Consider the following 144,179-nt stretch of genomic DNA (forward strand, 5'->3'; position numbering starts at 1 on the left):
TCTAATATGTGTGCTAGTGTGACCAAACTTAAGTCCCCCCAAAAAATACTTTCCCAAGCAAGGATCAAGTGGATAGTTGCACACATGTGCACCTTGTGCACATGCATAGGTGTGAAAAGTGCATAACTATGTACTTTTTTATATGTTTTAACCCTAAAGAAAAGACTATAGTTGCACAACTATGTAGGTGAACATGGTGCACAATTGTGCATTTTAGGCTTATTAGGCGATTTTTGTCAAATTTTTCTTTTTTGTGGTCAGTTTCTTGTCAATATGGGTCTCATCTAAGGGTCATCATAGTTTTTTGACATCAATAATACTGAAGTTTCTCCCTTTTATGTAGATATAATGGTTTCATTATCATACTAAATAAAAATGAAGATAGCACTGAGTCTAGTCATTTTCAAATATCCAGGAGCACCAAAGAAGTCCCTGTTCCAAGATAAACATACTAAGATCTAAGAAAACAAATTAGGGAATATTAACTGGAATGCTCTTCTCACCCCATGCAACAGAGCCAAGAGAGAGATTAAACTTGGTGTCAAATCTTATCTAAAGTGGGTTGGTGAACATTGCTTCTCACCCAATGTTAGTTCAATCATCTCAACTAATCATGACCTTAGCACATCACTACATACTAGAGAAGGTGGTTAAGAGTGTGACTAGAGAGATAGTTTTGGATCTAAGACCTTGAAATGTTGAAAAGCTCTTCCATCTTCCACAAGAAGATCAATACTTTTAGATCACTTATGAGGGTGTAGATTGATTGTACAAGGAAAATGAAATAGAGGCTAAAGAGTTAGTATATCAAAAGTACCTAATTGTTAGGACACCCTTCGAAAGAAGAGTTGGAAAGGTTGACATGGCATGTGAATACATGATAGATGACATTAGCTACTCAATTTTTCTCTCGAGTAGAATCATGGGTCTTCTAGAAACATGTCATCTAGAGACATGGATGGTATATTTCATTAAAACCATCAGAATAGAAAAGATGCCTATTGAATGGCTATAATCTGAAGTGATAACCTGAATGAGTAGTTGATTTCAGTGAAGAATGACCCCCACTTCTATGTGACCTCCTATATGGTATATCTATTGGTGGAAAGAACCATAGATTATCTAGGATTATACAAAAAAAGGAGCATGTAAGATGAAAATGCTTGGCCTTGTGTCATGTACCCATAGATGGTAAAGAAGAAGCTCCCACTGCAAAGTGTGGAATACAGGGTGGTCAATGATGGTTTTATATTTTTCATCATCAAATTTATTGAGGGAGATTATGTGAAGATGATATCAATAGAAGTTGTAGCATGAATAACATAGGTTGGTGCATATTACATACAATTCAAGACATTCACCTATCTCTAGCTAGTTGGTACTGTCTTGTGCATAAAGAAACTTCTACAATATCCATTGGATAGGCTTATATTATTGGAGATAGCAAGATAGATAGCATCTACATATGACAGGGTTAGGAAGAAACATAAGAAGACTTGGGTGTGGCCAATTACCATCAGGGACTTTGAGGTAAAGAAGAAGCAAGAAATTGCTATGTTTGATTCAGAGTGGGATTAGTATCCTTTAGATAATTACCAAGCGCCTCACCTATATTTGGATAACATCGAGATGGTACAACACTTGGAGGGTAAGAATTTTGTGCTTGAAGAAGCACTTGAGGATCATAGGCTAAGTGTAATAGACGACTTCGATGTATACATAATAGACTATTGTAGGATGAGTCTAAAACTTGTAGAAAAGGTGTTGAAAATGGAGATACCCCTCAAATAATGATACAAGGATATCCCTAAAATATTATTATTATTATTATTAGGAAAAAGTGGCTAGCCACTATAATATTTATTAATCTGATTCAACGAGGTCAACTGGGAAAGAATCAGTGAAGAAAACCCAGCATCATCCCTAATGTTTAAATATATTTAGATATTATGAGCAAGCAATTACAAAGGGTTATCACCCAGTAGTATACCCCTGAAGATAACCAAATCTAAGCTTCTACAAAATTTAGATACAATAGCTTTGGCATGAACTTAGACATGGAGTTGCAACATACAAAAGATAACACCACTTCATGATGACATATCTTGAAAGGGACCTTTAGAAATATTGCCTTTCAATCTTGCCCAAACAGATACTAGACCACGACAAGAAAATCCAAGTCCATCAAAAAGAATTCCCAAGCCAAATCAAAATTTTGAACTATCTACAAGCCAATCAGAATTAATTGCACCAATTGAATCCCAAAAACTTTGTTCAATTGGATGTAGATTTACTGATGGTGCATTTGGTTGTATGGATTTTGAAACATTAGAATCCTTTTGCAATTCAATCATGGCTAGGCCCACTAACTTAATTCTTTCTACCAATTGCACACCCATCAATCTTGGATCAGATGGCAGAGTATGTTTCAGATAAATGAAACTACAAGTATCTATAAATTTCTTCATAGCCTCAAAAACAACATAAAATTCATGTTTTTGCAGAAGTTGAGAATGTGAAAAAAAACCACCAACTAAAGCCATACCATTCGACAAATCATACTTTTGCATAGCCATAGTCAATTTATTATCCACTAGGAAATGTGGTAGGATTACCTTTCAGGCCAAGGCTTGAAGCCTATCCGAAGATTGCAAAAAAATGATGGCATTGGATAGAAATATAGATATGACCTGAGAAAGATAGAAAAACACATGTGTTGGTGAACAGAGAAGCTCTTCACAAATGATATGCTAGATAGCTATTGTGATCATTTGTGAATGCATTATGAACATTTGGTTCATCACCTCATCCATAACATGACTGGGTAACACAATTTCCTCTAATGCCGGTGGCAACCAAATACCAAATTTTTTTGGCCTGAATATACAATGTTGTTTATGACACATTTCACAAGCCAAAGCAATATCCCACCCACAATTCATCTTGAAGCATAATCTCAGCTCACAAAATAAATTTGCCTAATTAAGCATCTGCAGGATGTTTGTGAAAGTGTGCAATGAAAGATACATATACACAACTTCAATAAATAATCATAGTGCAACTTGTCATTTTCCATGTAGACTATCACCAATTTTGTCCTTATCATGCTTGGAAATGGTACTAAAGACAATACTCCTTAATGACTTAGATTTATTCACATGAGGCAATCAAAAAATAGGACTTCAAAATTGAATATTGTCAGGGAATAAAAGATTTGGAGCATACAAATTGTACTTTAGAAGTTGTGTCATTATAAATGCACTTAAGAAAAACATTTGGCATTAAATTCACTTTAAGACTACAGGGTAACTCGGCACCTAATAACCTCCTCTATTTTACTCGACACTAGAGACTAACTTATTCAACTTGGCACTTGACCAACCTTGCTAACTTGGGCACTCCTTTCTACTACAGAACTCGGCACCTAATAAATTTGGCACCTCAAATAACTCGGCATCTAATTTAAGACTCAATTACTCAGCACTTAGTACTAAGCAGAGTAACTCAGCACCGATTACCTTTAAGCCTATTCGACACCTGAAGAACTCAGTACCTACTACCTAAATAACTTGGCACCAAAGGAATTTTGTTCAGCATCTGAATAAACTGGCTCAACTTAGCACTTGGAATTTACCTCAACATCAATACTAATTGATGAGTCTAGCATCTAACTTAAGGCTCAATTACTTGGCACTCAAAACTAAGCAAAGTGACTCAACACCAATTACCTTTATGCCTACTTGGCACCTGAAAATCTCCTATTAACTTGGCAATTTTGAAACACTTGGCACCTAAAGAATTCGGTACCTGCTGCTTGAATAGCTTGGCACCAAAGCAATTTTGCTCAACATCTTAATAAACTGGCTCAACTCGGCACTTGGAATTTACCTCAACATTCAAATTTTTCCTGCTAAGCTCGACACTTTAAACATTACTACTAGTAGAGGCTTCCATATCATCATGAATAAGATTTTTTAAAGCCTTATGTTGCTCAATAAAAGATAGAGAGTGAAAAGTAGAAATAGCAACCCCATCACAACCCAAATTTGATAAAAAATCTACAACTTTATTCCCTTCTCGATAAATATGTGAAATGCAAACATCCGAACATTCATCAAGGAGTCTCCAAATTTTATTCAATACATATTTGAGTTTCTAAGAAATGATGCGCCTATGTATACAAGCATCAATAATAACTAATGAGTCCCCTTCTATATGTAGCCTATTGAAATAGCCTGCCTTAGCTAATAAAATCCCAGCCAACAAGGCGTGAGCCTCAACAATGTTATTTGTGTCAATAGGCAAATGGGATACTATGATTGCTACAACCTCTCCAGAAGAATTTCTAATACATGCCCCTAAACCTGAAGGACCTAGATTTCCTCTAGAGGCTCCATCAAAATTTAGTTTCCAAAGACCAAATGATGGGGGTCTCCAAATATTCTTCCAGGGTAAGATATGTGTAGGTGAAGGACTTATTTTCCACCCATTAGGAATAAATAATAATTTCCATTCTTGGAAAATTTGAGAATCCCAATGGGTCACAATCGAATTAAATTTAATCATTTTCAAGCTAGAATTAGTCACTTCTAAGATAGATCTTTCAATACCATTCAAAACAATATCTAATGGAAGGAATTCCTTTCTGAAAATGTTCTTATTTCTTTCCCACCAAATAGCCCAAACTACCAAGGTTGGGATACATTTCCAGAGGTTCGCAAACAATTATTTTTGGTAGAGAATTGGCCAAGCTTGAAAGAGATCCCAGAGATTATTTTGCAAGGGAGTACAATACTTAAGCTTACTCAAAATAAAACACCATCATTGGTAATAAAATGAACATGTAATGAACAAATGATCCATAGTTTCATCCTGTTCCCCACAAAGAACACATTTAAATGGAGAATCAAGTTGTAGTCTATAAAATATTAGATCCCTTGTATAGTAGGGATATGATTTATGAAAGGCCCATTATGAAGGAAAAAATTAGGCGTGAGGAGAATGATGATATCTATCACCGGGCCAGAGATGTGGTTGAACTAACAAAACAATGTATCATGAAGTCATTCTAGATGGATCCAATTCCTCAAGCCCTACCTCTTCAAGCAACAACTTGACCTAAGAGACGTAAAGGAGAAAATGGTACACCTATCAGGCTAGGATTGATACACCACCATGAGAAGGAGGCTAATAATTTTGAGACATAAAAGGGTAAGGTCAAGGAGAGAAAAGGAGTCCTCGAAGAAGTGAGAAAGATGAAGAACTTCATGTAGAGCCAACTACCACAGAAGGAGAAGCCCAACCAGAGCCAAAACAAGCTCAACCTGAGAAAGAATAGGCTCTTGAGAAAGAAGGTGAGGAAGAAGATGTTTTTGACTTCTTGGATTTTGACTTCATTTCTATGGGTACTAAGATGGTGGTAGAGAGGATACATGATACTTCTTGGAATGAGACATTAGGAGAATATTGTAATCAACTACCTCCTCTACCACAAGGACCTCTTGACATTCCTTCTCCATCAACATAGGATATGCCATAAGTAATGGATCAAGGATCAATGGACCTATCTCCTCTAATGGTTAAACCTAAGATTCAAAATCTAGATGAAGGGGAATATGCATTTACATGCCGATGAAGTATCTAAGGAAGGACAGATTTTGTAAGAAAGGAAACAAGCTCATCCTAATATAGAGGCTATGTCCCCAACCCAACATGACACAAAAGCTCACTCTGAAGTTATTCCTCAATACAAGAGGTCTCTAGAGAGGAGTGATAAGGGAAAGGAACCTATAATAGAACCTACCTCTTCAACATAGTACATGTCACCAATGGGGACAACACCATTGCAGCTTAAGAAAGAGGTCATGTTGAAATAAAAGAGAGAGATGAAATTAATAGAAGAAGAAGGCATGATAGCTAATAAAGGTGATTAAGAAACCTAAGCCACCTAAGGGTGATGCGAGAACGCTTTCCATCATAATGAAGAATTAGGACTAGGACCATCTGGCACATATCATCATTCACCCTCCCCATGTAGACACAAAAGAGTTGACTCCTAAAGATTATTAGATGAAGGAGGTCATATTGGGAAAACCCATGATGGATATTGCAAAAGTCTTGATCACCATGGGCCTTAAATAAGTGTTTTCACATGTTGACAAGGACGAGTTAGAGCTTTCAATGCTGTTGAAATATAATTAATTTTTGAGGGGATACTTGAATGAAGTGGTAGGTTCGATAGATCTTGTGAATCCTAAAAAAAGCTCTAGAAGCTACATTAGATAGGAAAGAAACAAGGCAACCAATGGATTCATTTTTGGATGCTTGCTAGAGGTGGTGTCAAAATTTTGGGGAAAGGGGAGTGCAAATAATAATAGGTAATTTGAACCTTCTACAAAACATGTAGACTAATGTCAATAAATTTTTTACCATTATAAACCAAGATTTTGGGCTGATGGATGAAGTGTGCACTTGGGCCAATGATTTGCAAGAATCTTAAATCTATAAAAGGGAAAAGGTACTAGATGCTAATGGAAATATATTTAGTAAAGGAATTAGATAAGTTATATAATAGGATAGAAAAGACATCTTCGAGAAATAAATTCATGGAAGGACTATACAAAGATATTCAACGGGTAAAGAATAAGGCTCAAGAGCAATTTTTTGAGGTAGATAAATACTACAATGCTGCTAGCCTTGAGATTTTTGAAGATGATTCAAGGACTAAACTTTCCTTAGTGAAAATAAGAGGTCAATAATTTAGGGATACATTTGAAACAACTTAGTTTGAAGATGATTTTAGACAAGCATTCAAAATAGAAGAAACATTGTTAGTCAAACTAGATTCTAAACTTGAGGATTTTTCTAATACGAGGATAGAAATTAGTAACTATCATAAATTAGTTCAAAATAAATATGAACCATTAGATTTACCAAAGAATAAGGAAATAATGGAGATCATAGAGAAATTCAAAAGAATGCATCTAGACATCATTTTGATATAAAGGGGAAGAAAACCCACATGCTAGAAATCAATTTTGAACACTTAGAAGATTTTTTTGATTTTTGGGTCATGTCACCAAGATGCTCTTTTCCAAGGTACACTTTTTCAAGGTGCGCTTTTCCAAGGTGTACTTTTTACAAGGTTCACCAATATTTAACTCCTAGTTTCTATTTTAGAGAATTCCATGTATTGGAAACACATTTTGATGGTATTTTAACTCTTATAAACACCATGAGAACATTGAGATTCCATATATAGAGCTCTTAGTGCCTCCTAGATTATCTCATTGTTTCTGTCTTCTTACCTTTTTTTAAATTTTTTTTTTTAAAGTCATGTAGAGGCTTATGCACTTATTAATTGATATGACCAAGGGTGAAGACCTACTTGGCACCATTTAGAGAGTCAATTTGTATATAAATAGCTTTATTACTATTAGTATTTTAGCACAAGTTGCATTAGAAGAGCTCTCACTCTTAAAAAAAAAGGAGAGGAATTCTTTTAAATACATAGATGTAATATGTATTTAAGGCCAATAATTTGATGCAATAATAAATGCTATTGGTGCTCTCATTTTGAGTGTAGTAAATATTTTTGGAGTGTATTATTTTTTTGAATGCATGATTATGAATAATAATGGAGCTAATGGTTTTATTGTGTTGTTATAATTGTGTGATCTTTTAATTCTAGTGTTTGCCTTATGTTAACAAATTCTATTGTTGTGATGAATTAGAGAAAGGAAAACTTGTGTTCTTACATAGCATCTTGTCTCATGTGAGCACACTTTCCATGACCTCACAATTTGATGAAACATGAAACATCTTTTGGTTTTATTGAAGTTCTCATTGATGATTGCATTAGTGGAGTTGAGGAACTATCGCTCCTAATTTCATTGGTTTCCTACTACATTCTTTTGATAATTTAATTCATAGATGTGTTGTTACTTTGTCTTATGTCCATTAGGATTTTCCCTTTTAGTAATTTTCTTTAAATCTCTTGTGTTACTCTATATTTTTCAATTTTCTTTTTAAAAATTTGGTTAATATAGGAATTTATATATTTTTATTGATAAGTTGCATTTATCATAAAGTAGAAAAATACAAAAATAAATCTTTTTTGTGGTTACATTTCAACAAAGCTGTGCAGAATTGGTAGGTACCAGTAAAGCCCTCCTTTTGAACATTCACATTTATCTTCAATTGAGTTACCTAGTAGGTTGAAAATTAGCCATCTGAAACCTTGGGGTTGGTCATTGATAATCTTTTCAAGTGAGAGATTTGAAAGGATTTATGTTGTTAAGCATCGTGAAAAATAACCACTCAATAGTATCTAAGAGAGAAGTTAGGGGTATTATCCCTATCAAGTTTGAAGTATATAGATACCGGTAAAAGCATAAATCCATGATCTACCAATTATCAATCACAAGTAAAGATTGATGAGAAACATTAGGAATAGTCCATAAGGGGAACATTCGTACAGATATGATGCTTTTCTTTGGCATTTTTTTCAAAAGGGGAAAGATAACATAAGAGAACAAGGGTATAAATGAGAAAATAGTGGAAGTTAAACAACCAAGTGAACCCACAAAGAAAACTTTCACCAATAAAATGATGTTGATGCATCATCTCAAAGGTATATTTTGAATAAAGAGAGAAGAATAAGGTAAATTCATGATATTATCATTATAAATGGGAAAAACTAAGAGGGGCAGGGGGGTAAATTAGTATTCCATAATTTTTTTCCCATCTACATGGATATGCTTAACAACCTTATAAGATGCATGTGCGAATATACTGAAAACTAAACATAGCTATAACACAATGCAACTCATAACCATTATTTGTTAACTAGGGAAATCCTAGCCAAGCAAAAACCTTGGTGGGGGATTGTATCCACAAAATGATCTACTAATCAAAAGAACTTGTGAAAGATATTGACTTTGTTAGGAGTCTATTACATACGTATAGTGTCTAGGTCCTTGTTAGACGACTTGGCCTTGTTACAAGGCTCAACCCTTTTTAGAGTTGTTATTAGAATTAATAAATCTATGTAAGACAATACCACTTCCCAAACATGAAATTAGAATAATATATGTTGTACACAAAAGAAATAGATACATAAACCTTTTGACAATGTTGATATCTCTAATATGAAGTTTTTCCTTTGTAACTCTTTATAGACAACTTTTGATTTACTATGTTTCTCTTCTCTGTCATAAATTTTGCATCACAACACAAATACATAAAAATTTCCAAAGAGATCACAAAAATTACACAACTTTTCATCCAAAACTATATCCTTTATACCAAGTAATTATGTCATGCCAGCCTTCATGTCTTCACATCTATCCCAAAAACCAAAACTAAATCTTTCCCACTTAGGGTTAAGAACTAGGATGTCATCCCTAAATAGTCAAGAAATTATTTTGATAATAAAAAAATTTCCTCTACAAAAATTACCACTTTCCTTAACATTTTCTCATTCTATCTATGCAAACCTGTCACTATTAAACCTTCAATATATGTGTTTGTAGTGCTCATAATGACTTGCACTCTTGCATCTAGCATCATCATACTCTATTCTTGCTTCCCTCAAGTGTGCATGTGCCAATTTTGTTTCTATAATATGTGCAAACCAAAAAGGTGTCTATGCTAATAGATAAACTCTATGATACCTAGAAAATTTTCCAAGTCTTCAAGGCAAAACTATGTCTCCAAGATATGTTGACTTAAAATACAAGATATGGTTCCATAAATGACAACCTTAACATATTTATATACTATCCTCTTAGACAAATTGCCAAAAATTACCTACTAAGCATAAAGAGTTGATAAAGGATGTGATTGAGTGTGATAAAAAAAATTTGATTTGTTGGTATAATTTTTTAGGTTGTCCTTCTTGTTACCACTAGCAGGGTTTTTTTGAGATTTTAGTCTATAACGATGCCACCATTAGGATAAACCGTAGTTGTAAAGGGTTCTAGGTCAAAACCCTAAGTGAAAGTAATAAAGGCCCTAATTCTTTTATTTCTTCATTTACTTTTGTTTCACTTTAGAAAGGGGCATTTTTCCATGAGTTATGTGTTACATATGCCTATGCATTATTGACTTAAGTCTTGACCCCATGCCCCTTTTTACTTTAATATACCTATGTTTTAAGTCACCTAAGTAAGGGTTGTTTATACATGAAAGGGGGGGGGGGGGGTCTCAAAGTCCATTTTCTAGAAATTATTTGTCTTTATCTCTCGTGGTCTTTTCATTTTTAATCAAAGTTTAAGGCTTCACTTATAATCATTTTGGAAGTCTCCTTTTAAGCACATGAAAATAATGGGTCTCTGAGTCAATGAAACATATTTTAGTGTTGGGCCTAATAACTACTTTACTAAATTTGGTCAATAATTCTATGTGGAGATGGTGGGGCTAGGAATCCCTTATGTTGACCATGTAGTTGTTGATAGATCAATGACTATCAATGTCACACTAAGTGTCCTTTTCTGAATGATGCTACAATGCAATGATGACACATGTCAAACTAGTGGCCCTTGTGTTAGAAGGTATAATGATGTAGATCGATGGCCCACATTAACTTGATATATTTGGCCACTAGTATAATGATGAAGTGAGATGATGATACATGGAGCTAACCTCAACTCTAAAGTCTCTAGTGGGACCAACTCCAATTAGGATATGTTTTTCTCTTATTGGTCCATGCGTAATTGTATCAACGAGGAAGAGAGAAGTAGAGGTATTATTTGTATAGTAGAGGGAATAGTATGTTTCCACATGGATCAAATGATAACTTTTTATCTCTATGTTATGGTGGATCAATTTCCTTATGACTCAATAGTGTCATGGTCTCTCAAAATCTAACAAGGATTATGGCAAAGAAGCAAGGTTAAGACACATGTCTCTTTCTCTAAGTAAGCCATCTAAATGTGACCTGATGAATTAGTTAGGACTTGGAAAATGATTAGACTAGGTTGATTGTGTTAGTAGGCTTAGTCACAAAAATTTCATGCTTGCTTTTCAAAAGGGGTAATCCAATGGTTTGCATTGTTTTGCTAAAGACTAGGTTTCCCATAGTGATGTACCATGATGCTTCCACATGTCCCACTCAAGCCAACTAAAGGAGATATAATCCATGAATAGTAAATAAATGACATGGACTTAATCACTTGATGAGGATGAGCCATTTATTTATTTGAGAAGGAAAGGATGAATCAGACAGTATGCATGCTATCACAAGGTAGTAGCATCTATATGGTGATGCAACATGATGCATCCACATGTCCCTCCCTCCCAGAAAGAGTTGAATTTTTAAAAGGTTTTATATAGTCACTTTGTTGACTTCTCATTGCTTGGTGATGGGTCCCAAAGTTTGAGTAGGATAGTCAATAGAAGTCAAAGTGGTTCTTAACTGTCCAACATGAACTTAGAATATGATCAATGGCTATTTTTTAAATTTGAGTACAAAGCTGAACATAAGATTTTTACCTGAGCATCAATAACTGATAGTTATTCCACATGAGCTCATGTTAAATGTTGATACAACCATTTTTAAAGGTTTTAATTTCATCTCAGTTGTTGATAACTACATGCTAAATTTGCAAGAAGTGAATTGTAGAGCTTGAGGGTTGGTGAAGTTGAAATTGAAGTGCTCTAGAAAGCTAAAAATTAAACAAGTGTTGCATTATCCCTTGTATTTTAAATTTGATAATTGGGTTGTTTGATATTTTTTTTTGCTATGAGTAGACCCTAGTTTGCATCTTTGAACCCTAGATAAAGCCTAGTTATTTGTATCAAATTTTCTAAGAAAATGCCTCCTAAGAAGTATTCTAGGACTTTAATTATGAAGATAGGAGGCTTCAAGATGTTTTTATCAAATAATTGCCTAGGTTAAAAGAGGGTAGAGAGGCCATTAAGGGGTGGAAGGTTTTGAAAAATAAAGTACAGTCAAGTTTGAAAGACAAATATAGGAATGTGTATGATACCAACATGTCCACTAAAGGCCTAGATATTTTTAGATAGTGGTAGAACCAAGCCAATGTAGGAAACCCACTTAGCAATGTGTGGTAGTATGATCTAGGCAAACTGGTAATGGCTACTATCTTCCTTGATGTTGACTTACTTTTGGAGTTAATGGATAAGTATGATCTTGTATCACAAGTAATCAATGATATAAATAGAGATACCATGTTAAGGATAGATGTTGACTCTATCAAACAAGCCTTTAGTGTCCACCTTGTTGAAGATGTAACCAATTGAATAGATTTCAAAATGTCTGAAGAAGCCTTCGACAGAGCAGGGAAGGATGTGTAACAAAATTTGATAACTTCTTTCTTGAAGGAAGTAGATGGTATAAAATTAACTCTCTTAGCCATCTCATAGACAATAGATAATTGTGAGCACTATAATGACACTTTGGTAAATACCCACACTGGCCTTTATCAGATATTAGGGGTAACCAACAAGAGGAAGTTTAGCAAAACACCAATGTGGATGTGCTTAACAATTCAAAAATATGGGGATGCAGTAATTTATGTTTTTCCAAAATACTTGGAGATCATTAATGAAGGGTTGATAGTTCTAAGGAAGTGAGAGTCCACAAATTTCATGTGGTATTCATTACTAATGCATATGGTTCTTTTCCATAATAAATATTATTTTGTAGAGGATATGGATCTAGAAATTAAAACTGATTGAAAGAAATTTCTTCTTTAGTTGTAGTCTACAATTCTATTTGTGGATTGGTAAGGACCAAGTTTCATGTTGTTTGAAAACAAATTTAGAACTTCCTTAAGGAGAAGAATTCTACATTAAATTGATAATTTTCCTTAATCTTTAAAAATCTTCCTAACATCTATTTATTTTAATTTATTACCAAAGATGTGTCACCAATGGGGGGACATAAATTTCTACCCTTTCACCACAATCATAAGGATATGTGGGTTCCCAAGAAGACCTTTTATGCTTCCAAAATACATTCCATTGAGAATTGGCTTCCTTGAGATTATGAGGAAAATTGGTATGTTACAAGATATAAATTTTCCTCCATAGAAGGCTAGAAAAGGAACTTTCTTTCTTGATCTCACAGCTTTTCATCATTTTTCTATTATTAAGAATGGGAGGAAGAATTTGATTCAATTTCTAAGACCTTATACTTTGAATGTTAGTTCAAAGAGGATGAATGACATTAAATAATTTTATGAAACATTGATGTTGAAAATAAACAAATATCCAAGAGGTAAGTGTGAATTTGGTTACCTTGAAGACATCATAAAAAATGAAGAAGATTTGAAATCTCAGAGAAGGAAGAAATAATTTTAGTGCATGTATGAGGAGATCTTAGAAGAAATAAGAGAAAAGGACTACAAATATGATCCCCTCTTAGATTGAAAAAGTTTAGAGTAGAGATTGAGGATACTTTTGGGAAATTTCAAAAGTATATATGATACTATGTCTGAGAAACTGGGGGGATCTAAAAAGACAAAATTGGCTTTTGTTGACAATGTGAACAGTTTGAATGTGTTGCTGTAATCAACTCATATAGTCCGAAAAGAGAGACGATGGCATAAAAGAACAAGAAAAGAATCACAAGCCCATGATAGTAAATCAGATAGAGATCATGAGAATATAGAGAGTTTAAAATTGTATCAAAGAAGAAGAATGGGAGAGAGACTAGCTGACCCAAGGGTAGTTGAAGTTCCAACTATGGAAACAATAGTGCTACATGATCTATCAAGGATATCTCCATCCCCTAAATATCCTAGACCAGCTCCAATATCTTTTCCACATGAGAGGCATGGTGAAGACACACATGAAGAAAAGGAGGGAGAAACTAATAAAGAAGAGGTTACAATGGACGAAGAGCATACTCAAAGTATAGAGAAATTTGGAGAGTTAAATCTTCCCTATGGAGATGACAATGAGGAAGAAGAGGAATGCATTTATGTTCCTAAAGAAGATGTCATAGGAGGATATCTCTAAGTCCCAAGAGAACCAATCTGTAATATTATTGTACAAAAGAGAAAGATAATGTTCCCAAGGGAACTTAGAATTGAGTCTTGTAAGGTTGATATTTCTTATGATGATTTTGTCAAATTAGTACCCTTCAAGAAATTATTATGGTAATATGTTAGGGAGGATTGTCACAAGATGGTTGATGAGAAGAGAAAACAAAGGTTAAATGATGATCTTGATGATATTGGCAAAGAAGTGGAACATGAGATGATGATCAAAATTGATGCCATCAAACCAGAAGAGGGGAGAAAGATTGTAAAGGAATTAGGAATCTAGTTACTATCAAACCTCAATATTGTTGATGCAATTACATTTTATTCCATCATGAAGGATATGAGGTTGAAAAATCCTAAAAGGGAGGAAGAATTATCTACTTCTGGGATGTATTTAGTGAATACCTAGTTGTTTTGGATACTTGGTCTATTTCTCCTTCCTCTCAAGTCAAGCTACAACTAATGAGAGTGGAATAAAGGGAGGTACATGCATAGTCCTTAGTTGATGAATTTAAAGAGTGGGTCAAGAAGTACATCCCATCAGACCCTAAAGATTCTCCACCATAGAAGTAACAATAAGGAAATATTTGAGAAGAGACAAATCATAAGGAAAAAGACATGTGATCACATGACAACAAACTGTCATAACAACATGTTATGAGGTTTTTAATATGTCATGTTATACGATGACATGTGTAGAAACCTTTATGCTCGAAGCTTGTAGAAAATCACCTACATAAGGGTCTAAAATTTTATAGAAGGAATATATTCTCTTTTATGGTGAGTCCATTACTATATATTGTATCTATAATCTCTTCAATGGAAATTACAAATAGGAGGTGTTGAGTCTATTTTAAGTTTTTCTCTCATTGAAAATTGATAGCGATTTTGTATGTTTTCAAAGAAAGATAATGCAAAGAGTGTAAATATTGGTTATTCAAGCTAGATTTTGTCTCTTATCTGTGTTCTTCACAATTTTCAAATTTTTGATGACCAAGTTAGTTGAATTCATAGTTATAATTAAATGAGAGTTATATCTTTCTCATGGCTTGTTGATAATCAAAATGATTGTGCAAATTATTGATATGAAGTAATAAAATTGAAGGTTTCATGGAAAGATTTTGATAAGAATAAGATCTAGGGTTGAGTTATGATTTATTCTTCACAAAGTGGGAAGATAGGTGTAGTATCATATGTCAATTTTGTGATTAAATAACTCATTGGATAAATCATTGGTCACATATTAGATGTTAAAATATGGATATAACACATGGTGAAAATTAATCAATCAAATTTTATAGTCTTTATCAATGTTGATCTAAAAAGTAAGCTTGCACTTGATTCATGGAGTCTTAGGGTTTTAAGAATGAGTTTTTTACCATCCCTTTTACAATCCTTGAATTAGAAGAGCTAAAGGAAAATTTGCTTGTTGTACTAGAATTTATGATTATATTTATTGTTGAGGAGAAAAGTAATAAATTCCAAGGTACACCCACATGAATATTGTAGAATAAAAAGGGAAGAAGTTTTAAAGGTCTTATTAGTTGGTCCTATTGATTTTTTTTGAATACCCACTATGGTTTTTAGCTAACTCCTAGTTATTTCCTACTCTTCATAAGGTTTTTTTAAATCCTTTCAAATCAAGAGCCAACACCATTAATGCTAAAGGGAAATATTATTGGCATAACTTTATAGAGTATATGGACTAACTAGTAGATTTAATAGTGTACTAAATTATGATTAAGTTTTCATTGATGTCAAGGTAAAGATGGAACATTGATCAATATCAAGCCAGGACCAGTGAGGCATATTTAACACATAGGTGTGACTCTAATTCATAAGGGAGACTAGAGGAATGAGAAGGACAATCCAAGTAGAGGTAGTAATAAAGGATAACCATTTAGAAGGATTCATGAGTTAAGTGATATGAAAATGATGTCAAGTATCTAGGCAAGGAGGTGTGATAGGTAGGCATCAAGAGAGGGTAAGCCATAAACAACAAGGGGAGTCCAAGAGAAAGATACCTATGACTAACATTCCATAAAACAAGTAGAATGTATTAGAGTGAGGTTATCATTGCACCAAAGAACTAATCTATTAGTGCCTGATACAACCACTCAACTTATAATACACGAGGCAATTAAACCCTTATCAAAAATCCCAAGGGGCACATTGAATATTTTGTCAACAATATCCCCCTCAGAGTTACCCAAGGGTATGAGGATTAAAACTTGTGACCAAGCTCTAATATCACTTGTTAGATTGGAGTTGTTGTTGCACCAAAAGATTGATTTGTTAGTGCCTAATACAACCTCTCAACTTATAGTCCATAGGAGGTGGTTAAGCACTTGTCATAAATCTCAAGGGGATCACTGACCATTTTGCCATCATCTAAAACTTAGACATGATCACATACCTTCTTACCTCTACTACATATAGCATGCTTTGTCACTTTTTTTTATTAGGCACATTTTATTTTCCTCAACACACTCTATTCATGACTTCTAAATGTCATACCTCTCACCTTGAGATTACACCTAGTTCATCTATGTGTCACTTTTTCTATTCTCTTTGTAATATGTCCTTTTTCCTTGAAGTGATGTTCTTTTATATAATATTTAGATCCTCTTCTTTGAAATGCTAATCTATGAATTTAAATTTTGAATTCTTAAACCTATCCCTATCTTGTTCTCATGTCACTTTCATATCCCATTCTTGTTAGATGTACCATGTACAAAAAAAAGTCACAAATGTTATATGACCATGATGGTTTTATTTGCTAGAAAGAATTCAAATTTGAATTCTCTTGTCCATCCTTGGCATTACAACACAATCATAATAAAAATGAAAATAAGTGCGTTCTTTTAGACAGCTGAGATGGAGGGATGAATTAATTATCATTAAGCCCTTTCATATAATTCACCACACTTATAAAAACTTAAATTTATTGGTAAACCAACTTGGTAATAACAATAAACTTAATCTTTCTTATGCATAAAAAATATTTCATTTGCAATACTGAATATCAACAACGTTAACCAACTTAGTAGTAATAGTTTCAACAGGTAAAATAAATTAACATGAAAAATATACATGCACATATAAACATCATTATTTTTAATGTGGAAACTCACTTAGGGTAGAAACCACCTAGGACTAGTCACCCAAAATAATTTCCACTATTTAGGTGAGCTTGGTTAAGAGCCAAACCTATTAAAGGTTACAAATACACTACTAGGTGTGACCTTATTAGGGGATTTTCACCAAAGATAATCTAGAACTTACCGCCCTTCAAATGAGTGGCTTGTCGAAAGGACTTACATATATTCAATGGAATGCCACCTTACAATAAGGATTTATAAATAAAATTTAGATTGTTAAGTCCACTTGGTTAGGATAATTTTTTCTACAATGTTTAGAGAGTAATAGTCAAATGATTTGATAAAAAAGAATCTCACTTTTCATGTTTATATATCTACTCTTCTTAATATCTCTCCTCACTTACTAGCCATTACACTAAACACATAACTTCTGCTCAACTTTGCACTCTAATTTTCTTGGTAGGATCTTCTTCATCAAATTTACTTCCACTTTACTATCAACAAGACCAACAACATATCCCTCCTTGTATCTTTTGTAAATAGAAAATTTTTTCTACTTCATCTCATGCATTAGAGTTTCCATGAAATCTTGTCATCCATAGCATCCTAGGTTCAATGAATCTGACACTAGGTTAAACAATAGTTGAATCTTTCTAGTTATAACATCTCCTTAGAACTTGTACCTTTTCTTGGATCTCAAAAAACTTCTTAAATTTTTATCACTAGATCTTTCTTAAATTATTTCAATCATTGCCTTATCTTAGAATCTATAGGCGTACTTTTAGTACCCCTATTTCAAAACTTTGATATTTGGTTGTCCTAGTCAATTTTCCCATAAGTTGCCTAAAATTTCTTTAAACATGATGTTGTAAAAGATGAAGATCATAATCTTAAGACGCAGATGTAAAAAAATTTATGCTTCAGATTTAGAGGTTCAAATGTTAGAGTTTAGATCCAAAGTTCAGGTTTAGTTTGATCCTCCAAGTTCTCAAGTGTAGGCTCGGTTCAAAAGGCTATGGTTCAAAGTTCAATGATAGGGCTCCTAGTCCAAAGTGCATAAACCCCAATGCTTAAAGAATGAAAGTGATATCTCTTGTGAGGAGAAACCATTCTAAAGAATGATGCTAGCAGCTCGACAGCCACATTATATGTCCAGGTGTTAACAATGAGAAAGGACAAATCAAGGATACTCTCCTAGTATCCAAGGGTGATGTGGTTTGAAGTCATGACTTTATTATTAATTATCCCACAAGTTTCTTCTATTATTGTAGTAGATATTGTGGCATGTTATGGGCCTCCAATGGAATGTTGTGATGGAAATCTGTGTAGATTGCACGCTAAATGGATAACTTTAATATATCAGACTGATGCAAACAAATTTGAATGTTGCAACCTCTCACGAGGGATAACTCTACTATATGTTGCTCATAACGAAAGTTTCATGGAGATATGGTGACATTGGAAAAATTTGTATGAAGACATGAGTTGTATAAGCGGTTTATAAAGAAGCCCGAATGTAGAAACATGTACATAAATCCACCATCTATTTTAGGATAGTTCTTATGTTGCACCAACTGGGGAGTGAAGGAAATAAGGAGATCTCGATGGGAAGTAATTGCGCAACTCATGGCTTTCCCCTCATGACACAGAATCTCGAATTCATATAAAATGCATGAATGTTATTCGAGTGCAGCTGCTTAAGACAAATAGGAACATGAAGTGATTACGGGGTGCAAACAGTTGTCATTCCGATTTAATATATAATGACACCAATCATCGTGCGAAAGGAAGATGTGCATCAAGCGGTTGAGTTTTACAGAACTCAACACATTAACCAGACTTATGATTATGTTGGAAGCGCAGATCAACTAATTATGATGGTCACATTAGGTAGTCAGCTTGCATGTGTCTTATCACGATTGGTCATCATCTTTGGTGCTTGTGGTTGCAGGTATTATGCAAGCATGAACAATATAGTAAGTTTGACAAAGCTGTGATGAGCATCTGGGAATGCTGTGAACTCTTAAATGAGTATGTAGATGAGTCTGATCCCAACCTTGATGAGCCCAAAATTGAACATGTTCTCCAGATAGCTGAAGCTATCCATAGAGACTATCCCAACAGATGGAACGAGATCTTGGACATGTCATAGCCACAGTATCACAACCGATGCACGCAAGGGAAAAGCTCATATGAAAATAAATGAGTCTCGAGCAAGGAGTGTCTATTAACTGTTTGACAAAATCTCAACATGATTCTGATGTAAATCAACGAACACATTCACATGTTCTGAGATCAGACCACGAATACAACAAAAGGTCAGAGGTCAACCTGAGTCTATCTCTCCACCAACAATTTCGTGATCCCAATTCAAGGGTAATGTATTCTAATGAATGAGGGCAATCGTAGTATGTTTGACAAAACCTATCCAATCATGGCTTGTTGTGCAATATGACATTAAACTAAAATTGTGGTTCTGTTGCCCTGGTTTCTTGAATGTAAGGATTGGTCAAAGGATATCAAGATTAGCTTCTCAGTTTCAACAAGATATGAATGACAATTCATGCAAATTGTTAAATAGGAAGCCTTCCTGAAGGGATCTGGTTATTAGTAAATTCAAGTAAATAATATCAGATTTATCAATGGTGAATGACATACCACAGTGGATTCATGGTAATGGCCATCAGGCCACACAGGTTAAATGGCTCGACTCACAGAGACACTCAAAGATAGTGGAAGATATATTTGAGTCATTTTTGAAATGCCCATGTGGTCAGGACAGTGGTTATCTTAAAGAAAAGGTACAAGGAATATGCACAATTTGTTTGATAGAAAGGCCACTGATAAAAGAAGCAATTTTGAAGGACCCTCATATCCTATTCATGATAGACATGAATGTAAATGTAAACCCACTTTCTGTGACAACTAAAACTGTGGGTTCTCCCAAAGGCGTCGCCCATTTAATTGGAATTGATTATGAAGAACAACAAGAAGCCCTATTTGCATAAAGATGCCCAAATTAGCCCATCCAAGATCATTTTTGCTCCAGATTTTTAAAAAACCTGCCAACCTATTTCATGCATGATATAGATTCTTTTTTTTTTTTAAAGATCATCTGGGTTGCTTTGAAATGTTTCAAAGAAGATTTCATCTTCAGAGTGTGTGCCCTGAAAATGCTTACAAAGGGTCAAGGTAGATATTCAAATTTTGAGTGCACTGGGACCATTTGAGCACCTGATTTGCAAAAACCCGCAAATGAATATCTTCATGACTTTGAATTCTTTTTTTTTATTTTGACCATATGGGTCATTTTAAAATGGTTCGAAGAACATTTGATGTTTAGAAAGCAAGACTTAAAAATGAGCCAAACGTTCTAGGCGGGAAATCTAATTTTGGGTGCTCCAAGAGTGAGTTTGCCACATTGTTCAACATTGTAACAATAGAGAAAGAGTCAAATGGCATTGTTATCATATTGCATTTTATAAACAAAGATCAAAACACAATCAAACCATCAGATACACACTAGTCTATAGTTCGGGTCTTATGATAGAAAAGGATGAAAATCAATCATGGCAAAGGAAGAATATTTGATTAAGCCTATCAAGCATAAGCAGTCCGTTGGATATCTTAAGAAATAGGAACGTTGGTAGTAAAAATATTCTTTCATCAATTCCAATATGTAAATTCCATGTAGCACCTTCAAGATCATGTTAATTTGGCAGAGGACTGTTCGGCTCTTCTTATGGAAGCGACAACATGTGAAAGGACAGAGTTGAATTGTTTCATCTTCTTTGCATGTTCAAAGTTTCTTATTCTATCTTTTTGTGTTCAGGAAGGGAAAAGGTCATGAGTCCCTATGAACCTTATGTATTGTAAAATTCTATAAATACTGGAAGGAACAAATGTGAAAGGGTCGGCAAATTGTTGGTATGAAGGGAGATTACAGAGACAATCCTGCTTTGTGTCAATTCTTTACTATCCAGGTGTTTCAGCCTTTTCTAGATACAGTCAGAGAGCTGGAGTAAGAGGGGGGAAAATTGTTGATGTATCAAACTTAATATTGTAGAGCCAATAAAGAGGATTTTATGTCAATGGTTTTCTGTTCGATTTAATTAGTCATTGCTTCTATGTGTCTTTCTTTTTTTGAATTACAGAAGGAGAGAAAAGATGTTTTATTCTTTTGTCATGAGGATATGAATTAACCACAGTAAGAAGTGCTTTGGGGTATTCAGAGAAAGATTCATTAGAAGTCTTTAATCATCTCATTTATTTTTCTGTTAGCGTTTGTTGTAGGTTAATTAAATGTTGAGTATATGGATTCATAAGAATTGTGAGTTCTATTGCTGGGTTTATAGATTAGAAAGTTTTTCTTGCCTAGATTAAGTCCTGTTTAGGCTTAATTCGGTTTGCCTCTTCTGCTCTTAGGTTAAGAGCATACCCCATGCTAGTTTAGGAGAGAAACATAATTCCTTGAGCATTATTCACATAGGGAGCTATACCTTAATTCAGAGGGAAACTAGTTATTCTCAGAAACAGTTTTCCAACTGTTGTGTAAAGTTGTTCTTCATTACAAATTGGGCAAATCAGAAGAAGAACAATCTGTTCACCAACAAATTTTTGGCAAATCTACTGGGGAATTGAAAAAGAAGACCAGTGTTGGAGATTGTATTTCTAGTTTTATTATTGTTATCTCGGTTTAAGATTGGTGACTCTGTGTCTTTAAAAGAATTCTATTTTCTTATCAGAGTTTGAAGGATTTGAAAGTTCTTATCATTTAGTTTCCCAGCTTATATTTACAACAGACTTTGGCGACTAAGAGTAAGAACAGTTTGATTTTTCAAGCTTCATTATTTTCATTGCTTCCTTAGCAATTGGCAACTCTGTTCTCAAAGAACCCCATTTACAAGTCAAGAAACAATTGCATTATAAAGTTTCTAATTGTAGAACCTTGGTGATGATTGAAGATTTCAGAAGACAAATGCTCACAATTAGTCTCTTTACCTATCATGAGGGAAATGGTGCAAGCTCGTGAGGATATAATTCTAATTACAGAAAAGCTAGTGAAGTTTTGAAAGAATGAGAACTAGCTGGAAGGTTGGCTGCTACGGTACAAAGACAAATATAGAATTAGAGGCTAACTTAAGCACCAATTCAAAACACTCAGTGACCCATGAGATGAAGGAAATGTATCGAGGTCAGATTCCTCTGAGAAATGATTTAAAATATAAAAAGAGACTTTCACCATCTGTTGAAGAGATTCTGATTGATGATGATCCTATGCTTCAACAAATTTGGAGTAAATTTAAAGAGAGTGTCAGCTATGCCATAAGAAACAACTTGAGTATAGCTCAAGACCATCAGTCTAGAGAATCGTGGAAGCTGATTGAAAAGAGATTCTATGTTCTCTAGGAGTTCAGACAGAAAAGCATTGATGCGAGTTCTAAAAAGGATGCTTTGTCATCTCCTATCTTCCTTGCTTTGAGAGAATCTGAATTTTCTTCATCCTCAATATTACCATGGATGAGCCATCAGCATGAAGAAGTTAATCAGCATGAAAAGCATTTCCAGCCTGAACCACCACAAGAAGAAGAAAAGGTTGTTATTATTCCTTGCTTCTCAACACTATTTCTTGTAGAGTCATTAGTTACACCTTTAGATTCATCATTTAAGGTTGGAAATGAGACTTGTTCTCCTAATACTGAGCTTGATGCAGTAAGTATGAATCTAGAACCACTCTCAGAATTGCAAACAAAAGAATTAGTTTTGGTCCAGCATGCTGAAATCATTGAAGTTGCAGAAAGCATTCCTAAGGTGGATAGAATCAATGACCAGAATGAAGAGATCATATCAACCAATGGTTTGAGTTCTGAATAACAAGAGAAGCCTGGTTTCCCAAAAGCAAAACTTTTAGCAAATAAAGACAACCTTCTCAATGATGGAGAATTGGTAAGAACAATTGACAAAGAATTTTCTTTCATGCCTTCATTTACCTCTGATTTTAAAAGTTTCAGATTTGAAGAAAATAAAGATAAACCTTTGCATGAAGTCTCTGATGAGAATAATCAGATAGTTAATGCAAAACATGAAGAATTGAATTCCATTGAAATTTTTTGTGAAACTGATTTTCAAGTTGCAAAGGTTTGTGATGATACTATATTAGAATCAATGTGTCTTGAAGAAAAAGTGGAAACATGTTTTGTCAAATCAAAAAATATGATTGAAGAAATGATCAGCAAAATTGAAAGAGAAATTAATGGGGATTATATTTTAAATTGTTGTCTTCTTGAAAACTAACCTAAAAAAAACATGATGGCTGCATTATGCTTTAGTGGTCACCATACTGAATCTAAAGATGTAGCAATAACAAATGTTGAAAAGGAAGGAATTGCAAAAAATAATGAGGCATTACAACATTATGAAGAAGGTAGTGAATCCAATTATAATCCTCCCGATCTGGAATACTCTTCCATAATTAATCCAGATATTGAAGTTGTGAATTTAGATGAACATCTTGCTGTAGCAAATGAAGAAGATGTCTTAGCCTGGATGGACGCTGTAGCAAATAAGGAATCCTTCAATTTCAACCCCATTTTGAAATCTGAAGTTGCTAATGATAAAGCCTCTGATTGGTATGATGCTATTTCACTTCCAGAAGCTTTTCAATTTTTTGATTATGTTCATTCTGATTTGAAAGATGATATCTTTGCTGAGAGTTATAATGAAGTAAACGGATGTGAGTATTTTCAAGCAGTACTACCAAAATTTTCTAAAGTTCTCCATCCTAGTTTTAATGTAGATATTTCTACTGAAAGTAATAGTATCAATAGATGTAATTATGTTCCAGCAGTGCATTTAGAATCACTTGAATATTCTTCCAATCTGGATTTGAATATTGATATCTTCATTATAATTGACAAGGTTGAGGAGAATAGATGCAAGTATGATTCAATAATGTTTCCAGAGTTCAGTGAATTTTGTTCTTCTTCACAAAACATGATAGAGCATGTGAAAGATAGTATGCAAGTAAGTACAGAGGAAAGAAAAGTACTTGATGAGGCATGGCTGTTTGGCAAGGTTCTATGGGTCACTATGTTACAAATAGCTTTTGGATTCAAGTTCAACAATGAAGGAGTAGCCAGAGGTCACCAATGTTGTTTCAGATTAATGGAGCATCTTCCTCTATTTAGGAAAGGTTCATACTTCCCTCTTCTTGTAAATGGTCATGTATGAATCTTTCTCTATTTTGGGTTCTGCTGGTGAGGTCTCCTCACCTTTTGTAAATAAATTTCTTTTTCAATTTTGGTGTGTCTAGTGTAGCCTTTTCTTGCTTAGTTAGTAGTTGTTATTTTCTCTGACTTTGTTTTAGTCTACCCTGCTCCCCTCCACCCTCCCTATATGCACTTTCTCATTCATCTTTGGTCTAGAATTCGTAACCCAATGCTTAAGCACTTGCTTAACTAGAGATGTTGGATTCTCTATGCACCTTGTAGTACATATTCCCTAGTCGGAGTCAGCTGTAGGTGTACTTTTAGTACCCCTATTTCAAAACTTTGATATTTGGTTTTCCTGGTCGGTTTTCCCATAAGTTGCCTAAAAATTCTTTAAATATGATGTTGTAAAAGATGAAGATCATAATCTTAAGATGCAGATGTAAAAAAATTTATGCCTCAGATTCAGAGTTTCAAATGTCAGAGTTCAGATCCAAAGTTCAAGTTCAGTTTGATACTCCAAGTTCCCAAGTGTAGGCTCGGTTCAAAAGGCTATGGTTCAAAGCTCAATAATAGGCCTCCTAGTCCAAAGTTCATAAACGCCAATGCTTAAAGAATGAAAGTGATATCTCTTGTGAGGAGAAATAATTCTAAAGAATGATGCTAGCAGCTCGACAGTCACATTATATGTCCAGGTGTTAACAATGAGAAAGAACAACTCAAGGATACTCTCCCAGTATGTAAGGGTGATGTGATTTGAAGTCATGACTTCATTATTGATTATCCCAAAGGTTTCTTCTATTACTGTAGTAGATATTGTGGCATGTTATGGGCCTCCAATGGAATGTTGTGATGGAAATTTGTGTAGATTGCGTGCTAAATGGATAACTTTAATATATCAGATTGATGCAAACAAATTTGAATGTTGCAACCTCTCATGAGGGATAACTCTGCTATATGTTGCTCATAACGATAGTTTCATGCAGATATGGTGACATTCGAAAAATTAGTATGAAGACACGAGTTGTATAAGCGATTTATAAAGAAGCCCAAATGTAGAAAGATGTACATAAATCCACCATCTGTTTTAGGATACTCTTTATGTTGCACCAACTGGAGAGAGAAGGAAATAAAGAGATCCTGATGGGAAGTAATTACGCAACTCATGGCTTTCCCCTCATGACTCAGAATCTTGAATTCATATACAATGCATGAATGTTATTCGAGTGCAGCTGCTTAAGACAAATAGGAACATGAAGTGATTACAGGGTGTGAACAGTTGTCATTCAAATTTAATTGATAATGACACCAATCATCATGCAAAAGGAAGATGTGCATTAGGTGGTTGAGTTTTATAGAACCCAACACATTAACCAGACTTATGATTATGTTAGAATCACAGATCAACTGATTATGATGGTCACATTAGGTAGTCAGCTTGCATGTGTCTTATCACGATTGGTCATCATCTTTGGTGCTTGTGGTTGCAGGTATAATGCAAGCATGAAGAATATAGTAAGCTTGAAAAAGCTGTGATGAGCATCTAGGAATGTTGTGAACTCTTGAATGAGTTTGTAGATGAGTTTGATCCCAACCTTGATGAGCCCCAATTTGAACATCTTCTCCAGAAAGCTAAAGCTATCCATAGAGACTATCCCAATAGATGGAGCAAGATCTTGGACATGTCATAGCCACAGTATCACAACCGATGCATGCAAGGGAAAAGCTCATATGAAAATAAATGAGTCTCGAGCAAGGAGTGTCTATTAACTGTTTGACAAAATCTCAACATGATTCTGATGTAAATCAACGAACACATTCACATGTTCTGAGATCAGACCATGAATACAACAAAAGGTCAGAGGTCAACCTGAGTCTATCTCTCCACCAACAAGTTCGTGATCCCAATTCAAGCGTAATGTATTCTGATGAATGAGGGCAACCATAGTATGTTTGACAAAACCTATCCAATCATGGCTTGTTGTGCAATATGGCATTAAACTAAAATTGTGGTTTTGTTGCCCTATTTTTTTGAATGTAAGGATTGGTCAAAGGATATCAAGATTAGCTTCTCAATTTCAACAAGATATGAATGGAAATTCATGCAAATTGTTAAATAGGAAGCCTTCCTACAGGGATCTGGTTATTAGTAAGTTCAAGTAAATAATAACAGATTTGTCAATGGTGAATGACATACCACAGTGGATTCATGGTAATGGCCATCAGGCCACACAGGTTAAATGGCTCGACTCATAGAGACACTTCAAGGTAGTGGAAGATATATTTGAATCATTTTCGAAATGCCCACATGGCCAGGATAGTGGTTATCTTAAAGAAAAGGTACAGGGAATGTGCACAATTTTTTCGATAGAAAGGCCACCAATAAAAGAACCAATTTTGAAGGACCCTCATATCCCATTCATGATAGGCATGAATGTAAATGTAAACCCCCTTTCTGTGACAACTAAAATTTTGGGTTCTCCCAAAGGCGTTGTTGGTTTAAAGAATAATTTTGATAGCTAAGTGTCAATATACTTTACCATTTTTCACTATACATGTCGAGCAAAGACTAGGAGCTGAGTCACAGTCATGTGCCAAGCAATCCAGTTTCATCAAGTGCTGAGTGATATCAAGTGTCGAGTGATATCAAGTGCCGAGTGATATCAGGTGCCGAGTGATACAATTTTTTTTAGGTGCCAAGATATTCAGGAAACAACACGTGCCAAGCATCAGTAATGCTTCATGAGCCGAGTAACTCAGAATATCAACATAAGAATTTGTAATTGCACAAATTATGATGTAAACCATTTTTGTAGTCGACACAAGGTAAATCTCGAAAGATCTAGAGATAAGAACGAATCTTTCACATTTCCTATGCAATCTGCATGCAGCCAATTGGAAAATTGGAAAGGCATGCAACCAATCAGCAAAAGGCAAGTATTGAGCGGGAAATTGAGATTCAATGTGGATCGTAGATCCATACCTAACCCTAAGTCTTCGAAGTCTTTTTAAGGAAGACAAAAGTTTCACTGTAACATGGATGAGAGAAGTACAATAGTGTTAAGGGGAAAACATAGTGGAATTCAGTGAAAGGAGACATAGAGGGTAAGAGTAGAAATTCAATATTTAGTTGATCAGAACAAAGGAAAGGAGATGAATAGATATCAGATCTCAGAGGATCAAAATTAGAAAGAGAACCAGAACAAGTGCTTGCATTCAACAATCAAGGATTGCAAACTATCAGGTTTATAATACCTAATACTCTCTTAACATTGTATTAGAAAGGAAACCCTATGTAGATAGGTTGGCTTAACAACTATTTGTAGATCCTTATCAAAAGGTGATTAAATCCTTTAATAGGGTAACACTTCATGTAAAGTGTTTGAAAATTCTTTAACCAGGTCACTATTGACACAGTGTAAAGCCTTTAATAGGGCAGGCCTTTAATAGGGTAGACCATCAGAAGTGGTTGAACAATATTGTTGCAGTAATTTTGTGGGTATTGTAGACACCTAAAAACCTTTAGAAAATAAAGTATTTTTATTTTCTCAAAAAGTCCTGATGACATCATCATTAATTAATTAATTAATTAATTAATTAATTAATTTATTTATTTATTTTTATGCCATTAAATCCCTTTATCTTAATAAAAAATATTTAATTAAGGAATCCCTCCCAAAAATGTTTAAATCTTATTTAAACATTATTTCCTTATTTATTAATTATTTAATTAATAAATTGACCAAAAAACCCAAAATAAATAAAAAATTTAGTTTTTGCCCAAAACTTGGCCAATTTCCTTAAGACCACTAACCTCTTCCAAAATCTTCTAATCCTTCTTTAATTTTAATTAAAGGCTAATCCCATCATTTCCTACCCCTAATCCCAACTCAAAATATTTAATTAAGATTAAATATTAATCCTCATGTTTATTAAAAAAGTTTTAATAAATATCTCCTCAACCCAAACCCTTGAAATAAATAAAACTTTATTTATTTCCTAAAAATCTAATTTATCCTCATCCTAAGAAGTTCTAGACTCTTCTAGAAAGTCTTCATCCTCATCCTAGGAAATTCTAGACTATTCTAGAAAGTCTTTATCCTCATCCAAAGTCTAGACTCTTCTAGAAGATGTCTTTAAACCTAATCTTAATCCCCTCCTAACATTGTCACATTCCCTAAAAATGGGTTAAGACTTACTAACCCAAGCCAAAGTTAACAAATATCTCCTCCTTCACCCACCCTCATTAAATGCCATCCACTTGCCTATCCCTAAGCTAATCCTAAGCCATCCTAATTCATCCTCTAATCATTTGCATAATCCTAAGCAAGCTTAAAACCTTCCTAATCAAGCCCAAGTCGAAATTCCTCTCATCTCCTTCAAAATATCCCAACCATAAAACTTTATGAAGCCCACTAGGCCATAAATAACTCTTCCAAGCCCTTTTATTGCTCTTACAAGCCATTATGAGGGTCTTTATGAAGATTTTATCCCTTGAGCCTCCTTTGTTGACTCATCCTTCCCCTTTCCTCCATCCTCTCATCCTATGACATGTGTCACTCCCTGATTGGCTGTAAGGAAGCACAATCCATGTGCTCTCCTCTCATGCAATCTGAGCCCTTCATGAGCTTTTTCTCATCCTTGCATCTTAGCCCTCAATCCCTCAAGCCTCTTGCCTATAAATTGGATCCTTCCCCTTTACAAAATAACACAATCCATGAAGTAAAGTCATAATGCCATTTTAAGAAGCCATTTTACATCAAAACCATACACTCACAACCAAATTCCAACTCCATTTGAAGCCCCTTTTGAAGCATAAGCTTGAGCATACATCCTATCTATTTAGACAAAGCCACTCAACAAGAGAGCTTCTTATTGAGAGAGCCCATTAATGGCTCATATTCTCAATTGAGAGCTCATCTTAGTCTATCTTGAAGTTTATGAATTTTATTTACTTTGTAGAAGCTTTATTTAAATTTGGTTTCTATTAGCATACTAACATTGCTCATATACATTTTGGCACGCCCGGTGGGACCCCACATGGGTCATCTTCATTTTCTTTTTTAGTCAAGTTTTGTATGTCATTTGCTAATTTTGGCTAATTTTGTTTGTTTTTTTGATTGGTAGGATTGTATAAATTGGTTTTGTAGGTCCACATGAGCATGAAAAAGACAAAGGAACTCATAATCTATCTCATAGTGTTTGCAGATTTTTCAAGCTTATATGTGGACAAAGCACTTGGAATTCTTCTTCCTCTTCTTGTCTATATTCTTCTTATTCCATCTACTTCTTCTTCTTCTTCTTGTGGGAGATCTTAGCCATTTTTTTTTGAAGGAAGAAAAATCATACACACTTCTTTTTAGTGCTTAAAATGAACCCCCAAATCATACTTAAATCCATTAAAAAATTAAAAATTTGCAAAAAAGAAAAAAGCTTTTAACAAGTGAAACTAAACCAATCCAATTATTTGCATCCTTGCAACATCAAGGTTTTAGATGCATTCATGCAAAGTTAGGAACACTTCATTTTTGAGAATTTAAAAAGAACTTCAAGTTTCCATTTCAAAAGGTTCAAAATCAACACTAAGCACACACTAAAATCTAAATCAAACTCAAAGCATCAATCAAGGATAAAATGAACCTCATTTGCAAATATTTTAAAGTTCTTTTAAAAATCTCATGAAAACTAAGAGTCCTAAATGGTTGCCAAAAATTTTCCTAAAAGCTTTGTTATTTGTTCCAAACAAATCTCTTGTTGCAAAATCTTGAATGTTTCTTAGGTTTTTCATGCATCAAAACAATCTAGGAATATCATTTTTGAGCTTAAAATATGCAAACTAGAACACAAAATCTTGAATGAAAACCAAAGTCCAAAGAGTCATTTTCACTTTTGAGTCCAAAACAATCTTGAATGATCTAAGGTTTAAACAAAGCACTTCAAAGTTCTTAAAACAACACACAAAATCTCAATCTTGAATGCTCAAAGGAAAGAACTTGAATGTTTAATCACTTGTCTTTGAATGCATGTTGCTAAAATCACTCTTGAGTGCCATGGATTAAAAGCAAGTTTTTTTTTTTTATGAATGCATGATTAAAACAACAAAGCCAATCTTGAATGCCAAGGATCAATTAACCATTGCAATATAAAACACTTCATTTGGAGCTTCTAAAATTGAACAAAACAAATCTCTTTTCCACATGCAATTTAGATAAAGTTTGATTTTTGGACATTTAAGAAACTTTGTTAAGTTAAATACAAATTTACAAAAATCAATTTGATTAGTTCCTTGGACTCACCTCTTTTCTAATCACCCATCAATTCAACCATTGGTTGCAATCTCAGCGCCATTTATGGGGATGGGTCTACTTGAAAAAGGTGTTAAATGTTCCACAATCTAACTCACTCACTTGGTCTTTGAACGTTTGCTTTAACATTATCAAAAAATTTAAATGACCAAAACTCTAGATTAAATCGATCACACTTCAAGTTTGGGCACTAAAATTGAACAACTATTGATGTGGAGGGCCTCTGGGCATGCGCTTGACAAATCGAGTCTCACACATCTTTGCTTTGGGCTTAAAAAAAAATCACACCAACTCTCGAATGCTTTAAAGGAAATTAATCGATACTTGACGTGGAGGGCCTCTGGGCACGCGAGTTTGCTTTTGTTGACCCTAACTCTTCTTCTTGTTTGCATTCTTCGATCGATTTACTTTTGTTGGCACTTCAAGTTGGAATTAAACATTGTCTCTTAAACATTAGTGCTTGCAAAGTCTAGATTAGCACACATAAGAGTCAATTGGTAAAAGAAAAAGCGTGTTTTTTTTAGCCCAAGGTCATCCAAGTCTCCTCTCCCCTTGTCGTCTTTCAAGGCCATCTTGGGTGCATAAGATTAGGATCCAAAACCTTGTTTCTTTTTAGGAGGCTTGCTTGGGGATTTTATCACCCCTTGGACGACCTCAACTCCTGCGTTCCGGTGGAGTATAAGAATCGAGAGGTGAATCGAAAGACACCTCTCTTGGGATCAAGATTTTGTCACTCGGGCTAAGCCTCATCAAACTTTATACCCTTGAGAAGTGAAAGAGGAGAAGTGGGTTACCGCTCCTCTCGGCTGTGTGGCATCTTTTTGGTTTCATCTATGGATTTGGGCCTCACGTACCTTGGGTATATCGAGGACTCCCTAGCTAAACCAACTATCAGCCTTGTAGACAACCATCTAAGATGTTAATTTTTTTGAAGTGACTGATCGAAACATTTGTAAAACATACACACTCCTTGGCGCAAGTATCACATTCTGGGAATCAAAACTTCTATCTGGTTGTTTCTATCTATTGCTTGGTCTTTTACTTATTGAATGCATGTTTGCCAAACTTGGTCAATCCTAGCTTACGGCACACTTAGCGTAGTCACTGCCTATTCCAGAAGTTGAACAAATTGAAGCAAAATAACTGAGGTCTCTCAAAGCCAAGCAGATTCAAGAATTGATGTCAGAGCAACCCAATCCCAAACAGAAGTTCCACAAAGTTAAACTCAAACCATCTCAGGCATACCAAGAACTTTCAGCCAAGAGAAAATAACTAACACCAAGTCCTCGAATTGCCAAACTCCACAAAGCAGAGGATAAAGCTATCGAGGAAGCACTTCAAGAGGCCTGGTTAGAGCGCACCATCAAATTTAGCCAACATCCAGGAGTTAATCTTGCTTATGCCTTACCAACTAGGCATGATTTCTATGATTAGACACCCTTGTTTCTCCACACCTTCTTGGATAAGCTTCACCTTAGAGTCATCTTTGTAGAAAAGTCAGCCATCTTAGGTTATCCCCTTAAGCATTATTAGCTCATCCATCTCATTTAGGACCAAACCATCTAGCCAGTAATCCAAAATCTTCAGATCCAAGCCTTCAAAAATTGTTGTCACCTTGCTAAAAGTTTTCCATTCCTAAAATCTTTCAAAACCACCAATCTCACCAAGGTTATCCCTTCAAAAAAGCTTTGTCTAGGGTAATCTAGCTTTGCCACTTATTATCCCTCATCACCTTGAGCTAAAGGTTGGGATCCACAAGTGGTCAATCTCGTGTTCTTCCTAAAGGATCATCAGTCTATCCTTAAGTTGACACAATCACCACCAAGCTTGCACATAGGAAAGCAGACCTTTTGTGCTTTGGCAACATATCTTTAAAGTTAGAATCCCCAGCCCAATCCTCCTTAGGTTTTGTCATATAGCTTTGCCTCAACCTAGGAAATCATTTGCATAGAAAAGCCTTCCTCCCTTTTGCATCCACCAGCATTTGTTGCATCTCATCCCTAGGAGCATTTTTCATGCCACCTGTCACTCGCTTAGCCAAGAAGAAAGAAACAATGGAGCCCTATCATTTGGATCGAACAACCTCACCCCCCTTGAGCACTAAGCCATCCTTCAGCCTAGAGAAAGCTATGCCATCATCTACTGACATTGAAGCTTTCATGAACCAACCAGGAAATGCAATATTGGTAAACGCCATTATAGACAAGAACAAAGAGACAATCATGGCTAATTTTCGAAGGGACAATGTAGGAACCTTTGACTTTGGAAGATCCCCTCCATTATTAGATCCATCTCACCCATTGTTTGGGTAGCTGCCACCACCCATAGGCTCTTATGATCCAAAGTATCCTCAATATATGCCAAAAGAAGAGCCTCCAACCAATCCATATGATCTAATAGACCCAAACATACCATCATTCACCCAAGTTGAAATCTCCATGCCGCAAGCCAACCCAGCCACCACCACTCCATCCTTGGTTCATACCTGTCTGCTCCAAATCCCCTTTACCCAAAACACCTCACCGTTCATGCCCTTCACTATTGTTGTTGCTACTCCCCAACTCAGCCTTCCAAATCCACCCATCTCCCAAATCAGTGCTAGCATCTTTGGCCAACCTCAGCAATATACAACAGGGATGTCGCCCATGGGGCCAAGTAATCAACCTTTCATCACCCCCAGCTTGTTCACCATAGCCCAAAGCACAATCCCATCATTTCCATTAGGTCTTGGGAGCTCAGTGCCATCAGCCACAAATCCACAACCTACTACCAATGTTCTGCCCAGCTCTCAAGTGACCCAAGCTCCCGCCACCACTCTACCAAGCTTCCAAATCCAGCCACCAAGCTATCAAACCCCATCAATTCCATTTCCTAGCTTTCAATTCCCACCACCTCCACCACCAACTAATCCATTACCTCCTATTACCAACTACTTTTCAATGCCACTTCTAGGAGGTAACTCACCAATCCAGCCAACCACCAATTATTTGTATTTACCATCCCAAATGGGGGCGCAGCCCACATACCTTGGTCAAACTCCACAAGCCCCCTGATCCTTTCCCCAATCTTCACAACCATCTTATACCTTACCTCCACAAAGAAATTCATTTATCCCATAGCCAGCTTATGTTCCTCAATCCCAACCTCAAATCCCATATCAACAGCAAGCCTCGCAGCACATGCAGCACTATGTGCCACCTCCCCCTCAGCAAACTGTCATCCACCATGCAGCTGCCCAAACAATGTACAATACCTATCAGCAAATCCCTTACAGCCATCCATATTCAGTGGCCCCATCTAGTGCATACCTACCTCAAGGCACTCCTACATTGGGGGCACCCCAGCCATCACCCATTAATTCAGAATGGGAAGCCATGAAAATAGCTTTGAAGAACATCCAAGAGGGAAATGATCCAAAAAATATCAAGTTTGAGAATGTGTTCCCTTACCCATTTGACAGAGCCATTACCATGACACCATTCCCCAAGCATTTTGAGACACCCAAATTTGACAAATTTAGAGGAAAAGGAGACCCTGTCACACATATCAAAGAATTTTATATGCACTACCAAGAAGTGGCATATAATGACATCTTCCTCTTGCACCTCTTTCCCAAAAGCTTGGTTGGACCAGCTCTTGAATGGTTTTATAGAATCCCCTATGGCACAATTAAAAAAATTTCTGAATTGTCTGAGGCATTTGTAGCCCAATATGCCCATCTTGTTGAAACAGAGCTATCAGTAGTTGATCTTGTCCACACTAAACAAAAAGGTGGAGAAAGCCTTCCTAAATATCTGCAAAGATGGCAAACCCTTACCACCCGCATATCTTGTACCTTTCCAGAGCACCATTTGGTGAAAATGTTTATTGATAATGCCCATCCTAGCTTGGCTCACCACATGACCATGAAATTTTTGCAGACCTACAAAGATATCAAAGAGAAAGGAATGATCCTTGAGCAAGGAATCATTAAAGATGGTGTGGTCAAGATTTACAAGGAAGCCAACCAAAATCAATCACATTCCAATGACAAGTCTAGGTATTGGAACAAATCCAAGCATGTTGCAACAGATGGCATCACTGACACCAGGCATGTGAATATTGTTGGTCCTTCTCACAACCAGCCCAACCCACCCTATCAACCAAACAATCAGAAAGCTATCAACTACCAACAACAGAATAACCACAGCTATCAAAATCACAATCCAAGACCAAACTTTCAAGGGTCTAGCAATCAAGCTAATGCCATCAATGTAGCTACAGGACAAAAGCCCAGATTCCAACCTACACCTAGAAACTATACACCCCTTGGTGAGCTATTGGATGTCATTTTTGAGAAATTAGTCAAGGAAAATCTCATCAAATTTCCTCCTACCCAGCAAATTGACCCAAGCCAATCCAAAGCTGCATGGTACAAAGACAATGAGTACTGCAAATTTCATAGGGTAAAAGGTCACACTACCCTTAGATGCATGAAACTGAAAGACTATGTGCAGGACCTCATTGATCAGAAGGAAATCACTGTTGGTGCCCAAACCTCTCCCAATACAGGCTTACAAATCTATCAAAATGCTTTTCCTCCACACAACAACCAAAATCCTAGAAAAGCACCTATCCAAACCAACAACAACAACACCAACAACCGTCAGCCAAACCAACAGCATGGGAAGAACAATGACCACACTTCATCCTATATAGACTATGGTAGCCTTATAGGTTGTATATCCAAGAAAGAGCCTTCTTTTAATGTTATCAATATCCAAGGACCAAACAATGAGTGTGCAGTCACCACTCGAAGAGTGTGATTTAACATTGCAGGCCCACCAGTTTCACCAGCACCATCAGCTCTGTCAAAAAGCCAGTATAATATCTTGGAACACCTTGGGAACATGCTAGCCCAAATCTCCATTTTAGACCTTCTTCGCACTAGTCCTATGTACAAGAACATCCTTGACAATGCTCTCATAGAATCCCATGTCCCTTCTGATATCAATGCTACTAATTTTCGTAATCTTGTTGGACACCTTTCATCCTCATGTGCCCTATCTTTCAAACCCACTGACATACCCATGGTCGAGCCAAATCACACCCTTCTGCTTCACATAGCCATCATGGTATCCAATTTTTCTATGAAAAGAGTAATGATAGATAATGGATCAGCCTTGAATATTTGCACCCTAAAATTCATAAAACAAGCTGGGTATACTGAGGCAAATATCATCAGTGAGGTTATCACCATCAAAGCTTATGACAACTTGGAAAGAACGACAGAAGGAACTATTTTTCTACAAATCAAGGTTGGGCCCATCATCCAAGAGACACTCTACCATGTTATTTATCTAAACCTACCATTCAACATCCTCCTCGATTGCCCATGGATTCATGCCATGAAAGCCATTCCATCCACTTACCATCAGTGCATCAAATTTCCACATCAAGGCACTAAGGTAACCATCCATGCCAATCCAGAACCCTTTGCTTACTGCAATGCGGTTGAAGCCTCATATACAAACCATTGCCCTGGAATTGATATCGGCACATCCATCACCAGCTCATCCCACACTTGTAATGACCCAGAAACCATCCTCACCTCTACCCTGTCTACTGTGAAGATCAATAACAAGGGTTGTGGAGAGTATAGTCTGTCAGATGCATTTGCTGTCGGGGCACTCCCACTTGATCCACATGCCCATGGACGATCGACATATCACAAAGCTAAGGAGATTCCACCTCCTCGATACAAACAGTTTGGCCCAACAACCTTTGTATCCTCAAAAATCCCTCTTCATGAGGAGCTCACTCCAGATATCAACAATTGGTTACATAAGGATGCACCTCAAAAAAATCAAGCACGCCTTGATCACTTCAACCAAAAGTATCCCCAAGAACATAAGCTCATCACTGACAAATGGAACTATCAAGGTGGTGTTCTAGGACCAGAAGAAATAGGCATGCAGTACCCCATCGATGCACACAAGTGGGAATCGAAGTCAGGTCTTGGCTTTGGCATACCCACAACTGAGGGCACCAATGAGAATGGTCACGCTTTTTAGAACATTCACCGCGACCTTGTTGAAATTGAAGACATTCCTGAGGAAGTTGAAAAGAGAGCCTATGACGATATTCTAGACCAAATCTCCCTCGAAGACTCTATTCTCCAAGAACTATCCATCCACCTCATTGACCTACCACTCGCCCATCCACAACTCATAGATTGGGACCAACCAAGCATCATACACATTGATGAGTTCACATCAGAGGAAGCACTTCTAAGATTCATGGGAGCCAAAACTCCTCACAAGAAAAAAAAGCCAAATTCTGCCTATATCTACAAGCTAGATCCTAAGGGGTATTTTGGAGAAAATACCCAACCTAGTTCTGATACACCCAAAACTGGAACTAAGGTGAATCCAAGATTAGCTATGGCAGCGAAGAGAACCCCTCAGTAAGAAAATCCAGAGCCACAAGCAGAACATGAAGATTTAACATTGCCTCCTCAAGATAATCAACCAAAGGTGTCTTCTATTCTAATTGAGGATACTAGGGAAGTCAACATCGATTCTTCAGAGATCCCTAGGCTTGTTCACACTGCTGCATCCCTATCACAAGACCAAGCTGACCTCCTCTTTGAGGTCTTAAGAGAGAACATTGGTTGATTTGCATGGTCATATCAAGACATGCAAAGGCTTGATCCAAAGCTTGTATTTCATCATCTTGCAGTCGATCCAAAGATCAAGCCCGTCAGACAAAAGCTTAGAAAAATGCACCCCAAGGTGGCATTATTGGTCAAACCTAAATTAGAAAGAATGTTAGCTACTAAGGTTATCTGACCTATTGACTACTCAGAGTGGATCTCTAACATGGTCCCCGTCACTAAACCTTCCAGTGACATCAGAATCTACACTGATTTCAGAGATCTTAACAAAGCTTGTCCAAAGGATGATTTTCCCTTGCATAACACAGATATGATCGTAGATCTTACAGCTGGACATGAAATTTTGTCCCTCATGGATGGATTTTCTGGGTATAATCAAATCAAGATTGCAGAAGAGAATCAACATAAGAAAGCATTCACTACCCCTTGGGGAACCTTTTGCTACAACATGATGCCTTTTGGCCTAAAGAATGTTGGGGCTACCTATCAAAGAGCTATGACATCCATTTTTCATGATCTCATCCATAGCATTTTGGAAGATTATGTGGATGATATCTTGGTCAAGTCTCATACCTTCATGGATCGTCTTGCTGACCTGGAGAAAGTCTTTAATAGGTTAGCCAAATATCATCTCATGCTGAATCCCAAGAAATGTGTCTTTGGGGTCACATCTGGCAAGCTTCTAGGCTTTATAGTTTCTAAACGAGGTATAGAGATCGACCCCAAGAAGGTCAAGGCTATCTTAGACATGCCTCCTCCCCAAAAATTGCTACAACTTCGTTCTCTTCAGGGAAAGCTTCAATCTGTTCGACGCTTCATCTCCCAGCTTGCAGATAAGTGTACACCATTTTCACATTTACTAAAGAAGGATGAGAACTTCAAGTGGGATCCTTTATGTCAGTGTAGCTTTGATCAGCTCAAGTAGTATCTCACCAATCCCCCTATCTCGATTCCACCAGTTCCTGGTCGTCCCCTGATTTTGTACATATCAGCAACACCTACTACTCTAGGGGCACTTCTAGCACAGCTTGATGACTATGGCAGAGAAAGAGCCATCTACTACATCAGTAGAACCCTAGTTAGTTATGAACTCAATTACACTCCTATGGAAAAAGCTTGTTTGGCAGTTGTTTTCTCAACTCAAAAGCTTTGCCATTACATGCTAAGTCATACCATCCAACTAGTCTCCAAGATTGACCCTCTCAAGTATATGCTCTCCAGAACAACACTTACAGGCCATTTGGCCAAATGGGTTATGCTCCTTAGCGAATTTGACATCTAGTATGTGGACAGAAAGGCAATCAAAGGGCAAGCTATAACAGATCACCTAGCTGATGCACCTCTAATAGATGCTTATCCGTTGATCACAGAATTTCAAGATGAGCATATCTGTCTAATTGAAGAAAAACCCTCATGGAAACTTTATTTTGATGGCTCATACACATCTCATGGATTAGGGGTAGGAATATTGTTGGTCACACCTCAAGGAGATTACATTCCAAAAGCCTTCAAGCTACAATTCCCTAGCACCAACAATATAGCTGAATATGAGGCCCTCATAGCAGGATTAAAGATAGTTGCAGAATGGAACATTGCTGAGCTACAAATCTTTGGCGACTCTTAGCTCATCATCAAGCAAGCCCTAAATGAATATCAAACCAAAGATGAAGAGCTAGTTGATCAGCTAACCCAACATTTTACAAGGCTTCAATTTACACAAGTGCCTTGAATACAGAACAAAGCAGCAGATGCTATGGCTACTATAGGCTCACTCTTGGAAATTCCCCAAGCAACTACACAGTATGAGTTTTTAGTGGAGCAGCTCCTCACAACCTCCTATGCGAATGAGGATTCAAACCATGTTTGTATCTTGGTTGGTCCCCAATCCCCTTGGTACCATGAGATTCACGCTTACCTTAATGATGGTATCATATCCCCTCACCTCACACGTACCCAATGCCAGAACCTCATCCAAAAATCATCGCGCTATGTTATCATAGCCAATACCCTATATCGTCGAGGTTATCACGATACTCTCTCTCAATGTTTAGACCAAAACGAGGCCGCGATGGTGTTAAAGGAAGTACACTCTGGACTTTGCGGTGCCCACACGAGTGGTATTGTCCTAGTGTGACAAATCCTTAGAGCAGGCTACTATTGGCCTACCATTGAAGAAGACTCCTATGACTTTGTCAGAAAGTGTCTCCCATGTCAGCATCATGCAAATCTTGTGCATGCTCCAGCATAGGATCTACAGCCTATTGCACCACCTTAGCCTTTCGCTTGTTGGGGCCTTGATCTAGTTGGAACTATCACACCCCTCTCATCTGATGGACATAAATGGATAATAATAGCTACAGACTATTTCACTAAATGGGTGGAAGTAGTCCCCCTAGTCTCAGCTATAGGAGTTCAGGTCTCCAAGTTCATCTTGTACCACATTGTTTGCCGCTTCGGCATCCCATCCACCATCTTCACCGACCACGGAGGTAACTTTGAAAATCTCAACATGGAAGAATTATGCACTTCCCTCCACATCCATCACCGCTTTTCTAGCCCATATTTCCCACAATTTAATGGCCAGGAAGAGGCAACTAACAAAACCCTCCTCAAAATCCTAAAGAAAGTTTTCAATGATTCCGGCTGTGATTGGCACCTACAAATAAATCTAGCCCTATGGGCCTATTGAACTTCCTTTCGTACATCCATAGGCACAATTCCATACTCCCTAGTCTATGGTGCCAAAGCTGTACTACCTATAGAGGTTGAACTTCCCTCCTTGCACATATCTTTGCAAGGGAAAATATCAGATGAAGAATACAGAGTAGCTCGGCTCACCCAGCTAGATTTCTTAGACGAGAAGCGACAACAAGCCTATGATCATCTCACAGTCTATCAAACTCATCTCAAAAGTAATTTCAACAAGAAGGTGCTTCCATGACACTTTCAGCCAGGTGACATGGTCCTCAAAGAAAACATGAAAGTCCAAGCAGATCGAGAAAAGAAAGTCAAGTTTGAACCTACATGGCTTGGTCCTTATGTTGTCACTGCTTCCTTTGGCTCCGGAGCCTATCAGCTATCTACACCGGAAGAAGAACTCTTGAATGATCCTACTAACATCATTCATCTCAAGAAGTTCTATGCTTGAAGATCCTTAGTATACCCAGCTTTTGAAAAATACAAAAAAAAATAGTAAAGAGAAATAAGCATCCAATGGTGAAAACTTGACAATTCAAGTGCCTTGGATAGGTACCTTGGTGAAAACCTGGTAATTCAGGTGCCTTGTGTACTAAGACTAATCCATTATCTATCACTATCCTATCCCTCATCCATTCACCCACCATCCAATAAAACACCTGCTTGTTCCCTTGGTGTTCCAACCAAATATCCAAAATCTAATGGAGCTTGTAAATACCTCCTGTACAACTTGTAAAATCTTGTACCTTAGCTTGTAAAATCTTGTACCAAAGCTTGTATTATACCTTGTAAATCTTGTACCATACCTTGTATATCTGAATCTTGTCCAAAGTTTGTAACATATTCTAGCCTGTAAATAATCTTGTATCCTAGCTTGTATACTATCAGGTGCACACACAAACCCCATTTTCACTTATGCTTTTCGCAAACCATCTACCTATCCACCTATAACCTATTATAGACATCCCATCCTTCACAAACATTTCCATCTCACAAAAACCAAAACATGAACAAACTTGTACATTTGTAACATACCTTGGTCCATTAGCTTGTACATTCTCTTTAGCTTAGTACCATTGTATCTATCCAAATTTTGTGTTAGTTCCTCCTTGATCAGCATCTTGCACCCATCACACATCTTGGTTAGCTATTCCAATGCATCCTTTAGCTAAATTTCCTATCACCAAAGTGTTATCTTTCTTAGTTCAGCTTGCCAGACGCATCACTCATCCAAATCCACCAGCTTAGGTGCTCTCCGATAGGTCCTTGCAGGATATAGCTTTCCTCATGTCTGATCTTGGTCCGTTAGTACCTCGTCCTACCCATCTCGTTGGAAAATGGTTCTCTTTTGGATTTTCACTTTCTTTTGATTTGGACTCTTCCCTGTTGGGTCTTGAAATATCTTTTCCAAGCAATCTCCTTATTCCCTCCTCAAGGTTGCCATGATCTTCCATATCGTGGTATACTGCGAATGGGGCAATCAGAGTGTAAGGTCTTGATCATGCCTTTTGCTTGTTTTCTTTTCTGCTTGTGGGTTACCCAGTGTCGTTTCCACACTGCTTCCTCTGGGATTCATGTGTGATACTAGGGCAATCCTTGCATGTTTGTTTTGAGTCAGTTTGTTAGTCCTCTGGACAGTTGGTGAAAAGGCCTTGATGTTCTTGGTAACCTTGGCAATTAACCAACAGTCCTATAGAAAATCTAGTGCTCAACTACATGGAGGTACTTCTCTTTGAAGTATCCCCCCGCTCAAAAAGCTTCAATGGTTTCCCTTCATCTCCATTATCCCCCATCCATATCCAGCATCTATGTCTCCTACCCTAGCTTGTGCAACTGTATCTCTCAGAATCAATCATCACTCTTAGCTTTAGGGATCCACCAATCCAAATCAATCCACCAAGCCTCATCTTTCGAGATCCACAATCCTAGTTCTAGGGATCTTCGAAACCCATCTTTCGCCAATCTGACTCTTTGAAATCTTGTTGCATCAGCTTTTTTAATCCCCTCATCCATCTCCCCATCTTGGATTCCTTTTATAGCGCTCTGCTCCTTCATCCTCTACAATCCCTGAGATCTTAAGCTTGATTCCTCTTGTGCTTTTGATTCTCCCTTTATCATTCTCCCGTAGTGAGAGTTTGAGCTAACTAAACCTCTTCTCTTAAGGTAAAAGCATAGATCTGTGTCACCGTTTGTGATACAAAAATCTGTTTTGGTGAAATCTCATTTCTCTATCAAAACTCAATTTTTTAAAAGAACTAAAAATACCCTTTTATAGATTTTAGATTCAAAATCATCATTATATAAATTTTTGAGTGTTTTGATTAGTTATAATATGCTATAATCTAAAAATATTATAAGTCGATATTTCAACATTTCAGAAGATACTCTCTCAAAAAATGAAAAAAAATAGTAAATCATATCAAAAAAATAAAAAATATATATTTATCACTAGAGGAGAGAATCCTCTTCATGAATATGTAATTTTTTTCCAAGAAGGTATAGATTTGATAGGGAAGTTTTGACGGGAGGAAAAAACTGTTGGATTCTAACAAGGTCGAACTTGAGTACTTATAACAAAGAAAATATACATCAAAAATAATTATTTCTTTTTTTGTGCACTAGCTATACATGTCATCTATAAAATATTTTCAAATCATAACAAAAAAAGATGATTTGCACATACTTGTTTTACGGGAACTACATCCTATATTTTTTACAGTTAAAAAAGGGACTTCAAAATAAAATAAAATGAATAAATTCTTAGTCAAAAAAATAATAAAAATTATAGGCATAAAATTCATACAATTCTACACATTTCAACAGTTTACATCATCTTCATATTTTAAATGCAAATACCATTTTTTTTGTCATTAATGTTGAACTGTCACATTCTGATATCACTTTTCTTTATAAAAAGGTGACACAGGTTTGTGCTTTTACCCCTTAAGCCAATCTGAGTCTTCTTGCTCATCTCAAATTCTTGTACTTTTCAAGAAGCCATCGAGCCTCGCTTTCTCTCCCCATCGCCTTCTTGAGGGGGCATCTCACAGTCCATTCTCTCCTCTTCTGCTCTAGCCTTGGGCATCTTATTTTCTTATCTTTGATGCCATGCCACTTGTGGCATCACATCAAAGAGGGGCAAAATGTAGACACCTAAAAACCTTTAGAAAATAAAGTATTTTTATTTTCTAAAAAAGTTTTGATGACATCATCATTTATTAATTAATTAATTATTTAATTTATTTATTTATTTTTATGCCATTAAATCCCTTTATCTTAATTAAAAATATTTAATTAAGGAATCCCTCCCAAAAATGTTTAAATCTTATTTAAACATTATTTCCTTATTTATTAATTATTTAATTAATAAATTGACCAAAAAACCCAAAATAAATAAAAAATTTATTTTTTGCCCAAAACTTGGCCAATTTCCTTAAGACCACTAACCTCTTCCAAAATCCTCTAATCCTTCTTTAATTTTAATTAAAGGCTAATCCCATCATTTCCTACCCCTAATCCCAACTCAAAATATTTAATTAAGATTAAATATTAATCCTCATGTTTATTAAAATTTTTTTAATAAATATCTCCTCAACCCAAACCCTTGAAATAAATAAAACTTTATTTATTTCCTAAAAATCTAATTTATCCTCATCCTAAGAAGTTCTAGACTCTTCTAGAAAGTCTTCATCCTCATCCTAGGAAATTCTAGACTATTCTAGAAAGTCTTTATCCTCATCCAAAGTCTAGACTCTTCTAGAAGATGTCTTTAAACCTAATCTTAATCCCCTCCTAACATTGTCACATTCCCTAAAAATGGGTTAAGACTTACTAACCCAAGCCAAAGTTAACAAATATCTCCTCCTTCACCCACCCTCATTAAATGCCATCCACTTGCCTATCCCTAAGCTAATCCTAAACCATCCTAATTCATCCTCTAATCATTTGCACAATCCTAAGCAAGCTTAAAACCTTCCTAATCAAGCCCAAGTCGAAATTCCTCTCATCTCCTTCAAAATATCCCAACCATAAAACTTTATGAAGCCCACTAGGCCATAAATGACTCTTCCAAGCCCTTTTATTGCTCTTACAAGCCATTATGAGGGTCTTTATGAAGATTTTATCCCTTGAGCCTCCTTTGTTGACTCATCCTTCCCCTTTCCTCCATCCTCTCATCCTATGACATGTGTCACTCCCTGATTGGCTGTAAGGAAGCACAATCCATGTGCTCTCCTCTCATGCAATCTGAGCCCTTCATGAGCTTTTTCTCATCCTTGCATCTTAGCCCTCAATCCCTCAAGCCTCTTGCCTATAAATTGGATCCTTCCCCTTTACAAAATAACACAATCCATGAAGTAAAGTCATAATGCCATTTTAAGAAGCCATTTTACATCAAAACCATACACTCACAACCAAATTCCAACTCCATTTGAAGCCCCTTTTGAAGCATAAGCTTGAGCATACATCCTATCTATTTAGACAAAGCCACTCAACAAGAGAGCTTCTTATTGAGAGAGCCCATTAATGGATCATATTCTCAATTGAGAGCTCATCTTAGTCTATCTTGATGTTTATGAATTTTTTTTACTTTGTAGAAGCTTTATTTAAATTTGGTTTCTATTAGCATACTAATATTTCTCATATATAGGTATCATCCCCACCCCAGTTTTACCTTATTTTTGGAGGGTTTCTAGGTTACCAAATTTTAGTTTTATGTGTTGTTGATGCATGTAATAGTTTTATGTTTATTTGATGTGTTTACATGCATGCAATTTACTTTCAGTTAAAAGTTGTATTGGTTAAAGTGTGATACTTCTGATTCGCCCCTCCCACCCCCCCCCCCCCCCCCCCCCCCCCCCCCTTCTCATAAGTATTATTTTCATATTTGAATATTCCAACAATTGGTATCAGAGCTATTAAGGTTCTCACAAGAAAAAGCCTAATAGCTTGGAGGAAAAGATCTAAGGATGGAAGTCTTTAAACTTGGAAAGATCATTGAAAACTAGGTGATAGATGTGCAACTTGCTCTGCATAGCTTGGAGGAAGCTAGAGATAAATTGAGAAATTCCTTGAAAAGAAGGAAGGATATAGCCTTAACTGAAAATGAGATAAACTACAAGGAGATTGATACCACAAATATATTTGCCAATGGAGATACTAAAGAGTTGGATGCAGCAATTCCAAAACTGATGGAGAAAAACAAAGTTCAAGTAGATGAGATAAGATCTCTCAAGATGGAACATGAATCACAGGCCATAATGTTATGTGAAATCACTGAACAAAAGAAAAGAGTAGTTGAAGATAAAGTCATGATGGAAAATGACAAAAGAAATCTTGCAAACAGACTTGAAGAAAAATGTATTGAACTGACAAGGATCTCAAACATGCAGATGGATACACTTGCCCAAATGATGAACCTTCATCATGAACTCAATATGAAAGACATTGAGATCTCTACTTTGAAAATGCAGAATGAACAATTGTAGAATGACTTGAGAAGAGAAAAGGAAATTTTAGAGAGCTTCAACAAACCCAATGAAGCCATCAAGTATTTTGAGCAATTGCTGAAATCCCCAAGATCAATCCATGATACATTAGGACTTGGATACAACAGCACTGAAGTTGGAGAATCATCAAAGAGTGCTGAACAAAGAAGTGAAAAAGGTAAGGATTCAAAACCCACTTGTCATTACTATAATAAGAATGGGCATACTGCTAATGTTAGGAGAATCAATCAGCCAAACACACATAAAAGCAAGAGTTACTGTCACAAGTGCAAAATGCAAGGACATATGACACAAGATTACAGATCCAATGTCACAAGGACACAAAGATTTGATGGACATTTTCATAATTGCAAGAAACATGGACATAGGGAATTTGAATGTAGATCAAAGCCTATGTGGACATCAAATCAGCCAGCAAAAACAAAAGGGAATGAAAGTCATTATCATTGGGATTACAACACTAGGTATAGTTGTCACTATTGTCAGGAATATGGACACATACCCTAGAGTTGAATAAGAACACATTTCAGGGGGAACTATAAAAGATGGTTGAGTCAAAACACATGTTTCATTTGCTTGAAAATTGGTCATATCAGCAAGAATTTCCCAACAAGGTCAAAGGCACCAAGTTCTGAGTTCAACAATGGAAAAGCCAAAGACAGATGTTGAACACATCAGAAGTGAGATAAATAAGACGTGGAAGAAGAAAGATGAGTGCAGCACATCAAGTGTAGAGATCACTTCACCTAATGGGTCAAGTGATCACACTTCATCTAATTAAGAAAGAATGGGTGTGTGGGACTGATATATTAAGTTATATCATACATCAGTCCCAAGACATAGAAGAACTGCAAAGAAGAAATCAACATAAGCAAAGATGCTAAGTCAAAATTGAGAGTCTTGCAAAATCTGTTGAAGTTGTCTTCAGGTGCCAAGTTGCTAACAATGACCAAGTTGATAGTTGATGCTGAGCTGTGAAATATCAATGGGAGTTGAGCGAAGTGAAATAGAATGGGTGCCGAGTAGATAGTTGTCAGCGCACTAAGCATTAATTGCTCTATTTTGAAGGGTACATAGGTCAATTTTTGATCATTTCTCACCATTCAAATATGAAGCAAAAACAAAAAGAGTACAGAAGATCAAAGGTAGCTTAGAAGCCATTTGCAAAGATTTCCACAGTAATTCAGCACAAGTTTCATCAATTTGAGGTATTTTACTTGAGTGCCGAGCTACGCAGTGTTTATAAACTTGTTTAAACTATAAACCCTCATTTGGCAAACCATGGAATCTCGGTCTGGAACCACTAAGGACAAGGTGAGTCATGAAATACAGTTGGTTAGTAATGAAGTCAAGCAACCAGAGTTCAAGCCATTTCCAGAAGTTGCATACAAGAATGATCCCGCAGGTGCATTATCCGTTAATTTTGATAAAGTTGTCATGGTCCAAGATGTTCGTAGATGTTATAATTGCAAAATTGGAGCCATAGGAGATCTAGAAATTTATAATCCATATGACAAGCTATGTGAGAATAAAATACATAAAGATGAGTTCTCAATAATCAAAAGAAAGGGATTGACCAAAACCCTAGAGTTTCCAACTATTTTCAAAGCTGAATGGGTATGCATAGTTCTGAGCAGAATACATGATGGAGCCTTTTGGTTAGAATCAGGGCTAGTGAAATTTACCAAGAAAACTGTTCATAGGGTTACTGGTATTCCAACCCTAGATCGGCCAAAGACCCTGTGTAGTGACAAAAAGGAAGTAATAGAGAGAAACATGGGTGCTAAATGGAACAATAGGGGAATGACTATTGATAAAATCACAAAACTCCTACTAGATTTTGTTGTGAGAATCATTTCACACAAATTCTTTTAGTCAAACAGGTTAGATAGTGTGCCTTGTATAGCAATTGATGTTGCATACAAATTGGTTAAAAAGGATCATACCTATGATCTAGCAGAGCTCATGTTTCAATAGATTAATGAGAATCTGGGAGCTATAAGGAAGAGAAAGGGAGCTCATTGCAAATTTGGATCAATTTTGGTGTGCATGCTTTTCTATCTTATGAAAGAATTCCCTTTTGTGGGTAAGGTGAAATGGAATCCAGATAAAACAATTGTTGAATAAATCAATGGATATATTGAACAGATAGGTGATAATTTTGATGCCCAAATGACTAGCTACTTTGAGGACTTCAAATAGTCCATGAAACAAAGAATAAGGATTCGAGTCTCATTGACTAAGAAATATGAAAAAGACAATTTTTTTTCTTGTAGATATTGATTATACTTATATACAGGCAGTCATACCTAGAGTGAGATGGCTTAAGGCACTAGGTTATGATCTCAATATTGATCAAGCCTCTACAACAATAATAACTCACCTTGCAGAGGAAGTTGACAAGAATGCAAAAGCCTTTAGAACTTATGATGTTGTCAAATCAAGGGTGGTAACAGATTTGAAGACTGCCTCGACAGTAAAGAAGAAAGAAAAATTGGTAAGGAAAATCAAGAGAAAATTTGGTGTTGAAGGAGAAGGAACAACAGAAGAAGAAGAAGACATTGAAGATTAGGGAGATGAACCTCAAGGTCTAACTCAAGGGTTAGGAGAAGATAAAGAGGAAAGTGTCGAGGAAGAAGAAGCTGAGGAAGCACAAATTAGAACCAAGGTCACAAAAAGAAAGGCCATAACTCCTCCTGCTCCTCAACCCAAGGCAAAGAAAGTAGCTACTCCTGCACCAAAGAGACCTACTACAAGGGCTACAGCACAAAAAGCCCAAGAGGAGGCAAAAGAGAAGAAGAAAGCTTCAAAGAAGATCGCTGCCTTGCCAAAGAAGAAAAGAAAATTTGTTGCCCAACCTCAAACAGATGAAGAGAAGACCGAGTCAGAGGACAATAGCCAATCTCAAGTGGTAAGTCACAAACCTCAGATTGCTATTGATAAATTTTGCTCAAAGATTAAGAATGATGATTCGAAAAGTTTAAAGAACCTAAATTTTTCTAAGCTCACCAAGGAGGAACAAAATAAATTAGAGGAATCAGTGTATTCTATGATGGTTGATTATAAGTTAGATGAAACAATGCCTAAGGAATTGTGCAAAATTGTAGAGGATAAATGGCATTTTTGTTTGCAAATGGAAAGGGAGATAAGGGAATCAACATTAGCCAAGTTGTTGCCTGATTTGACTAAGGATCAAATAACAAATGTAGTTAAGAGGCATAACAATAGATTCACTCCCAAACATAGAGCTTTTAGTATTTTGTAGAAAAAAATTGAGGATGTAGTTACAAAGTCCACAAGATTGTGGAAGATAGTTTACAAGAAAATAGAAGATGTTTACAATGAAGAATATAAGGCAGAGGCAAGTGCTAGGAAAAAGAAGAAGGTTGAAGAAGATGAAGAGGCACATACAGAGAAGAAAGAGGAAGAGAAAGATATAGCTGAGCAACAAGATCAAAGTGTGCAAGACACATAGCTATCACCTCGTAGTCTTCCTCATGCCATCATCACACCTACAGAGATTGTCAAAATCAAGGATATTACAGACACTTCTAGTCCAAACATCAATCCATTAACTACAAAGGATTTAGCAAAAATCCTTGACCAATCAACACTAGTAGAAAAATTGTGCTCAAGTCCTATATTGGTCAGTGTTGATGAATTGGAGAATCCAGTAGCTAAAACAAAGGAAGTCAAGGTGAAAACACAAGAACCACCTTCGACCATTCAATCTACTGGTATTCTATTCCTTCCTCCACTACCTCTACCAAGTGTAGTCACTAATACACTTCAGATGCCAAGTGCAGCAGCAAGGGAAGTCAAAGAAACATCTGAACAACCAGTAAGTTTAACCCCACCTATTGATCACCAAAAGGATAAACAAGCTAAAGAAAAAGACGAGATGAGTAAGAAGGAGGAGTTTTCAATACAAACATTGGTTGCATTATCCAAATCTGGCACTCTAACACAGACTCTTCAATAGCCGAGCACTGATAGGTTACCATTACAAATCAGGACACCAGGCTCGAGCTCATCAAGGGCAGTCAGGAAACTTCACTATGGAGTTCCTGAGCTTGATGAAGCAATAAAGATTCCATACTATGAATCTAGCACTCTCACTAAAGAGAAGATCAATCAAATTCAGAGTGCATTAGATAGAAGAAGGAGACAAGAAGCACTAAGAAGAGAACACAAGCACAAGCATACCTTGGATGAAATCAAAGACATATTCATAGAAGCTTTCAGCTTAAAGTCTCTAGATGAGTCAAGGCCAATCATAGAGAAACTATCTGATATAGTTGACCAGGTGACTAGTGAAGACCAGGATATAGATGCCAAATTATTGGAATGGTCAGAAAGAAAGTACCAAGGCAAGGTAAATAAGAAAATATCTAGTGATATAGAACTATCACAAGTGGAGCTGGCTTAGAAAATTGAAACAATCAAAACTGTATTTGGAAACATATTTTCCCTATACAACAAGTTGTGTGATTTTTCCACATTCACATAGGAAACTAGCCAAAAAATACTGAGCTTGGAGAGAAATCTGAAGATTTCTAGCATGCAACTCCCTACAAATTCATCTTAGAGTGAGAAGCATTTTGCCCAAACGCTTCACACACAAAGGGAGTTAGCTATCTTAATAGTAGAGCAGGCAACCGCCAAAGCCAAATTGATACAAATTTAATCCTCACTCACTCCTCATTTGGAAGTACTTCATAAGGAGTAGATGTATGCAGAGACAATCCTCAAGAAAGACCCAAATCTTTCTACATCTGATGGACTTGTACACCTAGTAGTAGAGATTGCCATCTAGTATAAGTCATTGGATATTGCACTAGCAAATTGGGATGTAGCTCTGAAGGTACTCCGTGAAGTAAACAGTACACTTTTGGCCAAGTATGGCATTTCCCTATCGAACCCTTGACATAAGTGTCAAAAAGGGGGTAGATTAAGTATGGGGGAGTTAAGTAGAGATTAAGTATGGGGGAGATATAAGCTGAGAAGGAGATATAGAATGAAGTATGAGATATATAATGAAAGGGGGAGAATTTTGAAATTTTTTGATATAACATAGTGGTCAGAATGTAGAAAATAGGATACAAGTCACTGAGTGTACAAGGCATAATCAACTCACAGGGAGTCATAAGGTATATTGTTATTTGTTCTTAAAAATTTTGAGAAAATAAGAGGATGCATGAAATAATGTCAAGATCACAGGATCTTAGTTAAGTGTTTTTGCCACTCATGTCAAAGACGGAGATTGTTGGTTTAAAGAATAATTTTGACAGCTGAGTGTCAATACACTTAACCATTTTTCACTATACATGTCGAGCAAAGAGTAGGAACCAAGTCACAATCATGTGACAAGCAATCCAGCTTCATCAAGTGTCGAGTGATATCATGTGCTGAGTGATGCAGTTTTGTTTAGGTGCTGAGCTATCCAAGAAAAAACATGTGCTGAGCATCAGTAATGCTTCATGAGCCGAATAACTCAGAATATCAACATAAGAATTTGTAATTGCACAAATTATGATGTAAACCATTTTTGTAGCCGACACAAGGTAAATCTCGAAAGATCTAGAGATAAGAACAAATCTTTCACATTTCCTATGCAATCTATATGCAGCCAATTGGAAAGGTATGCAACCAATTAGCAAAAGGCAAGTATTGAGCGAGAAATTGAGATTCAATGTGGATTGTAGATCCATACCTAACCCTAAGTCTTCAAAGTCTTTTTAAGGAAGACAAAAGTTTCACTGTAACATGGATGAGAGAAGTAGAATAGTGTTAAGGGGAAAACATAGTTGAATTTAGTGAAAGGATACATAGAGGGTAAGAGCAGCAATTCAATATTCAATTGATCAGAACAAAGCAAAGGAGACGAACAAATATCAGATCTCAGATGATTGAAATCAAAGAGAGAACTGGAACAAATGCCTGCATTCAGAAATCAAGGATTGTAAACTATCTGGTTTATAATACCTAATACTCTCTTACCATTGTATTAGAAAGGAAACCCTATGTAGATAGGTTGGCTTAACAGCTATTTGTAGATCCTTATCAAAAGGTGATTAAATCCTTTAACAGGGTAACACTTCATGTAAAGTGTTTGAAAATCCTTTAACCAGGTCACTATTGACACAGTGTAAAGCCTTTAATAGGGCAGGCCTTTAACAGGGCAGACCATCAGAAGTGGTTAAACAATATTGTTGCAGTAATTTTGTGGGTATCATCCCCACCCCAGTTTTACCTTCTTATTTTTAGAGGGTTTATGGTTTACCAAATTCTAGTGTTATGTGTTGTTGATGCATGTATTAGTTTTATGTTTATTTGATGTGTTTACATGCATGCAATTTACTTTCAGTTAAAAGTTGTATTGGTTAAAGTGTGATACTTCTGATTCACCCCCCCCCCCCCCCCCCCCCCCCTCTCATAAGTATTCTTTCCATATTTGAATATTCATATAGGCATCACCCATTCAATTGGAATTGATTGTGAAGAACAAGAAGAAGCCCTATTTGCATAAAGACGCCCAAATTAGCCCATCCAAGATCATTTTCGCACTAGATTTTCAAAAAACCTACCAACCTATTTCATGCATGATATAGATTCTTTTTAAAAAAAATAGATCATCTAGGTTTCTTTGAAATTTTTCAAAGAAGATTTCATCTTCAGAGTGTGTGCCTTGAAAATGCTTACAAAGGATCGAGGCAGAAATTCAAATTTTGAGTGCACTGGGACCATTTGCGCACCTAATTTGCAAAAACCCGCAAATGAATATCTTTGTGACTTTGAATTCTTTTTTTAATTTTGACCATATGGGTCATTTTAAAATGGTTCAAAGAAAATTTGATGTTTAGAAAGTAAGACTTAAAAAATGAGCCAAATGTTCTGGGCGGGAAATCTAGTTTTGGGTGCTCCAAGAGTGAGTTTCACATTGTTCAACATTGTAACAATAGAGAAAGAGTCGAACGGAATTGTTATCATATTGCATTTTATAAACAAAGATCAAAACACAATCAAACCATCAGATACGCACTAGTCTATAGTTTAGGTCTTATGATAGAAAAGGATGAAAATTAGTCACGGCAAAGAAAGAATATTTGATTAAGCCAATCAAGCATAAGCAGTCCGTTGGATATCTTAAGAAACAAGAACATTGGTAGTAAAAATATTCTTTCATCAATTCCAATATGTAAATGCCATGTAGCACCTTCAAGATCATGTTAATTTGGTTAAGGATTGTTCAGTTCTTCTTATGGAAGCCACAACATGTGAAAGAACAGAGTTGAATTATTTCATCTTCTTTGCATGTTCAAAGTTTCTTATTCTATCTTTTTGTGTTCAGGAAGAGAAAAGGTCATGAGTCCCTAATAACTTTATGTATTGTAAAATTCTATAAATACTAGAAGGCACAAATGTGAAAGGGTCATAAAATTGTTGGTATGAAGGGAGATTGCAGAGACAATCATGCTTGGTGTCAATTCTTTACTGTCCAGGTGGTTCGGCCTTTTCTAGATACAGTCAGAGAGCTGGAGTAGGAGGGGGAAAAAATTATTGATGTATCAGACTTAATATTGTAGAGCCAATAAAGAGGATTTTATGTCAATGGTTTTCTGTTCCATTTAATTAGTCATTTCTTCTATGTGTCATTCTTTTTTCCGAATTACAGAAGGAGAGAAAAGATGTTTTATTCTTTTGTCATGAGGATATGAATTAACCATAGTAAGAGGTGCTTTGGGGTATTCATAGAAAGATTCATTAGAAGTCTTTAATCATCTCATTTATTTTTCTGTTAGTGTTTGTTGTAGGTTAATTAAATTTTGAGTATATGGATTCATAAGAATTGTGAGTTCTCTTGCTTGGTTTATAGATTAGAAAGTTTTTCTTGCTTGGATTATGTCCTGATTAGGCTTAATTCGGTTTGCCTCTTCTGCTCTCGGGTTAAGAGCATACCCCATGTTAGTTTAGGAGAGAAACATAATTCCTTGAACATTATTCACATAGGGAGTTGTACCTTAATTAAGAGGGAAACTAGTTATTCTCAAAAATAGTTTCCCAACTGTTGTGTAAAGTTGTTCTTCATTACAAATTGGGCAAATCAGAAGAAGAACAATCTTTTCACCAACAGAATCTTTTTTAATAGTCTCAATCTTCACTCTATGTCAACTCTTACTCAATATTTCACAGACTATTCTTCATTTACCGAATAATATTATTTTTCTTTCACTACCCTTCTTCATACTCTATGTATATTGCACTCAGTTAACATTAGACTTTCTTAGTTAGAACTTGTCTTTTTTAGTGAATATTGTTCTGGCTTACTTCACCTTTCATCCCCTTCATTTACCAACCATAATCTCTAGCTCAATGTAGCTTATCTTTTCACTTGCCAACATCATTCATTCTCTTACTATCCAAACTAAATCTTTTATACATGATCTTAAGATTGCATGAGTTCATGTAAAACAATAAAGAGACATTATACTTTCATTGACTAATTCATCAAATAACCAATTAGATTTACAAACTTAACATCATGTCTTAACACATATTCATACTTTTTCTTCCACTACTTTATCCAACATTCCATCCTTTAGATGAACTTACATAAATTAGTACAGTCAAATAATTTGACATCAATGACAATATACAAATTGATATGACTCATTCATATATATGTTTGCATCTTAGTTTTTACCTTCATCCTCATTAGCTTCACTTATATCCAATAATCTCTCCCTATCGCATTGATGGAAATACATAATGAAACTTACCTTCGAATACCAAATGTCATCATTTATCTTCAACTCTATTCTACATCACATTCACATCTATTATGTTCTTTTGCAATATATCTTCCTTTTCTCATATACTTGGCATTAGGGTATATCTAATTCACTATTCATATATTCTTCACTAATCAAATTCTTTGTTTGACTTCAATAGCAACTACCCTTTTTTTCACAATAATTCTCCCCCTTTGACAATAATTAGCATGTTCACTAATCATATCCCTCTTTGAAAATAATGTTAAAGGTAACAATAAGCTTTAAATTAAACTTATAAACCTTATAGTTATACCTTGTACCTTGCATGTACTGATCACTTTTGTTTCATGACATCACCTTTACAACTTTAGGACAACCTAAAGAGTGAACTCCTACATCAACTCCATAAATAGATATTCTAGTAAACCACAAATTGATGCAATCTTGCATCTTCTCCTAGTGAACATTGGATAGGGGAAGGACCCCTAATTTACCTCTTAGATATTCAAAGTTATTCTTATGTAATATCTTAAAAAATATATCAACTATCTTCTCCTCTGACCTCACATAATTTAGCCTTCCTTGTTTCTCCTAAGCTTGTTCTCTCAAATAGTGATACTTTTGAGATATATCCTTTGTCTTTTCATGCATGACTTGATTCATTAAAAATTTTATATCACTTGTATTGTTGCAATATATTATAACTAGATCAGTCATTTCCTCTTGCATTCCTTCCAATAGTTATCTGATCCACAAAATGTTAGAGAAATCAATAGCAACAACTACATATTTAGCTTTAGTAATTGACTATAAGCTACAACTTTGTTTCTTACTTATCCATATCACAATTATTTTTCATAAAAAGAAACATCCACCAATGGTACTCTTTTTGTCATCACAATTTCCATCCCAATCATCATCAGTATAAACTTCTAGCTCAAAATCTCCATCTTTCTTGTACCATTAACCATAATCCTTTGTTCCTTTCAGATATCTAAAGATTCTCTTCACAACAATCATGTGTGTCTTCTTAGGATTAAAGGGAAAATTTATCCATAATTCCTACATCATGAGAAATATATGATTTTCTATGAACAACATATTTTAGTTTTCCAATCATAGATCTAAAAACATGTCTAATTCACCTCAGTTTTATCTTCTTCATTTGATACTTTACACCTTGTGATCATTGATGTATGAACTAGTCTTAAGTCTTCCATGGAAAATTTCTTCAAGATCTCCTTGATATACTTGGAGAGTTATGTATATTCCATCCTTCACTCACTAAAACATTTGGGATCAAATTAAAATGGAAATTTGTGATGATGGTGTAATTTGTGGTGATTTTCATGTTTTTTTTGCAGTTGTCTGCGATGTCATCGCAATACCAAATTTGAAGCCATAATTGTGACACCTATGTGAGCATAAATGAAAAAAAAAACATGACTTAAATCATTTGCCATTTTTTTTTATTGTGGAGAGCTTCACGTGAAAGAGGTGGAGACCGCTAAATGAGGGTGGATAGCTATGAACATTGTTGTGCCCTTGTGATCAGTGCATTTTGTTGATGTACCATTGTGATATTTTCATTTCATTGTCATGCCCTTGTGATCTACATGCCCTTTCTCTAAAATTTTCTTCAAGGTAAAATTACCCCAATGAGAAAATTATACATCTAGAGGTAGCTACTTCCCATTTGCAACATATCCTCTCAGACACCGGGCCAACTATAAGGCTAGACCCTTCTACTTTAGGGTCTACAAAACCTAGGTGGGTGCACCTATTAGATTCTTCATATAGTATTGTTGAGCTTTCATTATGCACAATGGTTAATGGTAGGAATTCTTGTGAACTCCTTTCTTGAAAAGCTGATTTTGTGAATCAACTCCAAGGTTTTGGGCTGATCTTATGACCTACTCAAATCTGTTCAATTGAAGATAAATCTGATTGTTCACAAGGATTCCTTTGTTGGTTCATTTTGATTTTGGATAAGATTAAGAATTTGCACATTGCTTCAAAATAAAATATGGAAAAGAACTATGTTTTTTGTATTTTTATGTTTTTAATGAATGCAATCTAACAATGCAGCTACAATGAATTCCTATTCTAACAAGGGGGTTAGTAAATCGAATAACATGAAATTAAAATCCTAACATACATAAGCTATGGAAAACATCATGTCTATGAGTTAAGCTTTCAAATAAATCAGTAAGTAACCAATGAAAGGAGCACCAATTCCTTGATTCCACTAATGCAATCATTGGTGAGAAACTTAGTAGTCATATGATCTTTCACCCTTCATAATATTGTGAGGCCATGGAAAGTGTGCTCATGCAAGATGAAAAGTTATGCACGCACAATTTGATGATTTATTCTCAAGCTAGTTACATTAGTGGAATTCATCAAAACTGTAGGAAACACAAAAACTAATGAATCACACAACCAGAAACAAAGCAATAAACTTTTGGCGCAATCACAACTCCATGAACAAAAATTCATTAAACAATGACACATTCAGGCAAGAATTACTACACTCCAAATGTGAGCACCAAAAGCATAATTTTATTGCAAAATAATGGAGGCCACAATTACATATTATAATGGAGTATTTAGAAGAAATCATTTCCTTAATTTGTGTTGAGAGTGAGAGATATCTTCATGCAATAAAATTCTTTTAATTTAATAAAACAAACTAATTATATACAAACTAACAATCTAACTAGTGGGAAGTAGAACTCCATCAGTTTTTAATTCATTAATTGGATGCATGAGCCTTTACATGTTACAAAAAAGAATTTATGAGAAGAGAAAGAATAAGAAAGCCTTTAGTGGAAGTGGAAGAGTCTAGAAGTGCCAAAAATAGAAGTTGATCCTTTACTGGTCAGTTCTTGGAGTTAAACTGTCATCAAAATGTGTTTTTGATGCATGGAAAGCTCTATTTTTGGAACTGGTAGTTAAGTATCAATGCACCTCTAGAAAAATGGACATGTGTACCTATGGACCTATAAACCTGCAGACCTCAAAATGGTCCAAAATCTCAAATTTTTAGTGAGTGTCAAAATTGAAATTCTGGCTTCTGACTTTTGTTCCCCTTTATCCCAAAGCTATGTCTAGATGTTTTCCCTTGAATTTCTCTATAATATCAATAATTTTAGCTACATTTGGTTAATCTAAAGCCTCATATTTGTGTTTGACCTTATGTCTATAATTGTCTACCTCAATTTGAGTCTTTGCAAAATCCTTGAGTTTGGTATCCAATTCTAATAAGGCTTCTTCTATTCTAAAAGCTTGTCGGATGTCCTCATCATTGGAAGCTTCCTCAAAAATATTCTTAAAACTCTTCACTACTACTCCTATAGGAAATAACTTCTCTCATTCCTCATCTTCAAAAATCTCTAAGCATGCATCGCTATAATGCCTCTCTACTTCAAAAATTCACTCTTGGGCTTGGTCCTTGAGCTAGTGGATCTCCATGTGTAATGTTTCCATTACTTTATTAGTATCAGCAACCTTATCTATCCAATCATCAATAAAATCTAATTCCTCTACTATATAAACATCTACCAAAATCCTATACCTTTGCCCCTTTATTGCTTGCAAACCTTTTAAGTCCTTACTCTAGGCCCTTACTTCATCCAGTATACTGAAATCTTGCTTCAAAATTAACACCATTTTATTTACATTCTCTTGCATAGCCTACAATAACTTCAAATTTCCTTGGATGATCAAAATTCTCTTCTCTTCAAAACTTTCTCTCCACTATTGACAGGCTTTAAAAAATGGGTCCATATGCACACCTTCCCCTTCTCTGGGTATAATGTTTAAGGTCTCCTCGGGGTGCTCAAGATCTAGAGGACCAACAACTTTGGCTAAATATCCACATAGGATCTCATTTTACTTTCAAAGTGTTCAAAGTTCAACCTATTTCTATTCCATGTCCCTGAAAACTTCTTTGATCCCCATGGTTACCATCAATCTAGTTGTATCCCATGTGGGCCTCCTAAGCATGACCTCTTTGATTTGATAATCTTGAGGACAAAGGCTTTCTATATCTATATCAATATGAGGGATGGCCACTTGTGTAAACAAATCTTGATCTTATGCACTATTGACAAATGCCAACAGTCTCACTTCATGTGATGGGGATTCAGGTTTGTTCAAGATCTCAACCAACTCAAAAATATCCTCCTCATCAGCACAAAATTGTGGTTTCATGCTCCTCATTATTTCTTTCCTGGTCCACCTTGGGACACATTTAGATGAAGACCTACCTCTTTAGGATAGAGGAGTATGTTCGGCTACCTCCTTTCCCTGATCACTTCTTGTCAGAGTTCTCTCTCTATGAGGGCTCTTCTTCTATGGACTTTGTCTCTGTAGACCCTGTAGTTTGCACCTCAATGTCTTGGGAGGATGGTTGAGAATATTCTACGATTTGTCCCTCCTTTAACACTTCAGCAGTCACCATTTGTTGTGGCTTCTCCTCTTATGAAGGTTCCTTTGAAAACCTATTCTTCTTCTAAAATTGGGGGTAGAGAAGTAACCAAGCCTTTATCTATTGTTGGTAAACATATTTGTTCTTTCAAATTCTAACTCTTAACTGCCCAATTTGAAACAATATTTGATCACAAATAGTTGGAAAGCCACTTGTGTATGAATTGGCTTCCCTCTAAATTGGTAGGTATAGCTCCCTAAAATTAATTTGCAATGAATTATGTTTACTTCCTAAACTACTATAGGGGTATGTTCATAACCTGAGAATAGAAGAGGTATAATCAAGCTAGACCTAAATAGAATCTAACTCAAGCAAATAGAATTTTATGAATATCAAAACAATTTTATGCATCCACATGTCTTATGAACTCATAAAACTTATCTAAGCAATAACTAATACTAAACTAAGTGAATTTAAATTTGAAATTTAAAATATAAACTAAATACAACAACCATTGGAACATAAAATGATTGACATAAAATACCATTCAATTGTCTCTGCAACAAAAATTACTTCACACCAAAAATTTGTTGACCTTTCATTAATCTTTCAATTTCATACATATAGAGTTTTGAGATGACCATTACAATGAAAGCTTAATCAGTTCATCTTCTAAAAATGACAAATGGAAAGATGCCAATTTTTTGCATTACAAAATTACAAAAGAAAATGAAAAGAGGGTATAATATGAATCATCTAGACTTCTTCCCCTTTTCTATTTTTTCCCTCTATAACTTAGTAGCAACTATTACTAGAATTAACTCTTCATGATTGGGCATGTGTATATTTGTGAATCTCAAGAGCCATTTTGAATGTTCCCATGTTAGCTCCTTTACAACATTCACTGATTTGGCAACTCCTCCACAGCCACATGTATACAACCACTGAGTGGATGGAGTTTTGCAGCTCTATTTTGACTACTGGAAGTCACTCTAGATAGATTATCCAAAAATGCAGAAAAGTTATTTTTCATTACATCTACTCGAATGAGAGCCTTTCCTTGACCATTGGTTTGTGAATTAGTATGTAATCCTTTCATAAGCTCGAATCCTCTATCTTGAGTCTTCTTGGATTTCTCCTTTGTTTCCTTGAGTCCTTTCTTAGCTATGTGGATCATTTCTAAATTGAACTACATACTTTGGAGCCATTTGAAAAAAGGTTCATTTCCTTTCTTTAGAATCTTTTCTTTCACTACTTCTTTCACCTTCATCTAGATGATCATCTTCAAAATGGAGATGCAATCATCACATTTGACCCTTTCTCTCACTAGAGTATTACTATTAGACAAGATTTTATCCTTTTTTGTCTCTAGTTTGAGGATAAAATTTCCAATTTGATCTATAAGAGAAACTCCTTTTGATTTGAGTTTCTCGATCCATTCTTTACCAATCTGGCCATAATGCCTATCTTCTTGGACCTAGGAAATGAGGGCTTGCACTTCAGCTACACTAGAAGTCTTGGTCATAAACATACCAAAGATAGTTGCTAGTGGAGTGACTAGTTGCCTAATTAATTTTTTCAATTCTTCTATCTTAGATTTCATCTTGATCTTTGATAACTTAAGACTTTCTAATTGTCCTTATATTACTTCATTGCTTGATCTCCACAAGCCAACTTTTGTATTATGTCTAGCCTCTCCAAGATCGATTAAATGTAGAGTAAAATCATTAGGTATCATATCCTTGATTCTCCCTCCTTTCTTTGGATTAGCTATTTCCATTGTCAAGTGCCCTATTTCTAGATCTTGTCCAAGTATTGACAAAGTCTTTTGCTTCTTAACCTTTGCCAATGCAGTCCCAGAATGAATTGTGAGATATATAGTTTCTTTTGTAGAAACACTTTCATATTTTCTCTTTCTCTTCCTTTCCAATGTATCTTCCAACCAAGAATCTATTCCTATCACTTTGGAAGTCATTTTGAGTGATTCAATACTGAACATCTTCTTCTTCATTGGAGTCATTGTTACAGCAGTTGAAGAGAAAGGATTTTTTGAATTCTTAAAGATGAATCTAGAAGAAGTCTGGCCCTTCTCCATTTCTAAAGTCTTCTTCATCTCCTCATCTAACTCAATAGGCTTGCTTCTACTACTCTTTCCATCCTCTAGGCCTACTATCTATATAGGGGAACCACTTGGCTTCAAAAGTGAAGTACTTTTTGATAGCACAAGGCTATGGTGAGGAGATGGAATTAGGATGGTATGAAAAGAAGGAATAGGGGTAGTGTGAGGAGATGGAACTAGAGTAGTGTGAGGGGAAGGTACCAGAGTAGGGGCACTATCCTTTGGTTCTTCTACCTTCTTCTCTTCAGTGCCAGTTTGGGTTCCTATTACTGGTAAGGAAGCATCATGACAGGTATGGGCTATAGGAGCATTCTTGTCTAGAGGTTGATCACCTCCACCTGAAGGCTGATCTAGCCCTTGAGTAGAAGCTATGATCATGCTTGGTGTAGCACTCTGAGATGAAGTAGGCATTGTAGCTACTAGAGAAGCTTGAGTGGTTGCACCCTTACTCTGGCTCTTTTTGGTTGTCCATTTAACCCATTTCTCCATTCTCTTGATTATTCTAGCCATCATGATATCAAGAATCTCTTCCACATCTACATATGGCTCAAAAATGATAGGAATCCCCTTAACTTGGTTAAATATATATTGCTATACATATTTTGACCATCATCATCTAGTCCTTCAACTTTAAGATCAATTCCTTATGTCTTCACTTGTTCCACCATGAGCTTGGCTAAAGCATGATCTCAACTCTCCAGCTCATCCTTGCAATCTGCCCAATAATCTTCTAAAATGGTGACACACTTGATCATGCTCCCAATTTGTAGCACCTCTCTTGCATACCCATTTGGATCAAACATGGGTATCACAACCTCATATTCTTCCAACCTATACTTAGTCTTGAATGCCTTGAGCATATTTTTGACATTAGACCAACACTCACAATTGTAAGCTCCAACCTTCATTGGGAATTCATACCCCTTCTTGTTTAAACTATCGCTCAACACATTCACCTAGATAGCTTGTATCATGATCTCTATCAGCACAATCTTATCACTTGGATATCTGGGTAGCTTCAAAGGAAATCTATTGAAAGCTACAAGATGCAAATATGAAAAGGATGAGAACTAAATAAATTAACTACCAAACTAACTAATGGCCTCCATTGTTTCTAGGTAGAACCTCCTCTCCAGACATCCTTGGAGTTCCCTACAAATCCTCATTGTAAACAATTCATTTACTCTGACATATTCTGCATAGCTATTTTGTAATTGTAAGCATGGATAAAATTCATAACTTTTCACATCATCAAGGAAGTTGTCTATTATGGGAAGGCCTAGCCACAATTGTAGAGAAGCTAACATATAAATTAGGAAAGAAGACATGTAGAAGGTATTGTAAAACTTTGTAGAACTGAGAGCTCCGAATAGATGTTCACTTACCTCATATGCCCGATCAACATAATGTGTATCTGAATAGATGATTTGTACTAAAAAGAAATACTATTCAACAAAATTGAGTGCTTCTACCTTACCTTTTAATTGATGTAAAAGAACCAGAATGTCTATGATCTCTGACTTGAGATTAGTGTCAAATAGGGTCTTAGGAACCTTACTTTTAGCTCCTTGTGGCTTTTGGAACTAGGACCTCATAATTTCCTTCCACCACACCATCTTCTTCAAAGATAACTTGAACATTGCTCCTCTATCAATTCAGAAAATTCCTCTCACTCTGGAATTCGAAGGCAATTTACTATAGTTTGCCTATCAATCAAAATCAAAACTGTATGGTTAGGTTGCAAAAAAATTTTAGTGTCTAGATTGTAGTAATTTATGCATTCAATAATCAATTCAAGAGCCTAAACTACCATAGGAAATCCAGCTGCCTCCACTAGCCTGCTTCCTCAGAGCTTTTCTATTATAGGGTGAATTGGCTCCATCCTTAGTCTCCTTTGAAAATATTGCATGTTGAAGAAATGGAGCAAGGTGTTTGTAACATTTTGTAATGTTGACTTAATTCCATTTAGTCCATCGAATCCAATGAATCTTGTTTCCATTTTATCTGAGATAGAGATGAATTGAAATCTTAAAATTAAAAGTAGCAAAGAGAATAGAACTTGCAACTATAAGAGCTTTGAAAACACTATTCAATTCAACAACATAATAGGTCAATAAAGAAATCCATAATTTAAAAATCTGTTATGTTCATCTCTATATAGAAATCCTAATTCACTTGTTAATCTTCAAGATCTGCGCCACACGAGTGAATTAAAGGATAAATCCATTAGATTAGTAAATGTGGGGGTTTGTAATGGATTTTTCCTTGTCTTTTCACTATTTTTGTTGGCCCAATGGTAACTTTCTTTAATTACATACTTACTTTCCCATTTTTCAACAAGTTCTAGAGAATTAAGAATGGAGTACTTCGTAAAGAAAAATCCACTTAGCCAGATCTTGCTTAAAATACCTTCCCAAATTTGATTAACTTTCTTCCATTTTCACTTTTAAGTATCTTGTGATCAATATATGAGCCCAACATGCTTGCAGAACTAATTTTTCAATAGATGCAGAAAATTGCCTTCTAGGGTTGGAAACCCGTAGAGGAGAAAGCTATTTCTATTTTTCTACTCTTGCCTTTATTTTCACTTTACCCTCTAAGTCAATGTGCCTCTAATCTTTGGAAAATCTAAAAATGGCTATGAATACTAAAATTTAAATCCATTTTCTTTCCTCTCTCACAAATACCTTTATCAGAAAACTGACTTCATGGGTCGAAAACCCACCATGGAGAAGTTACTTTAGAGTTTTCTACCATATGCTATTCTAGGTTGAAAAATCACCTTCATGGGTTGAAAACCTGCCGAGGAGAAGGCAATGCTAGGTTTTCTGCAAACTTCATTTTCTTTATGTGTAAACTATAATAAGCCATGAACAATTTTATCCTTGGAAATGACTTTGTGAAAATAATTATATGAAACAAGAATCTCTATCAAATTTGGTTCTAGACTACCCACAAACTCATGACAACAAGGAAAACCCACCGGGTTATGTAATGTAGGGGAAGAGAAAAGATGAAAACCCAATGGAGAAAATATTCACTTGAGGGGAAAGAACTAGACTGGGACATACTTTGACCAAACTAAGACTCAAGATCATTTTCCACTTTGCAAAATGGGTACAAGATGAAAAGTGGGCCAACAATTGGCTCTGATTGGGGACTTGGGTTGAGTATACCCAAGCAAGGAACTCAAAATCTCTGGTTTTGCAAAAAAACATAAAGGTGGAAACACAACAAAACACCAATGAGGAAAAGAATAGGAAAACAATAGCAAAGGAAAAAGACTAACTAGGGAACACAAAAAGACACTAAACCTAACTATAATACAATACATGGGTTACCTGTTCTCAATTTTTAATTTGATAAAACTTCAAATCTTGACTATTATAGGTCATGGGTAGTACTTCACCATCTTCATACACTAATTTGAAAGAATTTTTTTCAAATGCCTAATGAATCTTGAATGGGCCTTTACATAAAGTGTCAAACTTTTTATGAATACCTTTTAGAGCACTTCACTTATCCTAGAGTAGCACACTATCTCCTATCATGAGTTTTTGTGGTCTTGCTTTCTTATCAAATAAATCCTTCACTCACATCTGATTTTGTGTAATGTGATCTACAATTTCTTCCCTTTCTTCTTCAGGTTTGCTCAAGTACAAAATCCTCTTCTCTAAAATATCCTTATAAATATCATCCTCAATCACTATTCTGAGTCTATTGTGGCTAATTCTAGAGGCAAGGGGAGATTAGCCTCAGTCCCATAAACTAACTCAAAAGGAGATATACCTATTGCCCTTTTAGGTCTCACTCTATCTACCTAGAGTGCCTCATGGATATTTTTCTGCCAAGTCTTTTGATTATCTAAAACCAATTTCTTAACAATATTCATCAAATTCTTATTACTAGAGTTAGCTTGACCATTTTCTTGGGGGAAATAATCAAATGAATGGCCAACGGTTATCCCATATTCAAAGAAAAAATTGGTAATTTCAATTGAAGAGAAATAAGATGCATTGTCCATCACTAATTTAATGGGGACATCGAAACTGACCAATATGTTCTCCTTTATGAATTTGCATACCACTTCAAAAGTAGTTTTCTTTCTAACTTTAGATTCTACCCACTTAGTGAAGTAGTCAGTTGTAGTTATTACGTATTGGTGACTAGCACTAGATGTAGGATTAATCAAACCAATGAAGTCGAGACCCCATTGTTGAAAAGGTCCTTCAATGATGATAGGTCTCAATGATAGAGCAGCTAATTGAGGGTGTCCAGAGAACATCTTGCACTTCTCACATTTTGCTACCCATGCATAGGCATCTTTAAACATTCTAGGCCAGTAATAGCACTACCTTAGTATTTTAAAAGCTATGACTAAAGATGAGAAATTTCCTCTGCAATCTTCATTGTGAAATGTTCTCAAAAACTTTTATTACTGTTGTTTGTCTATGCACCTAAGGAAAGTGCCATCAATGGCTTTTTTGAATAGTTTACCATCCCAAATCACATACTCAACTGCTTTTAGTTTAAGATCTCTTCTTTTCTTTGTAGATAGGCCCTCTAGACATTCATCATATGTCAATAGATAAGAAATATTCTCAAACCATGAATCATAGAGACCCACAACTAACACTAATTGCTTCTCCCTCGATTCTTTAGTGATCTTGTTTTTTGCAATTGCCCTGCACAAAGCATTTCCCCTTATCAGCTTGGTAGGATTAATTTCTATATCATAATCTTATATTTTTGCTACCTATGCTCCTTTAACATTACTACCTACATCCTTTTGTGTCAACACATTCTTTACTGCTACATCTGGGACAAAGACTATGGAATGTTAATGCAAGATATAGAATCAAAAAATTTTGAGGGCTTTAACCACTACAAAAGTGTGCTTTTCAATTTGTGAGTATTTCAGCTCATGATTCTTCAAAGGTATGCACATGAAGGCTATTGGGACTTGCACTCCTTCATCATTTTCTTGCATAAGTATCACCGATAAAGTATGTTTAGAAGCATAACAATAAATGATAAAATCTCATTTATAATTTGGATGACATAAAATTGGGGCATTAGCAATAGTAGTTTGAATATCCTTAAAAGACCACTTTCTCACCTCATTCCATTTAAAATTTGAATTCCCTTTCATCATATCCACTATATGCTTAGTGTTTTTTGTGAAATCAAGTACAAACCTTCTAAGGAAATTCACTTGCTCGAAGAAAGATTTAACTCCTATTTTATTTGAAGGCAAGCTTAATCTTTAAATAGCTTCTAGCTATTCAAGATCAATTCTAATGCCTTCCTAAGATACTATATGACCTAAGACTTTTCCTTTTATCACACAAAAAATTGATTTCTTGGGATTGAGAGAGATCCTATGCTCTTGGCATCTTTGTAAAACTTTCCTTAGATCTTCCATATGATCTTTCCTCTTTTTCGAGAATATAGTGAGGTCATCTAGCTATATAGCTATGATTTGATCCTTCAGATTGATGAATGTCTTGCTCATACATCTTTGGAATGTAGTGCCAACATTGATAAGCTTGAAGGGCATTTTGGGATATGCAAATGTACCCCAAGGAGTGGTGAATACCATTTAATGTTGATCCTTCTCTTCTACTTTGACCTGGTTGTAACCTCAGAACCCATCGAGCATAGACATCATTTTAGATCCTACCACCGTTTCTAGTAAGTAATCCATATTAGGAAGAGTGAAGTTATCTTTCAAAGACGCTTGGTTTAGGTTTCAGAAATCAACACAGATTCTTATCTCTTCATTCTTCTTTCTGATGGGTACTATATTAGCTATCCAGGTGGAATGATGAATGGGATAGATGATCCTTGCTTTTAGCATTTATCTACCTCCCAAAAAATGGCATTTGTGACTTTAGGATTATAATTCCTTTATTTCTATTGGAAAGGAACTGCATTGGGCTTAAGTGGAATTTGATGTTTTACCTTCCCATCTCTATAAATTTTCAAATCTTCATAACTCCAAACAAAAAAATCTCTTAATTCTATGAATAAATTCCTTGTGGCTCCTTTCTCTTTAGGTGAAAAACATTTCCCAATATTAATCATTCTAGAATTATGAATATCTCCAATGTTTACTCCCTCATGTTCACCCATAGTAGCCCCCTTCTCTGCTCTCTTTTTCTTTATGTAAGCATCATGTCTATTAAATAATTTTTCCAAAGCCACAAAATATGGGGGAATGATACTACCTTTCAACTAAACTTCTCCATTTTGATTATGTTTCATACTTACTTTAGAGCTTCCATGCTCACTCACATTGAATTCATGTTCAAAACTAGACTTATCATTTTCCAAGAATAGCTACAAACTCTTATCATCATTAAAGATTTGTCAGGATTCCATTGTTTCTAGAATAGTAGATCGATACACAATTTCAATTTGATATTTTTTGTCTTTGAAGTATAGATGAGGAAGTAATAGGGAGACAGAGGCTACAAGGGAATCAACTTTAGTGTTCATCTCCCTCAGAACTGCTTCAATAGAGAAGGCATCCAGGCCTTCTATCTCATCCCAAACTCTATTTCTGTAATTCTTCAACTTGTGATTTTTCATAGAATATTGTCCTTTTACTTGTTTCATAATAAGCTCTACATCACCTTGAGCTTTTAGGATCTTTATCCCTCTTTCTTTTGCTATTATTATCCCCAATAATAGGGCCTCATATTTTGCAGTGTTATTCGTATTCCCAAATTCTAATTTGAAAGCCATGGCTTCAAGTTCTCATTCTAGAGATATCAATACCACACCTACTCCAAATCCTGAAGAGGGACAACTTCCATCAAATTCAAGTGTCCATACACTTGATGCATCTTCATTTTCATTAGAAACTTTTCCACATTGATTTTTATTTCATTGTTCATCAAGAACCTCTTTAGTAAACAACATGTAGTTGCCAAATTCCAATTCTTGATACAGAATCTGAGTTTTAGGGTCATCTAATTTCAAGACTGTAAACTTTTCCTTTTCTTCGGGTTCCAATTTAACTTTCTTATTCCCGATAGGTATCACTATTTGAGACCAATCTAGCTTTACTTATCCTCCTAAGTCTTGAGAAAAACTTCTACTTAAATGAAGTCCATAGCTTGCTGGAATGTCAGCTACTAGAATAGTCAATAAAAGCTTCTTTTCTAGATGTGAAGCTAAGGCTACCTGAGCATCTTTAATTTGCCCTAGTAAGGGAACTTTTTTAGCATCCATTGAATAACATCTCCCATGCACTTTAGTGAGATTGAGACCCAAGGCTTTGGCTATGGAATAAGGCATAATGTTATCTGATGCACCCAAATCTATTATACAATTGTTGAGATTACATCCATTGGTATACAATGAGATATAAAAAGGGTTAGGTTTTTGCATTGGGGATGTTGCTAAGACTGTAGAAACTTCTTGATTAAATAGACTAGATGTCAAGGTTTCATCTTGTTTTCCAACTGTCACATTATAATTCAAATATGATGTGTTTCCTTTACATTGGTCTACTAGTCTTTTTAGCTCAAAAGGGTGTGATTCCAAATAATCTACAGTGGAAATTTGAATTTTTGATTCCTTACAGAATGAAATGAAATCAAAGGGTATTTTTTCCTTACCTATTTGTGAAGTATATGCTTCTTGATTAGTATGTGCATTACTCATCGAAGGACTAGAGTCATTTTTGTGAGTGTGACTAGAGGATTGATTCTTCAACCTTTGGCCTCGGGTAAGCATTGTGTATGAAGTTCCATCAATGGTTGCATAACATTCACCTTTTGATTCAAAATCTAACTCATATTCTAAAAATAAATTTCCAGAGTCACCATTTGAATAGGAATCAAGCTCTGAAAAAGGAGTTGTAGTGTTCAATTCATTAGTAGATAACAACTACATCATACGGGCAGTCTCTAGACAACTCTTGCTATCATGATTTGTGGTCAAGTGAAAGACATAGATATTTCCTTTCTTCAATGCCACTTCAATTTGTAACCTCAGTTGTGATCTTGTGAGTTGTGGGAATCTACCTTCGTTGTTTCTTCCTAGCAAATTTTGATAATTTCATTGATAGGAATTATTGAATCCTGGTAATTGCTTCTTTACTACTATTAGCTTGTTTGACAATTTTTGAATCATCTCCTCAAATGATGTGGTATTACTAGAACTTCCTTTAGTTTGAAGTTCTTGCTTCCATTTTCTTGCAAAAATCAAGTCATCCTCACATTTGATCACTTTCTTTTGTGCATCAGCTAGATCCATGGGATGTGCTCTCCTTAAATCATAATTGACGTCTATAGGCATCACACTAATAAAGAATGTTTTCAAATTACCAGGTGTGGGTCTATCAGTAGTTGGAATTCTACTAATAATCTTATTGAACTTGGCATCAAAATCTCTCATACTCATAGTGGGTTGCTTCTTAATTGAAGTCAACTATGTTAGCAAGGCATGTTCATCTCTCATAGTCTTGAATCTTGTATCAAAGGCTATTCTCAATGTATGACAATAAGTTATTGAGTCATTAGCTAGATGATAAAACTAGTCTACTACATTTTTTGTGAGGGTCTATACAAAAAATCTCATAGTAACATCCTTATGTGCAACCCTTAAGATATGAGTGGCTGCAAAGAAAGCTTTAATGTGTTCATCCATGGTAACTTTTCCATCACCTAAGAATTTAGGGAAATTCTTCCTGGTACCAGTTGGGATTGGATGATATGTGTTTAGTGCTAATGCCCCTATTGCCATGGCCCATGGAGCAACCATGATTGTCCTAGCAGTATATGGTGGGAAATTAACAACTAGAGGAGGAGTAACTTTGTGTAGGGCCAACACCTAACAAGTGAAATGTGAAGTGCTAGTGTCTTGATTCCTAATAGGGGAAGGTAGCCTACTTCAGCTTTTGTTTTCATTTGTCCACTTTGGAACATCCAAAATAGGAAAACCAAGCTCTGTAAGCTTATCAAAGATAGGGTCTTTCCCACCCTATACCTTGGTACTTATGAGGAACCTAATTTGTTCTAGGGTGTTGGGTTTGGTTTATCTCTAAGCTTCTTGTCTCAATTGTCTTTCTACTCTTCCGATGTCTCCTTTGAATAGCTCTCTCTAAGGCTTTAACTCTTCTTCCTTCTTCCTCCAATACCTAGCTAGTGTTCCTCTAATGTTTAGTGTTCCTCCTATGTCTCCAAACGAATGTGGTGAGGGATGAAATTATGTCTTCTTGGTCATCTTGAAAACCAATATTAGGTTGGAGCATTGGAATAATTTTTTCATGAGGTAGTACCATTTTGCCTCATGATATAGGCTTTTTAGTCAAGTGACTATTTGTATCTCTAGTAGAGTCACCAAATATCTGTTGGTAAACAACTTTGTTCTTTCAAATTCTAACTCTTAAATGCCCAATTCAGAACAATATCTGATCACAAACAATTGGAAAGCCACTTGTGGATGAATTCACTTCCCTCTGAATTGGTAGGTACAACTCCCTAAAATGGATTTGTAATGAATTATGTTGTCTTCCTAAACTACTTTGGGGGTATGTTCTTAACCTAAAAATAGAAGAGGTATAACCAAGCTAGACCTAAATATAATCTAACTTAGGCAAATATATTTTTTTGAATATCAAAACGGTTTTATGCATCCACATGTCTTATGATCTCATGAAACTTATCTAAGCAATAGCTAATACTGAACTAAGCGAATTTAAATTTGAACTATGATTAATAAATTGAAAAAAATGAAGGGATTTCTCTTTGAATGAACAATAACAACACCTATTACATTCATTCATTGTCTCAAAATAGGGGAGGCAAAACTCTATTTTTCCCTCGTCTTGATTCAAACAAAAGAGAAAATATAAACTAAATGCAACAATTACTAGAACAGAAAATGATTGACATAAAATACCATTCAATTGTCTCTGCAACAAAAAGTACTTCATACCAAAAAAAAATTGACCTTTCATTAATCTTTCAATTTCATACATATGGAGTTTTGAGATGACCGTTACAATAGAAGCTTAATTCTAAACTAAGCGATAGCTAATACTAAACTAAGAAAATTTAAATTTGAACTGTGATTAATAAATTGAAAATGCTGAAGGGATTTCTCTTTGAATGAACAATAACAACACCTATTACATTCATTCATTGTCTCAAAATAGGGGAGGCAAAACTTCGTTTTCCCTCATCTTGATTTTAAAAAAAAGAGAAAATGTAAACTAAATGCAATAACCACTAGAACAGAAAATGATTGACATAAAATACCATTCAATTGTCTCTACAACAAAAAGTACTTTACACCAAAAATTTTCCAACCTTTCATTAATCCTTCAATTTCATACATATAGATTTTTAAGATGGCCATTACAATAGAAGCTTAATTAGTTCATCTTCTGAAATTGACAAATGGCAAGATGCTAGTTTGTTGTATTACAAAATTACAAAAGAAAATGAAAAGAGGGTATAATATGAATCATCTAGACTTCTTCCCCTTTTTTGTTTTCACTCTATATGCCTTAGCAACAACTATTGCAAGAATTAGCTCTTCATGATTGGGCACGTGTATATTTGTGAATCTCAAGAGCCATTTTGAATGTTCCCTTGCCAGCTCCTTTATAGCATTCACTACTTTGGCAACTCCTCCACGACCACCTATATACAACCACTAAGTGTTTAGATTTTTACAAGTCTATTTTGACTACTGGAAGTCACTCCAAATAGATTATCCAAAAATGTAGAAAAATTATTTTCATTACATCTACTCCAATGAGAGCCTTTCCTTGACCACTGGTTTGTGAATTAGTGTGTAATCCTTTCATAATCTTGAATCCTCTATCTTGAGTCTTCTTGGATTTCTCCTCTATTTTCTTGAGTCCTTTCTCAACTATCTAGATCATTTCTAGCTTAAATTGCATACTTTGGAGCCATTCAAACAAAGGTTCATTTCCTTTCTTTAGAATCCTTGCTTCAACAACTTCTTTTTCCTTCATCTAGATGATCATCTTCAAAAGGGAGATGCAATCATCACATTTAACCCTTTCTCTGGCTAGAGTATTACTATTAGACAAGATGTTGTCCTTTTCTGTCTCCAATTTGAGGATAACATTTCCAATTTGATCTATAAGAGAAACTCCTTCTTATTTGAGTTTCTCAATCCATTCTTTACCAATCTAGCCATAATGCCTATCTTCTTGGAGCTAGGAAATGAGGGCTTGCACTTCAGCTACACTAGGAGTCTAGGTCATAGACATACCAGAGATAGTTGCTAGTGGAGTGACTAGTTGCTTGATAAATTTGTTCAATTCTTCTATCTTGGCTTTCATCTTGATCTTTGATAACTTAAGACTTTCTAATTGTACTTCTATTACTTCATTGCTTGATCTCCACAAGCCAACTTTTGTATCATATCTAGCCTCTACAAGATCAATTGAATTCGAAGTAAAATCATCAAGAATGATATCCTTGATTCTCCCTCCTTTCTTTGGCTTAGCTATTTCCATTATCAAGTACCCTATTTCTAGATCTTGCCCAAGTATTGACAAAGTCTTTTGCTTCTTAACCTTTGTCAATGCATTCCTAGAATGAACTCTGAGAGATACAATATCTTTTGTAGAAACCCTTTCATCTTTTCTCTTTCTCTTCCTTTCCAAAGTATCTTCTAACCTGGAATCTATTCCTATCACTTTGGAAGCCATTCCAAGTGATTCAATATTGAACATATTCTTCTTCACTAGAGTCATTATTATAGTAGTTGAAGAGAAAGGATTTTTTGAATTCTTAGAGATGAATTTGGAAGAAGTCTGGCCCTTCTCCATTTCTAAAGTCTTCTTCATCTCATCATTAGACTCAATAGACTTACTGCTACTACTCTTTCCATCCCTAGATCTACTATTTGTATAGGGGAACCACTTGGTTTCAAAAGTAAACCACTTGTTGATGGCATGGGGCTATGGTGAGGAGATGGAATTGTGATGGTATGCTAAGAAGGAATAGGGGTATTGTGAGATGGAAGTAGAGTATTATGAGGGGAAGGTACTAGAGTAGGGGCATTGTCCTTTGGTTCTTCCACCTTCTTCTCTTCAGTGCTATTTTGGGTTCCTATGACTAGTAAGGAACCATCATGATAGGTCTGGGCTATAGGAACATTCTTGTCTAGATGTTGATCACCTTTTCCTGAAGGCTGAATTGGCCCTTGAGTGGAAGCTATGGTCACTCCTGGTGTAGCACTTTGGGATGAAGAAGGCATTACAGCTACTAGAGAAGCTTGAGTGGCTATAACCATACTCTAGTTCTTTTTGGTTGTCCATTCATCCCATTTCCCCATTCTCTTGTTGATCCTAGTCATCATGATATCAAGACTCTCTTCCAATCTACATATGGCTCCGAAATTATAGGAATCCACCTTAACTTGGTCAAATATGTATTTCTATACATATTTTTACCATCATCCTCTAGTCCTTCAATATTAAGATCAATTCCATATGTCTTCACTTGTTCCACTGTGAGCCTGGAAAAAGAACAATCTTAGCTCTCCAACTCATCCTTGCAATTTGCCCAATAATCTTCTACAGTGGTAACATGCTTGATCACACTCCCAATTTGTAGCACTTCTCTTGCATACCCATTTGGATCGAACATGGGTCTCACAACCTCATGTTCTTCCAACTTGTACTTAGTCTCGAATGCCTTGAGCATATTTTTGGCATTAGATCGAGACTCACAACTATAAGTTCCAACCTTCATGGGGAATTCATACCCCTTCTTCTTTAAATTGATGCTTAGCATGTTCACCTAGATAGCTTGTCTCATGATCTCTATTAGCATAATCATATCACTTTGATATCTGGGCAGCTTCAAAGGAAATCCGTCAAAAGTTGCAAGATGCAAATATGAAAAGGATGAGAACTGAATAAAGTAACTACCAAACTGACTGATGGCCACCATTGCTTCTGGGCTAAACCTCCTCTCTGGACATCCTTGGAGTTCCCTACAAATCCTCATTGTAAATGAGTCATTAACTCTGACATATTCTGCATAGTTATTCTGTAATTTCAAGCATGGATGAAATTCATAACTTTTCACATCATCAGGTAAATTCTCTATTATGGGAATGCTTGGCCACAATTATAGAGAAGATAACATATAAATAAGGATAGAAGACATGTAGAAGGTATAGTAAAACTTTACAGCACTGACGACTTTGGACAGATGTGCACTTACCTCATATGCCCAATCAACATAATGTGTATTTGAACAAATGATTTGTACTAAAAAGAAATATTGTTCAACAAAATTGAGTGCTTCTCCTCACCTTTTAATTGATGTAAAAGAACCAAAATTTCTATGATCTTAGGCTTGAGATCGGTGCCGAATAGGGTCTTAGGAACCTTAATTTTAGCTCCTCGTGGATTTTGAAACTAGAAACTCATAATTTCCTTTTGCCACACCATCTTCTTCAAAGAGAACTTAGACATGGCTCCTCCTATTGTCAATTTGGAAAATTCCTCTCAATTTGGAATTCAGAGGTAGTTTACTACAATTTTTCTATCAATTGAGATCAAAATTGTATTATCAGGTAGCAAAATTTGTTTAGTGTCTGGATTGTAGTGATTTATGCATTCAACAATTAGTTCAGGAGGCTGAACTACCATAGAAAATCCGATTGCCTCCACTAGCCTGCTTCCTTAGAGCTTTTCTATTATAGGGTGAATTGGCTCCATCCTTAGCCTCCTTTGAAAATCTTGCATGTCGAAGAAATAGAGTGAGGTTTCTGTAATATTTTGCAAAGTTGGCTTAATTCCATTCAGTCCATCGAATCCAGTGAATGTTGTTGCCATTTTATGTGAGATAGAGATGACTTGAAATCTTAAAATTAAAAGTAGCATAGAGAGTAGAACTTTTCAACTGTAAGAGCTTTGAAAACACTATTCAATTCAACAAGATAACAATTCAATAAAAAAAGTGGTAATTTGAAAATCCATTATGTTCATCTCTATATAGAAACCCTAATTCACTCGTTAATCTTCAAGATTTGTGCCACATGAGTGAATTAAAGGATAAATTTGTTAGATTAGTAAATGCAAGGTTTGTAATGGATTTTTCCATGTCTTTTCACTATTTTCATTGGCCCAATGGTAACTTTCTTTAATTACATACTTTCCCATTTTTCACCAACTTCCAGAGAATTAAGAATGGAGTACTCAGTAAAGAAAATTTTTCTCAGCTAGATCTTGCTTAAAATACCTTCCCAAATGTGATTAACTTGCTTCCATTTTCAATTTTAAGTATCTTGTGATCGATCTATGACCAACATGTTTGTAGAAGTGATTTTTCAATAGATGCAAAAAAATTCCTTCAAGGGTTGGAAACTAGCAGAGGATAAAGCAATTTCTATTTTGTTGTTCTTGCCTTTATTTTCACTTTACCCTCTAAGTCAATGTGGCTCTAATGTTTGGAAAATCTAAAAAGGGCTATGAATACTAAAAGTTAAATCCACTTACTTGCTTTCCTCTCTAACAAATACCTTTATTGGAAAACTGACTTCATGGGTCAAAAACCTGCAACAAAGAAGTTACTTCAAATTTTTCCACCAAATGTTGTTCTGATCATTATGATGAATCTTGAGTGTCTCCCAAGATAGAATAATGTGATGTAGGGATGATCTATCCATAAAAAAACTCATTTCTTCCTTGCTTTATCATGTAAACCTCATTCATTGACCTCTGCAAAAAATCACCTTCACAGGTTGAAAACCTGCTGAGGAGAAGGCAATGCTAGTTTTTCTGAAATTTTCTTTGTGTGCAAACTATAATAAGCTACAAAATATTTCATCCTTGGAAATGACTTTGTGAAAATCATTATATGACACAAGAATCTCCATTGAATTTGGTTCTAGACTACCCACAAACTCACGACAACAAGGAAAACCCACTTGGTTATGTAATGCGAGGGAAGAGAAAAGATGAATACCCGATGGAGATACTTTTCACTTGAGGAAAAAGAACTAAACTTGGACATACCAAGACCAAACTAAGACACAAGATCATTTTCCACTTTGCAAAATGGGTACAGGATGAAAAGTGGGGCAACATCTACCACCATGACTTGTGGTGGAGATGGGGGAGTAAGATCAGGACCCTGTGACTCTAGTGGTATCTGTATTCAATCTTCCTATTAGGGTTCACCTATAGGGGTATCCGTAATCTTATCCCCAATTCTATTCCCATAGGCATGAAGTCAAAATCTTATAGCTTAAACATATCATCACCCTTTGCATCCTGCTGATCCACCCATTGTTGTACTTCATCTTCTGAAGAAGAGACTTCCAATTGTTCCTCTGGGGTGGATGGTTGTGTTACTATGGAACTTCTTCCCCTTTTTTGTTCTATGGCTCTAGCTAGCTAGGTTCTTCCTCTTCATCTTCCTCTTCTTCCTCCTCTTCTTTCTTGGGAATAGTTTCAAGGACAAATTAGCAAGGAACCATTCTTTTAGTCACCCTTTGCCTCTTCTTCATGTAGATTTTAATCCTTTTATGTTTCATGGAGGTAGAAGGGGATTTTCATTTTTCTTGTGGAGGAGGAACAAAGACTTGTTGGATTTCTTCCTGTGTCTGGCCTGGGGCAACTGGAGGAAATTGGGGATCTGGGTAGACTTAAGCAGCTACAATATCCTGTGACCCTTGCACATCTATTTCCTACTGTTGAGGAGTTGCTTGCACTTTGACCTCTTCTATTTTGGCTCATTGAGGAAAACCCCTCTTTCTTTTTCCCTTTCCTTTCCTCTCCAAAGAGTGATTGTATCCAACTAGGTAGTTAAGTTGGTATACTATTTCTGGCCTAATAGGAGATTGGGCTACAAAGGTAGGAATGGTAACTTTCTTTCCTCTACCTTTCTCTAGGTGAGATTCTACATGAAAAATCATTGTATCAAGTATTGGATCAATTTGAAATGGTTTCTTTATCCAATCCTTTGTCATCTTGATGAAATGCCTCACCTAATTATTAATATCATCGCCCTCTTCCCTATCAACCTCAACATTCATTATGGGTCTTTCTCTAATTTTGTTCAAGTTGAATAGAGGATCCAGTTGCTCCCCAAAATCTTGCTGCAATATCCTACAATAGTCCCTAATATAGATATCATAGTCATTTGTCACATTCATCCAATGGTCCTCAATGGCCTCTTTGTGGTGAAATTCCCTGCCAGCTAGACTCTCCACTTTGCCAATGTTATCAAAATAGGGCCTAGGAGTATTGAACTCCTCAAGTGGATATTTCTCCCACTCCCATTCAAAAGATGGGATATCTTGCTTCCTCTTCACCTAATATGGTCCTATGACCAAGGGCCATGTCCAACATGGTCTTCATTGTCTTGTTACCCTGTCATATGTAGATTCAATCTACCATGCAATCACCAACAAAACTAGTCTATCATAAGGATATCTAGGGAGCTTTTTCGGGTTGATAGTTGCACCAGCTACCCATAGATACATGAATATTTTGAACTAGATGTAGTAGGCCCTGAGAGCTATTATCTATGCTATTACATCATCAGATAATCTTTTAACATAATCTCCCTCAATAAATTTAATGATAGCAAAAATGAATCCATCATTCACAATCCTATATTATTTTCTCTGTCCCAAGAGATTCTTCCTCAGTAGTTTAGGGTAGATGATATAAGGCCAGGTATTGGGATCTTGCATGTTGCCCCTCTTATATAGTCTAAGATAATTTTTTTCCCTTGCTACTAGTAGATACACCATGTATGAGGTCATATAGAATTTCTTCTTGTCCTTGACTACTTCCAATTGTTCACATAAGGTCTCACTCAATGTGGTGGCCTAGTCAAGTGGCATTCTTGTTGTCTTGATTGTCTCAATGAAATTGACCATGAAAACACTAAGGTACCCAGCTATTGGTATACCCATCACTTTGCTCAGAAGAATGATAGAGTAGCCAATATCCTCTTTCATATACCTCCTTTTCATATCTACCTTTCGTGTTATCTGTCACCTCCTTTGGGTGTTCCCTATACCACTTTTCTACTACCTCATAAAAGAGTCTAATGAATTGATCTGCACTATGCAAATGAAAGACCCTTTCAATTTTTTTAGGTTAGAGGTCAAGCACCACTACTCTCGTCATGCTCTTCACCATACTTTCCTTAGGAACAAAGTGTCATGACAGTGTCATGATTATCTTTGATGATTGTACTGATGTTGGGTGCAAAGCTACATTCACTAATCCTAATTAAATCAAGGCAGATACCAAAGCCAATCTCTCTGTGGATTTATTGCAAATTCTCAAAAATTTCCCCAAGTCGATGTGTCCCAAATCAGTGTCTTTTATTTTTGAATAGTCATCTTGGAATCTTGACTTTGATAGTATAGCTTGCAACTTGAATACCATGAGCTTTGGTGCCATTTTCTCACCAGATGAGGATGCCATTATATATGCATGCCAAAAGGGAGAAACCCATCAATCTACAATTAAAACTATGAGATTACAAACTGATAATGTTTAGTAGGACTGCAAAAATTAAATGCACAAAAAAAACCTCTATCCTTTTTTCCTTTTAAAATGAAAATTTAAAAAAAAACATAAGGTGCACACTTGTGCACTAGATGGGGTACATTAGTGCACACCTCATTTTGGTGTTGTCATGATGTGTTTTAGGGGTTTTGGTTTATGTATGGGGTGCGCAGTAGATGTGGTGTGCGACAAATGAGGTGCATGATAGTGCACCAAGTTGGGTGCGCTACTGTGCACCTCACCCCTTTTGTTTTGAATTTTTTTAAAACTTCACAGAGGAGCTAGTTTAGGGGGTGCATAGGTGCACACTAGATTACATATGCAACTATGCACCCTACTTGGTTTAGTATTTACATTGGGGGTGATGTGTAGGTAGGGGGTGCATAGGTGCGCACCTAGTCAGGTGTGCGACTGTGCATCTCTTTTCTTTTTTGTGTTCCAAGTTTTTGTTTGCAGGGTCTTAGGGAAAGGAAGTCACACCTTGATATGTGTAGAGTTGTGGAGCTTGTGTTGATGGGAGATACAGTGGGAGCCTTCGGCAGAGCTCGAGACTCTTAGAGCTATGATGTTTCTTGAGTGCAGAAGATGAATGAAAATGCAGTGAGGAAGTAGGAGGGGGTGGGGTTTATATAACCCCTACACACCTTTTATGTTGTGCTAGTGCACTACTACACAACTATGCATTAGTGCACTAGCAAAGGTGGTGTGCTTTGTTTTAATGAGGTGCACTTGTGCACTATGTTAAGTTCATAGGTGCACAATTTTTTTTAATTTTTAATTTTTGTTTAATTTTCCAATTTTTTATTTTTTTTATTTTTACTTTTTTACTTTATTTATTTATTTATTTTCATGACTTTTCAAAAAAAATGTCCTTTCAAAAATTTGACTCCTTAGCAAGATTCTGGGACACAATTCTAGGGACTAGGTAAGACCTTATTAATCTTCCTAGATCTAGAATTAGGAACCTCAAATCCAAAAGAATTTAGTAGGGGGTCCCCATTCCTACTACAGAATGGGGTGTGCATTGTGGAACCACAACAAATAGCCCCAAAATAAGGAAGAAATGACAAAGGAATTTCCTCATCAGTAAACATCCCTTCAACATGTGTCAAGCACCAATTAAAACCTAAATATTCTAGGCAAATTTTGGATGACTTTGTAGCCAAAACTTTCAAGCTCAATGTGTGATTCGTGTACTCATTCCCTTCAAAATCTTAGGATGCAATCTAGGGTATAATTTAGTGGCTAATATTCGTAAATTGGCTAATTTTAGAATTTTTCGGCTAGTAATTTGGCTAAAAGTTTAAGATTTGATACAACCTAAATTGCCATAGTTCTATAAAATTCAGTTCTAGAATATTTAAAATCACCCAATAATTTATTTTATTGAAAAATTTAAACTCAAATATTCGCCACAATATTCATTACATGAATAGATTTGAGTTACCAAAATATAATATATTATTGGAGAAATTAAATTGAATTAAGCAATAATTATCATAATTATTAGTTAATTTAGGGATATATCACCAATATTTATTATTCACTATTGATTTAAAGTATATGTAACGATTCTCATAACATTCCACTAGGTAAAAAAATGTTCAATTTTGATTTGTAATAATCCATGGTGATTAATGAACTTCCTATTATTTTTGAGATTTGTCAACATTTTATACAAAAAAATTATGATTCAAAAATAATTGCCAAAATTAATCATATTTAGAATAAAAAATTGAGAGTTTTGCCAATATAAATAATTTTGTTTTTTCAAAATAATGAAAGATTTGCCAATATTTTATATCTTTTTTTGGAGGTGACTTTCTTAAAGTTTACCCTGATGCAATCTATCAAAGCTTTCTGACAACAAGGAAACAATCTTCCACCCTTCCTGGCTCATTCATTAAGAATCTTCACAAAGGTTTTTTTTATCAATCACTTGCTTGACCAGATGAGAGAATCATTTTGAGGTCTCTTAGCAAGATTTCACCTTCCTTTATTTTTTTGGAAAATTTTGAATAATTGCTCCATGTTTCACTATTAATGAAGTAACATTTTGGTATAGGATACTTTGCTTTGAAATTGTACCTTTTTGCCACCTCAGATCTTTTAGAACCCTTCAATCTTAACATTGTTCTTTCTTTTTATTTTTCTTTTCTTTCTTTTCCTTTTCTTTATACTATATCCTAACTATGCTTAGACTATGTAGCTAGGACATTGATGTCAATTCTTGGATTTGATCCTTCGTGGACATCCCTTGAGTTCCTCTTTTAGAACTTTTTAGAAAATCTCATGCCAAACAATGATCTTAGCAATCCTTCGAGAAGACCCCTCCTATTTGAACCAACTGGGGTTTGGATAATCCCTTGCCATCTTCAATTTTAAAAAGTGTTGAGAGCTCATTGGTTTAGAGTCTTGAGTTTAAGACTGGAAGTCTCCCTATTTCTGCAAGCAACATTTGTTGCTCAGTTGGTATAAGACACACAATTATCCCAATTTTTTGACAAAGAAACACCTCTTCCTAAAATTGGAACCAAAGAGCAGTTAAAAAATTATCTCAAGATAAAATCCCAAGTGCACCTTATCCCCTAGGACTGACACGACATTGAAAGTAAACACACGACTGAAAGAAAACACACTTGTGAGAAATAAACACACTTGCAGAAATAAAACTTGACTAATTAAAAAAATAAAATCTAAGTGCAAAAATAAAACCTAACTATTATTTTTAATTTTTTATATGGTTCTTTTATGCCTCTAAATAATGTTTCAAAAATTTCCCATTTACTCGCAAGGGAAGAAATTCCCCCTATAAAGAACAGAGCCTAAAAGTGTTTTCTCTGAGAATTTCTATGATCTAATAGGAACCAGTCCATAAGTGTTGAAACTTGGTATGGCTACCCAGTTTTTCTTTTTCCTTATCCCAAAGTAGAACAAGATTAAAAATCTTGAAGGATTTTATTGTGGCTCTCTTGTTGAACCATCTCTTCACAATAACTTGATGTTTAGGCATATGCTCCAATGCAGCTATCCATTTTTCGTCCATCTCTAAAAGATTCATCAATCTAATTTGTACTTTGTCAACATCTTCAGTGTATCCACTCATGAACTTCAAAATAGGGATTCTGAGGTTGAGTGGGAATATTAGTTCTTGTCCATAAAAAAGAAAATATAGATAAGTCCCCAAAGCATTTTTTACTCTCACTCAATTTGTCCATAGGGCATATTTCAATTCAATATGCCAATCTCTAGGGTTCTCCTCCAACAATCATCTTATGAATGTGATCAAGATCTTGTTCATCGATTCTACTACCCCATTTCCTTGTGGGTATTAATTTGAAGAGAACTTGATAATAACCTTATTTTCAAATGCCCATTGATTCAACAACATCGATGCAAAAGATGATCCCTTATTGCAAATAGAGTGAATGGCATCCCAAATCTAGTAATAATTTGTTCCTCCAAGAAATCTGTCATCACCTTGGTAGTGCAATTTCTATAAGTTTTTGATTCTGTCCATCTCATATAATAATTAGTGGCTATAAGAATGTATGTATGTCTGGTTGATGATGGTGGGTTAATTGGACCAATGAAATCTAACCCCCACTTTGTGAAAGGGTGTACCTCATATATGGCTTGTAGCGACATCACTAGTTGTCTTTCTTTTTTTGCACTAGTTTGGTAGACATGACAAGAGTGTGTGTGCTCAAAAGTATCCTTGAATAACGTGGGCAAAAAATAACCCAATCTCAAAATCATATGAGCTATCACTTCCACCGAACCATGCCCTGTACCATACTTGTCATGAAATTTTTCTAGGACTTCCTTTGCTTCTTCATGTCCTAGGCATTTTAAGTAGATCCCTTTAGAGTTCCTTTTGTATAACTTGTTGTCTTACAACATATAAGATTCACACTTCATTTTAAGTCCTCTGCATTATGAACTATTCATCCAACTAGGACATCAATTCTGTAGGAGATAGCAAACAATATCCTAGTACCAAACATCCATTACCACACCTTGGCCAATGTCAACTTGGGATACTATCATTTTATTCTGATCTTCAATAGCTATTTCTTTCTCAAACTCAAATTTCTTTTCATCACCATTCTAGTTATTAGCTATCATTCTTGACAATCCTTGACCTCTAACTAATTTCATAGGTTGGATCTCTATGTTGAACTCTTGAAGTATCACCATCCATTTACCTTACCTTTCACCAAGTTCATTTTGCATCAACAATGTTTTTACTACTGGGTCAGGTATGATAGCATACACCTTACTCCTTAAAATATAATGGCAGAACTTCTTCACTGCTTTAACCAAGGCAAAAGATTGCTTGTCAAGGTTAGAATAATTCAACTTAGCATTTTTTAGTGACAAAACTCATAAAATCAATGGGTCTTTCATCTTCCTTCTCCTTCTTCTAGGTCAAGAACCTTGCACACAAATGCTCTAAAGCAAAGGAATATATCTCAAAGGGAAGGTTGTAGTCTGGGCTTACCAATACTGGGGCTGTGAAAATGGCTACCTTAATATCCTTGAATGATTTCTTTAGCTCTGAAACCCATTTTGTTTTAGCTCCCTTTTTGAGAAAATTATTGAGAGGATGCACAATCTCTACAAATCTGCTTATGAATTTTCGAACAAAATTTATCTTTCCAAAGAAGGACTTGAGTTCCTTCTGAATTTTTGGGGGTGATAACTTCAAAATGGCTTCAACTCTATCAAGATCTATGGAGATGTCAACTTTGCAAATAAAATGGCCTAGGAGCTTTCCCTTAGTGACCCCAAATGAATACTTCTTGGGATTGAGAGATATGCCATATTTATGACACCTATTAAACACCTATCTTAGATCGACAATGTGAGTAGTTTGATCCTTTGAAAAGACAATCAAGTTATCCATATAGATAATTGTACATATATTAATCAATCCCTCAAATGCCATATCCATGGCTCACTGAAATGTAGCCCCCACATTAATAAGTCCAAATGGCATTCTCCTATAGGAAAAGGTTCCCCATTTGGTCATAAAGGAGGTCTTTAGTCTATCTTTCTCTTTCTACCATTACCTGATTGTAACCAAAATATTCATCCAAGAAAGACATCATTTTAAAATTGTTCACAATTTGCAAGGCTTCATCTAGTGAGGGAAATGGGTAATTGTCCTTCTGAGATGCCAAGTTCAAATTGTGAAAATCTACACAAAGTCAAATCTCTCCAGTCTTCTATTGTACATGAACCAAATTAGCCACCCATGTAGAATGACGCATAGGGAAAATAATTTTTGCATCCAACAATTTCTTGACTTCCTTCATTATCAAAGGCTCAAGGATGGGATTGATGGGTCTTTGCCTTTGTCAGAAAGGTTTGACATCAGGTTTGAGTGGAATATCATGTGTAATGATCCGAGGATTGTATGTCTTTAGATATTCATAGCTCTAGGCAATGACATCCTTATATTATGTGAGCAATTTGAGCATGTCTTCCCTTTCTTGAAAACAACATGCTTTCCCAATCATTACCATCTTGGGATCATCTTTTGTCCCTAAATTGTATGAACTGCATTCGTCGGTCCCGTTATCTTCAGTGATTCTTCTGTTAAGTGTTGATTTATCATGATCAAAGATATGTTCTAAGTCAACCATTCCCTTTGGAATAGTATTGGTTTTCAAGTTTAAGATTCCATCTTCATCTTGAGTTGTGATATCTTTAAGTGCATCATTCAGGGTGTTATCTATTTCTTGTCCCTTAAAGTGACTGCTACACATAATAAATTCTAGTATATATTGATCATCCTAAAAAACTTGGAAGTTCATGATATTGTTAGGAATAGATAGAGCAACAACCAATTCAACTAAAAATCATTTCAACTTTGTTCCTTCGATTGGCTACAATGCGCTTTTTGAAATAGTGAGGGTGTTGGCTACCATGTTTTTCCTCATTGGAATAGACTTTATGTTCAAAGCTTCAAAATAATCTAATAGATCCCATACCCTTTTCCTATAGGCAAACAATCTCTTATCGTTACAAGATAATAGTGATTTTACTTATCGTATAACAAATTGAGAATCTCCTTCGACGATGAGAGCTGTAACTCCTTTCTCAAGTGCAAAGAGAAGTCCTCAAATAAATGCTTGGTATTTTGCAACATTGTTAGTACATCTAAATTACAATCGATATGCTACATAGAAAGATTTACCTTTTGGACCAACTAGCTCAATACCTGCACTGACTTGTGATTTGCATTTGGAACTGTCAAAATGAAGCGTCAAAATTGGTTTTCCCTTGGGTTTTCTAACCTTATGCTTTTTTGTCCTCAATTTCTCTTTTATTTGAGCTTTAAAGGATTGTCTCTTAGGAACCCATTGTAATTTTTTGGGAGGCAAAATTGATGATTCTCCATTGTGAATTCCTAATAGAGGAGGTGCATGTTTTTCTTGTTTGTCTAGAATTTACCCTATCAATTCTTTAATTTCTTCAACTTTAGGCAGAGGGAAAATTAACACTAAAGTCCATCCCTAACCTTTTATGTACTCTCTTCTTCTTTGTACTTTGATCATTCTGAGTGGAGGAGAAGACAAACCTCCATCCTCTGCAGAGGTATCACTATATGATGCATTCAAATCTTCAGTTTCCCCTTCAATGTCTTCAACAACATTAGATGTGTTTGTAAGACTTTGGTTTTGTGTTACAACTTCATCTTTCAGGGCTGAAATCATAGAGACCATATCTTGATCATTTGATTTTCTAGTCAACATTGTATTAAAAACCATCACCTTGTAGGAGCCTAAATCTATTTATAAGAAGGCTACCTCATTAGCAGAATAGTAATCTATGATCATCTTTTTTAACTTTGGTTTTGCATCTATTTTGATTTTATTGTTCATACCTTTCCATGGAAACCAAAGTTGAGTGAAATCCGTGGAAAACCATCCCCTTAGACACTTCATCCATTCTCTACTAAGGAATGATCCATATGTTTTTGGGATATCAACTACATGTTTATTAGTGATGTCTTGAATGTAGGGGTCAACTAACAACTATATCCTCACATCCTTCAATACACCTATAACTTTTACCTCTGTTTTGTCCAACTATATCACTATTCGATTGGTAGGTTGAGGGGTGACCCCTAGCTTTTGCACTATGGATAATGGCATGACATTGCATGAAGCTCCTAAATCAATAACACAATTGTGAAGATTCTTCCTGTATATTTTGATACTAAGCAAAAATGGGGGCACCTCTACCTTGTCTTTAAACATAGTGGGCAATGCCTTTGCAACATTAACGAGTTGTGACACCATCTTTTGAGGTGTAGTATTTTGCATTGTAGAAAGCCTTTGTATGGTCCAGGGTCTTCATGACCTGCTCTTGTATTTTTGGATAGTTCTGCAACATGTTAAACATAGACATATTGACCTTTGTTCATTTCAAGTCCACTGCATTGTATCTTTCAGTAGACCAAGCAGGATTTTTCAATATTGTTGGTACATTCCCTTGGTTCTAATTTTGTTGTGCTCCAGATGGTGGTTTAACTGGTGTCAGATTGTTGCTCACCCTTGGATCTAGGGGAGTCAGTTGTATCATTGGAGGGATTCCATCTATTAGAGGTTCCTTTCTACTTCTCAAATTGTATGTATTCTAACTGTCATTATGAAAGGGAAACATCTCTTCATGTTGAAGGTCAGGTTCTTGGCTGAACGGAAATGAGAAATATTCATCAACTAACTATTCTACCTATAGCTTTTGCTTGGGGTTGCAAGATTCTAATAGCATAGTGTTAAATTGCACAAGGGGTATATTTTCATTTACTTGAGATCTTTGATTCATCTCTTGATTTCTATTATAGTACAAACAATCATTTTTATGTGCATTTTGACCATCGTTATACTAATTGTTATTTGCATACTGATTGTTGTTATTATTATTAGCTGTAGGAATACTTCCATTATTTGGATGTGTGTTCCATTTTCAGATCTATCTATGGAAGCCATTATTTTGACTAGGAGGATTGAAGTTGTTTCCTCCATTATTGTTTCCTATATTGTTGTTGTTCCCATTGAAGTGTCTATTGTAATTTTGGCCATAATTGTTGTTGTAAGGACTAGCATTGTTTCTTTGGAAGTTTTTATTTTATCCTTGTGACAACCTAAGATGAGTCAATTCATTGTTCATTTGTGATAGTCTTTTTGATTGATCAAATTTAGAGATAAATTTATTTTCTACTTCAATGGGGACTACTGCCTTTTGCTTGAAGAAGGAAACTTTCAGAGGTTCATACCTTGCATATGTCAGAGTGGCATTCTGTAGAGTAGGTGCCTATTGTAATGGAACTAGATTCATAGGTACAAATTGGCTAGGCATAGTGGGTGCTCTAATTGGGTATGTTGGCATTGTCATGATAGCTTGAGCCAAAAGCATCAATCATCCTTCATTAGGATTTCACTGCTTAGTAAAAGTTATTGCTCCTGTGAAGACCTTTTCCAATGTATTGATATATGTTGCAGGAAGCGTTCTCAAAAAGATAGTAGTAAGAGGGTCCATAGCATTTAGATAAATCCGAATAGGTGCTTCAACTAGTATAGTGTATGGTGTTTCCAACTTGCGATACACCATATGGAAGCGATGATTGAAGCATGAAACTATCTCAATTCGATCCCTTTTAATTGATATGATTTGTTGATGTATCATTGTTTGGTTACAAACATTTTAAATTATTCTAGGAACAATTTTTCAAAGCTATCCCACTCTCCAATAGATCCAAGTGGAAAATTGATGTACCAATTGTAGGCAACTTCCCCCAAAGAGTAGGGTAATAAATGAAAGACCACATCCTCACTAGCGATCTATTTTGGGTTGCAAATTTCTTTGAAGACTTTAGTGTGGTCTTTGAAAATTTATGTTTCTTCGTAAATGAACCTTGGGCAAAACTTTTTGTGATTCTTAGGGAGGTCATGGAGTGCACCTCTCAAGTTTATTGGTGAGTCTACAACATTTAGGAAAAAGGCCATCGGAGGATTTGGCGAACCTAAGGGTCATTGTTGAGGTGGAACTATTGGAGTATGTGGTGGTCAACCAGGTGATTGGAGTGGAGGTGGAGTTGAAGAAGATGATGAAAGTTTGAATGATTTTTGTTGAATTCAGGGTATTCTTTTATCATTGCATGGTTTGCAAAAGTGGATAAGTTCAAGAAACTCATGTGTACTTGGTGAATATCTTAATGCTCACTGAAATGAGGATTTTGGATCAAAACCCTCTAGTTTGCACCAATTCTAGAAAAAAGTGCACCTCTGTAGAAGTACTCTATCCTGCAAATTAGGTGCACTATAGAATTTTGTGCACCTGTGCACCTATGTAGCTATGGATCTACAGACCTAAAAAGCTACACACCTATGCACTTGAACTTCTCAAAAACTCAAAAAAATTTCTAAACTTGTGGGAAGCATAGATTTTTGCAAAAGTGCAGAATTTTGGAACTTTGGAAAATTTTCCACATTTTTTGAGAATCAAAAGTGTGACCCTCCTTCTCATGCCACTTCTGCTAAGTTTTCATTATGCATGATGCTAAATGACAAGAATTCTTGAAAACTCCTCTCTTGAAAAGTTGATTTTGTGAATCAACTCCAAGGTTTCAAGTTGATCTTGCAACCTACTAGAATCTATTTAGTTGAAGATAAATGTGATTGTTCATAAGGAGGCCTTTGCTAGTTCATTTTGATTTCAAATAAGATGAAGAATATGCACACTACTTCAAAATAAAAATACACAAAAGAACTATGTTTTTTGTATTTTTATGTTTTTTATGTATGCAATCTAACAATGCAACTACAATGAAGTCCTATTCTAACAAAGGGGTTAGTAAAGAAAATAAAAAAACTTTAAATAAGATAACATGAAATTGAAATCCTAATGGACATAAGCTATGGAAAATGACATGTTTGTGATTAAGCTTTCAAAAAAATTGGTAAGTAACCAATGAAGGAAGGAGCAGTGCTTCCTTGATTGCATTGATGCAATCATCGGTGAGAAACTTAGTAGTCATCTAATGTTTCACCCTTCATCAAATGTGGTAGCCCAATCAAGTGGTATTCTTGCTATCTTGATTGTCTAAATGAAATAGACCATGAAAACATTAAGGTGCCCAGCTACTGGTAAATCGATCACCCTGCTCAAAAGAATGATAGAGTAGCCAATATCCTCCTTCATGAACCTCCTTGTCATATCCACCTTTCTTGTTATCTTCCCAAGAGGAGTCTTTTCAATAAGATAGGAAGATTGGATGATATATATCACCTCGTTTGGGTGTTCCCTATACCACCTTTATGCTGCCTCATAAGAGAGTCTGATAAATTGATCCACTCTAGGGAGATGAAAGACCCTTTCAATGTTGTTAGGTTGGAGGTCAAGCACCACTTCTCCTATCATGCTCTTCACCACTCTTTCCATAGGAACAATGTGTTGTGAAAGTGTCATGATTAACTTTGATGATTGCACTGATGTTGGGTGTGAAGCTACATTCACTAACCCTAATCAAATCAAAGTAGATACCAAAGCCAATATCTCTATGGGTTTATTGATTATTCTTAAAAATTCCCCCAAGTCATTGTGTCCCAATTTAGTGTCTTTTATTTTTGAATAGTCATCTTGGAATCTTGACTTTGATGATACACCTTGGAACTTGAATACCATGGGCTTTGGTGCCATTTTCTTGCTAGATGAAGATGTCATTATATCTGCATGCCAAAAGGGAGATGCCCATCAATTTAGAATTAAAACTACAAGATTACAAGTAAATAACATTTAGTAGAACTGAAAAAATTAAATGTGTGAAAAACACTTCTATCCTTTTTTCCCTTTAAAATGAAAATTAAAAAAAAAACATAAGGTGTGCACCTACGTACCAAATTGGGTGTACAGGTGCGCACCTCATTTTGGTGTTCTTGCTATGTGTTTTAGGGTTTTGGTTTATGTATGGGGTGCATGACAAATGGGGTACGTGATAGATGGGGTGTGCAATAATGCACCAAGCTAGGTGCACTATTGCACACCTCACCCCTTTTTTTTTCATTTATTTATTTTTAAACTCTATGAAGGAGCCAATTTGGGGGATGCACATGTGTGCAGTGGATTAGGTGTGTAACTGTTCATCCTACTTGGTTTAAAATTTACATTGGAGGTGATGTGTAGGTAGGGAGTGCACAAGTGTGCACCTAGCCAAGTGTGTGATTGCACACCTCTTTTCTTTTGATGCTAACATGGTGGGGTTCATATAACCCTGCCCACCTTTGATGCTACACTAATGCGCTATTACGTAGTTACACATCAACACATTGCCAAAGGTGGTGCACTTTGATTCAATGATGCACACATGCCCACTATGTTGGGTGCGCGAGTGCAAAATTATTATTTATTGACTTTTCCAATTTTTGATTTTTTTGATTGTTTTTACTTTTTCACTTTTTTGATTTTTTGATTTTCATGATTTAAAAAAAAAATCCTTTCAAAATTTTGACTCCTTAGCAAGATCTGAGGACATGATTTTGGGAATTAGGTAAGACCCCATTAATGTTCCCAAATCCTGAATTAGGAACCTCAGATCCAAAAGAACTCAGTAGGGGGTCCCCATTCCTACTAGGGAATGGGGCATGCATTATGGAACCACAACAGGTACTAGTGTTCCAAAAAGCATACAATTGAATCTAAAACAAAGCATATTAGAACCCTTATATCTTCTGTACTTATGCAAAGATCATATATATGAAATAGCTAATAACATGACCTAGGAAATTGATAAGCTAAGTGAGGGCATCCTTTTAACTCTTAAATGGAAAGGGAAATGGATGATTATAAGTTTGATTTCAGAAAATCCCCAACTATGCAATAGTAAGAACAAGTTGATCATGTAGTTGATTAGTACCTTATTTATTGGGTAGTTCCACAAATAACACACATACATTTATGATACCAGTGACATATTTCATACATCAACATATCAGATCTATCTTATCACTTTGTGAATCAAACATCAATGTTCATAAAAACCTCATTTTCATGAAATATCCTTCTCATTAACCAACAACCCTGTCAAATAAATCAAGAATTTACTTGGCTCTTTGTTCAAATGGAAAAACATACTAGGTGTACAATCTTAAGGGGATGCAAATGGGTCTAAGTTCTTTGTCCCTAAACCATGCAACATTGCAAATTATAGAGATAGGAGATGAGAATCAAAATGAAACTAAAAAGATTCTTGCTCATTGTATTTATTTCATTGAAACTATACATTCAAGATGCATATGAATAACACTTGAAACCACTAAATAGATCAAAGCTATCTATATTAGCTTAACTAATGTTGTTCATACAAGAGAAATATGCTAAAGAGAATGGTATCACAATAGTGAAAAATGTCCCAAACTAGAACTAACTCTTCTCATGGTAAAACTAGAACATATCAAAAAATGGAAACCTATGGTCTTAGTAAAATTTGCCAACCCTTACGATGGACGAGAAATAGAAAGATATAGGAAAGGAATGTAACCCTAGATATGATCTAGAAGTGACATGTGTCCACTTGAATCATCATTTGCTACTAGTGCAAAGCATCTCTCATCTTTGTAAAACTAAAATCAAATAAGAATCTCATCATTCTTCTGTAAAAAACTAAAAATATATCCTCTAACTAATGAGAAACCCTATTTTGAAAAGAACCATTAGATATGCATTTGAAATGATGATAATCCATCCAATAAACAAACTTGGAGGTGACAAAATTTTCCCCTAACTACACGCATACTGTCTCTGGCATTCACCAAATTCACCATTTCATTTGAAATCAAAATCTAAAATACTGTACCTAAATGAAACTAAAAAATGGGTATTTGAGACAAAACCTTGCATAACTTGAAATAGTGGCTTCTTGTGTAGAAGCAAACTTCAAAACTGAAAATTTCATTCTCCCCTTGTTCTGACGATATATAATAGTGCTATATTGGCACATTAGAGATGCCCAAAATCTCAAAATGAAAAATAGGCTCCTGGCATGGCTTTCTAGTCTGCTTTTTACAAATATTTTACCCTTTTTATAAAGTTAAAAAATTAGTATATAACACTTTTGAATATAAAATGGCCCTGTACATGATTTTTGAAGAAAATAATAAAATATTTAAATTTCTATACTTTTGGATTTTTTCCCTCATTTTCCATTCGAGTCAAACTGGGTTTGACCATGCTATGACACATGTCATATTCTAATTCACTCGTTCCTACCATGTCATCTATTCTATCATTACTTCTGCTACATGGATACCACATGGCACTACCAAATTAGTCCTCATTCTGCCATGTCTAATTGAGCCCTCTGCCAAATGGAGGCCTTTGATTGTGTCGCCATGTTGTTATCCTCGTCAGTGCCATGTCATCATGACATAGTGATGTCACAATATATGGCAATTTTTTCCACATCACCTCATTGTCATCTACCACCACATCATCATTTCCACCTCACTGACCTCCACCACATGGCAACTTATCACTATGTAGTTATCCTTGTTAGCAACTGCCATGTCACTAGTGACATTGCACCATATGTCATTCTTGCCACATCACTACCTATAGAATGCAATACAAAAGGAATTTTCTCATTTCGATCAACTGGGTCAAAGTTATAAAAGGTCAAATAGGGCCTCCTAGAATTTTGAACAATTTACATCAGTATGACAACAATAAACAACCAACTTTGAGGGATTAAAAACCTAGTCAAAACATGTTAAAATGACTTGAAAAATGAAACATAGGTTTTCTAATATGCATAGGAAAAAATTCCAAAGTGGAAACTCATGAAACATTACTAGGTGCAAGATATTCAAATGCAAACTAGGCATCTTGTCATTGTTTAATACTTAAACAAAAAATGCAGATTTGGATATTGCTCAAAATGAAATTTTGCAGAATGACTCAGAATGGCAGTTTATCTTCATGGGATGAGTGGATATGTTGAATGCAAGATATTAGAAACATTAAAGACCTCTTAGGCCTCAAATAGACAACTAGGTACACATGCATTAAAATGCGCTCATAGGGCTTAATTTTTAGAATTGTGCTCAAAATCATGGCTTCAATTTTAAGTCCCAATTGGTGAGAAGAGGTAAATGTATGTCTTTATATTTCCTTCTAAACATGTATCTCTTTATATATTTAGGAAGATATTATTTGAGGTTCTTATTACTTATTAGCTCACAACAGAAAAATTGATCTAGCTGCATACATATTATAGAATCCAAATAGTAAAACAATAAAACTTAGTTAACCCAAGCTAAGTGATTTACCTCAAGATCCTACACAAAACTAATGCAGGCCATGAAAAATGGGTAGATTTCACAAGAAATTTTACAAAAACATATCATAGAAAATATTTTTAGAAAGAAACAAGCCATAACCCAGTTAAATTGGCCTAGTTTATGATTAGTTGGGTTAGTTACAAATTCTTATAGAACTGTCATTAGATTAGGTACAATAAAATGAACAATCATTTGTTCCCAACTAGTAGGATCAAATATAGTTTTTGAAGGTGATAAAATTGCATATGCAGATGCATCACTTGCATGTTAGGCATGAAGTGCATTCCCTAACTTATAACAAATAGTTGGATATAAAGGCTCCATATGCTGGCTCAATAGTGGAAGCCAAGGATGTAACCATACGTGTATTGGAGTCTCCCTACAAGGATCCTAAGTATCTATTATTGTTATTAATTTGAGCATCACTATATGATCTAGAATGTTATGAAGTACTGAAGCCTATAGTAAATTCTCCCATGTCTCTAGAAAACTTAGCATAGGTAAATAACTTCAGTGAAGAGTTAAGTATAAGGAGTTGAATAAGAAAGTTTTTCTTATGTGTATAAATGCCATAATCACAAGGCTCATTCCCTTGCATAAGTCTCTTCCATAATGACATTACCTATAAACCATGCAAAGGATGTTGAAGTGGTCCCCAACCTTGTAACACTCTTATAAAAAAATGTCAAAGAAAATGCAGATGCAATACGTGACAAATGGCACAACTTGTAGTCTTTATATATACAAAGAGATCTTTTTGAAGGTTCTTATTAAATATTACACAATAGAAAAATTGATCTAGCTACATACATATTCTAGAATCAAAATAATAAAATAATAAACTCAATCAACCCATGCTAAGTAACTTAGTTCAAGATCCTACACAAAAATAATGGAGACCATGAAAGATGGGCAGAGTTCACAAGAAAATTTACAAAAAAATATCATAGAATATAATTTTAGAAAGAAACAAGTCATAACCTAGTTAAATTGGTCTAGTTTTTTATTATCTGGGTTGATTACAAATTCCTATAGGACTGTCATTAGATTAGGCATGATAAACCTAACGATCAATTGTTCCCAGCTAGTAGGATCAAATACAATTTTTCAAGGTGAGAAAATTGGATATGCAAATGCATCACTTGTGTGCATAACATGAACTTCATTCCCCAACTTATAATGAATGGTTGGACATAAAGGCTCCATACACTGGCCCAACAATGGAAGCCAAGGATCTAATTATGCATGTATTGGCATAGTCTCCCTACGAGGATCCCAAGTATCTATTGCTACTATTAATTTTGGCATCACTACATGATCTAGAATATTATGAAGTACTTAATCTGGTAGTAAATTCTCCCATGTGTCCAAAAAATGTAGCATAGATTTAGGGTCCCTTGGCTCCTAGGAATTTGTAGCAACTATTCTCACTACTAGAAGAATAACTTTACTAAAGAGTTGAGTGAAAGGAATTTAAGAAGAAAGTTCTACTTTTGTATAAATGCCATAATCATGAGGCTCATTCCCTTGTAGAAGTATCTTCCACAATGACATTACTACTAGACCATGCAAAGGATTTTGAAGTGGTTCCCAACCTTGAAACACTCTTATATGCAATGGAAAAGAAAATTTAGATGCAATACATGACAAATTCCAAGGTGATTAGATGTTATTTCCAAGGTGATCATGACAAATCCTAATATATCAATATCTTAAATGCAATAAATTAGAGGGTGAGAATGTTGTGAGAAGTGTATTTTCTTTAAAGATCCTATGCACACAAACTTTTAATGGATAAACCAAATAAAGAATGTACACAAAAACCAAAAAAATGTTTCAAACAAACAAATCTAACCATACATCTCTCCAACTAGAGAAAAACTTCATGAGTTAGCTAAGGGAAGGTAGGGAATATTACAATAGAATAATATGGAAAAATCAAACTATAGACTTGAGACCAAGCTTACACACATATTGTTCTCTTCTCATGCATCTATCTATACAGTCCTATTTTCTTTAAAAAATTGTAGATGAGAGAATGCAAAGGATTATCTTAAAAAGCCACCACTTTTAGGAATTTTAGCTGATTTTTTTTTTGGTACAAAAAATGAAAATGATCCCCAAGAAAATACCTCATTCATAGGACATTGCAGTAACTTATGAAGCTATGTGCATTGGTATTTTTCTAATATTTTATAATGGTGCATAGATGAGACCCTCCTTTAAATGATCTTTATTAACCTGTTGATCTAAAGCCTCAACTATTACATAATAAAATACCAACACCAATATTTATGCCATTTAGATGAGAAAGCTATAGAAAAATCATGGTTAGAATTTATATAAAATGAAAAAATACTTACAAGGTGCCAATGACATATCATCACACACATAGATTGTTCTTGCATGATCAAGTCCAAGCTAAACCTAGGAAAGAGCATTGTTTGACTAAAAATAATTAGAGAACAAATATAAGCTCAAAATTTTCAAGAGAGTATGTTGACAATTAGCATGAATGAAAGTAGCAGTCAACTATAGAAGCATCTAATATAGTTGAGTTACTAGACCCTCCAATTTATTGTATTTAAGATATTAGGATATGTTGGTTTAAGAAAATGCAAATGCTATTTCCAAAGTGATCATCATACAACAAGAAAGAATGTAATTCTTGCTATAGATAGGTCAAACAAAGATCAAGTTTTGATAGAATAATTATTCATGTTTAACATCATTCATTCACACATGGATAAACCAATAGATGGCTAAGTTGAAGGTAAAAATAATTTCATTGAAATATGAACTAATGAAAGATATTGAAGAACCAAATGATGAATCATGTGAACAACTCCCTAAATGTTCAAGAAAACAAGAAAAAGAATGGAGGAAGTGATAAGGAGTTACAAACAAAAGGAATGAAGAGATAGATTCCCCCTCTAATGAAAGTGAAGAACAAGATATTGAGAGACATTTTGTGGTTGACATTGAGGCCTTTTGAAACACTGATCAAATAGGACCCTAAGGTGCAGATGTCTTGGAAATTAATTTAAGCATCCAAGATCATGATTAAGGAACTCAAATTCATCAAGATGAACCAGGTTAGATCACCTCCCTAAAATGGCTATCAAAGTGAATGTGATGGGGACAAATAATAATGGCCCAACCCATTAGGAGTTAGCAAGGTAGATCTAATATTTACCTTTGGATTTTGTTTTCTTCATGCTATCTTATTCACCACAAAACTTTCCTAGATTCTATCCCATGCTCCCATAATATCCTCTATATTGTCTAGATGTTGTTTGTGTCATGCATTCTCTTTTAGAAGCCTCTCTTTCTCCTTCTGGAATATTGCCACAAACTCTCTCCCGTGCCTTAAATTTTGATCAAACTTTTGAATATCTACCTCTACCACATCTAAAATCAACTTCACATTGTGGTTTAGCTATAGTATAGGTGTTTGATCCTCGATATCTTTCATTTCAGCATTCAAGTTTTCAAGATTGGTTAACACCCTCACTTATAGACCTATCATGTCAAAAACTTTCTATATTTTTTCAACACCATGTTCTTGCTTCTGAGATAATAGTTCTTCAGGTGCATTTTCTTGTAAAATATTAATCTTTTAGAACAATTGTAAAATCCCAGAAGATGCATTCTTATTTTCTATTACCATTGATGGGCTTCCCTTGAACAAAATCAAAATGAAGAGACATAAACACACTAAATTTTTCTTTCAAAACCATATGTGAATATATAAACATTAGTAAAACCAACTCAATAAGGTTACAAGAATAAGTTATTCCTATGAAGAAGGATCATGTCAGATAATACAAGGGAATTTGATAAAAATAGGGAGACAATCACTAGATTGTTGTCTAACTTTCAAAGAGAAGGTGATGATAAACAAGAAGAATCAAAATCAAAAGAGCTAAGAGACATTGTGGGGAGAATGGTCACACATGAAGAGGGGTTTGATTATCAACCATTGGTAAGTTGTTTATTATATTGTTTTCATAATTAATATATATATGAACCAGATAATGAGGGTTTGATTATCATCATTTTTATATAGGTTTATTTCCCCAGCATAGTATGTGATATGGACCAACACATCTTGGAGCAACATGGAGGTGTGAGTATTGAAGGAGAAAATCATGATCGCATGGAAGATGATGATCATGCATCAGAAAGCACATTTAAAGATGATGGCACAAATGCACTGAGCCATGACACATTTATTACTAGTATTGTTGTTGTTGTTGATGATGATGACATAGGGAGGCTCGAAGAGTAAGTAAGGGCAAGGGATTACAACATCATCATCTCCTTGAATCACAACATTTTTGTTACCTTGTCCACTTTTAGAGGATCTACATTCAAAAGATCTATGTCCCTCTTTACCACATCTAAAACAATTACCATAAAAACCACCTCTAAAATAAGAATTACCTCTTCCTCGGTAAGAATTAGTGCCTCCTTGATAAGAATTACCACCTTTCCATTCAATCTCACCTTTGACATCATTCTTCCACTCAGATTTACCTTTATCTTGTTAAAAAATTCTCAAATCTACCACCTTCATCATAAGATCTACCTCTACCTCTCTAGAATCTGCCACCTCTACCTCTTTTTCTTTGTTCATGTTTTTTTGTCAAGATCTCCTGAACCTTCAAGGCATGTTGGTATGCTTCTTCCACACTTTCCAACTTCACAAAACTTATTTCATCTTGTATTCCAAATCTTAATCCATTTATGTACCTTGCAATTTTCTTAACATCATCATCCACATGTCTAAATCTGATGTCCAATCTATAGAATTCCTCAGTATACTCCTTCACACTCATGTCTCTTTGCCTCAAATTTTGCATCTTTCTCAAGAAGCTAACTGGGTAATTAGTAGGAAGGAATTTGTTCTTTACCTTTTTCACCATTTTCAGCCAAGTCTTGATCTTCTCTTTTCCTCTCCTTTGTCTATCAGGTTGCAAATGCTCCCACCATAGTGAAGCATGACCTTTCAACATAGTAACTGCAATCTTCACCTTCATTTTATCAAGAGTGTTTTCATACTCAAAGAACTTCTCCATATCTGAGATCCAATCTAACACAACATTGGTATCCAATTTTCCATCATAAGGAATGACTTCTACAACAAGCTTTGAATATGCCCTAGACAACACTCTCAATAATCTTTCCTCATCTTAATCTTCTTCAGGTTCTAGATTATAGTTTGGTGCTACTGTTGCATCATCACTTGCATCATTAATATGTGCTCCTCTCCTCTAGGCTATCCCCACAACATCTAATCTAGCTGCAATTTGTCTCAATTGATCCAATATAGAATTATCAACATTCCCTCTACTACGAACCACTTTTACAAATCAAGTTCCTATAACGTTGTAACCCTCTATAAGCTATAGGTCAAATCCAAAAATCTACAACCCTACAACCAATATCCAAAATAGGGTTCTACATGATCTAATCACCATAAGTATGAACCTCGAGTTTTGATACCACCTGATGCAAGGAGGCTTTGAGTGTAACTAAGGCCAAGGACACACTTGGCTACCCAAACCACCATGCAAGGGTTAACACAACAGAAGAAAACACAAAAGAGAATAGAACCATAGAGAGAGAGGGAGAGGAGAGAGAGAGAGAGAGAGAGAGAGAGAGAGAGAGAGAGAGAGAGAGAGAGAGAGAGAGAGAGAGAGAGAGAGAGAGAGAGAGAGAACAATATTCTTTATTGATTCATGAAAATATCATCATAGATGCCCAGCTGTAAGGCCTTTTTGGTTACGGCTAGATACAAAATATATTCAAGATCAAAGATCCAACATCAAATTCATAGCTCTAGATACATATGCAATAGACTTTCCAAAATTTTGCATTATGTTATAGAATCCCTCAAAAAAAAACTCTAACTCTAAGCCTAAACACTTTTTATATACTTGCCAAAATAGCTTAAAAATAATTCTAGAACATTACATACGAGGAAGGTCGACCCAAAAATGGTCTAGATACATCCAAAGAAAAGATCTTAATATAAATGTCACAATTGAAATAAATCCTACAAGTCAGCTCACAAAAATCACGTCCAAATGCTAACACTTGGCATAAATAGGAGAACTCAACACATGAAGGGTCACTTAGCATACACTAGGTAACTCAAGACATGAAGGAACACTTAGTCAACATTAGATTTCTATAGTAACTCAACATCCACTAGAGCTATAGTAACTCAACAGGCATCCACTAGAGCTATAGTGACTTGGCATCCACTAGAGCTATAGTAACTCAGCATCCATTAGAGCTATAGTAACTTGGTATCCACTAGAGCTAAAATAAATTGTCACCCACTAGAGCTACAGTAACTTGACATCCACTAGAGCTATAGTAACTTGATACACTAAAGCTATAGTAACTTGGCATCTATTAGAGCTACAATAACTCAGCACCCACTAGAGCTACAATAACTTGACATCCATTAGAGCTATAGTAAATTGGCATCCATTAGAGCTACTATAGTAACTTGGCATCTATTAGAGCTATAGTAACTCAACACCCAATAGAGCTACAATAATTTGACATCCATTAGAGCTATAGTAGCTTGGCACCCACTAGAGCTACAGTTACTTTGCATCCATTAGAGCTACAAGAACTTGGCACCCACTAGAGCTTTAGTAACTCAGCATCAACATGTAGAATGAACAAAAAATGAGCCAAATAATAAGGCAACCTAGGATGCTCCTATGTCAAACAATTGGGGTTGAAAGAATTGATTCTTCTAAATCATTGAGATGTCACAATCTGAGTTGAATCCAACTTAGATTGAGAAATCCATGAAGCAGCTTCAATAGGCCCATTCTTTCACTTCACCAAATAGTCGTAGAAATCTTTTCCTCTTGTGTTCTTGCCAACTCTCTGATCCAACATCTATTCAACTTCTTCAATCTGCTTCTTAAGATAATCTTCTGATACAAAAACTTCATCATTTGACTCATGATACTTATACAAATTAGTAATATTGAATATAGGAGATATATCCATGTCATTAGGTAACTCAACTTCATAAGCATTACCACTATCAAAGTTCTTCAAGATCTTACAAGGTCCAAATTTCTTCCTCTTTAGCTTACTATATGTTCCAAAAAGAAATCTTCCCTTCTTTAAATGAACCATCACCTCATCACCAACTTCAAAATCATATGTCTTCTAAACTTATCAGCATTCTCCTTATAATTCTAGTTACTTTGTTCCAACCTCAAATTCACTTCCTTATGCAAATACTCCATAAAATCAACAAATTCTTCTCCTACAACACTTCTCTTTTCTTCACCAACGACATCTCTCAAATCTAATTTACCTCAAGGCTACACTCTAGTAACAATCTCAAATGGTGTTTTCCCTATACTACTATTCATAGAATTTTTATATGCAAACTCAGCTTGTGCCAAAACTACTTCCCAATTACTTGTCTTATCTCCAACTAAACATCTTAGCAAATTACCCCTGCCTTTCCATCTATTTGTGGGTGGAACTTAGAACTAAACCTTAACTCAATACCCATCTTTCACAAAGTCTTCCAAAAATAACCAACAAACTTATTGTCCCTATCAGAAATAATACTTCTTTGTAATCCATTGGATCTCAAAATCTCTTTAAAGAAAAGTTTAGCAACATGATCAGCATCAGATGTCTTCTTAAATGGTATGAAATGAGCCATCTTAGAAATTTTTTCCACTATAACAAATATGGAATCATATCCCTTCACTGTCTTAGGTAATCCATACTGATGTCACTCCAAAGTTTCTCAGGAACATTAATAGGTGTATACAAACTAGTATTTTGACTCACTCTTTTTGCAACTTGACAAACTCCACAACTCTTTATAAATTTTTGAACATCCTTATACATTTATGGCCAATAATACTTCTCTTTCAGCAAACTCAATGTCCTATTAATTTCAAAATGTCTAGCCAATCCACCACTATGCTTTTCCTTAATCAGATTCAACCTCATAGAACTTCTAGGAATACACAATCAAATTCCTTTGAACAACATACCTTCTTGAATGAAATATTAATCATACCAAGTTAAGTGATTGGTTATATTTGGTGCTCTACACTCTCTCCATGCCTCAAAAAAATTAGGATCAGCATCATACAACTCTTTCATTTCATCAAAACCAAGAACTTCAACCTTCATTTTAGTAAAAAAAGAACATCTTCTACTCAATGCATTAGCAAATCTATTAGTAATTCCACTCTTGTACTTAATTATAAATGTAAAATTTTATAAATACTCAACCCACTTCATATGTCTCTAATTCAATCTATGTTGACTTCCCAAGTATTGTAAAGCTTTATGATTAGTATATAGCACAAACCCCTTAGGAATCAAATAATGTCTCTACTTCTTCAATGCTTGAACAATAGCATAAAACACTTGATCATAAATAGAATACTTCCTTTTATCATTATTTAACTTTTCACAAAAGAAAGCAACATGTTTACTTTCTTGACTTAATACAACACCTATTGCACTACCACTTGCATCATATTCAACTTGAAATACTTTGTTGAAATTAGGTAAAGCCAATACAAGTAATTCAATAACCTTTTGTTTCAAAGTCTCAAAACTCTTATCAGCTCCATGTGTCCACTTGTATTCCTTTTTATCTCCCCTCATTGTCTCACTCATAACATTACAAACAAAACTAAAATTCTTTATAAACGTTCTATAAAAACTAGCCAAACCATGAAATGATCTTACCTCACCCATGTTCGGTTTAGGCCATTCCAAAATTTCTTTAACCTTCTCTAAATCCATTCTCAAACCATCAAATAAAATCACAAATCCCAAACACACAATCTCCTCTTGCATAAAAGAACAATTTTTCAGATTAATCAGCAACTTTACCTTTTTCAACCCTTGCAATACTTGTCTAATATGCTCAAAATTTTCTTCCTTGGTCTTACTAACTATGAGAATGTCACCTAAATAAAAAAAATGCAAACCTACCCAAAAATATTTTTATAACTTCATTCATCAACCTCATGAAAGTACTAGGTGCATTAGTCAAACCAAAAGGCATAACCAACCATTCATACAAAGCATTTTTTTTCTTGAAAGCAATCTTCCATTCATCACCTTCTCTAATTTTGATCTACTGATAGCCACTCTTTAAATCAATCTTGGTAAAATAATTTTCTCCACTCAAGCAATCCATTATGTCATCCATCCTCGGCATAGGAAACCGATATTTAACTGTGATTTGGTTAATAGCTCTAGAATCGGTACACATTCTCCATTCTACATTATTTTTAGGTGCTAATATAGTAGGTATAGCACATGGACTAAAGCTTTCTTTTATCAAACCTTTCTACATCAACTCATGCATTTTTCTATTAAGTTCTTCATTCTCTACAGTTGTCAATCTATATGGTGCTTTGTTTGGCAAACTAGCTCTAGGAATCAGATCCATACAATGACTTATACTACTTACTAGAGATAAACCATCAGGAATATTATCAACAACAATATCTTTATATTCATTCAACAATTATGTAGTTTCTTTTGGTACTCGGCTACCACTATCAACTTCTACTACTTGGTCATTACTACTAACACTCATTCCTCTAAGAACTATAGCAAAACAAACTTGATTCTTCTTTACTTTTCAAATTGTTTCCCATTAACCATGCAAACTTGTATTATAGTAAAACTAACCTCATCGATACTTTCAATCAAAGGCAACAATATTTGTAGCTTTACATTCACCCAAAGAGTATATTGATTCAATCTTCCATCATGCACAACATATCTCTCATATTGCCAAGGTCTACTCAACCAAATATGACAACAATCCATGGGCATAATATCACACAAAACTTCATCAAAGTAATGTCCAATTTTAAACTTCACAATATAGTATTCACTTGCCAATATCTTATGCTCATCTTTGACCCATGAAAAATGATAAGGTTTGGGATGTTTTAGCCTTTGCAACTACAGCTTTTTAACTAGCTCTTCTGATGCCAAATTTTTTTAATTTCCACTATCAATGATCACCTTGCAACATTTTCCATCCATCTTACATCTAGTCTTGAAAAGACTTCTTCTAACGATAGGTTCCTCATCACTTCCCTTATTAAATAAGGTTCTTCTCACTATTAGATTTTCTCTAGCCTTGGGTCCACTTGGTGAACTCTTGTCATCTCCTAGAATCATAGAATTTCTATTTCCTTGTCTACTTTCAGAGGATCTACATTCAAAAGATCTATGTCCCTCTTCACCACATCTAGAACAATTACCATGAAAACCACCTCTTGAATAAGAATTACTTCTTCCTCCATAAGAATGAGTACCTCCTCAATAAGAATTACCACTTTTTAATTCGGTCTTGCCTTTGTTATCATTTTTCCACTTACATTTGCCTTTATCCTATACAAATTTGTCAGATCTACCTCTACCTCTTTGGAATCTACCAACTCTAGCTCTTTGTCTTTGTTCATGCTTTTTTCTCAAGATCTCCTCAGCTTGTAAGGCATATTGGTATGCTTCTTCCACACTTTCCAACTTCACAAAACTTATTTCATCTTGTGTTCTAGATCTCAATCCATTTATGTACCTTGCAATTTTCTCAACATCATCATCCACATGTCCAAATTTGATGTCCAATCTATAGAATTCCTCAGTATACTCCTTCACACTCATGTCTCTTTGCCTCAAATTTTTCATCTTTCTCAACAAGATGACTTGGTAATTAGTAGGAAGGAACTTGTTATTTACCTTGTTCACTATTTTTGGCCAAGTCTTGATCTTTTCTTTTCCTCTCCTTTGTTTATCAGTTTGCAAATGTTCCCACCATAATGAAGGATGACCCTTCAACCTAGTAACCTAGTAACTACAATATTCACCTTCTTATTATCAAGAGTGTTTTTATACTCAAAGAACTTCTATATATCTGAGATCTAATCCAACATAACATTGGTATCCAATTTCCATCATAAGGAACAACTTCTATAGTAGGATTTGAATTTTCCCTAGAAAAGACTCTCAATAATATTTCCTCATCTTGATCTTCTTTAGGTTTTGGATTATGGTTTGGTGTTGTTTCATCATCACTTACATCATTAAGATGTACTCTCCTTTGGGTTGTTTCCACAGCATCTAATCTAGCAGCAATTTGTCTCAATTGATCCAATATAGAATTATCAACATTCCCTCTTTCATGAACCATTTTTATAAATTAGGTTCTTACAAGATTGTAACCCTCTGCAAGTTATAGGTCAAATCCATAGATTTGCAACCCTACAACTAATATCCAAAAGAGGGTTCTACATGATCCAATCACCACAAGGATGAACCTCAAGCTCTGATACCACCTAATGTAGGGAGGCTCAGAGAGTAATTAAGTCCAAGGCCACACTCAGCTACCCAAACCACCATGCAAGAGTTAACACAATGATAGCAAACACAAAAGAGAACAACACCATAGAGATAGAGAACAATATTCTTTTTTGATTCATGAAAATGTCATCATACATGCCCAGCTATAAGGACTTCTTGGTTATGGCCAGATACAAAATATATTCATGATCAAAGATCCAACATCAAATTCCCAACTTCAGATACATATGCAACAGATTTTCCAAACTTTTGTGTTTTGCTCCAAAATCCTCAAAAATTGCCCTAACTCTAAGCCTAAACACTCTATATATACTTGTCAAAACATCTTAAAGATCATTCTAGAACATTACATAAGAGGAAGGATGACCCAAAAATAGTCTAGACACATCCCAAGAAAATATTTTAACATAAATATTGTGATCAAAATAAATCCTGCAAGTTGGCTTGTAGAAATCATGTCCAAATGCTAACACTTGACAAACAAGAAAACTCAGCACATGAAGGGTCACTTAGCATACATTAGGTAATTTGGCACATGAAAGAACACTCAGTCAACACTAGATTACTACCATAACATGGAATCCACTACAGATACAATAACTCGACATTCATTAGATCTATAGTAACTTAGCATCCACTAGAGCTATAGTAACTCGACATCCACTACAGCTATAGTAACTCAACATCTATTAGATCTAGAGTAACTTGGGATCCACTATAGCTATAGTAACTTGGCACCCACTAGAGCTACAGTAACTTAGCACCCACTAGAGCTATAGTAACTCGGCACCCACCAGAGCTATAATAACTCAACATCCATTAGAGCGATAGTAACTTGGCACCCACTAGAGCTACGGTAACTTGTCATCCATTAGAGCTATAGTAACTTAGCATCCATTAGAGCTATAGTAACTTGGCATCCACTAGAGCTACATTAACTTGTCACCCACTAGAGCTACAGTAACTTGGCATTCACTAGAGCTATAGTAACTCAGCACGCACTATAGCTATAGTAACATGGAATCCATTAGAGCTATAGTAACTTGGCACCCACTAGAACTATAGTAACTCGACATTACAGAATGAAAAAAATATGAGTAGGATAATAAAGCAACCCAAGATGCTCCTACATTAGATGATTATTATGATGAGGATGACATTGAGGTCAACCATTATATACCTCTACTTTAGAAGGAAAACATGACCCTTTATGATGAATCCCAATTAATTCTTTTGTTTTTTGTATTGTTGTTGGTGAATTTGAAGGTTATGAATGGTTTATCCAACATAAAAATTTCATGTATGCTAAGATTTTTGGTATACATCATTATAGTCTATAAAAGGTGAAATATATACCATTAAGATTGTTTATACTAACGAATTATATTTTTTCTTTTAGTTTGATAGGTGACTATTTGTTACCACCATCAAATGTTCTCCCTCACTCATATCGAGAATTATGTGTCATGCTATTAAACATATTCTAATGGAGTATTAAGCAATAGATGCTTGTCTTGAAGATGATGTAATTTATCATAAAGGACAAAAAAATGAAAAAAATGCCTTGAATTCCATATGAATAGATATTGTGATGATCAAGTGACCAAAAAGGTTCCTCGTAAGGCTCTTTTTTACATCCCCATTATTCCATGTCTTAAATGATTATTCATGTGTAGTAGCTTGGCATAATTGAGATGAGATTATTCGAATGCCTATGGATGGTTCATCATTTACAAAAATAGATGAGAAGTGGCCACACTTTAAAGAAGAACCACAAAATCTCAGGCTTTCTTTGGCAACTGATGATAACAATCATTTAGAGAGATGAGATCCATTTACTCAGTGTGTCTTATTTTAGTTATCAAAAATAACCTTCCTCCATGGACATCAATAAAGAGGGAGCGCATTATGTTGGTAATGATTGTTCTAGGTATTTTATTATTTTATTATTACTACATGTAATTATAATTCTTGGAGTTAAATGACCATAATAATTATCTAATGTTTTTCATTCAACTAGGTATGTACCAAGTGAAAGATATAAATGTACATATTATGCCTCTTGTTGACAAGTTGCTGGTGTTATGGAATGGTTTCTCTATGTATGATATCTCTAGATCAATTAGACAAAAATAATTTCAATACCATACAATGCTTGTGTGGAAAATTCATGATGCCCCAAGGTTGACACATTTCTATGGTATGTTATGCTGAAATCTAGTTGTGTGCAATAATATTAATTCCAAAAATGAACATATTTAATCCAATTGTATCGTTATCTTGTAGGCCTTCAAATAAAGGGAAAATTTGCATGCCCAATGTGTGGTCCAAAGATGAAATCTCATCATTCCAAAAGTTTAATAAAGTAGGTGTTTGATAAAAATAGCCACTTCCTCCACAAAAATCATAAGTATTGAAGTGCCAAAAAACATCTTTTCAATTGGAAAGAAGAGACTACATCAAAGCCACGTAGAATGACACCTCACCTATGGTATTTGGAATATAATATAATTAGAGGTTTTCAAGGCATTAGTATTGACCACCTTCCAAGGGGAATAAAATTTTATCCCAGAGAATTTAGTAGGTTGCCCTACTATGAGTAGCTAAAATTATGCATTTGTTTGATACTATGTACATTGGAAAGAATGTAATAGAGATACTGTGGAAAATATTGGATGGAAGGCATGACAAAGAAGAAATTTTGAAAATTTGTAGTGACATTGATGACTCCAATCATGCAATGAAAAATATCATTGAATCAAATAGCAATAGAGACCGGATTAATGCAAGTGCCCTTCCTTGGTTATTAACGGAGCAACAAAGTCATGCAATAAAAGAAGTCATACGAAAAAATTGATTTCCTATAGGATTTTTTGCAAATATAAGAAATCTCATATAAAAAAAAAGTGAATTTGACCCAAGCTTTAAAATGCATGATTGGCATACCTTCCTCAAGGTAAGTCATAGTCTTTTGTATTTACAATATATTTGTGAAACTATATTCAATTTTCATTGTATTACGTTAGAAAAATTGGAAATGATTAGTTGAAAATTTTTGTAGTATGTGTTACCCCTATCGCTCCCAAAAAAATTCGATAATAATATCAAACAAGTGATATATGATCTTGGAAAACATATGAGGTAAGCATTGATATTTGTTCAATATATCAAACAAGTAATATACTATAAAGTCTCATATTTATATGTTATTGTGTCTTGAATCCCTTGTAGGTGGTTATCATCTAAAGAAATCCATAAAGAAGATATAAAATATTGGAAAGAAAGAACTCATCTACTAATGTGTGAAATGCAAAAGTGTTTAGGTTCAACTTTTTTCAATGCACAAGAACTGTACCTCATAGACCAAGTTGAGGAGATTGAGTTGTGTGGACCTATACAACCTAGGTCAATGTGGATGGTTGAGAGACACTTGAAATTTTTGAAGGGTTTGGTTTGAGAAAAAGCACATCCTATGGGTTCTATTATTGAGGGATATATGGTATACCAAATGATGGTGTACATTACTCAATATCTTCCTAATCTTGCAACAAAGACCCATATAGATTGCATTTGGGATCTCAACTCTATTAAAAAAATTTAAGGGGAGTACTTGGTTGGGAATGATAGATTTAGGAATGTGAAAGGTAAAAAATTATGAGATGTTATTGTAGCTAATTAATTCTTAATCTTCAAAATAAATATGTTATAAGTCATCTATTTACTTTTGTACAATTGCTAAAGAGTGGGATACAATACATTTGTTTATTGCAAACAATCAAGATTGGATGATGATATGGATTGAATGATGTCAACATTCTGGTCATAGATTAAAATGGGAATCCATGTCTTCATTGGTTAAACAAGCTCATTGTAATGGATATCCCAATGTTACAAAAAATCAAATAGATTTAGCATATGGTTTAAGAGATCACTAGGTACGTATGAGTTTGTTAATCAACCATATATTTTTGAACTCTTGATGTAATAATTTATACATGTCTAACATTATTGTAGGTGAAACATCAAAAGGCTATGTTATGCAATCGTTATAAATTTTACATCAAATATTTAGATGATACGAAGAGAAATTTAGATTTTGGGATAAGTGCAATCTTCCAAATGACCAATATTTCATCTTGAAATGACTTACATCCTTAAGAATCTCAAAATTGATACTATGAGATTTTCATTGATATCCTTGACTGTGACTTTAATTCCTTCAAATTAGTTCTCTTCATTTTCAAATTATATAGACTACAACTCAATCAAAATGATCCTAATAGAACTATCATTGATCATGAGAATGAATTTCTAATGATTAATACAAGGTTGTTTGAACCAGCTGGGGATGAGCCTTATGTTCTTCCAAGCCAATGTGAGCAAGTATTTTACTTAGAGGTTCCACATAAATTGGGTTGGTCATTTGTTGTTAAAATTGATCCAAGGGGATGGCCAATAAATTATAACACAATGGAAGAATAAGATGCCAAAGAAGAGGAAGAAATGGATTATAATTGAGAGTTGGGCGATGATGCTTCTAATGCAAATGATGTTGTTATTGATCATGATGATGATGCTTCTACTAATCACAATGATGATGAGGATGATGATGATGATGCTGATGATTATGAGATGATGATGACGATGATGGCAATGACCAGAATAGTGGTGGTAATTATGTCAATGATGATGATGATCCTAATGATGAGATGGTTGAAGAATAATATCAATGATAGTGGGGTGGGGGTTTGATTAGCTAACATTGAAGGCAATTTTGATTATCAATGAGAAGAATAAAATGTACAGTTATGTGATCAATGCCTATGTTATTCAATATTTAGTTCTTGATAGGTCAATGGTTAATTTGATTAACTTGTCATGTACCTTTTACTCTTTATAATTTATATATGCTAATATTCAATGTAATTTTGAGTATATGTATCATAATTTTTTTAGCTAACATAAGACAATTGATTTACTATTGTAGAAACCCAAAGTCATTTCACGAGCATCCCACATAGTCTCATGGATCATCAGTATAAGTTAGTACTTTGCATAGAGATTGATGTCTTTTACCATTTATAAAATATCTCTCTCATTTCCACCTATCTCTCTTATTTTATGGAGTGAATGTACCAAAAAATAGGTATTTATCATATTTGTCTTCCTTGAGTGAGGAAAATGTAGGAATGGAAGGAGAAAATAAGACATTTAGTATGTCTAAATCAAGGAGATAGACTTAAGGTCAAAATATCAAAAATAATCAATAAGTGCATGAAGTTTGTCCCTACTCAAAGGGGGTCATGTTATTATGATGATGAGAGTGATACATTTAGTATGTCCACATCAATGAGATAGACTTAAAGTCAAAATATCAGAAATAATCAATAAGTGTATGAATTTTTTCCTTGCTCAAAGGGGGTCATGTTCTTATGATGATGAGAGTGAAGGCGACTCTGATGTTCCTTTTAGGTATAAACATCTATAGAAACAATGGGTCCCCAATGAAATTCCTCCAATAAATACTATTTTTTGTGTTGGAGAGAGGATATATTGCATAGCACCATCCTCATTACATGGTTTGGGCCTATTTTACATGGATGGCATAAAGATCTCTTACAACAAGGTTATTGAATTCATGGAGTATGTTAAAGCTTTCTATAATTACAATAGTTGGATGAAAATTGTTAGATATAAAAAAGAATGTGTATATACACTCATAGAAAAATATATACAATAAAAAGTTAGTGAATAAAGCAAAACAATAGCTATATACATTGATCGAAAGCCAAAAGCATTAGGGAATATTGTAGGTTTTATAAATAGTACACAACTTGTGTCAACTAAGAAGTGATCAAATTGCATGTTTAAGGCACATGAGGGAGATCGTGTATTTGTACATGTGATAAAATTCATACATGGAGGAAAAGAGCTTCTTATTGATTACAATTTGAATCACATAGATACAAACAAAGCCACTATCATAAGTAAGGTGGTACATACTATGCACATTTAAAATAAACTCTAATTAATGAATCCAACACACCATTAATTTTTATTTTTATTTTTTGCTAACTAAGAATAATAACACTTTTTTTTTAACATTTCTCAATGATTTTTTTAAATGTAAGGCTATAGTATGGATCAACAGCCACAAGATATGCATGACAGTGATAGTTCTTCTTCCTGATAGGTAAAACTCATTATTCTTGTACAAATTCGATACAAGAAATATCTTAATGCACACTTTTATTATATTTTATTCTTCACTAATATTTTGGATTGATTTTAAATATAGAGCTAATAATATTTCTCTCGCAAATGAGTGTTGATCAAGAAAAGTGAAAGGAAAAAGTAGTCCATGAGGGTGAGTAGTTGCATGATGAGCTGGATGAATTTATTATTGATTTGTGTCAGTCACTGATCCTATAGTTGTAGTGAAAAAGATGATTCATGCTATAGAAAGAAGAATAATACAATTGGCATTACCTCAACCCGAGACTCTTGAATTGCAAAAGACAATGGATAGGTTGACGAACCTAGTCCATACATATACAATAAGTATTAATGTAATTTTTAATTATACCAAAAGTTCAATAATAATTTTTATAGTATACTCTTTTATTTATGACATTAAATAAAATGCATATGTGTTATTTTTCTGAGGGTGTTGAAGATGTACAAGGCCAATGCCTTGGAGAATCATACTTTGGGTGGTTCAAGTACATCACATGTTCTATCCTACACTTATGTTTTGCTCGAACAATATTTTTTTTAATAGCTCTAACAATCTTATTTTATTGTGCTCTAACATTGTCATTTTTTAGCTCCTACCATTGATCCTCTATTCACTACGCCACTTGCTATAAGGAACAAAACTAAAGAGGCACTACCGACTGTAAATTCAACAACCTATAGCATGACAATAGATGTGGTGACAACACCTATTGGTAAGTAGATTTCTCTTTTTCTCTCATTTTTCATGTGTTTATTTCACTTGAACTATTATTTCTTAGGGTGAATTTTGTAATATTGGATTCATTTTATGCAAGAGGTGATGAGGACCTTCTTAGGTGTACCCATGTTAGATGTATGGGAACAATAAAGAATGTTAGGATTTAACCATGGACATAAATAACAATTACATACAAATATAACCAATAATCGAAAGTAATAGATCACATAGAAAAATAACACAAGACACCAAGATTTAACATGATTCACCCAAACCCTAGGCTACATCCACTAAATAGCAAGTCCAATATTATTATGATCTATTGATTACAACTTGATTACACTCGATAATCTCTTATAACTCAATACCACTACAAGAACCAATTTTTGCATCACACCTTATGAAAATTCCTAACCCTAGGCCCTTTTATACAAGTAACTTTATGTCTCTTTAGGGTTACAACATGTAGACCATTTATTGGCAATATGTCAGCCACAACATTGACCATGGTCCAAAAATTTAAAAAGTATTTATAGTACTTCCCTAATCAGTCACCACAAACTAAAAATCTTGCACTTGGGGATTGATCAGACTCCACACTAGACAACAATCTCCCACTTGGAGACTGATCCCATAGTAATACCACTACCGCACGAGACTCCCACTAGATCAAACCACCCTAGACTCTATTGTTCTTTTATTCATGTTTAGTCTCAAAGACTAATCGAAACTGAAGAGGAATTCAACTTCTCCCTTATCACTACCTTTGTAAACATATCTATTGGATTGTCATCAAAGAGTTCATTTCATCTTTCATTGTAGACTCCCACTAAATCTTAATATCCATTTGCATAGCTTCAACATAACATTCAGGTTCACCAGCATTAGTAAGTAAAATAGAATACAAGAAAAAAGAAAATCTTTTTGGAAATCTAATTATCCTTTTTGACCATCCAACATTCACTAGGGTGGGTGGTATTTGTTGTTGTAGTTGTTGCACATCATGAGGAATTTTTAGAACATCATCTTTTGGAGTATCATCCAACACTACATAATCATCTTATTTCTTCTCATGTTGCTGCAACAAATCTTTGTACAACACTTTCTTATTGAATATGACATCCCTACTTCTTACAATTTTACAATTTTAAAAATCCCAAAGCCTATAATCTAATTCATTAATGCCATATCCAAAAATTACACATTTCTTTTACTTAGCTTCTAGCTTGGTTCTATTTTCATAATCTATATGAGCAAAAGCTTCACAACTAAAAATTTTGAGAAAAGAATAACTCACCTTCTTACCAATCCATGCTTCCTCTAGAATACCACAACCCAAAGGAATAGAGGGACCTCTATTAATCAAATATATAGTATTATTAATAGCCTTTTCCCACGTGTGTAAGGGAAACCCAACATGCAACCTCATGCTCCTTGCATGCTCCATTGTAGTCTTATTCATGCATTCAGCCACTCCATTTTCCTGTGGAGTCCTTGGAATAGTTTTCTATCTATGAATACCATTAGTGGAGCAATAATCTTCAAATTCATGACTACAATACTCGCCACCATTATCAGATCTAAGATATTTTAATTTCTTGCCAGTCTTATTTTCAACCAAACATTTCTATTTCTTAAAAGTTTGAAATACATTAGATTTTTCTCTAAGGAAATAAACCCATACTTTTCTAGTTGCATCATCAATAAATGTAACAAAATAATGAGAGACACTAAGGGAAGATACCTGAGTTGGTCCCCATACATCTATATGCACAAGCTCTAATTTCTCCCTTTTATTTTCCTTCCCACTCTTCACAAAACTCACTCTCTTTTGTTTTCCATACATGCAAATTTCAAAAAAATCCATATTAACACATTTCAAACCTACTAAAAATTTCTTTGAATGAAGAATTTTCATACCTTTCTCACTCATGTGCTCAAGTCTGTTGCGCCATAGTGTTGTATCAAAATCTACAACAACTATTTGTTCTCCCTACTCAATTGCAGTAACTATTCCTAAACATTCATTTTTCTCTGAAACAATCAAAGTAGAAGGAAAAATATGACTTGTACAAAGATATAAGGTGTCTATTTTCACACCATTTGCTACTACAAGGGAACCTTTTGAAACTTTCCAATTTTTATCATTAAAAATAACTACACAACCCTCATAACCGAGTTTTCCTGATGAAATTAATTTCCTACTCAGCCTTGGAACATTTCTTACCTCATGTAGTAGCCAATGATTCCCATTTTGCAACTTAATCTTAACTTTCCTCTTTCCAACAATCTAATAGGGTTCATTATCCCCCAAATAAACAAGCCCAAAATCCCCTTGGACATAATCAATGAAATAACCTCTATGAGGTGTAGCATGAAATGAAGCACCAAAATCTAAAACCCATGAATCATCAACATTTTCTAAAGATAGAAGCAAAGCATTCTCTTCAGATTTGTTACTTACCACAGTTTCCTCCTTGTCTCCATATGGTTTATCTTCTTCATTTTTCTTTCAAGTCTAGTAATCTTTCTTTCTATGCCCTAATTTCCCATAGTACCAGTAGTTGTTTGGTCCTCTCGATTGACACCTCCTCCCATTTGACTTTCCTCTTGATTTCCCATGATTTTTGAAATTACTTCCTCTCTCAAGAATTTTTCCTTGACTTTGTGTATTCAAAGCACTTCTAGATATAGATCCCCCTGAGGATTTTCTATGAGTTTCCTAACTTAAAATAACACTGATTAGATTGTCATATTTTAGGGTACTAGATGTAGGAACAAAATTACTCATAGCCATTACCAAGCCATTCCAACTTTCAAGCAAAGAACACAAAATCAAGAGAGCCCTAATTTTTTCATCAAAATTGGTACCTATAGAAGATATCTAACTAGTAATAGTATTAAACTCATTTAAATAATCTACAACAAATCCACCTTCTATCATTTTCATATTAAATAAATGCTTCATGAGAAATACCTTGTTTAAAGTGGAGGGATTTTCATATAGTTTCATTAGGGTTTACATCAACTCTTCTGTTGTCTTCACTTTTGTAATATTAAATGTCACCAATGGTGACAGGCATAATCAAATGCTTCCAAGTGTCTTTCCATCTAAAAGATCTCATTCATCATTTGACATAGATCCTTGATTCTTAGTTTTTCCTTCCAATGGCTTCCATAAATCCTTTTGATAAAATAGTCTTCCATTTGCATCTTCCATAACTAAAACTTATGCCCATTAAACTTGTCAACCCTCTGCTTACCCTTGTTTGCCATCACTCCCACTCAACAATGAAACTTTCCTACAAATGATAACTGAAAAAAAACCTTGCTCTAATACCACTTGTTAGGATTTAACCATGGAAAAAAATAACAATTACATGCAAATAAAACCAATACTAGAAATTAATAGTTCATGCAGAAAAAGAACACAAGACACTAAGATTTAACATGGTCCACCCAAACCCTGGGCTACATCCACCAAACAACAAGTCCAATATTATTATGATCTAATGATTACAACTAAATATAATATATAATCCTTTATAGCTCAATACCATCATGAGCACCAATTTCTACATCACACCTTATGAAAATGCCTAACCCTAAGCTCTTTTATACAAGTAATTTTATGCAACTTTAGGGTTACAACATGCCAGCCATATGTTGGCCATACATCAGCCACAACATTGGCCATGGTCCAAAAATTTATAAAGTATGTACAGTACATCCCTGATCAATCACCACAAACTAACAAAGAATTGTGATCAATTGCTTATTGGCAATAAAGATGGTCTTCCCTTGAAAGTAGCCCAACTTCCAGGTATTTTAAAGATTGTTCCTTTCTTTTATTTATATAAAATCTTATACTCATAATCAAAGGCACTAACCTCCCATGAAGTCCCTTGCAATAACTACTAATCTCATTATTATTTTTTAGCGAATACTATATTTTGTGAAAAACTTAAAGCTGAATGTTTGTGTATATTTGGGTTGACCATATGCATAGGGTATTATATTTTGATTTCATTCTTAGATCATGTTTCATTTGATAAATTTCTTCAAGTAAATTAAAAGCTAGCTTCAGTTCATTTATGAATCTAATAGTTTTTTTCTTTTCTTAAAAGGTGGAATTTACAAACTAAAGTGTTAAAGGACCAACTCATTGATGACATGATGCCACTTTTTGAACCCAACATATTTCAAAGACTTAGGCTCCTTGAGAAAGTAGGCCAAGATTTGAAGTATATTAGGTACAACTATAGGACCCAAATGAAAAAAAAAAACCCTTTTTATGAGTGGCCCCCCTATATTCCTATTATTGAGTGGGAGAATCTTAAAAAGGATGCCACTAAGAAAACAACAAGAGCTGATGGAGAAATGGTACCACCTAAGGAAAGAAGGTATGTCATAATATTAAGAATAAAATTATGTAATAATTACTCTTAATACTCATGTGATCTAACATATTTCAAACTTCACATAGGTTGCCTGACACATCAAAGAAAACTAAAGTAAGAAAATAGAAGCATAGGCAACACAAACTTAGCTTAGGTGGATATTTAAAACTTGTTACACCAATTGTAAGTTTAAAAAAATGAAACATTATATGAAAATGTTTATAAATTGTAAACAATTTGGACTTGATGGAATTGATTACAAAAAAAAAAAAAAAAAAACATGATACCAATAACAAATGTAGGCCATGGGGTTTTAAAAAATAACTTCTAAAGAGGACAAGAAATTAGCCTATAGGAAAGGCTATAAAGTCATGGCTAAATGACTTCAAGCAATGAGTGTGCAAGGTTCTTCTGCTAGATCTATCAATGAGGTAAATAAGTCAATTGATTTATTTCAAATTGAATACTTTAGCAATTACTATATTTGATATTAAATTCCAAAAATATAAGGCATTATATCTAATGTTTTAAGTAAGGAAAAAATGATTATATATTTGTTCAAAATTTTAAACTGAATATAACTATATGTATTAAAATTAATGATTAAGAATTCTTAGTATTTTCCTTATATTTATATGTATATAATATTGATAAGTGCACTGATTATTTACATTAGATTGCAACTTACCAATCCTGATACATTAGTAAACCACCGTAGACATGAAGATTCAAATGTGGATCCTAGTACTCAAGGTATATATTTTCTATTTGATCTTCTACTTATAAATTATTAATATATGTAGACATTTTAAATTTAATTTGGTGTAGTAATAAAAAATTAAATATAATATGTGTTGGTATTAAGAAAATATCTTGTAATGTAATTGTAGGGGATGCAGAGGTTGTTCCTGATGAGCTTATTGAGGTCCAAGCTGGTGGGCAAGATGATGTGGTTCGACAAGGTAAAGAGTGCTACAATGTTCTTTAAAATCTTTAAAGTCTCAAATTTTTTTATATTGTAGAGGACTTTCCTTTGCAAAGGATACTGAGTGCATGTCCACGAGTTACAAGAAATATTGATAACATGTATATGCCTCTACAACAATATACAGAAGGAAAAAAAAAATGATTCATGTGAACTTATGTAACTTATTTGATAATGTCTAATGTTTGTGTCTAGATGTTTTATTTATGTTCTATTGAATCTTCATGTGAATGCTCTAATGAATCTTATGTTTTAATATTAATGTGAATGTTCTAATGAAACTTATATGTTAATGAATGTTATCACATGATAATTCATGAATGTTACATCTTATTAATATTCTATATGTTAACAAGGAATTTAGATGTTGGGAGGGGACTAAATGAGCTTCCACCTTCACATGGGTAGCCCTAATTAGTAGATAATATTAATCTATTCTCAAAACCAAATGAATATCAACACTAGAAGGATGCCATAGTCAAACTCATTGATTTATGAAATTTAGTTGTAGTGTATGAAGTATTTGAAAGAATGGCTTTCTATGGGATTTCCTCAAATTATTCCTCTCTAAGGTATTCTATTGTTTCTATTTATTTGCATTCATGTTTGATTGTGTTGTTATTTTTGCATCAACATCTTCGAATACATTCTATGATTCATCATATAAATAAGAGAAAGATAATAGACAACATGATCTAATATAAATAAAATAATTAAAGTATTTATCTTGATTTCTTCTAAATTTCTTACAAAATTGATAATGTTGGGATTTATCTTGCTTCTTCTTATTGTCGGGAAGACAATAATTGCATAAAATTGCATATCTGAGAGCTTAGGAGACTTTGTCCATCCATGTCCAATGGAGGAGGCCTCAAAAGAAGAAGATAGTCATGTTGAGGATATTGAAAAGTTTTCAATACATAGAAAGCTCATGTTCATAGCATCTCATGAAAGACTATTAAGGTGAAGCTTGGCAACAAATGAGGTTGCAACAAATGAAGTTTTCTTGTATATTCATATCGAATGGAGCTATTTTTATAGTGGAAAGAAAATTAAATGATCTTGTCCTTTTTTATTTTGATGCAATAGAAGGTTCCTCTTATATCAAAAGGTGAACTCCATCAACTACATTTCTTCATTTTTGTCTTTGCAGTTTCTCATGTCTTGTCGTGCATTGTAATTATGACACTAGGATGGGCAAAGGTATGAGTCACTAGGATTTCTCCCTCTTATTTTTATATGAAAAATAAATTTGTGGTCATGGTTAAATATTAGAATACATTTTCAAATGAAGAAATGAAAATCATGGCAAGAATAGACAAATGTTGGATTATGAATTTTCAAAACTAGTTAGTCTAATATTTTCCATTTTCTCATTGAATTTTTTCATTTGATAACTTTTGTTGTAAATTGGGAGACATGAAGAAGAATTTGAATAGTAGAAATAAATTATATTAGATAATTCTAAAGTATACATTGATTCATGATAAATATTTTTTATTATTTTAAAATGAATCTAATCATACAAATTGACTTGATATGTTGGGAGGTAGTAGACTTAAAGGGTGAAACAAATCTTCTAGGGTATATGAATAAACCATAATTCATGTGCTTGTGCATTCTATTGTTTCACAGTGTTCTCATGAACTATTCTCATTATTTGTTTTGAGTGTACTGAAATGTTGAATAATATTACAGGGAGGAAGCATAGGATCCTAAAATCTGGTCAAAGACTTGTCTTCAAAACATGGCCAAAATAGCAAAGGAGGCCACCATAATATGTTGTGTACTTGAACCTATATTTCATTTTCTGATAGTGGGAAACACTAGTCCCTTTAGAATGGACTTGCACTATGCGTTCTATATGATATGCAATGCTTAATGGAGAAAGCATGTGACATTTATAATTTCACAATTTATAATCCTTGTTGCAAATTACAATATGCAAAAGTCAAACTTCATTGGATAGATCTCTAGGTTTATATATGATATCTACTAATTTGAATTTTGAATTTTACTTTCAAAATACTTTGGTTAAATTATAATTTATATGTGAATATTTTACTTATTATTTCCAAATGCCAAGTTTACCTTTCCATTTTAATATTTTATGATATTTCATGCTTTTATGCTAGTCAATTTGTAGGCCATTCTACTCATTTGTTATTGTTCATGCTCATTAAACATCTTGATCACAAGAATGTAGTGCAACAACCTCAGATACAGGTCAATATCATTGAAATTTTTGCTATCCTTGCACAATAGTCAAAATCACAAGCTTTTGTAGCAATGGTTGGTGTCATGTATGATTTACAAAGTTATTTGTGCAAGAGCATGCATTTTACTTATGAGGCTTTCAATCTTAGTGATGATATAAACAAGTGGAAAAATTCTTTTCAGGCTGCAATTGAAGAGTGTCATGTGCAATTTGAAAAAAAAGGTGATAAATTTAATAGTTCTCTTCCTTTTTTGAATGCACATGTTGTTAGACACATATGAAATTAGTATTAAATATCAACTAATATGTAGAGTTGGTAAATATAATTGCAAAGATCAACTTTTTTAGATACAATCCTAAAGAGGTGCCAATAAATTGTGTGAAAGAATAAGAAATGCCTATAGACAAGGAAAGTGGAGTTTTTTCTAGAAAAACATAGATGTTAGATAGTAAAGAAGTTTCATCACAATAACTTCTTGCAATATTTCTCTATAGGAACCTACCATGAAATCTTTGATTAAATTTTGGGTTTTTAGGTTGGTGATGCTAGTCCAAATCTTGACATGATGGTTGTCTCATTGGAGACTCTTTCTACAACCACTATTGTAGCAAGATCAACAATTGCAACAACGTATCTTATTGAACATATCATATCATCTATACCAAATCATTCAAATTATTAAAAGGCATATATTTGTTCCTTATATTCCAAGTTATTACTAGCATCACTAGATAATTACTCAAATTTTTTGGCTTTTCTTTTTTTAGCATTTGAGGCACAAGGGTTCTCAAGACATAAGATCTCCCTTGTCCAAGCTTTTCCAAAGGCTCCATTTCATCAATTATTGCAAGCTATGGCACATCCAGATTATAAAACAAGGGTTGGAGCCCATCAAATTATTTCAATTGTCCTTGTGCATTCTTCTACTTTTTCTTGGCCTAAGTCTCATCCTCCAAATTTACCAAGAGTACAGGGACTCAAGAGGACATTTTTAATAATTGCTTCAGTGTTTTCTTCAACATCTTCCTTATTTGAGAAACTAAGAAAGGAAAAGGGATCTTTGCGTGGAGACAAAAGTAAAGATAATGCTCAAGAAATTGATATAAAAGATATTTAGAAGATGTAGAAAATAGGGTACATGCCCCAAGGGGTGGATGGACCAAAAAGTGATGCTAATATTAAACACTATAAAATTTATTGATAAATCTATACTTATGTTCTTTTTCACGTATAACTTCAGTACATCATATATATATATATATATATATAAGCTTGAGGAAGAGATGCACAACATTGTACTTGTGCCCTTTCCATGTATGATAATTTAGACATTTTTGGTCCTTGCGATACCACTTTCTACACTAGCACAATTAAGTACTGAAATAAGAGTATTGCATTCTAATTAAATTTTGTGATCTTATTTCAATTAACCTTTATTGAATATTATTTCGGTTTGTGTTCATTCACTAGGGCAAATAGATTTTAATATTTTCTTAATGAGGTGTGGATGTAGATGGAACTATTTTGAAGAGGGTAAGATTCCTTGTTTATCAACATGGTTACTACATCTTGTCAATGAGCCTTGTCACAACATACTAATTTTGAGATGCATACATGCTTGCAAAGTTCAAATCATAATACACTAATTCAAAGTTTCCATCTTGCTTTCACATTAAGGAGCATTGCTCCTGATCATGAAAGTAAGTATTTATTTCTAAACTACTTTAGTTATTTGAGGACCTTCTATATGAACCTAATACATGTCATTGCCAATGGACTTAATTAGCACAAATAATTTTATGTGATATGTTTGACGTGTTTATCTCGAAATATGTCATCTAATGATTTAGTGAATAGCAACAACATGCAACTCCAAATACATTAATGATCTATGTATAAAATATATGTTGTTTAATTCAAACAAACATACAAAAGTTATGTTTGGCCTTACATGAGCAATCTTGTATGTTCAAGTGGTAGACAATGTGATCCAAAGGATGTGATCACTGCACTAATATGGTCCTTATTTTTCTTTAGACTTAAATCACACTTTTATTTCTAAAATTTCAATGTAATGTTGTTAGACAATGTTTGAATCTCCAATATGATCCATATTAGTTCAATGACTTCAAACATGCTTTCAAAGATATTAAAATGTTGATTCAAGGCTTGTCCTCTAGCCCATAGGTCAAAAAGAGATTTAGGGTGTGTCTACATGCATAGGGATGTCAACCAAGGTGGAGAAAATGTAGGAGGTGTCAGGAAAAAAATTTATTCACTTTGTGCACTTTCTTACAACTTCACCTTGCATCTGAAGTAATTGATCACATGACACTTTATCAAATAGTCCAGTACCTCATTCCTACCACAACTAGAATCGAGAGAAGACATTTTAAGTGAGAGATCTACATATGCTACACACATGCTTTTTACAATTTTTTCTACCAACTTCTTCATTTTGTCACTACCAAAAATTTATAAGTGAAATCCATAATGATAGATTAAATAGAAAATTAAACCTATGTGGAAGTACATTAAAGATGACTGTGTCGATTTGGGGTATTCAGCTAAAATGATGTACAAGCCAAATTTATGATTCCACATTTTGGATGAATGTCCATGAGAGCACAACCATGAGGCACTGGCACAAATAATTTCCACACAATCTTTAAATGGGTACATTGATCATAGCTTTGCCATCCGAATGAGTGGGGTTATAGCCATTTGCAAAGCTTTGTGATACTTGGTCATTCATCCCATGCACACATTCAAATCTTTCATCCATTGTTGATTGTACCTGCACATGCAGGGCACCAACTCTTTGTCTTATTTATTATCACTGCAAATGCATAAGCATATACCGGTGAAAAATGTCAAAGCTCAAAATGAAAGATGAGAAATATTGATAGTATAGATGAAAGATTTCATAGACACTCTCATGTTTTTGAATGAGTGAAGATTTATAGAGAATAGATTGGTTGTAAATGCTTAAAAAACTATAGAATAAATGCAATAGTAGTTTCAAAGATTGATTGTTTGAAAGGAATCCTGACATAGGGAGCAATGAAGAACTAGGGCCAAAGGCACACCCAACTATCCAAAGCACCCTGTGAGAGTTAACACAACAGAAATCTAACATAAAGAACAACAACGAAAGGAAGAGGAAGAACAAACACTGTCATTGATTCATCAAGTAATTAGCATATGTGCCCAGCTATAAGGCCTTCTGGGTTATGGCCATATAACAATTCAATTATAATCCTTGATGATCCTGCTTCACATTCTTGCTTCTTACTATTCTAAGTTCTATCTCTAAAACTTAATCCTAGACCTCCTTAAATACTTGTGCAGCCATGGGCTAGCCTATCACAAAACTAAACCTTAAATTAAATGTATACATAGCCATAAGTCAGCTTACAACAAATACTAAATTCCTATACTAAAATTAAATACATCAAAAGGTTAGCCCAAACTAGAACTAGACACAGAGTACTTAGCAAATGAAAACTTCACAAAATACTGGCACTCGACATCCAAACAATCACTTGGCAACCAAACGAGCTTGGCATCCAAAGAGAACTTGGCAACCATGGAGAACTTGTCAACCAAAGGAATCAATTGGCAACCAAAGGAATCAATCAGCACCAAGAACTTGGCAACAAATAAATGCTTGGCAACGACTAAAAGCTCGGCAATGCAAGACATTGCAACTCGGTAGAAAGCAAAACTAAAAACATACAGGATATCAGTGCAACCCAGTATGCTCCTACATCAGACAACTAAAGTTCATAGAAATGATACTCCTAAATCATTGAGATGTCACAACTAGAGCAGAATCCAACTTACGAGAAATCCATGAAGCATCTTCAATAGGTCTATTCTTCCACTTCACCAAATATTCATAGTAATCTTTTCGTCTTGTACTCTTACTAACTCTCTGATCCAATATCTATTCAACTTCTTCAATCAGCTTATTAGGATAATCTTCTAACACAAAAACCCCTTCACCTAACTCATGATATTTATATAAATCAGCAAAATTGAATATAGGAGATATATCTGTGTCATCGAGTATCTCAACTTCATAAGCATTTCCACTGTCAATTTTTTTCAAGATCTTACAAGGTCCAAACTTCTTTATCTTCAACTTACTATATGTTCCAACAGGAAATATTCCTTTCTTCAAATAAACCATCACCTCATCACCAACTTGAGAAACATTATGTCTTCTAGACTTATCAACATTCTCTTTATACTTCTGATTACTTTGTTCCAACCTCAATTTTACTTCCTTATGCAAAGATTCCATAAAATTAGAAAATTCTTCCCCTATAGTACTTCTCTTTTCTTCATCAACAAAATTCCTTAAATCTAATACTCCTCTAGGTTGCATTCCAATAACAATCTCAAAAGGTGTTCTCCATGTACTCCTATTTTTAGAATTATTATATGCAAACTTAGCTTGTGCCAACACTACTTCCCAATTACTTGGCTTATCTCCAACTAAATAGCTCAACAAATTACCCAATCTTCTATTCACAATCTCTATCTGTGGATGGAATGTAGAACTAAAATTTAACTTAGTACCCATCTTCTTCCACAAAGCCTTCCAAAAATAACCAACAAACTTACTATCTTTGTCAGAAATAATACATCTTAGTAACCCATGCAACTCACAATCTCTTTAAAGAAAAGTTTAGCTACATGCTTAGCATATAATGTCTTCTTTCATGGTATGAAATGAGCCATCTTAGAAAATCTATCCACAAAACAAATATAGAATCATACTCCTTCACTATCTTAGGTAATCCAAGAACAAAATCTATACTGATGTCACTCCAAGATTTCTTAGGAATGACAATAGGTGTATATAGACCAATATTCTAACTTACTCCTTTTGCAACTTGACAAATTCCACAACTCTTCACAAAATTTTAAACATCCTTATACATTTTTCAACAATAATACTTTTCCTTCAACAAACTCAATGTCTTATCAATTCCAAAATGTCCAGCCAATCCACCACTATCCTTTTCATTAATCAAACTCAATTGCACAAAACTTCTAGGGATACACAACTAAATTCCTTTGAACAGCATACCTTCTTGAATGAAATATTCATCAAACTTACTTATGTGATCTATTAGATTTGGTGCTCTGCACTCTCTCCATGCCTTATAAAAATCAAGGTTAATATCATATGACTATTTCATTTCATCAAAACCAAGAACTGCAACCTTCATTTTAGTCAATAAAGAACATCTTGTACTCAACACATCAACAACTATGTTAGTAACTCCACTCTTATGCTTGATTAAAAATGTGAAACTCTAAAAGTACTCAACCCACTTCATATGTCTTTGGTTCAATTCATGTTGACTCCCAAAGTACTTTGAAGCTTTATGGTCAGTATAAAGCATCATTCAACTTTTCACTAAAGAAAGCAACATGTTTACCTTCTTGACCCAATACAACTCCTATTCCACTACCACTTGCATCACATTCAACTTGAAATAACTTATTGAAATTAGGCAAAGCCAATGTAGGTAACTCAACAATCTTCTATTTCAAAGTCTCAAAACTCTTATCAGCTCCTTGTGTCCACTTGAATTTCCTTTTATCTCCTCTCATTGTCTCATTGAAAGCATTACAAAAAGAACTGAAATTCATAATAAAATTCCTATAAAAACTAGCCAAACCATGAAATGATCTTACCTCTCCCACATTCTTAGGTGTAGGCCATTCCAAAATTTCTTTAACCTTCTCAAGATCCATCTTCAAACCATTAGCTAAAATCTAAAATCTAAAATCTAAAATATATGATATCTTTTTGAATAAAAGAACACTTTTTCAAATTAACCATCAACTTCTCCTCTTTCAATCACTGCAATACTTGTCTAACATGCTCAAGATCTTTTTCCTTTAGTCTTATTAAATATCAAAATGTCATCCATATAAATAATCACAAACTTACCCAAGATTCTTTTCAAAACTTCATTCATTAACCTCATGAAAGTACTAGGTGTATTAGTCAAACCAAAAGGCATAACCAACCATTCATACAAACCATCTTTTGTCTTGAAAACATTCTTCCATTCATCACCTTCTCTAATTCTAATCTGATGAGGACCACTTTTAGAATTGATCTTTATAAATACTTTTCCCCATTCAAACAATCCATTATGGCATCCATCTTTGGAATAGGAAACTTATATGTGACTGTGATCTTGCTAATAGCTCTAGAATCAACACACATCCCCCATTCTCTATTTATTTTATGTGCTAATACAATAGATACATCACATGGACTCAAACTTTCTCCAATAAAATCTTTCTCCAACAACTCATGTACTTCTCTGTTAAGTTCTTCATTCTTTGTAGGTGTCAATCTATATGTGCATTATTTGGAAAACTAGCTCTAGGAATTAGATCCATACAATGACTTATACTCCTTACTAGTGGTAAACCATCAAGAATATCTTCTACAATAATAGCCTTGAATTCATTCAAAAAAAATTCAATTTTTGCTGCTACTTAGCTTTTACCAGTTTCTACTATCACTCGGTCATTACTACCAAAAATCAGTCCTCTAGGAATTATAGAAAAACAAACTTGGTTCTTTTTCATTTCTTTTCCAAATTGTTTCTCATTAACCATACAAACTTTTATTGTAGTACAATTAACCTCATTTGGACTTCTAATCAAAGGCAACAATGTTTTCTTCTTCCCATTCACCCAAAGAGTATATTGATTCAATCTTCTATCATGTATAGCATATCTATCATATTTCCAAGGTCTACCCAACAAAATATGACAACAATCCATCATTATTGCAATAGTCTACTATCACAATTGGGACAATGTAAAGATGAACTCTTGCCCTTGCCTTCTTCCAAATTGTGATGACTTTAGGCATCCCAATTATGATGAATGAGCTTGTCATCACAATTTGCATCAATAAAAGTATGAAACCCATCTAATGCTAGCCAAATTATAGTATTGTCACTTGGGCGACAGGTGGCCATCTTAATTGTGATGGCCTAGCATCGCAATTTAGGCCCAAATGTAGTAGTGACTTTTTGAACTTAAAATCCAATAAATAATTTAATCTCTCTAAGCAATGACATCTCAATTTATTTCCTCATTTCATTAGAAAATATTCTATAAATTTTTCCATGTCCTCCAAATATAATGTCATCAACAAATATTTTAGCAATCGAGATCTTGTCATTAGATTGAGTTTTTCATACATATTGCTATTTTCACTTGTTCTAACAAAACCAATCTTCATTAGACAAGAGTGAAATATTTCAAACCATCCTCAAGGTGGAAGCTTCAATCCATATAGTTCCTTGTGTATGTTACATACCATGTTCCTCTGATCAAGATTAACAAAACTTTTTGGTTTCTCTATGTAGACTTCCTCATCTAGTATGCCATTTAGAAATGAAAAATTTACATTCATATGATAAAATTTGAATCCCTTCAAAGAAGCATATGCAATTAATATCTTTACACTCTTTATTCTAGCAAAAAAGGAAAATGTTTCTCCATAACCAATTCCTCCTTCTCATGCATAAGCCTTGTTAACTAGTCTAGCCTTGTTCGTTGTCACTTCTCCATTTTTTTTCAAATTATAGTACCAAAAAAATTATAATATGTGGGTCTCAATATCAATGTACATGTACTTTTTGACTCTATTTTCCCAATCTCATCATTCATAGAATTAATCCAATCACCATTCTCCAATGCATCCTTAATTGTTCTAGGCTCAAATTTAGTATTGTCTCTCAACATACTTTTTTTCATAACTCCAAAATATTTGTCTCAAATTATTTGGTTTGGTGAATGGTTCCATCTGACATATCTTGTGAGTACAAGCTCAGTTCTCTATGGTTCTTCATTTTTTCCACTCTGTGTATTCTAAATTAGGTATTTTGTAGTAGGTTTGATGTGCAAATGGGTTGGATAATTAAGGTTGGAGGAACACCTAACCATCCAAACATCTTGTAGAGTTAACACAATGGAAGAAAAATAACAGAGAGATCCACCAAGGATAGGAGAAACAACCAAAAAATTATTGATTCATCAAATTATCCATAACATGCCCTACTATAAGGCCTTTTGTGTTGTGGCTAACATAAGATGATTATAAATCACAACTTCAAGATGTACGATCTATGAAAATTCTAACTCTAGACTTGCTCCTCTAGGATCATTCACATTTCTTTCCAAACTCTTTAAGAACTACTTGACCTAAGCCTAAACACCTTTACTTATACTTGTAAAAATGGCTTAGAGAAGATCATAGATCTTTACATAAGAGAAGTTCAACCTCATAATGGTTTGGACACATCCCAATGCATGTTCCTTACATTAAATTCATGACTCAAATTAAATAAACAAGTTGGCTCATACTAGGAACCAATTATAGACAAACTTAGTCAAAGAAGGAAATGAGCATCAACAAACCAATGAGCTCACTAAGAACATGAAGGAACTTGACAAAAATAGGACATGGCCAAAATAGGAACTTGGAAACCATAGGAATTGGCCAAAGAAGGAGATTGACCAACATGGGGAACTCATTCATCACTGCAACTCGACCAATATAGGAACTTGACAATAACTACAACTCATAAATGACTAACATAATGGACAAAGATGAGAAGTATAGAAAGGAAACCTAGGATGCTCCTTGCTTGTTTTCTACAAGAACATCTTGTTTTTCATTTCTATCCTACTCATCTTTGTGCATTCTATACTCATTATCAAGTTGTGGTTATTGTCGAGTTCCTATATTGGCCAAGCGCACTTATTGTCGAATTACAATGATGATTGAATTCCACATGTTGGCCAAGTCCCTTCTTTGGTTGATTTTTTTGGTTCCCAAGTTTTCTCTTAAGGTGAGTCCTATTGTTTCTGAGTTCATGTTCCAAGTGATCTCACTAGTTTTTTGATGCTTGGTTCCTTCTTTGACTAAGTTTGTTTGTAATTGATTCCTAATATGAGCTGACTTGTTTATTTAATTTGCATCATGAATTTAATGTAAGGATCATGTATTTGCATCCCTGCATATCTTTATGAGGTTAGGCTTCTCTTACATAAAGATCTAGAATCTTTTGTAAGCTATTTTGGCAAGTATAAGTAGAGATGTCTAGGTTTAGGTCAAGTAGTGCTTAGAGAATTTGGAAAGAAATGTGAGTGATCATAGAGGAGTTATCTAGAGTTAGAATTTGTAGAGATCATAGATCTTAAAAATATAATTTATAATTATCTTGTACTAGCCACGACCTGGAAGGCCTTACATGTGGATAATTTGATCAATCAATAAAGATATTATTGTTTCTCCTCTCCTTGGTGTTGCTCTATGTTATTTTATTTCATTGTCTTAACTCTACAAGGTGTTTGGATTATTATGTGTGCCTCTAGCCCTAATTATCCAACTTTTCCTTGTGTCAGGTAATATCAGAGCTAGAGGTTCAAATTTAACAAGATTGGATCATGTAGAGCCTTGATTGATTTTGGTTGTACAGTGGTAGATTTAAGGATTTGATCTATAACTTGGAGAGGGTTATGATCTTGTAGGAACCTAATTATCAAAATGGTTTGAGATAGAGGAAATATTGATAATGCCATAGTGGACATGTTGAGAGACATTTTAGCTAGATTAGATGTTCTAGAGGCAACCAAAGACAAAGAGGTAGAGGTGGTAGATTCTTTAGAGGCAGAGGTAGATCTCATGGAGAAAGTGGCATATTTGACAATCCTGGCACAGATAAGGATAAATTTGAATGGAAGAGTGAGGATAAAGGAAAGACCTAGTGGAAAGGTGGTAATTCTTACTGAGGAGGTAATAGTTTTTATCGAGGAATAGGTAATTCTTATCCTAGAGGTGGTTTTTATGGTAATTATTTCAAATGTGGTAAAGAAGGGCATAGATCTTTTAAGTGTAAATACTCTGATAAGAGTGAAAGTGGTGGAAATAATATTGTGATTCAAGGAGATCTTGAGAGTTCACCAAGTGGGCCTAAGGTTAGAGAAACCTTGATGGTAAGGAGAACTTTTTTTAGTGAAAGAGTTAATGAAGAACCTATCCTGGGGAAAACTCTTTTCAAGACCAGATGTAAAATGGCATGAAAATGTTGTAAAGTGATTCTTGGCAGTGCTAGTTCAAAAAATTTGGCATCAAAGAAGGTGGTTACAAATTTGTAATTGTAGAGGTTGAGACACCCTAAACTATATTATGTTTCATGGATCAAGGATGAACATAAATTCTTGCTAAGTGAGCAATGTGTTGTGAAATTCAAGATTGGAAACTACTTTGATGAAGTTTTGTGTGATATTATGCCTATGGATTGTTGTTGCAGAATGGTTTGATAAGAGGAACCTTAAGTCTAGTTTGTTGTACCTATTGTATTGGCACTTGAGAAGAATGGAGAATGGAGAATGTGTATTGATTCTAGAGCTATTTATAAGATAATAGTAAAATATAGGTTTTATGCTGAGGATGGATGGCATAATGGATTATTTAAGTAGAGAAAAATAATTTACCAAGATTGATTTACAAAGTGGTTATTATCATAACAAAATCAGAGAAGGTAATGTGTGGAAGACTTCTTTCAAGATAAAGGATGGTTTATATGAGTGGTTCATAATGCCTTTTGGTTTGACTAATGCACCAAGTACTTTAATGAGATTTAAGAATGAGGTTCTAAAAAGAATTTTAGGTAAGTTTTTAATTATGTACTTCAATGATATTCTGATATTTAGTAAGACTAAGGAAGAAAATCTTGAGTATATTAGGCAAGTGTTGCAAAGAAAATAGGAGAAGTTTCTAGTTAATTTGAAAAAATATTACTTTATGCAAGAGGATATTATTTTTTTGGAATTTTTGGTTTTAGTTGATGGTTTGAGAATGGATCCTAAGAAGGTCAAAGAAATTCTAGAGAGGCTTGCACCTAATAATATTAGTGAGGTAAGACCATTTCATGGTTTGGCTAGTTTCTATATAAAGGTTATAAGGAATTTAAGTTTTATTTGTAATGATATGACTGAGAATATGGGAGGAGATAAAAAGGATTTCAAGTGGACACAAGAAGTTGATAAGAGTTTTGACTTTGAAACAAAAGGTTATTCAGTTACCTATATTGGCTTTACCTAATTTCAATAAGGTGTTTCAAGTTGAGTGTGATTCAAGTGGTAGTGCAATAGGAGTTGTGTTAAGTCAAGAAGGTAAACATGTTACTTTCTTCAGTGAGAAGTTGAATGATGCTAAAAAGAAGTATTATGTGTATGATCAAGAGTTTTATTTTATTGTTCAAGCCTTAAAGAACCAGATACATTATTTGATTCCTAAGGCATTTGTGTTGTATATTGATCATAAAGATTTATAGTATTTTGGATGTCAACATAAATTGAATCAGAGGCATATGAAGTGGGTTAAGTAGTTGAAAAGTTTCATATTTTGTGATCAAACATAAAAGTGGAGTCACTAATTGAATTGTAGATGCATTGAGCAGAAGATGCTCTTTGTTGACCGAGATGAAGGTTGAAGTTATTGGCTTTAATGAGATGAAGGATTTGTATGACACTAGCTCTAATTTTTCCAAGCATGGATAGAGTGCAAAGCACTAAATCTATTTAATCAACTGAGTAAGTATTATGCTTATTTTATTCAAGAAGTTATGTTATTCAAAGGTATTCAATTGTATATACCAAGAAGTTCTGTGAGATTTAATTTAATTAAGGAAAAACATTTTGGTGGATTAGCTAGACATTTTGGAATCAATAAGATACTAAGTTTTCTTAAAGATAAGTATTATTGGACACATATATATAGGGATGTTCAAAAAAAAATTTGGAGTTGTGGAATTTGCCAAGTTACAAAAGGAGTAAGTCATAATACTAGATTGTATACATCTATTTTTAATTCAAAGAAACCTTGGAGTGACATCAGTATGGATTTTATTATTGGATTACCTAAGACAATAAGAGGTTATGATTCTAGATTTTTTTGTTGTGGATAGATTTTATAAGATGAAATATTTCATACAATGTAAGAAGAAATACGATGCAATGCACATTGTAGATCTTTTCTTTAAAGAGATTGTTAAATTTCATGGATTAACAAGAAGTATTATCTCTAATAGAGACACCAATTTTTTTGGTTATTTCAGGAGGACTTTGTGGAAAAAGACAAATACTAGGTTGAAGTTTACTTTTACATTCCATCCATGGACAAAAGGATGGAGAGAGGTTGTGAATAGAAGATTGGGTAATTTTTTGATATGTTTAGTTGGAGATAAGTCGAGTAATTGGGACATGGTAGTAGCACAAGAAAACTTTGCATAAAATAATTTTTTGAATAGGAATACTAGGAAAAAACGTTTTAAGATTGTTACTAGAATGTAGCCTAGAGGTATATTAGATTTGACAGATATTGTTGTTGAAGAGAAGAGAAGTGTTGAAGGATAAGTATTTTCTGATTTTATGAAGTCTTTGCATGAGGAAGTGAAGTTGAGGTTGGAAAAAAGTATTCATAAGTATAAGGAGAATCCAGAAAATTTTAGAATACATTATGTTTTTGAAGTTGGGGATGAGGTGATGGTTCATTTGAAGAAAGATAGATTTCCTATTGGAACATATAGTAAGCTGAAAATGAAGAAATTTGGTCCTTGTAAAATTTTGAGGAAGTTTGATAGTGGTAATGCTTATGAAGTTGAGTTACCTAATGATATGGATATATCTCCTCTATTCAATGTTGTTGATTTGTATAAGTATCATGAGTCAAATGATGAAATTGTTGTATCAAATGATTATCCTAAGAAGTAGATTGAAGAGATTGAACAAATATTGGATTAGATAGTTGGTAAGAGAAAAAGAGGAATATATTACTATGAATATTTGGTGAAGTGGAAGAATAGACTAGTGTAAGATGCTACATAGATTTCTCAATCTAAGTTGGATTCAACTTGAGTTGTGACATCTCAATGATTCATGAGAATCATTTATTTCAACCTTGGTTATCTGATGTGGGAGCATTTTTAGTTGCCTTGCTATCATGCTCATCTTTGTGCATTATGTCAGTCATTTTTGAGTTCCTATATTGGCCACAACCTAAAAGGCCTCATAGTTGAGAATCTTTGAGGATAATTTGATGAATTGATAAAGATATTGTTGTTTCTCCTCTCCTTAGTGTTACTCTATGTTATTTTCTCGTATTGTGTTAACTTTGTAGAGTGTTTGGACAGTTAGGTGTGCCTCTAGTCCTAATTATTGAACCCATTACTACATCAAGGTTGTTTTTGCTTGGTGGATTTTGGTTGTTTCTTTGGTAGTGTACTCATTAAAGTATCAAGAATACCCCTCATACATAGATAAATCTCTTGTAATATTTAGGTTCTTTCTTGCTTTCTTCATCATTTTTTTTTTGTAAACTGATCAATTCTCACATTTGCACTTTCAATCATTTTGTTAGTATCCTTGTTCAAACATTTATTATGCCTTTCTCTTAGTGGAATAACCATGTTCTTGGTATACTATATATGAGTTGAGCTGACTTTTCTAGAAAGGTCCCAAGGAGTAGTTTAGAAACCCACAATTTCCAATACAGCATCCTATAATCTTGTAATAGATCATCTGTGTGTGGCTATAAAATGGTTTTCCTTAGTCAACCCCCAACTTTAGTGATTTCCAACTCCATGAATAGCCATTAGGAAAGACGTTGTTTGTGCATGTATATCCTATATTTGTAGATCTAGAATGTAAGAGTGTTAAAAATGCTCAGAATATACTCTATGAGTGAATCCCTAGCATGTAAGGTGCATGTATGTGGATGTATGTAGGTGTAAAGAACTAGATTTGAATATAGTGTAGAAATCATACCAAGCCCCCAAGGCTAAATTACTCTAACCATCTTCAAGATCCCCTTGCATCTCCATGATAATATGTCATGCTTGAATGCTTGATGTAGAATGATAACCTCACTTTGCAATGAAGAATAAGAAACCATTCCTTTCTTCTAACTTGAAATTTCTATATGTCCTAGTGGGGTTTCCACATATGCTTTCCTCTTTCTTTTTGCATTCCTTTCATGTACAAAATGAGGATTTTGATGTCCTTTTATAGTGAGTTTTCTAAAATTACCATATAGGAGTTGACTACAATGAGAAAAAAATTATTAGGAGAGAAAAATAGTACTACTCTTGGAATCAAAAGATTATCTTGGAATAGGTCAACCTAGGTTAGTCTAGTCTAGAATAGGTTGAAATGGGTTGACCTAGTTTAGTAGGTCAGACTTCTAAGTCTCATTGATCTAGTTTTTGGGTTTACATAAGTTGTGGGTGTAATGAATGTTAGAATTTGATAATCTAAGACCGAATCTAAGATATGGGGTCTATAAAGAGGAAAATGCTCAAATATTAGATCCTACCTCAACCAATGTATAAGAGAAAGGAAAATCAAGGAGGTCAGATTATCAAGTCCTGCCTCAATTTCACCTAGTGGAAAGAAGAGAAAAGAGGGAAAATGAATGCCCAAAGTGCAAGTTTGAAATGAAAGCACATTAAAGAGGATCTAAAATGTCATAAATTAAGGTACATCCAATTTAAGATGGTATAAATAGGTCCAAGGTATATACAAGGTCAAAGTGTGCAAATCTCACCAACTGGGAGAAATGAAGTTGAACTTGTTGAGGTAACTATCAACAATAATACCCTAAGTTATAGGAAGAAGAAGTCATACCTAAGAAGAAGGAAGAGAAGATTGAAAAAATTAAACAAGAAGCAAGATAAGAAAAAAATGGAGAAGAGTATCATGTGAAAATAAGACTAAGTCTTGCCTGGTGCACAAAAAAGATTAAAAAAAATGGTACCAAGAAGAGGATTTAGGAGAAGAATATATTATTCTTGCACTAGTAGATATTTCTAAGATGAAGCCTAAGAAACCATTTGAGTATTCAAAAAAAGTAAGGAAGAAAAGCATTAGAGATAAGGAGAGACTAAAGTAGTAGAAAGCAAGAGTTTTAAGACAAACTAGAAACATCTTAGCTAAACTAGTCCTTGATACACCATACAATGAAGCAGATTAAATAATAGATTATTTTAGACACTCTTATCAAATAAATTTTTGATCAAGATTTAGATTTGTAGACCATAATAATGAATATTATTGAGAAGAAGTTGGAGAAAACAATGATGAGAAAACTGATGGAGAAAGTCACTACAAATTAGGAAAAGTTAGAAGATCTAGTCAAGAGCCCCACAATAGTATTGAATGAATCTAGAAAACCATTCACTAATGTATTAAATTTATCAAAAAAAAAATATGGATCTAGAATATAAAAGAGGACAAGTACAAAAGGATCTGGAGAACCTAAGAGGTAATCTTGATCCAATATCAAGTTCAACCACTACATACGGTGGAGAAGTAAAGAAGATTCTACAAAAGGAGAGGCAACTAAAATAAGAATATGATAATATAATGATGAATATAATTGAGCTATAGTATTATCTATCCCCAACCATGGAGGTTGTGCAACAAAACTTGAAACAAGAATCTAATCAACACTTGCATTACCAAATACCAAGTCTATATAAAGTTTAGATAAGATGAGCACAAAGTTATATGAGTAGATTATTTATCTACATCACTTACATTAGACATGGGAGACATATATGGAAACAAAAATGTAAACTATGAGTTCATCTTTTGCAATTTGTAAATGAGTTTTAAATTTTTTTAAGCATTACACCTTTGGCATTGTTGTCAAAGGGTGCAAATAAGTACAAAAAAAGAAGGTGAGAATGAGAATGAGATTTCAATTGGGAGAGAATAAGCTAAGCAAGAGTTTATCCATCATAGTGAGAGAATAAGATAAGGGGGATTACATATCCAACACAGGGACAAATAAGTAAGTCAAAAAGAGGAAGATTAGCATAGTTTATTTGGATTATGGTGTTTTTCCATCAATGCCAAAAGGGGAGATTATTGGTATTTAAAATATGGTAATCATGTGATCCATATGGTTGGTTTTCATTGATGAAAACTATCAACTATGGAAACTAATCTAAACATGATCGAAAAAAGGAAGGAGAATGATCAATGAAGCTAGAGTGAAGACACGATATGATCGGTGAACATAATCCTATGATCATTGACTATAGAATTTGAAAACACACACATAATCTTTACAATAGTAGAGGCAGAAGAGAAGACATGAGATTTAATCACTTTCAAAAAATCCAAATGATTATCGTACTACATAGTTATGACAAACCTAACTCGCTGACTTGTGCAAAGAGTTTGAATTATCACATGTTTCAAGAAAAGGAATAACATTTAAAGATAGTTTGAACATTAAAGATCATTGATTTGTTTAATATGAGTGATCTTATTGGGTGATGTGATAGTAAAAATTGGAGTTTACATGAGATAATGAGTTCGCATTATTTGAATCATTAAAAAAAGTACAAGTTTTGAAAATTATAAATTAGAGAACATAAAATGTGTTTTGAGTACCTTAAGTAATGAACGAGAAATTTTTTGTCAAAGGTTAATGTGATCAAGATAAACAATATGGAGACATCAAAATATGTGAAATGCTTAAGGTGTTTGAGCAGGAAGCTTAAGGTTTGAACAAATGGCTAGGATTAAGAGGCAAAATGTTATGCCTATCATAATAGTTCTTTAGAAGGTTTGTAATGAGGAAAAGAGAGAAAGATTAGGAAGTCCTAAGTTTGTGATCAATATACAGAGAAAAAAGTGTAGAGAATAGTTGGAGAAGAGAAGAGAATGAATTGGATCAAATAGACAAGGAGTGTCATAACCTTATAAGGTATCATTTGTTCCCTAACTATTGTAGTAGGAAAATTCCTGAATTAGGTGAACTCTAAGAGGTCCTTATTGTATATCCTTTAACCGGGTAAGCTTTGAGAGGAGCATTTGAAATCCTCTAACAAGCCACGTGTTTATAGATTTGTTTATACTTATAACAAGGTACAAATCACTCCTTATAGGGTTAACCCTTAGACAGGTTATTTGTAAGCTCATGACATGTAGACTCATTTACTATTTTAGTGAGCTAGTGGGCTATTTAATCTCCATTGTAGATTTCACCCTCTAGCAAGGGTTTCCATAATACCAAATCATGGTTTGATGTGTGATGGTTCTATTGTTGTTCAATATTGTTATCTTTTATTTACATGCATTGGTTATATGCTTTATAGTTTGGAAGTTAGTATTTTAGTTTACTAGATTGATGGTTGATTTTATAAATTGATTTTTTGTACTAATTCCCCCCACCCCGAATACCTACGAACTCTAACAAGATGATGCTAGGAAAATGATTCAATCATTCATATTGTAGAGTGGTATATCATTTTAAGTGAATTCTTCCCTTTTAGGGCATGTTTGGTAGTGGAAATATGAGTGGAGTAAGCATATGTAAATTCTTAAAATTTTGAATTCTCCAATTGGGTGTAGTAAATCAGAATTGGGAATAAGAATATAACAAGAATACGTATTCCAATTTTGACCCAAAAATGAGCATTTGCAATTCCACCTAAATAGGTGGAATTGGAATGTGCACATTCCTATTCCAGTTTTATTTATTTTTAAAAACATAAATTTGTGGGTCCATGAATTCCCCATCAAATTATGGCTAAACCAAATAGAGAATAGGAATACGTATCCCCATTTTCTATTCTAGAATAACAATTCTTATTCCCATATTTCTATTCCTACAACCAAACAGACCCTTAGATCTTAAAATTCAACCAAGAACCTCTTGATTATTATAAGTCTCTAAGTAACTTCTTTATTGATAGTTATCTTGTAGATTACATCTCACATTTGTAAATTCTCAAAATGGCACAAATTGTATGAAAAATAATTTTAAAAATCAATATACATCAAATTATATTTATATTCTTCTAACCTCCATAATTTTAAATTAAGGTATCATTACATAAGAAAACATTTTGTTTCTTTGAGATATTAATAACAATTCATATTAGGCAAGACTCTATAACACAACAATAAATTGTGAGTTTCTCATCTCAAAGATCTTGAGTTCAATTTTATTCTATCTTAACACATAATAACAATTAATCTGAACAAATAATAATAACTAAATAAATAATCTAACTTTCCTCCATTTACCTATCAAAACATAATAATTATTATTATTATTATTATTATTTCTATCATATGTCAGCCATCTCTCTATTAATGTAATATAATGATTTATATGTCTCAACACCCTACATAATGATTTATATGTCTCAACACCCTACATAATCTTACCTTCAAAATCATTTGGTTAGAATATTAATACATTAACAATAGAAAATAAAAGATTCCACCCCCAAAAAATGGCTTGTAGCTTTGGCAAAATCAAGTTGCTTCCTCAGATGACTAACGTTTAGACACAAATTATAAAAAATAAATGGAGATATAAATTTGATTAAATTCTACTTATTAGACAATTTATTTTACAATTAATTATCATTTCAAAATCATATTAAAAAAATTTAAAAATATATATTTTTAATCACAAAGTTATTTATAATGCATGTGAAACCCCATTTATACAATGCAATCTTTCAACAAATTAAATTAAAATGCAATCATGAATTCTCAATTATACACCCAAAATCTAAACTACTAAGGCCACATGTTATACCCAATGAATCTGACCACATCTCTCGTCCACAATCCCTAAATCAAACCTTCCTCTGCCATCAATGGCTGATTAGAAAGTATGCCACAAACAAGAATTAATGGTGAAGAATAGTCGTGCAAGGCACCATTAATGGAAGACACATCATCTCTTGAGGAGGGTCTGTACGTTCTGATAATTGTTGTGGGCCTCGTTGATAAATCACACACAATCTGCCAAACAAAAGCTGTGGACAGCCATTGCCAACAACCATGGCTGTTGAGAAGTATTGAAAGCCAGGGAACCCAAACGAATGGTGTCATCATTGTCTCTCTCCAACTCTACATCTCTTCTGGCAGTCATAACACTCAGCAGCTTGATAGCTCGTATCAGTTCCAATTGGTTAAGCTTTGCATTTTAATTTTGATGGCTTTTAAGTGTAATTTGTTCAAGTGTTTGTAAATATTTCGTAAATAGTAATGTAGATTAGTTTGAGAGATCAGTAATAAGGTCACATTGTATATGTATTGGTAGTTTTCTTGTCTTATTTTCTTCATGTCAGCAACTATAACATTAAATGACAAATTATAACAATTTGAAGTAGCTTTCAGCTAAGCAATTAAGTATGAAGAGGCAAGTTTGTCAAAGTCATTTCAGTCATTTCAGATTGCAACCAATTTTGATTAGAATGTTTGAAATATATTAAATAAATTACAAATATCTTATTCATATAATCATTTCAATCACACCTTGTCATCAATTTTCTTTTTCAACTTTAGATTTCTTGATATTTACATTAGAACAATCCTATGAATGTAGTTCTATCTCAAGTTAGTTCTATAGTAATGGATCTAGTCCCTCCACTTCAAAATCTAACTTTGATTTTTCCTTTGGAACAAAAAATATAGTTTAAATATATATTATTTTTTAAAACAATGTGTCAAACATACAATTTAGAATAATCGTTAAATCACTCTAGTACTAAAGTCTTCTTATTTTGTCATAGTTTTAAATTTCAATTTACTAACCTTATTAGAAAGAATTGGGCAATGATTAAGATTTGAACCAGAATGATAAATATCTTTGTAAATTATGTGTATATAAAGAACATTAAATACATCAATATTTTGTTAGTTCTTTATTCAATTTTGTTTTATGATGTAGATCATAAATCTAGACATGTTATTCATAATTTTCATAAAAAACAAGTTCATGAAAAGTTTCAGATTGCTCCAATTGATGTCATAGTGTTGTTGTTGTTGTTGTTGTTTTTTCTTGATTTTTTTTAATAGAATCTCCCTTTAATTGATTTTTGATGACACCAAAGGATTACCTTCTTAGATTCACATATATTGAAGTAGTGAAGGGTGATAAATCTTGTAAAGTGATCCAAGTCTAATTATATTTTAAGCACACTCCAACACTTGATCTTGTAGCACTGCATTATACCTTCAAGCTAAAGGATCTTAGAAATGCACCAGATTAATTGGAATGCCAACAAGTTGGATGAGTAAAAGATTAGAATAAGAAATGACAAGAAAATCCCTAACAAAAGTAATGTGGAATGAATGCTATGAGCATTACCAACCTCTTGGTAAAAAAGAAATGCAAGATAAGCAATTGGACAAATTGAATTCAAAATTATGGGAGTTTAATGTAAGTTGTGTTTACAAAAAAATACAAGGAATAAAACATCGACTAAATAAAATTATATAGATTAAAGATAAATAGATATAATCAATTAGAAAACAAATCAACCTTGTAATAGAGTTGAGATGTATATAATTAAAATGCACATATGTTAAAACAAGTTAAATAGGTTTACTTAGCTCCAAAATTCATGATGGATAATTTTTTTGATATTTATGTGAACCTTTCCGTCATTATTAAAAAAAATCATCTCAATTTACTGAATGTCTTAAAGTCTGAATCGTTACAAAAGCATTGCAAATTGATCCTAACCTTGATTATCACAAAACTAATTTGATGCATAGAATTGATCTAAGTTGAATGAATTAATTTGAGATAAGAAAACTCATCTAACATAAAATATGTTTAAACAGATTTATCTACCTTCATGCCCTATCAATTTGAAAATATTGTCCTTGCTTGTCTAAACATATTGTTGAGGATGTTTATGATAGGTGAACAAGTTCTTTTAGTCCAAACTATGTGGTGGACAAAATTAACAATCATGTATGAGATTAAATACAAGATTAACAAACATGCAGATGGGTGATATGATGAAGATGCAAATATAGTTTCTTTATTTTATTTAGAACTGAAGAGTGGTATAATAATTTATCATATGAAATCAAGTGCATTGAATGCCTTTAAATGCTATGTCACAATATGTTACTACATGAATAATTTGTTACTTATGATCCTCAATTGATATGAATCAAACCCAAATCACATAGAAATAATGTTGGGTGGTGAAAATTTGAGATGAATGATAGTTGGATCCATTAAATGATCATTTTTCTTCAACATGGTGAAAGTTTGAAAGTGCTTATTAGAAAATGAAAATAGGAGCTAATTTATTTATGCATGGCTTTGTTCTAGGTCATAATGTTTATCAAGAAACAAAAATGCTAAGGTTTTACTTTAATATCCTTTTCCCAATAGACTTCTCTATGTAATTAGCTGCATAAGACTAATATCAAAAGACTAGTCTATAATTAGTTAAACAAAAATCAATAATTAGTTAAACAAAATTGGGAAATCAATAATTAGTTAAAAAAATATCAAAAGACTAATCTAGCAAGTGCACAAAGATATTGTTCTATGTACACGTGCATAAAGAAATTGCTCAACTCCCAAATAGCTTCACCATTTGAGAAAGTTTCAAGTATGATTTTGTTTAGCTCTTTTGAGGTGATTTTGTTCACTTTCTTTCTTTTTTCTATTGTGTGGTAATGTATCATTATTTTTCTCTTATGTTTTGTTCTTTTTTATATAGGTAAAAGTCCATAAGGCCCAAGATTGTGTTTGGAATTAAAAGATTTATAGGTATCCTTATCTCGTAGTGATTTATCCCATCTTAGCATGTGTTGTCTCTTATGCTTTGTTGTTGTATGGTAATGTATCATTATTTTTCTCTTCACATCCTACTAATTGATTAATGATAAGAGAATTCCACAATCCATATCATATCAAGATATAATTATTTACAAATCAAATTTCTAAATCATTCAAATAGTGACCCATTATGATTCTGTTAACCCTATTTTGATGAAAAACTTTAATACTAAATTCTTATACACAATTTATCTAGAACAAACTAAACCTATAGATTATTTTCTCCTTATAATAAACATTATCCAAACCATTACAACTTAAAATCATTATTCACTACATTAGTATGTGGTCCATACCAAAGAAAACAAGCCCACTATCACTACCTGATGAAGTTCACCAACCTGCCAAATAATAGAATAAAATGCAGCTCTTTCTGGACAAAAACCAGGTTGGATTCCTGACGTGACACTCAAACATCCACATGCAAGCTGGAAGAAGCTGTGATGATAAACAATTGATGTCATCACACTTGCCAAACCAAGTAAACCGGCATAATCATATCAGAAAAATCATTTTTTTGTGGCCATAATACTTCCGGCGTGTCATTCTTTCATTTATGACACGAAGATCCATTAAAACTCATTTGATTTTTAGGGTTCAGAGAATTATAGCTGGTTCAGCGACAAAGAATAACTTTTGTGGAATCTTGTTATAATAAAGAGCAGCGATTCCTTGAGAGAGAAAAACCATTCTTGTTAAAGATTTTGGGTTTTTCTAAGTTGACAAAATCTTTGTATTCCAAATATCTAATATGGGTATTTGCATTTCTTCACAGTCCAATGAATTCCAACCCACAGCAAATCTCATGCTGATGGATGGAAGCATCAGAGAATTTGCTGAAGCTCTGAAATGTGGGGAGATTCTGAAGGAAAATCCAGGCCATTTTATATGCAGTTCAGATGGGATTTTTATAGGAAGAAATATAACCGAGGTTCTTAAAGAGGATGACCAGTTGCAAATTGGGCAGCTCTATTTTCTTCTTCCAAACAAGAAATTGGAGTATTTGGTCACAGAATCTGATGTGGCTGCCCTTCTTTTTAAGGTCAGTTTGGCACTTAAACAAAAGAGAAGCACAAGTAAAAAAGTTCAGCCTCTGTTTGATGTTCATTTGGATTTGAAAAAGGAAAGCCATGAATTGTCATGGGCAGAGGAAAGTTTATATTTTTCTTCCAAACTCAGGATGGGTAAAAACCAGTGGCATTGCAAATTGGATACCATTATGGAGGGTGTGTGAAACTAGAATTCAATAATTCCTATCATCCATGTATAGAAAAGATGTGATACTAGATTTCAAAGCAATGGTTGAGAATCCATTTCATTGTAATAGTTTTTATGGATTTGGATTAAATAAAATGTTCTTCAAATTATTTTTGCATAGTATATTTCTATTTATATTTGTATTTTTATTGTGAGAGAAATTTATTATCAAGATTTTGGATTACATTTTGTATTTTATCATCTGACTTTTTTTTTTGAGCCCTATTATATGCTGATAGTGGATCCCAAAGTGCATGTTGATGATTATAATCTTTAAACACAAGTATATACAAAAAAAAGTTTAAAAATATTAGTACTATATATCTTATTAAACATAGACCTTTGGATCTAATCAAATAATGTGTTGGATTAAAATCTACATTTGAAAGATGCTGATGGCTGTTGGTACATTTTACAATTTATGAAGGTGTTTTTAATTAAATGAAAATTCTAGAAAAAAATTTCATTCTAGAATTTATGTTATATTTTCTTTGAAACAAAGATAAAGTTAGGTTTATTTAGAAATCAAAAGAATTACATAAATACTTCCATTCAATAATAGTTGCTAAATAGAATAAAAATTGAAATAAATATAGCAACAAGAAGTCACAAAATCATTGATCAATAGAATCATGATGGGGTGAAAAAGAATGTGAGATATGCACTAAAGAAAGAGATTCATAGTCCATTTTATTCCAACTACTTAATTTTATCTGATTTATAAAGTCCATTTATGGCTTGTAATGATTTTTGTATTTGATTATGTAAGAGTTTTGTCCATCAACATTTTAGGTCACACTCAATGAACCATTGTCTTTCTCCTTCAACTATTCTCTTACATCATGACCTTCAATGACCATGCAAAATTCTTAAATGGTTCAATCTACAGAAATCATTATTATCATTTTAACTACTGTCAACATCTATCTAATGAAAATGACTAAACAATTCTAATCTTACTATTTTCATATTTGATTATGACTAAGAAATAATACTATTTTACACCCATTTGTATATCTTTTGTTGTTCATGAACTTTTAATTTTTGTGTTTAAAAGAAAAGTTACTAGGATTTTCTATACCATCTTTGCTAAGAAACAAATACATTTTCATAAAATCAATGCATACATTATGTTATTAGTTTGGGGTTTTGTTTTGATATGTTTCTTTAATTCAAATGATATACTTTTGTATACAATTTTCATTGATGTGTTTATCTATTTTTCTATGATCATTCATCTTAACGTTCTATTTAGAATAATGTAGGTAGCTGAAGGCTCATTCTTAAGTCCAAAACAACCTTATACAATTTAGAACGTAGTATTATTATTATGTGGATAATCTTTGTTTATTATACTATTATTTTTAAAATCGTTGAAGGTTTATACTAGTTAGAGATATCTTATAAAGAATGTTGTTATGATACAAGAAGGTGAACTTTCGTAGATCAAACTCCAAGGTGAACAAAGGTCATAAGATGACATTAAAAAAAATCATTATTCTTTTTATTGAACAAAATTCAAGTAATTATTGTTTACTTCTTTAACACTTTGAGATCCTTGTAAAATAAAAGGTCCTTAAATGATTAGAATGAATGCATTGAATATTTGTAAATGCTAAGTATAACATCAAGTTTTATAAAATATATCCTTACTTAATTTATAGTACAAATATAAAGAAAATAATAGAACAGAATTTTATTTTACAATCACAAAAATAATTTTAAAACTACAAACTAACCTTAGATTAATAATAATAAGATTCAAATATACTACTATACATATGAAAAATTAAAACACGTAATAGACATATGCATGTATTGGTGTATTGTATGTAATGTTGGATTAAAACTATTTAAAATTAGTCTATTATTCATTTTGAAGACTACGAATGATTACAAAGAGCAATGGTAACAAATAGATGTAGCAATCATAGTTAGAGACTGTCATTTCACAGTCTATGAGTTGTTCAATACAAGGTGACAGTTTTACTTTGGAACACATACAAAAAAAAAGAGTCAGACCAGCGGTTGTAGGAAAAGAAAATGATTATTAGCCCAAGATTTCCATCCCACAATGCATGGCATTCCAAGAATGTCTGTTCTCCATAAATGTGAATGAATGTCAAAAATACAATGCTTTAAATTGATAAAAAGTAAGGATATATCAACCACCCTTTTAATGTTTATCATTGTATTTATTACATTACAATATAATATATTAGATGGAGTGCTTATGATTTAGATCCTACAAGTTGTTGGGATGTCATAAGAATGTATTGAAGTCAAACATGAAATTCTTTTATTTGAAGCAATGATTACAAAGTTCTTGTGTAAGTGCATTTAGATATTACAACTAAAAAATTAACTATTATATTATCTTTTGATTAATTTAATAATTAGATATTTTGAAAATGAACAAGAGGTAGGATCATCGAAATAAGATATAAAGTGTAAAATTTGGTTAAAATATAATAAAGTTTCATGTAGAAAGTAATTGATTGTATGTAGAGCAGAG

The 144,179-nt window shown here is 34.2% G+C and overlaps 1 protein-coding gene and 1 pseudogene across 1 annotated transcript; both read left to right on the forward strand.

Annotated features, from left to right (window-relative positions):
* The first annotated feature begins 23,422 nt into the window (after positions 1 to 23,422).
* On the forward strand, positions 23,423 to 119,866 carry LOC149539275 (uncharacterized; annotated as a pseudogene).
* A 21,072-nt stretch (positions 119,867 to 140,938) lies between these two features.
* Positions 140,939 to 141,787, forward strand: LOC149539276 (uncharacterized). Its single transcript, XM_089799173.1, has one exon. It carries the CDS (start codon positions 141,159 to 141,161, stop codon positions 141,639 to 141,641), a length of 483 nt encoding a protein of 160 aa, XP_089655299.1. The 5' UTR covers positions 140,939 to 141,158; the 3' UTR covers positions 141,642 to 141,787.
* Positions 141,788 to 144,179: the final 2,392 nt, after the last annotated feature.

This window comes from Cupressus sempervirens, chromosome 9 (genome assembly GCF_028749045.1).
Source record: "Cupressus sempervirens isolate cs-2001-9-10 chromosome 9, ASM2874904v1, whole genome shotgun sequence".
In the NCBI taxonomy this organism is placed as follows: Eukaryota; Viridiplantae; Streptophyta; class Pinopsida; order Cupressales; family Cupressaceae; genus Cupressus; species Cupressus sempervirens.

What these genes read in the sequence shown, in the direction of transcription:
- LOC149539276 (XM_089799173.1), top strand. Translation starts at nt 141,159, where the DNA reads ATGGGTATTTGCATTTCTTCACAGTCCAATGAATTCCAACCCACAGCA.